Genomic DNA, 128,007 nt, shown 5'->3' with positions numbered 1-128,007 from the left:
TTTTTCCCTGATGATCAACATGGTTTGACATGAAGATCCATTTATAAGATCACGTGGTTTGACATTGAAAGCATGATTATGCTTTGTTCTAGGAAGTTAAATAAGTTATTGTAGATTACAATTGTGGTTTTTTTTTCTCTCTCTCTTCCATAGCATGTCCAAGAACTAAGGGGTTGAGAAAACAAAAGAGGTTATCAGCACCACATCATTGAAAAAAGAAAGAACATGGGAAAAAAAACACAAAAACACAAAGAGATTATCAGCACCACATCATGACTACGTCATCGATGCCATAAAAGAGAGATGCTACCGAGGCAAATCCAATCAAGGACATCCATCATCATATCATAGCTTAAAGAAAGTTACACACATGGTTTAAACACGACAAACTTCTTTCCACATTGACGTGTGCATTACACACACCTTCTTTTATTTTTATTTGGTCTTTTGTTATATTTTTTTATTTGACCTTAATTCTTTTATAACTCCTTAAATATTTTTGATTTGGTTCCTAAGTCTTTTATAGCTTTTCAATTGGTCCCAAATTTTATCACACCCGAGCTCAATAAAGGCCCAACCTTGAAGAAAATAAAAAATGAAAAATGAAAGAGACAAATAACCAAATCATATTAGCTTGTTGTGGTCATGTCATGACCCTGCCAACGCATGTGGTGGTGTTACCTAGATTGATCGAGGTTGATCCAATATGGTGTTACCTTTTCGTTTCGCCCCATAAATCTTTTAAAAAAATGATTTTCTCATATGACAATCCATTGTTTCTTATTTATACCTGATTGGATTGTGCAAAGGTTAAAACGATGACGACTTAAAGTTCCTTTTGGAGTCTTATCAAGTTTTAAATGAGGCAACTAGATCACATTAGAATGACACAGATGTCATCTACTTGTTGGCGTGCTTACCACACACCAACAACTTTTCTGATTAAAAAATTAAAAACTTAACTTAAAAATACTAAAAAACTCTTATGACCTTGGTAATTACCTAAAAGCACGTGTGAAAGTATAAAAATACCTCTAAGTACAAACCTGATTTTTTTTCTTATCTAGGGTCAAAAATATACTTTTATTACATATGAATAATGAAAAAAAATAACTCATTGTCCAATAGCCCAACAATTTATTAATCTCCCAGGATAAAGAAAATTTGTTACAAAAATAAAAAAAATTTAGTCAATCACTTTAAGTTTTGTTAACTTTGAAAATAAAAAAATCTTTTCATCGTGCAAAAAAATAAATTCTACATCCTAAAAATTTTTTTAATGATGAATGGGCTAATAGAAAAGATCAAAACACCCCATCTCAGGACTTTTTTTCTTCCCATTCAAAAGCAAATATGTAATTTTATTATAGTAATCTACTATGATTACAGTAAAACAACCCACGGTACTATAATTTTGTGATTAATATGACAAATATGTCATTGGACATGACAACATAATTTGCACTAAGGGTGAGCAAAAAAACCGGAAAACTGATTTAACCGAGAAAACCGAAAAAAAAATAACCGAAAAAACCGAACCGATAAACAAAACCGATTGAAACGGTTAAAATATTTAGAAAAATATTCGGTTCGGTTCGGTTTCTGGTTTTGGTGTGCCTGAACCGGCCAACCCAAACCAAACCGAACCGGTTCAATTTAGGAATGAAAACAAAAATAAACCAAGCGGTCCAACTCCAAACCGCGAGCCGCCTCCTCAGTCCTCCCATTACTTTCCCTTTCAATTCAACAACTCTAGCACTTTCACTTTATCTTCTTTTCCTTTCACACAGTCGCCCCCTCCCCTCCAACCCTTTCAATTTTCATTCACAGACACAACCGCCCCCTCCGATCACCCCTACTGCCATTAACAGTTGCCCCGCCCCCTCCCATTAACATTCGCCTCCTCTTCACCAGTCAACGAGCTTACTTAGCTTAGGCTATTTTCGAACGACCATTCTTTGAATCTCGAAAGAAACCGCCATGCGTGTGAGGTGGCGAAACTGTTACCGCTTCCAGAGCTTCTTCAGCCTATTGCTTGTATCAAAGCCGATTACATCGCTCAGGTAATCTTGTCATGTAATTACAGATTTAATTAATTGTTGCTTGTTAATTTTATATTGTTTCTATTTTTCTATTTTGATGTGTTAAACTGTTAATTATTTTAAACAATGTAAAAATGAAGGTGGACGAAAGAACAAAATCTGGAAAGGAAATTGGAATCGTTGTCCCTGTCAGATTCTCAGAAGACGATAATCGCAAACAGTATGTCCTTTTTTTTTCCTTCTTTTCTTTCTCACTGGTAGATTGGAATTTGGAACTGCCAACAAGGTTTATAGTTATACTAATGACATCCTAAAGTTCACATGCATGGTTAAGCCAAACATGAACAGAAATAAAGAAAAGAAAAGAAAAGTTGAAAATGTAATTAAGTTCACATGATTATCTTTTGATCTGCATGTTCATTAATTAGTAATTGTGAATTATTAAGAAAAAATATCATCTGCTTAGCGTGGTATACTTGTATATGGGTCATATGCATAGTCAACTGCCAAAAATCACGATGGGAAACCCTTTCATTTCATTTATGTTATGTTCTGTTCTATTTAATTTTATCTTGTCTAATTTCAAATGTAATCTGAAATCTCCCTCAAAATCTTGATGGCTTACTGTGTTGCTATCCAACTAAGAAATTGACTCAAGTGGCTTGGTGATATATAGTGGAGACATTCTATTTTAGACATACAGCTTGTTGCCTTGTTTTACTTTCTTCTATAATCTATTTGAGAAAAATATTGTTTATTTCTTCTAGACACTTTAGTCTTCCCAATTTCAGTAGTAACCAGTAAGCATAGAGGTTATGTATTGGGAAGATGAACTATTTTTTTATTTACAATGGCTGTGAAACTCTCTTTCTGTGTGTCTCTGTCTCATGTGCGTGTGCACATATACACCTAAGCTATACTACTGCTGGATTTGTGCTCTTTATTTATATGGCAAATTCTTATTCAAATCTTTGATATTTATCTCTAATGAAACTTCAATCTTGCCTCAGGTTGTCGACCAAGTAAAAATTCCTCCTACAAGTATACAATATTGCCTTTCCTTACCTTCAGGTTAGCACACCTACTTTTTTATTGATTCTGTTGTAGATGTTTTGCATTTCTTGGATGTAATTTTATTGTGGCTATATAATGATGCATACAGTTTCTCTATAAAATTCATATTTGAGATGTGTATGAATAATTTATATGACAGTTGGTTAGAAGATTTATTATGATTTAACATCTGATTTTATCATTTTAATATGTGCTGTTACTGTAACATCTGATGTTAATATGTGCTGTTACTGCAACATTACTGTGTTTTTGTGCTGTTTGAAGCTGATTTCTTTTGAGTTCTATATTATTGTTGGCTGTTGTTTTGAGTTCAACATGCAAAAATATTAACATGTCCTTAATTGTTAATTACAAATGGAAAACCTTCAAAATCAAAATGTTTCATCCACTGGCACTACCCCAACATCAACCAATGCCCCAGCTTCAAACACTAACCCAACATCAACTACTGTAGGATCTGCCACGGATAATAAAGGTAAACAACCTCAAGTCCTTACATCAAGGAAAAGAAATGTTGATGATAAAAAAAAATTCACAAATTTGGGATCATTTTACAAAACTTGATGGTGATCCTTCAACCCCTAGAGCTGAATGTAATTATTGTGGAAAGGATTATGCATGCTATACTATTGTTAATGGGACAAGTAATATGTGGAGTCATTTAAAAGTATGCAAAAAGTTTCCTTTTGTGGTTGATAAGAAGCAAAAAATTTTGGTATTAGAACCTAATAAAGCAGGGGGTGAATTAGGAGATCGAAGTGTGGGAACTCTTAAGGCAATAGGTTATGATTATGATGAATGCAGAAAGGCACTAGTAAAAATGGTTATAATTGATGAGTTGCCTTTTAATTTTGTGGAGGGTAAGGGATTTAGATTATTTTCTAGGACCTTGCAGCCTAGATTTGATATTCCTTCTCGTTTCACTGTTATGAGAGATTGTTTGAAACTTTATGTTGAAGAGAAGGAAAAATTAAAGAGAGCTCTTAAGGGTCAACGATTATGCTTAACAACAGATACATGGACATCAATCCAAAACATTAACTATATGTCCTTAACGGCTCATTGGATTGATAATGAGTGGAATTTGCATAAAAGAATTCTAAATTTTTATCAAGTTTCCAATCATATGGGTGAGACAATTGGTCAATTTATTGAGAATTGTTTATTAGATTGGGGGATTGATAAACTTTTAAATGTTACAGTAGACAATGCAAGCTCTAATAGTGTTACTATTTCATATTTAAAGAATATGATGAAAGATTGGCCAACGAATATATTGTCAAATGAACATTTGCATGTTAGATGTTGTGCACACATTGTAAACCTCATTGTATGTGATGGCTTGAAAGAGATTAATGTTTCAGTTGTTAAGATTCGAAATGCAATTAGGTTTGTGAGATCTTCACCTTCTAGGCTACTTGCATTTAAGAAGTGTGTAGAAAAGTTGCATATAGAGTGTAAGAAATCATTGTGTTTGGATGTTGCAACTTAATAGAATTCAACTTATCTAATGTTAGAAGCTGCTGAAAAGTTTGAAAAGGTGTTTGTGAGGTTAGGTCAAAGTGAACCTAGGTATATGAGTTACTTTTTGAAGGTTGATTCAAAGGGGAATAAAAAAAAACATAGGGCCACCTAGTTTGGAGGATTGGGAAAATGCTAGAACTTTGCTGAAGTTTTTAAAGATCTTTTACATGGTTACATTGAGATTTTCTGGCTCATTGCATGTCATATCAAATTCTTTCTTCAATGAATTGATTTACATGCATACAAACTTGTTGCAATTGTGTAAAAGTAGAGATAATATTTTAAGTGGAATGGCGATGAACATGATGTTAAAGTTTGAGAATTATTGGGGTTGTGAAGCAAATCACAATTTTTTATTATATGTGGCTAATGTTTTGGATCCACGTCTTAAGTTGAAATATGTGAAATTTTGTTTTGGTGAGTTGTATGATTATGATAAAGCACAATTGCTTACAAAGAAGGTGAAGGATAATTTGGTGAGCTTGTATGAGTTTTATTTGAAAGCCGATGAAGTGATGGAAGATAATAGGCATACACAAGATGTTGATGATGCTATTGATGACATAGAGGTAGATGTTAATACTTTAGCTCGATTCAAAAGGCACTTACAGGAGGAAGATAATGTGGAAAATAGAAATGAGGTTGAGAGGTATTTGATTGATGGTTGTGAGGATCCCAATGATGATAAATTAGATATTTTATGTTGGTGGAAGATTAATGCTTCAAAATATAAGATATTTTCAAAAGTTGCACAACATGTTCTAGCTATTTCTATATCCACAGTGGCTTCTGAATCAGCCTTTAGTACAGGTGGTCGTATACTCGACCAATTTCGAAGTTCTCTATCTCCAGCAACAGTTCAAGCGCTTATTTGTTGTCAAAATTGGTTGCATCATGAACCAATTCCAACTAATGATGGAACCTTGATTAATGATTTTGAAACCTATGAAAATCTTGAAGGAGGTAATTTTTCTTATAAACTTACACATTTTATTTTTAATTTATTAATTAACGTGTTTTTATTTTTTATTCTAACATGTTTAATTTTTTATTTTGTAGAATTCAGTGGAAAGTTGCATCTAGTAGCAGATGATAATTAGTTCACAAGTTGAAGCATTTATTCAAAATATATGGTAAAAATACTATTTTTTAATTTTGTATCTTCTAATTTAATTTATCATGTTATAGTTCTATATTTTGAATTTTAGGTATCAAAGTGGCTCTATTGAGACGATGCTTCAATAACGAATTTTGAAAGGAGCTGAAAGTGCAATGTTCTTGATGTCCTTTTTTATCAAGATGATGTGCAAATGAAGATTTATTTTTTTGGCTTGGAGTTTTATTATAAAGTTATTTGTTGTTTTTTTTTAAGCCCTTTGAAGGCATTTGTTTGTAATTTAGATTAATTTGGATTTTAACTTGTTGATGTGTGATTATGTGTTATTTAAATTTCTTTTGAAGCAGGAGAAAAAAATTATGAAGGTGAAAAATATATTGAACATAAAATTGACAATAACAATTTAATATAAATGAATATTTAGTGGTAAAAAAATTAAATATATTTTGGAATCTTATAAGAAAATTAGATATTATTAACATCAATTATAAGCCCATCAGAAACCCATTAAAAGCCCATTACGAAGCCCATTAAAAGCCCATTACGAAGCCAGAAAAATAACCATAGGTTTTTCTGGTTTTAGGCCTCAAAAACCGGACCCAAACCGAACCGAAACCGGTCAGTTTGGACCGGTTCTGGTTCGGTTTGGGTCCTTTTTTTTTTTTGCCTTCTGGTTTGGTTGTTTTTTAAGGGTAAAAACCAAACCGAATCGAAAATGATTACTCCTATTTTGCACATAATATTATAAACTAGAGGTTTTCTTTTTGGTTTGGTTCATTGGGAGATCCAGCCTCCTTTATACCCTGGGATAACTCTTACCCGTCACATATAAACAATTTAGAGTTTACGTAATATCATTGGAGCACCGTGCTGTGGCTGAAGAGTTATGAGTTATGACTGTGCGAGGAGCATGAATATACGACGGAGAGAGCTCAAAAGAGCAGCGCTGTAAAATCATTGCCAAAGCCATTTTTGCTTCAATCAAAGCAAAGTTCTGTCCAACGCATATTCGAGGACCCCATCCAAATGGAAGGAATGAGACTTGACTCTTTGTTGCCTTTGAAACACCTTCAGCAAACCTCCCTGGTTTGAACTCAGAGGCATCATCACCCCATAGTTCATGATCTTGGTGAAGGAGGATTGTTGGCACCGAGACCTGCACTCCGGCAGGTAATAGCAAATTTCCAAGCTTTATTTCTTCATGAACATCTCGATTAAGCATAATTACCGGCGGGTATATCCTAAGAACTTCATACCATGGAAAGTAAACGAATCCAACTTAAATTGGGTAAATTTTTGGTTGTATATTGTCCTAATTCCAAGAAATTTGCTTTTACAATAATATTGCAGAAAACTTGGTGTGTGGCCAAGCCATCGTCGGATCAAGCAACTTTACTAGCGAATATCAATTACGCATGCTCTCACGGGGATTGCCAGATTCTACAAAAGGGTTACCCTTGCTTTTCTCCAGATAGTCTCATAAGCCATGCATCAATAGCCATGAATCTGTACTACCAATGTAAGGGAAGGAACCACTGGAATTGTGATTTCAGGGACTCTGGCCTCATTGTCAAGACTGATCCAAGTAAGGACTACTACATGTATGATGCATGGCAACAATGAAGACATTTTCATGTCATGCTTACGACAATTTTGTGTCAATTTGCAGGCTATAGCAACTGCATCTATGCCTAAGCCTTGGTCCAGGAAGTAATTCCTGGCAATTTGTCTGCTGGAAATATATTGCTGCAAGGAAGCAGAAGAGTTGGTCTGACATACATTCTTGCCTAATTTTGTCAGGCCTCATTTAATTGCTGATCTCCCGATAAAGGATCCAAAATTGAATTGCAAGCTCCCAGCAAACTTACACCTCAAAAGCCCAAAACATAAACTATGATAGAAGTGCGCGAGAGTGTGGGAATTCGGATGTAAAGTAGCAACCAGCAAGTGTTGTTTGATTCAGGATCAGAACTCAGAAGAACCACCAGGTTAGGTCCTCCTATACATCTATTTCGTAATCCGAATCTAACTACTTTTGTGAAGACAAGTTAGAGGCCTTGATGTGCCTTGAAAAATTCAGCTTAAGATTAAGAAAAGGCTAAAACTGCTTAGTATTTTATTGTAGATTGAAACAGTGAGTTTTATTTTTTATTTTTATGTTCTTCAAGATTTTTTTGTATAATTTTTGGTAATTAATTTTTTTTTTAATTTTATTCTTAAATATTATGTTTAGTGATATTTGAAAAAAAAAATTGTTTCAATTAACTTAGGATTTCTTGTGTGGTCTCTATTGTTTCACAATTTGGTAGAATAAAGTTTGATTTTATTGTTTAAAAATAATTTAATCTTTAGGGACCAACTCTAAAGACAAAAGCAAGTTTTTTTTTTCTATACAAGAAGAACTGGTTTTAACCTGCCGAATACTCTATAAAAAAAAAAAAACACTTTCAACCTGCCGAATACTCTATTTGTTTCTTAAGGCTGTTAGTTATATGGCAAATTGAGCAATATTTTCTATCTGGGTATTTTAAGTGGATAGCAAAAGATTGTTTCGTTTTAGCTTTCTTGGGTTCTTGCTATTAAGAATGATGTAAATGACTTGCCGTAATCTTGATTTTGGAAGGGCTAAACTTCATTTGGTGGCTTGTGGCTGCTCCTCCAGTGATTCAATAGATAGGGATTCGGTGAGGAATTATGCAAAGTCAGTTTCTAAGAGTTGTAACAGGGATTATGGTTCCAGGAGAATGGTTTGTTGCCGGCGAGATATTGCTAGGTGTCGAGTTTCTTCAACAAAGACCCCTGAGACTTTACTTGCTAGTACATGTTTTTTTGCACTCTTTTTTTTTAATTTGGATTTTATGTTTTGCTTCCTGTTTTTGATATTCATGTTTTTTCCTTTCGTATTTATGTTTAAAATTGGTTTTAGGAAATCTTAGAGTATTAGTTTCGTGTCTTATTGATGCTGAATGTATTTGTATTCGACGGAACAATCTGAATTTGTTGGATTACAGTTAAGTGTCTGTATCCAACAGAAATAACAATCAGTAACTTCTTACTAATACTGATCGAATCTGCTTTAGAGTAGCACAGGCCGTTGCCATTCATTAACCATTTCTTTGTTGACCACAGTTTAGTGCTTTCCTAATTCATTATGATTCTGGTGATTCTGTTTACTTAACATAACATTTAAGTGCTTGGTCTCCATCAATAAAGCACCTGCCATTGATTTAATATGTTGTAATGCTTGAAATGTTGGTATTTTTGTTCATTTTTGGCTTGATACAGGGGTTGCTGAAGGTCCCACAGTACTTCTGAATTTGAAGAAAGAGTCAAGAGAACCAGTTTCATTTACAAATTTGTTCGAAGTGGTTGCTGCTGATCTTTAGACTCTTAAGCAAAATCTCCGGTCGGTGAGTGCCCTTTTTAGATATTTGTTGTTGAGTAGTTAATACATGTTAGATATTATGTAGTTAGACATATGTTAGGACATAGTTATTGCATGCTATTGAGTTCTTCCATGCCAATAATGATAGATGCTGAATTTTCATAATGTGCTTTATGTAAGTTGATGGTGTTTTATGATTTGTTGACTCTTGGAATACGAATGTGGTTTTGCTTCAAAATGCCATCTTGAATTGTTGTGTTAGTCTGTGACTGTGGTAGTTATCCTTGTATTTAATTTATTTTGCTGGGAATTGGCTCTTCTTCCTCAGTCTCTTCCTCAAGAATTTGGTTCCTGGCTCAAGTGCATGCTCATTCATCTTCATTCCCTAGATGCATTATGATTTATCTGAATGTTAGGATGATGCTTAAGCAGTGAATAGTCAATGTTTGCTTGTAGTAGAATATGTCCTAGTAGATCAATGAAGAAAGAACTTTTACCAATATATTAACTAGTGGTTAGCTGATAGACCACTACAAATGTTCTGAGTTGATATAAGTTGGCATAGCGGTAGTGCCTAAAAATTTAAATTCAGCACTGAATCTGTACTTAAGTACAAGTAAACAAGGTTATTTTGGCACAAGATGAGTTCACAAAAGAGGGCCACTGCATAAGAACTTTTACCTGCTTCCATGTTCTACTTGTCTGTTTTCTATTATCTGTTACCCTCTATATTAATGAGTCATGTACCTTTTTGCACTGGATCAGAATAGTTTTTTCTTGTTCTTTATATCCAGCCTTTTATATTTCTGATGAAGACGCTCTGGTAGATTGTTGCTGCAGAAAATGCGGTTTTGATGTCTGCAGCTGAGCAGAAATTTGGTGCTGGTGGGAAGAGAATGTGACCAGCTCTGGTCTTTCTAGTGTCAAGAGCCACAGCAGAAGTAGTCGGGTTGAAGTAAGTTTTATCCAGTATTTTAAGGGCTTCGTACGGTGCTGAATGGAATAGAAAAATTATATTCCATTTCTGCTTTGCAGGGAACTTACAACTGAAAATCGGCGCTTAGCAGAGATTATTGAGATGATCCACACTGCAAGTTTAATACATGACGATGTATTGGATGAAAGTGACATGTGAAGAGGTAGGATTTCGAATCTCACATCAAAGCAACTTGAAAAATCTCATCAATGTCACTGCATCATTCACCAACACATGCTTATTGAAAAAACCCAAGCTATTTTAAAACTTACAGTGTACAAGGATCTAATGTTAGTCACCAACGCCCACTTACAGTTTGCATGCTCTATTCCTAGTATTTGTATAGCGCTGAGGTCTTTGTAGCTGTGGAATGGTAACAGACAACAACCTCTATTTGGTTATTGTAATATGCTTACAGATATTCTTGTACAGCATGCTTGATGGAAAGAATACTCAATCCGGTTATCAGCTTTATAATCTGTATTGGATAAGGTCTTGTGTCTTACTATAACTAAAACATCAGTTTATAGAACATATATCATGGTTGTGCTCCCTAAATTAGCTTCATTTGGAGAATTTCTAAATGAGTATTTCTAGACATAGGCAAAGATTTAAATATAAAAGCTTCATGAAATGTATCCAAGGATTATAAGTTCTAATTCCATTTGCCCTGTTTAGAGTTTTGCAGAACCAGTCCGAGGCTGAAGAGAGAAGGGTTCTAATAGATGGATGACCAACAGGCTCGCATATTAGTTAGACCTTGTCAACCTAGCTGTGAGATGAAATTATGATTTTTTGAAGCCAACTTTGATTATTGGACTTGTTCGTTGCCCTAGAATCCTATTTCCCTTAAGAACAGCAACTGAATTTATCTATTATTCTTCCAAGCAGGGATTGTGAAGAAATATTTGGTTGAATGGGCTTGTGCACTGTATTGTATGAAGATCCAATGAAATATGTATCCTTTCTTTCTTAAAAGCCTATAAACTTGTGGGAATCTGAAGATAGACATCACTTTATCTGAGAGTATGTCATAGACGAGTGAGATCTTAAGCCATACATCACTACTTATCAGTCAGTACGTCATAGATGAGTGATAGCTGAAGCCTGCTTTCAATGTAAATCACTATGCTAGAGCCTATTGACTGGAGATGAGCTTGAGTGTTCCCATCCAAAGTGATGATGTATGGCTTAAAAACTCAACTTAAAAAGACTAAAAAAACTCTTATGACCTTGGTAATTATCTAAAAGCTGTGTGAAATTCGTATGAAAGTATAAAAATACCTCTATATACAAACCTGATTTTTTTGTCTTATCTAGGGCCAAAAATATATTTTTACTACATATAAATAATGGAAAAACAAAAAAAACCATTGTTCAATAGCCTAATAATTTTTTTTACTCAGGTAAAGAAATATTTTTACTATCTAAAAATTTATAAGAAATAAAAAAAAGAACTTTTAGTCAACAGCTATGCTATTAGTGTTGTTGAATTTAGAAAAGAAAAAGTCCTTTCACCATGAAAAAAAAAAAACACCCCAAATAATCTTTTACGATCAATGGGCTCATAACAAAAAAATCAAAACACTCAAAACAATCCACGGTACTATAATGTTGTGATTAATATGAGAAATATGTCATTGGACATTATAACATAATTTGCACATAATATTATAAACTAGAGGTTTTCTTTTTGGTTTGGTTTATAGGGAGATCCAACCTACTTTATACCCTGGGATAACTCTTACCCGTCACATATAAACATTTTAGAGTTTACGTAATATCATTGGAGCACCGTGCTGTGGCTGAAGAGTTATGACTGTGCGAGGAGCATGAATATACGACGGAGAGAGCTCAAAAGAGCAGCGCTGTAAAATCATTGCCAAAGCCATTTTTGCTTCAATCAAAGCAAAGTTCTGTCCAACGCATATTCGAGGACCCCATCCAAATGGAAGGAATGAGACCTGACTCTTTGTTGCCTTTGAAACACCTTCAGCAAACCTCTCTGGTTTGAACTCAGAGGCATCATCACCCCATAGTTCATGATCTTGGTGAAGGAGGATTGTTGGCAACGAGATCTGCACTCCGGCTGGTAATAGCAAATTTCCAAGCTTTATTTCTTCATGAACATCTCGATTAAGCATAATTACTGGCGGGTATAACCTAAGAACTTCATACAAAATCATGGTAACCTGTAATATGCATCAAAAGAGAGAATGATACTAAATTGGTAAGAATCCATTAAAAAGGTGACATGCGATCCACTTTGATAAAATAAAATATCGCATATATAGAGATCATTTGCATGCCATTTCAACTTACTAAATTGAGAATCTTTATGTTGATCCAAGAACTAGTAAATCTCAATCTTAATGTATATAGATGTCACCTCCTAGCTTGCTTGCGTACTCATCTGTTAGTTGCTTTTCCTCGTCATTTTGGCCGGCCGATTAATAATTCAACGAAAGAAAACAAGAACGTTTTTTTTCTGCTATCTTATTTTTTCTTCAAAGGATACCCAAGCTTGCATTTTAAATGCAAGAATGCTCTGTGTTCTTAACAATAATAAGACAATATTTATGTAGAGGAATTCAGTTGCAAATGCAGAGAAATACTCACAACTTTAAGGTGATTTAGCCCATCGAAATCTGGTTTTTTGTCACCAAAGACTTGCACAACCTCTTCTCTTGCGCGTGCTTGCCAATTCGGATACTGAGCCAATAAAACCATGGTCCAGGTAAGAAGAACTGAGGTTGTTTCTTGTCCAGCAAAGTAGAATATTTTACATTCGTCAATCACATCTTCAATGCTCATTCGGACGCTCTTGGTATTTCCATGCTCTTGTATTTCTCTAAAATTGGATTCCAGAAGTAAACCCAACAAGTCATTCTTTGCATCTTCACCAGCACTCATTGCTTTCTCTCTTTTGTTGATCAGAGCATTAAGAGAAGCTTTTATTTCTTTGTCAATAGCTTTTAGCCTTCTATTAGATGGGATCGGCAGGAACCTACATGCAATCCATGAACATGTTGTCAAGAGATTTGGATTTGTTCTTCTTCTTACTTTTAAGATATATCTTATTGAACAAGGATTAACTTGAAGGAACTGAATTGTAATGTCCAGCAAAAACAGAATAAAGAGTTACCTGTACCCTGGTATGACAAATGCTTTTATTATAACATGAACTGTAAGATCGGTAAGTTCCTTGAGGAGATCAAATATTCTTTTTCCTTCTTCGTAATTACTTCCAAACGACGTTCGAGAAATAGCATCACATGTTAAGCCTTGAAGATCAGGCCAGACATCCAATTCACATGGCCCCTCGTCTACAGAGACCAGCTTCTCCCACTTGTTAATCATCCCACTACAACTTTCGTAAAACGCAGGTATCATAAGCTGTAACAAGCAAACAGAACATATCATCATCGAAAGTTTTATATTACAGCTATATGAGAGCACAACATGCATGCTACTCATTTAAGGCAATCGAATAGCATGGATGCTTATAGGCAAATAAGTTGAGACTATCATGATCACTTTTAGCTTCTCTTGATGGAATGCTGGGTTGATTATCTTTCTATGTTTAGCCCATTTTTCACCCTCGTGACTTGCAAGTCCACATGCTAGAGGTTTCAACAGCGGGTGCGATGGCTTCTGATATTCATTTATCTTCATGAATACGTCCCTTATCTGATCAGGGTTCATGATGTTCACTCTTGGTTTCGGCCCAATCCACATAAATGAATTCTTACCTGCATCGTCAGAGGAAGCACATTTATTAGTGTGTGTGTGTGTGTGTGTGTGTGTGTGTGTGTATGTATGTATTCTTCTGTTGAAGGAAATACACGAGGCTCAAATTGAGATATGAACAAAAGAAATCCAAACCCAGAAAAAATTGCACTTATCTTTAAGGTAAAATTCTTGTAAGAGAATTTTTATTTCTTTTTCTAATAGATTTTTATATTTTTATGACACATCAATAGAGTTGACAAAGTATAATCTTCTCTAGATGCAACTTTACTTTAACATGCAGGAAAACATAAAGTTATGATTCTTTTAATATACCTAGATAAATACAAAAGTATTAATTTTGTTAAATATAAATCAACATTTAGAATCTGATTTTTGAATCATAAAATAATCAAGTTACCCCACACAACTACACAATTGTACCCTCACAACGAATAGGTTATATTATACACAACCTAAACTAATCACTATGCACCCATTTTACACCATCTAGATTATCACATGCAACCTATATACTATTATGTATCCAGTAATAAACACAGTCACAATTTACTCGTCTTTTTTTTTTCTTGTTCCTCCACGCACACAATACTATTGGTTTTCGAACATACTAGGTATTTTTAAAGCCTGTTTGGTATTATGATAGTGGTTGCTTTTTAAAATGTTTTTTTATTTGAAATACATCAAAATAATATTTTTTTATTTTCTAAAATTTATTTTGACACTAAAACAATCTAAAAACACCAAAAGATTAATTTAAAGTAAAACAATTAATTTTTTTAATTTTTTTCAAAAATATTTTAAAAACATAAAAATAAACATACGATACTAAGTCCTTTTATTTATATTTATACAACCTCTAGCCAACTAATAACAAGTTAAATATTGACTTGGAAACCAGTGTTTTCAACTGTTAGCAACTAGTACTGTTCTGTCCAGTAGGAAACCAACACTACCAAGAGATCAAATACGCATACCATGAATATTGAAAATTAATACCCACTTGGTCTGTTTTAAAAATATTATAACTCTCTAAAACTATAATTAATTAAGAAGTAATTAATTTAATCTATATATTTTTCTCCCATTGATAGAAAACTAGGTTTGAGGCGAGAGGAGTCCACAAGAGCACTATAAAATGAAATAAAATAAGAAAATCGGCTGAAACATTCGGCCAGGACAGCACAGTGCAGCACTAACCAATGGAACATGGCGTTCTGATTCCCAATGAGATACCAATGGAAAATTAATTTGTTTTTGTATTCGTAAAACATAATATTTTATCAATTAAAATAAACCGATGATAACAGAGTTTTACTGAGAAACGGTGAACAAAAGTTGTTCGACATAAATAAAATTCATCATGACCAACTGGTTTTAATTTCTCAATCATTGGCGCCTCATAGAAACAAAAGGAATTTCTTAATAAATCGGAGAAATATTTAAGTAGCAAGAAAAAGCATCTTTTCTACGAGAGAGATAATAAAGGGTTGCGTGTTGAATACCATAATCCTTGACCAGTTGATGGAGGAAGGGCATGACACGAGGTAGAAGAGCGTCTGATAAACCAATGGGTTTGGTCCTTGCTTCCTTCAACATATCTGAATTTTCTTTCCAGTCTCCGAACAAAAGCCGGTAAGGCTTGCCTGCAAAACCTTGTTGTCTCAAGCACCTCTCGACCTTCTTCGGACGAAACCAAACCCAGTTCAAAACTCTCCATGCCCATCTTAGCACTGCAACATAAACAATGGAGACTAGAATTGAAGTGACTGTGACAGTCATTTTTACACGAAGAAATAAATCCAGGAATGGATAAGAGAGGAAGAGATAAGGCGAAGAGTTTGGGCAGGTGATGGGCGCAGAGAGACCAATTAAATATTATTGCCTGCAAACATTTCTTTCCAAGCAAGTGTCAATGATTCTAGAAGGGGGAGTGTGATATTTGTTTATTGTTTGTGTGGCAGAAAAGTCAATTGTGAATGGCCATCTCCATATCATTATTGGTTGGAGTAGATAAAATATTATAATTTTTTTTTTATTTTTTTGTTGTTTGTGTGGCAGAAAAGATTCAATTAAATATTATTCTTTTTGTTTGGATTCTTGTTTAAACCTGATTGGATTGCTCAAACGTTAAAACGATGACGATTTAAAGTTCCTTTTGGAGTCGGATCAAGTTTTAAATGGGGAAACTAGATAACATTTGGGACTGCTCGGTCAAACGAGACATGCCTAGCCAACTCCATCATGATTGGGTTTGAAAACCAGTCCATCCAATAGACCACGACATGGGGCACCTCTAGATAAATAAAAAAGAAAAGAAACTATGCTAGCACATTATTATTTTTATTCAATCTTTATTTTTTATTTTAAAACATATGATAAAAAATTAAATAGAGATTGTCGCACCTAACATCATGACGAACCCATAAAAACATGCTTGGTTTAAGAATAGGGTAAAAATAGAAAGAGAAGTTATCACATGGTTTTATGATCACAAAGAACATATTAGAATTTTCTCCTAGTGTTAAAATATGTCTCCTTGTACATGTAAACCTCGATTAGAATTTTCCCGAGTTAATAAAATATTAAAATTTAACTCGAAGATAAAATATGTTAAATTAAATTAAAAAATAATTAGACAAAAGGGTGAAATTAAATAAAATGAAAGGATATTATATAATTTCTTAAAAAAGAAAATTAGTGGGGATAAAATGAAATATATAAGACAGTGGGTTCAATGTGTAAATAATAAAAATATACAAATACCCCCTCCCACCTTCATGGCTGGCGTTTTGCAAGAAGAAAAGGGGGGTTATGGTTTTTTTATTTCTTCTTCTCAATTCTTAATGAAATAACTTAGAAAAGACTAAATTGAAGTGATTAAAAGGGTTATTAAATGATAAAAAAGAAACATTTAGGTGGGTTAGAGAGTTTTAAAACTTGAAAGTTAGGGTTTTAGAGGGATTGAAAGAAAAAAGACAAAAATAAAAAAAACTTGGGTCATTCTTTCATTCTTCCCTTTAATTATCATATGTTTAAGGTAAGGAATTGATATAAAGAGATTAGTTTGGATTATTATGGGATATATGAAATGTTGAATGCATTAGTGTTGTGTAAAAATTAAGTTATAAAAATTGATTGTTTGAAATGTTGTCTTATGATCATTTTATGATGTTATTTAACATGAAAATAGAATGTGTAATATGTGAATTCAAAAAATTAAATAACTAAAAATTAAATTGATAGCTGATGTACTACACAAATTAGTTGACTATATAGGATTTTTAAACAATTTAATCGACTGATTAATAGGAGGAATAATAAAATTAACTATTATCTAATTCAATTCATCAATCGTTTGTTTGACTATTAAGAACACTAATGAAATTTAGTTTAACACTGATTAGTTATGCCAATGTTACCAGTTGATCATTCTAACTAACAATGAATTATTATAAACAAAATTTATAATTTCTTTGAAAGACTCTCACAAGAAAATAACATTTAATGAATTCTAGCAGCAATTATATATATAAAAAAAAAACAAGAGGATTATGCCAATTCAAAGGAAAGATAAAATAATTTTTTGAAAAAAAATTTATTTGCCAAATAATTACATTTATATGTATATTATTGACAAAATAAATAGATGATAATTCCATCGGTATTATATTTAATTATTTAAAAATAAAAAAAACAATTAAAACAAAATTAAATTTAAAAAAATCTATTATTAATTTAAAAAATATTATTAAATACAATTTATCTATCTAGGTAGCACAAACTAGATGAGGAGACAGAAGCAGATCTTTATAAGAACCAGGAAGGCAACAAGGTGGAGCACATATACTAGTGAGAGAATATTTATTTATTAAGAAAAAATATCATTTCCTTAATGAAAACATGAATTTTTGTTTTGGTTAAAAACATATCATAATCTATCTTTTTAGTTTCCATAAAAAATTATAAAATTATTTCTTCATGATTTTTATATGGTTGTAAAAATAAAAAAATAGTTAATTTATAAGAACTATATAATAAAAATATTTATTTTACTCTTAATTGAATATTCACTTGCAATTGTTTTTATAAATAACTCTAGTACTAGTTGAGAAAACAATGAGGAGAGGCTGGCGGGCTATCATCATCAATGTCGCTGGAAGAGAAGAGGATGTCGTCGGTCTTCTTTGGCTGGAGCTGCTATCGTTGACTGAAGTTGGACCAGTGATGAAGATGGTCGTCGTCAGCTGGAGGAGAAAGAGGAAATGTAATAAAATTTTATTAGTGAAAATTTCATGGTGTGAGCATACATGTGTCCATATTTAACAGCTAGATAAAAAATAATAAAAAAAATAAAAACTTTTTAGAGTTTTGCTCATGTTATGGCTCTAGTACTAGATGGACTCATAAATCTCATAGTAGAAGTTCAGTAAAATTCTACTTCTGATAGTATTTATCATCCCTTTATTACTCTTTTAAATTCATCCTCAAAATATCAAATTCATATAGTTAGGGTTCTTCTTTGTATAATTTGCTTGTCAGCTATGGAGATGAATATTGAAGGTGTTGATCAAATTAGCAGCCTTCCTGACGCACTTTTATCTCGGATTATTTCACATCTAAGTATCTCAGAAAGTATACGAACAAGCATCTTGTCAAAAAGATGGAAAAATATATGGAAATCTTCGTCTTGCCTTCACTTTGATACAAACTTTCTGACCAAATTCTGCATAGATATTTATGATAGGGATGCGAGTTTCAGAGACTATAACAGAAAGAGACTATATGACGAGATTTCACGAGGCACAGGTTTAGTTGAAAAGATCATTGATTCTCATGAAACAAAACTGGTATCTTGCAGTATTTCTCACATTGAAGATAATTTTAAATCTGGTCTCGTTGAAAGATTGATCAAAAACCTTAAAGAGAAAAAGCTCATCGAAGAACTCTCCCTCGTGTGCGAACAACTCTTTGTATCCGATAAGTTTCGGTGCAATTTGCCTCCAGGTATATTTTTCTGTAGAACCCTACATGTTTTGGAATTGAAGGGATATAGGCTTAAAGATGCTTCTCCTTTTGAAAGCTGCTGTAATCTTGTCACCTTAAGGCTCAATTCGGTGAATCTTGATGATAAAACCCTCTCTCGGGTTATTTTAAATTGCATGTTCTTGGAGGATTTGTGTCTTTGTTCTTGCACTGGCTTAAAAAAGATAGAGATCCATGATAAGAATCTCAAGTCTTTGAAACTTAACGGCTTGGATTTGGAAGGAATTGATATCAAAGCCGAGGGCCTCAGCATTCTTGTGCTTAATTCAGTTTCGTGCTCAGTAAATATGAAAATTAATACTCCGAGTCTCGTGGAGTTTGGATTTTGTTCTGATGGTGGTCGACTCCAAAAAAGCACACAAATCTATTCCAGGATCATAGATTTTCTTGAGCGTTGCTGTGGCCTCTTGGTAAGTTTTCTAGGTTTAATTTCATTGATTAATTAATTTTAGCTTTAAGTTTTAAATATATGGTTTGTGGATGATGAGAAGACTAATGTCTTTTTTTTCTTTCTTTCTTTTTGCTTATTGTTTTTTGTTCATTTTAAGCAGCAGCAAAACCCTAATAATGGTTTTGTGAAGTGCTCCAATCCATTTGGGCAGTTGCATACTCTATCTATCAGTTTAGCTTTGGACAGTCAAATGGAACAACACATCTTAGATCACATCTTCAGACTATGCACCCATTTGCAGAGACTCGGTATCAGTATTCCAGTAAGTAGGATTTTCTAACGTCCTTTTTTTTCTTCGTGTTTTTGGTTACTGGAGACTACACACACACACACATTTGTCCTTACTTCGAATCTTTTGTTTCTTTTTCATAAGCCCAACAATAGGGGGCCTTCCGACTGGGAATTACCATATCCTACATCCATGTTCTGGGAGAAAAGGGAGCTGCATGATAGCATCACACATAGCCTGAAGTTGGTGAAGATAAAAGGATTCTGTGGGAAAGAGGAGGAGATCATTTTTGCTAAACATCTCATAAGAAAGGCTCCCATGCTGAGGAGATTTGTGATTGAATGTGGCGAGAACTGCTCAGAGACAGGAGCAAGGGAAACTTTAGGCTTACCACTCGAGCCAAGGGCCTCCGTCAATCTCTCTATAGTCTTGAAGCCAAAGGTAGATGGAAGTTTTCAGAATTGGGTGTCAACCTTAAACAAAAATCCCTTTTGTTAATTTGATGCCAGTAGTTTTAATTTCCACTTGAATTTAGAATTCCCTGGATTTTTAACTCATTAATTTGCTTGAGACAAGAACTTATGAGTGCCAGATAGTATGCCTTGACATTTCTTTATTTCGGGTTGTCCCGAAAGAAATCCTGCTCGTTAAACATTTTTCTGTGCATTTTATTCTAAATTTTATTCGTGTGAAAACCTAAGTCCCATCTAGGCCCTGTTATGACATGGAGCATCAAACTCTAGAAGTGAATATTAATTAGGATTGTTTCCCTGTAAATTTTCTCCAGTAAGCAAGCTAATTAATTGACATGCTCTACAATTTGAAGTTAGAAGCTAAAAGTTTGCAAATTTGGCATCAAATACTCTATTACAATTGAATGTTCACCATTATATATTTGTTAGCTTTGAGACTCCATGACGGTGCGTATGATCATAAACTTTTGGGTGATGATGAATTTAGTTCACATCGTAGATGCTTGCTAAAGAGTTTCAATGCCCTCAAATATATAATGCTTCGCAGCTTCGTTCTGCTGTTTTCTTCGCTTCTTAAGAACTCTCACATAATATGTACTAGTCATGCTCCTTTTGACATATCTGACGTTTGGAATTCGCTCTTTTAACGTTCAAGTCCATGCCATTGAATTCCGTATTTGTCAAGCTGTTTTGACATGCTATATAGTCCGTTGTCATGTAGCAGTAAATATTCTGGCTAATGTCTAGCTAGCTGTGTACTCTCCGGTGTTTCCCGTGTTTAGGCCAGTACTGCCGGTTGTGCTTCTGTGTGATGCAATTCAATTTGTAGAGCTATATTTCTAGCTTGACAACTTCAGATTTTGCCAATTTCCTATTATGAAGGAAAAGAAGAAGAATACTGCATCGGAATCAGCCACGAGAGTCAAAACTAATAGATTCCTGCTAGATAGAAGGCTTTCTTCTTTTAGCTTTGGGACATGTTCGTAGCTAGTATCATTAATTCGTTACCTCCATTAATTTTTCAATCATCAACCTGATTTTTGTCGCTCGATGCAGTCTGGTAGATATAAAAAGTACAGATGGTATTTTGTTCATGAATGTACATTGCAAGTTGGAGTCACTTCCATTTCTTTCTTCTTCTTCAATTTGATTTTCTTTGGGATTCAAATTTCAGCAACATAATGGCTGAACCATGAGGAAATATAGCCATGACTTCAATTTTGGAAATGGGTCTCAGGATATGTTCTTTATTCAGTTCACGGGAGCTCCTGAAAGCATTTCTATCATCCACGACCTGTCAGGAAGGGAAATGGAGGTTTTTTTTTTCTGCAAAAGATGCTCTGTGTTGTGTGGACACGGAGCAACTTTACTACTGACTAAACAATTGTCTGCGCTACGCAGCAGAAAAAGAAAACATCAATTTTGCTAACTGTGTTTGTAGAAAAGAATGTGTTGAGTGTGTTTGTAAAACAGTTGTATGAACCAATTAAATTGGAAATTAATGTATGAGCTAATGATCACAACACTGGGATGATATAAATTCTTGGTGAGGAAAGAGTAGTAGTCCAGATAATTTAAATAACATGAACACAAATAATCTTCAGAAGGCAATACATGCAGTAATATTGCAGCGCAAATAACACAGTGAAGCATGCCTGAGGCAAGAAACAAAATGTTGCGCAAGAAAAGTGAGAGAAAGCAAGTCAAGAGTTCAATGAAGATCATCGTAGATTGTCCGAGGAACAGAATTCATATGAAACGAGTTTAATAAAATAATAATGAATATTATCCCATCGAGCATGCCAATCTGTTGAGCAGTCAAATAATTTCATGGATCGACTATGTTACCTGGTCTCTTTTTTTCCTTCCAATAAAAATAAATTATAATTAGGAATTTAATTTTGAGTGGATACAGGTATTATGATCTCTAAGAAAGGGTAAGTAATACCAAATATAAAAAAAAAGTAGAAGAGCAACCACTTGAAATATAAAAGAAAAGTTGTAATAAAAAAGAGATAAATTTGCAAAAAAAAATAAATTGTAAAAGGTAATTGCATAAATAAATTGTATATATTAGCCTGAATATATTTTCTAGTAATTGGATGACTCATTTATCTCGGTATAGTATTTAAGTTATACCTAAACATATAATTTTAATCCTATCTAAATTGTTTTTATAAAACAAAAGATTATAACCCATTAAAAATAATAAGATTATCTTGCTAGGATTTCTCTCTTTTATATATATTTATTAGATTTTTTAAAATAAATTTAAAAAATAACTAATAAAATATTACTATTATAAAAATTAATATTGTTTAAGAGTGTTTGCTCGTGTTTTAACTAGAATTTTTTAAAATTTCGAATTTTTTTATTTTAAATTATATTTTTATATATTTTGATTGTTTTATGTCATCAAATGTAAATTTAAAAAAAAATTAAAAATTTTAAAAAAGCAACCGTATACAATACCGAAACAACCCCTACCCCTAGTCTATTCACTTCAGCCACCAATCTTCGTGTCAAGCTGACTTTAATTTGCTGATCTTCTTCTAACTAGTGAGAAAACCAAGCTCCGACTCCTTTCCAACGTTCCTTCAATGGCGTCCCAATCGGAACATAAAGCCACCGTAATCGACGGCAAGCTCATCGCTCAAACAATCCGATCAGAAATCGCCGAGGAAGTCCGTCAACTCTCAGAGAAATACGGCAAGGTATTCACAAATCTCTTTGCAAAATTTAATTAAAACAGAAATCTGGATGAATTGACAAGTATTTTCCACTTTCTTTACATTTCTAGCTGTAAAAATGTTGCTAAGACTAGTTCCTGTTTTGGGTTTTGTCTGCTTTTCTGTTTATGATGTTAAGAGTTCAGTAATTTCATGTTTTGATGTGGTTAGGTTCCTGGGTTAGCTGTAGTAATTGTGGGCAATAGAAAGGATTCTCAAAGCTATGTGGGTATGAAAAGAAAAGCGTGTGCTGAAGTTGGGATTCAGTCCTTTGACATGGACCTCCCTGAGCAAATATCTGAAGCTGAACTCGTTTCCAAGGTTCATGAGTTGAACGCAAATCCTGATGTGCATGGTTGGTTTAATCTTCAAGTATTTATTGTTTTGAAAAAATTTTGAAATTTCGCAGAGGTTTTATTGAAGCTGGTTATTGCATCGTTTTGTTACGACGCCAGTTTTTGAGCAATCTATCTTTATATTGGCAGGAATATTGGTTCAGCTGCCACTGCCAAAGCATATAAACGAAGAGAAAGTTTTAAGTGAAATTAGTCTTGCAAAGGATGTAGATGGCTTTCATCCTCTGAACATCGGCAAACTTGCAATGAAAGACAGAGAGCCGCTTTTCCAACCCTGCACCCCCAAGGTATTTGGTTTTGAACTGCTTTCAATACCAATGTTTATGCATTATGCTATGCGTAAAACTCAATCCTTATACAAGAATGTGCTTGCTAATCGGGCTGATTCTTATAATCCTGTGTTTTCTAAGCAGAACTTTTTTCCCTCTCCCAACAGGGTTGTCTTGAACTTCTACATCGAAGTGGTGTAAGTATAAAGGGAAAAAGGGCAGTAGTTGTAGGTCGCAGTAACATAGTTGGATTACCAGTTTCCTTGCTTCTTCTGAAAGCAGATGCCACTGTTACTGTGGTCCATTCACGTTCTAATGATCAAGAAAGCATCATTCGTGAAGCTGACATCATTATTGCAGCAGCAGGGCAACCAATGATGGTAACAGGACATAATGATTGCTTGTAACAACATTGTCAACTTTGAAAATTTCTTCCTGTGATGTTTTTGTTTCCTTCATAAACAATTTGGTTATTAATGCATCTTCTGTGCAGTCAATCAATTTCTGTAAGCTTAGGCTTGTGCCAAGATTACACAAACCATATTCACGTGCGAAGCAAATATGATTTATGCTAGCTCATGGTTCCTAATAGTCTAATATGTTGGAATTGGTTTGCTGGCTTTGATGGAGTGAATTTCCTTTTATATAAGTTTATTTTCTTAACTTTCAGATAAAAGGAAGTTGGATTAAACCTGGTGCTGCAGTTATTGATGTTGGGACAAATGCTGTCGATGATCCAAGTAGAAAGACAGGTTATAGGTTAGTGGGAGATGTGGATTTCAAGGAAGCATGTAAGATAGCTGGATGTATTACTCCAGTTCCTGGGGGCGTGGGTCCAATGACTGTTGCAATGCTGCTCAAGAACACTCTGGAAGGTGCAAAGCGGGTTATTGTGCAGTAGTGCTTCAATTTTGTTCAATTATAGTTGATGATTTCGCTCTATCCTAACTCAAGTCTCATAGGAAAACAATGTTTCCGTAAGTTCAGTGGCTAATAAATCATAGCTTTTGTTCTGTATTGTACTATGTGAGCTTCAGAATTTTCAATCTTTGCAAATTTTTGCAAGAGTATCAAACTGAACAACTTTTATTGTGATTGGGATGAAAAATAAATTAAGAAGCTAGCTTTATCTGCTAGTGTGATCTTTGTTATCAGTAATTCTCTAAAGTGTTTACAGTATGACATCTTTATCCACAGTAATACTCGGCTTCTGATGCCATCATGAACGTTATCCTTTTGATTTTCCTTTTTAGTTTTTGTTTCTCTATCGAACTGTTTTTAGTGCAATGGTGACTTCCATAGGTAACAACTATTGATATTTATGATATTACTTGCTCCAGCTAAAACCAATCTGAACTAGAAATGGTGCTGTAAGCTACAGCCCATCCACAGTGGGGGTGTAAGCTGCTGAACATTTTTTAAACCCAATTAGTGTTTGTTTGGCATTTTAGCAGTTTTTAATATTGAAACTTTTTTATTATTTTTTTTATTTTAAATTATTTTTATATATTATTTCAACACATTTCCAAACAAAAAAAATATTTTAAAAAATAACTATGGTTACAAATACTAAATGGGCTCTTATTTTGGTTCCCAACATGAATGTCATAATACTTTTTAAATGGAAAGCAAGACAAAAAAATGTAAATAAAAGAAGAAAATAATATTATATGTTCATGGTCATACTAGTGATGATATTAGTTCTAAATAACATAGTTAAAGTAAAAAATAACAAAGCTAAATTAAAGAAAAATATTGTATATAAAGGATGAGCAGTGCTCTATTAAATTATATTGAAAAATAAAATAAAAAATAAATATTGGTGGATCTTATGTAGTGAACTACAGGTTTTGTATGTTAAAAAAGTAGGTATTACCTGCTTCACCAATAACTAAGGTTTAACCTCAATTATTGGTGGGTCTCACACGATGAACCTCTGATTTGGAAAGAAACCAAACACACTCCAAATGTGGTTTACATGAAATATAGAAACTACTTCGTTAACAAACAAGCTCTAATAGCTTGGCCTTTAGAGTTAAGAGTGTTAGTAGTGGTAGGAATGGTGATTTTTTTGTTAACAAGTTGGTGGAAATGATGATAATGATAATAGTGATGAGGAGATGGTGGTGGCAATAATGGTAACCAAAAAGTTAATGGTGATGGCGTTTGTTTTCATTAATAAACTTTTGATGAGACGACAATTACTTCTATTCAAAAGAAATGGAGACTTTTAAGTCTTGGACCCTCAATAAGAACAACTTTAAAAGCTTCACTATGTAAAGAAAATAAAGGAGTCTCAATAGAGGATATGTTTATAGGGAACCAAAGTGTAGAAAAATTAAGAGAAAGCAATAAATAAAAAATTATAAATAAAACCTTTTGAAGAAGAAAAACTAGTACACAAATCACTGAAATTAAATAAATAGGGTTCACCATCATTTATAATAGTATCTAGCCTTATTTCTACTATTATAGAGTTTGAATTCTATTTACTTAAGCAATTCTAATTTTATACATATATTTGTATCATATAAAAAGGTTTATTAAATCATATTACAAGCTAAATTCATTTTCTAATTGTACACATGTGAATCCTACTATAATTTCAAACTTCTTATAAGTTATTACTTGGGATAACAATGGGTATCCATAGGTCAAATTTCTTTGTATACATACCCATCACATTATCCATCAGGTAAGAAATTTAAGTATTCATAACCTATCTATCGGGATTTGAGTATCTATATGAATATCTATTGTATGATTAATATTTATTATTCAATAAAAAATAAAATAATAATATAAATATTTGAAAAAATTAGAAAATAATGCAAATATATTATGAACATATTTTTTAAGGGTTTTGTTTTTTTTTTCTATTTGTTGGTTTTTTTCTAAAAAAATTAAAAATTGAGTTGCAACAATGATCTTGGAAATAACATAATTTGTTTTTTTATCATAAATCTTTATAATTGTAACTTGTATAAAAGTACTAATTTGTAGCTTCTTCCTCATCACCCCTCTCCTTCTCCTAAAATATCTTTTAAAATTCAATAAACAATAACTAGCTGCTTTGAGCAACCAAAAATTGTATGGCTTTTCCATACATCATTATTGTGCATTTTACACCCAACTTAACCCCATTAATCCTTAACTCCATGAACTTCTTGTAAAAGGAATCCATGTCTTTTTATTTAGGAAAATAAACACTATTAAGTCTAAAGTCTTGTCAACCAATGTTTTAATGGATACAAAGAGTATGATTTTTATAACTTATTTGTAAGATGGAATTGGTTTTCTCTCTTTTGTAAGGATAATTACTTTAATCATATGATTTTAAACGGTTTTTTTAACAGCAGAGTTAGGGATTGGAGATGGGTTAAGATTTAGGGTTCTTATGAAAGAAAAATTTATCTTATAGGTTAAAGAGGTATGGGTGATTCAATTTAGAAAAAGAAAAGGGTGTTAGGACCATTGTAATTATTTTTATAATTTTCAAGACTCTTAGAAAATCGACTTTGTAAGCATGGATCCAAGAAAACCCCTCCCCCCTTCCATGAATTGATTTCAATCACTTAGTAACACGTATAATGGAATCAACATTTTCTCTTTACATATAAAAAAGGAACGATGTTGAATATTGTAAATATATTTTAAGATCTAATTTTAAAAATAAAACAAATTTATTTTTCTTTAAAATAAAGTTTGGGCATTTGTTGAAAATCTAGGATTTCACATCTATAAGTCCTTTTGCGATGAAAAAGATGAAAAGAAAAAAAGGGAAGAAAAAAAGGGAAAGGATTTAAAAAAGAAATTAATGTGTGTTTGTGTTATATTATCTATGAGGGTAAATTTATCATTTTATTTTATTTTAAATTTTGAGTCGATCAAGAATGTAAAGTGTAATTTTAAAAAAATAGAGGCAAAATTAAAAAAATGACTAAACTATTTGTTCGATAATATGTTTATGAGAAGTACTACTTAAGATTATAGATAGGGAGGGTAGCCTAATCTATTAAGATATTAAGTTTTAACTTATATTTTTTGTTTAATTTATTTGAATTTTTTGTTGAGTTTTATTAATTAGATTGTATTTTATGTTAGATGATTTTATTTAGTGGGTTGAGCGTAATAGTTGATTGTTTTAGGATTTATTATTTATTTATAATATTTTAAATATTGTGTTTAGTTAGTGATGAATTGATAAAAAAAAAAAAGTTACAAACTTTTGTTTTTTAACCCTAATTTTCCTCTCTTATTTAGCTCATTTCTTTCTCTCTTTTTTTATCTCCCTTTTCTTTTAATTCTTGTCTTTTACTTCTCCCCTGTAACTTCTCCTAGTTCCCTTTTTTGTCCCGTATCAACACTAGTATCATAGCACAATCTTTAATTGTTCTTACAATTAAACAATTTATGAGTTTGTTCAAATTATCAAATTTATTAAACGTATCAACATGTTGTAGATTTTGAGCAGTTTATTAAGCTCATTGAATCTTTACTCCAAATTCATATAAAAAAGATAAGGATGGTCCTAATTCACTAGATTATATTCAATATATATTCTTCCAGGATTCAAAAAGTGTTAGGTCCATTCCAAACTCTTGGCTATATGATGTTTATGATCATAAACCTAGGATGTCTATAAGTCTTCTTCCCATGTCTCCTTATATTAGCATGTCTAAATCAACTTGAGTTTTTTGCATGTAGAGTTCATGATTTACAAGTTGAGATTATAAAACGAATTCAAACAAATAATGAACAATATAAAGTTCAAGTTGAGTGTCATAATGTATTTAATATTGAAGATTGTTTCATAATAGATATTAGATATAAATGGTATTCTCTTGAAACTAGTTAATAATTGCAGGCGAGTAGTAATATACCATATAAAGTGTTACAAATATTTATGTCATTAAATTATCATTAAACTATCATCAAACTTTGGTATTAGCTTTACTTTTAATACAAAGCACTTGATTATATACAAATTACAACATCATATCCCTGATGAACCTTTTGATACTCTTATCTCATTATCCTTATCATTGGCACAAAAGAAACATACAAATGCTACTTCAGATGTAAAAAAAAAAAATTTACCAGGAATGGTGAGATTCAGCAAGTCCTAGTTTACGAGCTATGTGACCAAATTCAGACTATACCTGGATTATCAGAGACACATCACAGTAGCTTCATCATGATCTTTGAACGCATTATCGAAGTCGCCTTGAACTACACTCGACAGGGTCGAGTTTCTCCAACCTCAAAAGAGTTGATGGAGACACCGAATTCATGACACAATTTACACACATATATAATCATAGACAATAGAGGATAACCCAATAGATTAGGCTTTAACTTATATTTTTTGTTTAATTTATTTAAGTTTTTTAATTGAGTTTTATTAATTAAATTTTATTTATGTTAGACATTTTTATTTAATCGACTGTCAATAGTTGGTTGTTTTAAGGTTTATTATTTATATGTAACTTTCTAGACATTACAATCAATTGATGATAAATTAATAAAAAAGAAAAAGTTACCAACTTTTGTTTTCCAACCCCTCTTCTTCATCTCCTTTCTCTCTCTTCTTCAACTTCTCTTTTTCTAATTCTTGTCTTTTAACTTCTCCCCTCTAACTTCTCTTTTGTCCTAATGAAAGTTTTCTTAAATAAGAAGTGGAAGTAGATCATTTTATTTCGTAATGGATATTTTCAATTTAATCCATATTATTTTATATAAAACCTAAGTTTTTTTTTTAAATTATGTAAATTTATAAACAAACACATAATTTTATGAAATATTTTCTCAAACTACAAGAGCCAACATGAACTTTGGTCCAAGGGAGGAGTGGGGGGCTCCTTCCCTTTATGGGATAGGTCAACAAGAGAGGCATGTGTGGGCTTAAAAAGAAAAAAAATGAAACTATCTTACCTAAATTTTGTTCAGAAATTAAGTGCATACAAATAATTTATTAAGAAATTATTTCTACTTGGACCAAATAGTCGAAGAGTGGATACTTTTCACCCCTTTTCAAATTACACCTTCTAAAAATGGGATATATATATATATATATATATATATATATATATATATATATATATATATATAATAATGAACTCCCACCTAATAAAATAATATTAATGGATCTCAATTAAAAAAGTTAAACAGAATGAGACTTGGGAAATGAGGAGAATAAATAAAAGTGGGAGCCATGCTCCATTTAATTGCGAGGCGATTTTCAACCCCTATTTATCTCACCCTCAACTGTTATGTACCAAACAAGAGGAAAGTACCAAACACATCCTTAGTAAGTGTTACCTATACTATGGAATTAAGGGAATAAATAAACGAGGCCACCATAATTGAAGATAAAATGCTTCCAACTTCAAATCCAAAGATAAATTACAAATATGTATGTATGTATGTATGAGCACTGAGTTTTCTTTTGTACATGTTGCTCCCTCAATTTTTGAAACAAACATAATTTATACACTGCAAATTGTCAGAGTTAACGAATAAGCTGTTGCCTCTTAGGAGATGTAAGAGGGTAAAAAACAAGGGCAAGAATCAAGGAATAAAATTGAAAGAAGTTAAATATGCAGTCATTCCATATTAAATAATGGAATCGATAGTGCAGGTTTTTATTGAAATGGAAGGGTGATTTAAAATTTCTACTTACTGGTCAAGAGGCATCCACTCTAGTTCTACTTCTAGTTCACCACACTCAACATTCTGAAGCTTCAATGAGATCTCCTGCATCACCTTCCCATCAACAATGTTTATGATGCTATCAACAACAAGGGCATTGTCATGTGATTTCAGCCATTTCCCAATCTGCATATTTCCAAACATTTCCGGGTCCCCAAATGCCATTGCTGATGTTATCAACGGCTGGATGTCAATCTCTGCTTCCCCCATTATATCATCAGCCGAAAATGTGTCATGATCGAAAACACTCTGCAATCCATAACATCAACAAGAACGACACATAGCTCAGTATGAACCAGTTAAGAAATAACCAGGGATTTGTTCACTAAAGGATAGAGATGAAAAGATAATTTGGTGAGATGTAGCAAATTAGTTTCAGTAGCAGCAAATTGATAGCAACAACAAGATATGTATTTTCCTGATTACTCAAGATAACAACAAAAGTAGCTGTGGTTCATAAGAAACCAAAAGGGCAACAACACAAGTACTTTATCCAATCACTTGTTTGTGTTCTAAATGTAACAGCCCTTGCTTAGACATAATATTGGATAAAAGGTAAAATACTAGGCAAATAATGAATTTTCATCACCATGTAAATAAAACATCTAAATAGCTTTACTCTTGTAGCTTTGGATCTATAATTGGATGAAAATAAAAGTTGATTGTAACATCATTCAAACATGAGAAACAAGCTTACCAACTTTATGGGCCCAAAATCCTGTGGAACAGATAGCATGAGTTCTTCATTCCAGACTGGATTCAAGTTGCTCTTCATCACAGTGGTTTGAACAGTCTATTAACTCAAAAACAAATTTTATCATCAGTGACTAGCATAAAAGTCGAAGCAGCCCCTTCGCTTGCTTAATAATAATCTCAATTATCTGTTCTATCAATAGAAATTGATATATATATATATATATATATATATGAAACTCTATACAAGGACATATATTTGCCACTACAGTAAATAAAGATTTATGAAGCTCCAGTCAAGCTTTGGCAGAGTTCTGACCAGATGGCCAACCAAATGAACAGTTTATTGGTATCAGCCATTTATCAAATGGTTGTGATTAGAATTACCCTTGATAAAATTAGAAAGAAAAAATCTCCACTTGGTGCCAATGATCTACAAATATATACATCATTATATGAACTTGTCTCAACCATGGATTTTGAGAGATAAAATGGGAAAATTTTAAAAAAAAGAGACAAATTCCACTAACCTGTTTCCCAAGAGTAAGGATCACGTAGGGATCACTTGACAACATATCTCTGATAGCTAAATTTGTACCTTTTTTAACTTTAACCTTCACTAATCCAATAAATTCTACCATGCCTTCCTGTAACAATTTTTCAGTATTATCCGCGTATGAAAAGGAAACTAAGGAAACAAAAAAGGCAAAACAAAACTAACCGAATTCTTTGATACACTCGGAATTCGAAAACTATCAAAGAGCTTCGTGGAAAAACTTGACTTGAGAGAAGATGAGGAAGTCTTCCCTGATGTAATCCGCAAACTAGGTTTCAAAAACTCTTGAAGCTCATACTTTGACCTATGAAAATTGAAATAATAATGTGTAAACACCATTAACATCCAATCTATTAACATCAGTAACTTTCTTGCGGTGACACCATGCAAGATCTAATCTGTCATAACAGAGACTTAATCCATCCATGCAAGTGACACATGGTAGGAAATAAGAATATGAAAAAAAAATGACAGGTTGGGATTTGAAAGGCAAGTCATTTCTAACCTGATGAACCTCATACGCTCCTCATGACTGGAATCTGGTCCTGGCTTTGAAACTCCTTCAGGTAAAAAGGCCTCATAAATTGCATTAGCAGATGAGTTTCCTCCAACTTCAGTCATGGAATCAATTTCATCATCAGACCATTCATCCAACGTCACAGATAAAACCTGGACAATACAAATTAATCATGTTCTAAAGAGAAGAACCACTGGCTTGAACACAGTAAGACCAGCTGTAAGCGTCATGTAGACATCAACTCTAGTTCATACTTTAAAACACACGTGCATGCATTTACATGCAGGTTTTCCTATCCCAATTGGGATTATGACTTTCAATGTTGGTTTGATGCTAATAAATAAGCACTCTAGCAAAGCATTCAAGTTATGTTATGATGCTTTGATTCTAAAATGAATTGATTTTCTTAAGAAATTGATTTGTGCTATTTTTTCTGTTCATCAATTGGTTCTACAGTAGATATAACAATAAAATACTCATAGAAACTTCACAAAGTTGGGGATAAAGAGATTATATAATTTCATTTCAAAGCTGTAACAAGTTGTTATGTCTATTACTCACTGCAAGCACAAAATGTCACTCAAATTGCAATATATAATTAATTGGATTATACTTCCCTACAGCAGTTCCCTCTATTGAAAAAATAAAATCAGAGGTAATATGGAATAGATACCTTTGAGATATGTGTGCCAAGGCTTCTGTGTACCCCACAGCATTTTAAGCATATGAAAACCCCAATATTTGCTGATCTGGAGGAAAGAATGTTACCAAATTTCTTAAAATAACACAAGGGCATAAAACAAAACAACTAAAATTTCTCATTCTTAATATCTCTCCAATTTAAGTGGTTAATTCCCTAGAAACATATTCACAAAATGTCACTTTTCAGTGTGTTAATATGAAGTGTGTATTTCGGTTATGTTAATATGAATATTATTGAACTTACGCCCACTTAGGATCGGGAGCACCACAATCAGCACAAAAGCGATTATCACTTTGGAGCAATAAATCTTTTAATCTTCTTTTACCTTTCCAGAAAAAAAAATGCAGCAATTAAGTTTATAGAATAGCTAAGAAAATCTTCTTGAAGCAATCAAATAAATAGATAGTGAAAATTGGAGGGTATTACAATCATTAAAAATGATAAAAGATAAGGTACTTATTTGCAGAAGATACAACAAAAAGCATTGAATAATGCATACTTATTGGTCCAAGAAAGGGGTCCATTCCAACAGAAAACAAAAAAACAATGCCAAAAAAGATTTATGTTATTTCATTAACAAAAGCAGGGAGCAGGGTGAAAAAAATTAAAGGAACAGAAGCATTGTGAACAATCTAGGAGCTCTGCTCTTGCTACTCCTCTGATCATTGTTCACATCAAACAACAATACAGTGTTAAATTCACAACATGCACTAAATATTTTCAACCAGTAGCATGATTGCACATTTGTTACAGGCTAAACAAACACCAACAAAATTTTCATGCTATGAAGCAATATAGTTTGTAGAATAAATTCGACTTGGCCAGTCCCATTAAAAAATGTCAAGCAGAGATGCAGTTTGTTCTTCTTTGAGGAAATATATATTAAATTCAGCATCTCATGGGGAGCTTCTCCAACTTGTTGCAAATTGAAGATCCATGATATACCAGATTATTTATTCTCCACAATCTGATAGAAATGCCGATGAGAAATCTACACAGCGCATTTCTGTTTCCAAATAGACAGGGCAGTCCCATTTTATTCAAGTGAAAATGACGTTTCTTCAACAAGGCAGAATAATGAAACTCTTAACCATCAGTAACTGTACAAGTTTCTAGAGAAAGAATTCTCAGAAAGAAAATGCATGAAAAGTACATTTCTGCACCTAAGAAGATCTTACAGAAACAAAGTATCATGTCTAAACATATCACAATTAAAAAGGATTTAACATTAGGAGTGAATCGGGTTCTTAGTTTCAGATTCAACAGCAAGAATTTTCAGTTTCGATGGTCAAACTACGTCCTGAAAGTTTAGCATTTAACAATTAAATATGTCACTTCAAATGAATATCCACAAAATAATACCAACTTATGACCTTAATAGCATCCATGTCAAGGAAACAGCTCCCACAAGGAATTAAATAGAGTTCCATAAGTCAGAGAAATCTCAATTTCTTTTCTTGTAGAGAATCTAAAGCATTAAAGAATTAGGACACGATCCATTTTCACACGATGAAAAACCTCAATGCAAAAGCCTAGAATGCAAAAAATCTCCAAGTATGTTCCTTCCATCTTCTAAATAAAGAATTCAGAGCTACTGCAGAAAACTATAACATTAGAAAACATTCAAATTACAAGAGTGTAAACCTGTTAAGGGTGTTATACTATATTACTACTTCAACGCCATACCTGAGGCAGCATGCTTCAGCTCTGAAAATCGGCTCATTGCTTCAATAATAACAAAAAAACATCCAACAAATCCTGTCTCCACCAAGCTATCTGCACAAAAATGACCAGAAGAAAGAGGAGCCCAGTTCAGTAACAATAATACTTAAGGTTAAGACTAAAATCTTTTGAACAAAAAAAGAGCACCTTTCTCTTTTGACCAGAAACCCAATATATCCTAAATTTAGCCAACAAAGATTAAAGAATCCGAAACTGGCCATGTGAAGACATAGCCAGAAATGCACCAAACAAAAAGATGAAACACAACACAATTTGTCTTTTGGTTGCTGATAAAATGGAATTATGCCTGTGACGCTATAATGGCATCCCAGAAAACAGAAGGCGAGAAATTAAATAAAAATGAAGCAAAAGATTAATTTTCGCTATCTTTAGGCAGAACCCAGATGAAAAGAGTTCCAATATGACACATCAAAAGCAATTCCCAGCATCCAGACAACACAATAAAAATTACAGGCATTGCTGCTAATGGAAAACAAATAAAAAGTCACATCAAGAAATGGAGAAATGAATCAATTAAATGATTCATAAGAAAAGAACACAGAGATAATAGATTTGCAATCATTTAAAAAAAACTAACGTTAACTGATAACAATTAACAGCAAGGAAAAGAAAAGGTCTTGAATGCAAACTAATTATAAAAGTAGAAAAGAGAAAGATTGAGTGATCTAAATAAAAGAATTTCATTACCAGTGAAACGTTGGGAATGAATTGAATTGAAATCTGATTTCAATCAAATCCAAGGCCTTAAAAGATTGGTTCTCCAGGTGAAGATGGAGGGAGAAAAGAATGTCAAAAGCTGCCTGCAAGCTTTCACACGAATGATAACAACGTAGTGATAAGAACGATGTTAATTTTTATTTATTTATCATTTAATGGTTATAAAAAGAAAACTTTCTTTAAATGGTTGGTTGGAGCCTGTAATTATATTTGTCCCCCCTCATCAAAACAATAAAATCGAAGTTTGAACACAATTCTTATTTTTGTGTCTTCTCCTCCTTTGAACAACTGTCAAACGTTGCGGTCGTTGAATGCGCGGGTGAGTAGTCAGCGTTGAAACAAAGTGCCTGCTTTTTTTATATTAAAAATTATTTTTAAAAAATAAAAAGTATTATTTTAATATATTTTTAAAAATAATTTTTTAAAAAAAATAAAAAAACACTATTTTGATATATCTAATGAAAAATAATTGCAACCATATTCTCAAATATGCTATAAGTTTTCATTAAATTAAAATTCGTTGAATAATTAATATGAAACCATTCCAAAAATATTACCCTATATTTTAAGTTTATTTTTTAATATAATACAAAGGTTTTGATGACAATACTAATATAATACAATTTCAAAAATCTCATCCAACCATTTAAGTTTTTAAATTAACATGGTTATTTAATAAAATTAATATATATATATATATATAATAAACATTTGACTTAGTTTTTATATAAAGACGTGATTAAATCCCAAATTTATTTAGAAACTAACTGCACATAATTATGTTTTTAAAGACTAATTAATGGCACTTTGGAGTGAATTTTTCCCCCCTAAAAGATGCAATACATTATAGCTTATATATATATATATATATATATATATAAATAAAAAAAAATTAGTTGACTCATGTAAAAGTCTTCTACAGGTTAGTATATATATACTCTCTCTTTTTCTAGGCTGGAATGAAGTTGTGTGGAGGTAATGCAGCTGAAAGTTCTTGCCTGTTGACATTAATTTGGTCGGCCTGGATCCTTTTCTAGAATTTAAGTGTCTTGTAGATGTTCCCTTGCTTCTGACCCACGCTACGCAGGGTCTATCAATGTTATTATTTTTTTATGTACATCATGGATATTTAGGTAATTGTAGTATTTGTAAAGAAATAATAACAAAAAAAAAAATTCATGAGTCATTAACTTAACAAAATTGAATAATTAGTAATGTAACTGTTTGATTCAAACCATAAACAATAATAACAGAAGAAACATACAAAGAATATTTGGTAACAATTAACGAAACCTAATAAACCATAAATATTATATCTGAAATGAGATGAAAGAAAAGATTGTTGGAGACTTACCATTATTTCAATGTGGACAATGCCTTCCACCAGAAGACCTTGCTGAGGCAATCCAAATCCCACCGCAAAATAGTGTATGACGATATTAAAAGAAGTTGTATAGATCGCTAGAGAAACATCGCAAAAAAAAAATAAGAGTGAACATCCATCTATATTCAATCAATCAACTCTATTTAACTCAAGAATAAAATGTTATAATTTATTTAAAATAAAGCAAATAATAATCAAAAAAACATGGACTAAATAAAAAAAGAAAGAGAAGTTTAATTGCCAATCTGAGAAATTGTATGGCAGGTGAAAAGATAAAGGAAAAGAGAGGAAAGAAAAGAGAAGAAAAATGAAATGATTGTCGGCGACAAACCGACAAACTTATCTATGCACTCGCAGCTTTTTCATGAAAAACACGTCAAGACGCACCAGAAGCAACCCCAAAACTATAATTTGGGCCTTTTGAATCACCTGCACAACACGTGGTTGACGCGTGCCCAGCACGTCAATGTATTTTTTTAATTCTTTTTTTATTTATTGAAATACTTAAATGATCTCACCCCAACTCATTAATTATAAAAAAAGAATATCAACAAAATGACACAAATACTCTTTAACCTAAGGGTTAAATTATTTGACATCAAGGACGTCAAAGTCTTTTTACTATGCAACAAAAATTAAAATTACAGGAATTTATTGTTCAATTAAAACACAAAATACCCATCTTGTCCCTAATCAATTTTAGAACATCAAAATTATCATAATACAAAGATTATTTTACCCTTAAACATTTAGCTGAGAGTTTTTTAAGCCAATAAAAAGAAAACTCTATTCTTTTCTATAATGAACTATATCCAGATAAATAGTATTTTTTTTTTTTAAGCTAAAAAAAGTCAAGCCTAGATTCCAAAATAGTTGGATGTTCTTAGAAGGGTCTTTTCTTGGTGGTCAATGACAGTTAACTTGTTTAATAAACTTGAGAACTTGTTGGTTGCAATGTGATATAAGAAACTAAATAGGTGGCCAATTTTACTTTGTGAGCTGCAATATTTTTTCCTAACACAAAATAATGGAGAAAACGCTTAGCATGTTTTTAAAAAAGTACAAAAAAATACATGGTTCTTGTCTTAGTCTTTAATGGGTTTAATAAATTTATTTTATTTAATTATATAATAAAAAACAATAACAATAAATAGACTAAATTTTAAAAATAATGCTTACTTAGAAAAGAAATTACAAAGCTCAATTTCCAGACAACTCAACACTGAATAACAAAATGTTTTAAAAAAATTAAAAAAACAGCAATAAAAGCAACCTGATTTAACATAGCAAACTCATGACATAGGTCATGAGATCAAGATAACCCCATAAAAAAGCAAACAAAAAAATATTATGATGCCCAATTCCTAAATGTAAAAAGGAAAAAATCAATGAACAAAAATGACTCAAATAAACCCGAGCAAATCCATCAAACCCTGTGAGCCAAATCATGTGAACAAGAAAACCTAATAGAAGGCAAAACGACATAAATTTTAAAGATTAGTTATTAAACTAACAAAATATTGAAGAACGAAATCGAACAAATATTCAATCTCCAAAAAAAGACCTGAGTCAACCTCAGCTAAACTCACAATCTAAGTTATGAGATCGGAATAACCTCATAGAAAGGAAAGCAAAGAAAATCACAAAGCTTAATTTTCAATAAATCCAATGTTAAAGGATGAAATAGAAAAAGAAAATTAGTGTCAAAAAATGATATAACAAAAAGACCAGTGTCAACTCGGGTTAACTTCTCAAACTAGTGACCATGGTCATGAGAACGAGATAATCCCATCATAAAAAATTATGAAGCTCAATCCCTAACTAACTCAATGTTGAAAGATAAAATTGAAAGAAAAAATAGCATAAAGCAAAAAAAAAAGCAATCAAAAGAATAAAAACCAAATTTGAAACACAAATAAAATGACAAGACACATTTCTTTTTATCTTTTTGCAAATAAGTGCAAATCTTAAGAAATGAAGAAAGAAAAACGAGGGAAGAAGGAAAAAAATAAAAAAGGATTGTCACACGACTCTACCTACGACATGTACTGCACAACTCGACAATTATTAGCTTGCTGCTTCCAAAGCCACTAAGTCTTCATTTGGCCTTTTGAGCAGGCTACATGCACAACTAGAACACGATGGCTTGCCTGCCCATGCCCAGCAAAGTTGCCTTACTTGTCTACCTCAGTCCACCATATCTGTTTTAGGTTCAATTTTAATCCCTTAAGCTTTTATTATTTTTTACCTTAATATAATTTTATTTTATTTTTTCAAACTAAGTATCAAAATTTTATCTTGACATTGTGAGAACCCAATATATAGGTAACCAAAACAAACCCAAATAAATGCAAAGTGAAAGGCTCAAATTAAAAAAAAAAATGAAGTGAGCGAAAAAAATAAGGACATGAACTTTTCCCCTAACCATGCAAATTAGTCCCTGATTTTAGACAAACAAAAGGGACTAAACAATTATTTAAGCTCCAAACCAAGTGGCAGAAAATTTCCTTGACAATACGAGATTGTCATACGCTTGCATAAAACATAAATCATCGGGACAAATCCTAAGCCAATGTAAAGTTTAAGGCTGAATAAAAAGAAAAGAAAATTGAGGAACCAAAATGGAAAAAATCCATGGGACAAAAAAAAAGGAATCACTGGGCAAATCCACAATTAATCAATACTCCCTTTTAGTTTTTTTTCTGTTAACTAGTTTTGTTTTCCTATACATCACTACGAGTACATATTTGAGGTATTAGTAATGTTCTTGTGAATATTTGTTTTGTAAAACAATAGGCTTAAACTCATAACTTACCAAGTTATTCCAGTTGAAACCTAATCAAACTAAAACCTAATCAAACTAAAAAGAAATATAAAATGATGTTCTAGGAATTTTTTTGAAGAAAAACAATTAAGCAATGATAGGCCATGAGGGAGTCTTTGATAGTGTCATTAGACCCAGCATAGCGGGTCAATGTCATAATCTTTTAACCTGATTGCTTGCCTTACTCGAGTTTCAAATTAAACTATATGAAAAATTTTACGACATAACCTAATAAGTTTGGTGGGTCCAGAGACAACATGGATGGCCATTAAAAATATGGGTTGGCTTTAAAAAATCACAATGACAACTTTTTTGTAACATTAAGCCGATTATTTATTGGAATGACTCTAGTTAACCCAGGTTAACTGCAAAATTAAGAAAGGAATGAGTTTTTTGTTCGGATCAAAGTTAGGTAAGGGCATCGGTTCGAGTTTATCTTCTTGTCAACTTAGCGTCATTGGCCTTTGCTTGACTTCTTGTAATTGTAAGAGCTGACTCAGCAACAAGTCATTTGTTCCTTTCTTTCTTAATGAAGTGACTGGCCTTTCTTTAAGGATCAGAATGAAAATCCTTCTGTAAAAATTCAAAGTCTCTTTCTTTTCCCTTAACTTTTTATCTCTACATTTGGGCCTTTATTTGGCTCGTGTTGGATGCAATTCGAGACTACATTAAGGAGTTATTAAAGAATCAGAAACTGAATTTAAAGAAGAAACCATAGACTTGGGTGAGATAAAATTCAAGACTTAATTTAAGTGTTATCATAGAATCAAGGATCAAACCATGTGGGAGTTCTCATAATATACCTAGTCGAATTGGCGAGTCAAAATGAAACTCGGATGATTAAAAGAAATGTGAGTTGGCTTTAGCAAATTTTTCAGAATGACATCCTTTTTCTTTAATATTAAGATGATAACCTATTGGACCGACCTTGATCAACCCAGGTAAACTATCAGTGTAATACCCTGAACCTTTTACACAATTATTATTTTACTAATTGTCTTGAACATGAAGAATGGGATAATGTTTTTCCTTATTCAAAATCATTTTCCATTTTTATTTATGATGCAACCATATCATTGCATATTATCCATCTTATAAAAGAGTTTTACAACTCTTTGGTATAATCAAATTGTATCCACATCACATCATCAACTAACTTATACAAAAGTTTTTATAATACATAAAGTAAATAAATAATTATTGGGGTGTCCAAATGATGTACTTGCAAAATCCATAATAAATAGCACACATAATAAACATCCATGCATTCATTTATTTCAATAACTTTTTCTCTGTTGTATAAAAAAATACATCAATATAAAACTATACATATACATAATTGTTACCGCAATATAACTACGACTATATGTACAATCTCAAATGTTGGATTCACACTATATTTTCGAGTGTATTCATACTATATTTTGTTTGCATAAGATTTCCTCCTCATTTTCTACCATAGCATCCTCTGGTGAAACCTCCATATATTATCTCACCATGTTAGTCTCGTTGATACTTGTATCAATGTTAACTTCTTTAGATTACAATATAATATATCCTTACTATTCTTTATTCTAAGAATCTTACTTAAAATCAGCAATTTCTCACATTTGTCTAAAACATTTTTCTTAATATTTGAAACATATATTACCACAATTATTTATTTACTGTAATGATCATACTTCACACTTAAAGTGACCAATATTATCTATCCAATTTAATACACAATCTTTGTGTTTTATTATGAGTTTGGACTTATTACTCTGAATTGATGCTCATGGCTCGTGCTTAATTTATATTTCTAGATTCAATAATTACATGCATACACTTAACTAATGTGTAAATCTGCTTTTGAATTCATTAAACCTATTGTGCATTAATGTTATACCTTAGTCACATTCATTGGTTCATTCGATCCATTTTCGTACTCAAAACTTGTATTCTACATCATTCATATTCACCAATTTATTTTGGTACTCATAGTATAGGCTTTATGTCAACTATACATATGTTGAACGTGTGCATTTCCGTTATATTTACATAAATTATGTTCATTTACTCATTTTTATCTTCACACCTAGTGCTTTATTCCAATTATGAATTTCTTATTCCATTTCAACAGTTATAAGTGCTCATTTAATCAATATAAATACTCAAATCCCTTCATCCCAAATTTCATATCCATAATTCATCTTTCAAATCAACAATATTCAATTATCCATTTGAATACTTGAAGCCTCACTTTGTAGTAACCAACATTCATTAATTTAACCTCATATTTATAGCTTGTACTATTCATTAGCCCTATACTCATCAGTTTATTTCAATAATTTATATTTTGTATACTATGACATTTATATTCACCACTTAATTTAAAATACTTATAACTCAGACTACAAAACATAATAACCCCATTTTTGCGGTCCTTTTAGAATTTTACATGTATATTTCACTATTATAGTCGATTTAACTTCCACACATTAATCCTATTGTTATGATTGATTTGAATTTTACTTATTAATTATGTCATTGTGGTCAATTCAAATCTCATATATTAATTCCATCATTACGGGCAATTCTAATTTCATGTATTTACTCCACCGTTATGGTCCATTTGAGTTTCACTTATTAATTTCATTGTTATAGTCAATTCAAATCTTACTTATTGAATTTGTCGTGGCTATCTATACGAATCTCACACATTAATATTCTTGTCATCAAAACATGTTCCCTTTATATCATTTTCCCTTTTAGTTGGTATGCTTTCACTTAATAATATTTTCCTACCCCGTAGGAAATATTCATATAATGTATTTTCTTGTATGAACAGTTGTACATAACGCATATAAATTTTCTTAGCATTCATTATACGAACAATTAATTAATTAAAGAGAAAATAGAGCGATCTTTACCATAATCCTCATATTCCACCTATTATCTCACCCCGAAAGCAATGTATTCTTGGAATCCTATTATCCCGCCCCAAAGGAACTCCATTCTTGGGATTTTATCATCTCATCCGGAAGGCAATCCATTCTTGGAATTCTATTATCCCACCTTAAAGGTAATATGATTTGATATCATTCGCACCTTGAAGGCATAATTCATTTGATATCATTTCCTACCTTAAAGATATAATTCATTCTCCATTCAAGAAACATAATCCAATCATTCTCATTCAATGTCATGATTACAACATGATATGAAGTTCTTAAAATTATAATTAAAATTGTACTAAATTTAAAAGGACAAGGTGTCAAACACGTACCTGACACTTCTGCTAACCGAGCTCTTCTTGCTGCAAGTCCAGCTCATTTTATTGCCTTTCATGTTCACAAAAGCATATTTCCTTAACTAGGTATATTATTTAGTTTTTCTCAAGAATTTCCTTTCATGTCTATAGATTTTCCCTTTATAACCATTCCAAAATATCCATTGTTCCCATAAATCTCGACATATGAAGTTTCGCAGTTTTATTTTGGTTATTTCCCTTTCTTATTAAATATTTAGCCTAAACTTCTGCAATTTTCATAAAACACAATACTTTATATTTTCCTTTAAATCCGTTTTGATAACCATTAAAATTTCTCATTATACAACTAACTTTACATAATCTTTTATTTCTCTTATCAACTTACAAAATTTAGAACATCATATGTTAACTAAGTATTTAAATTCATTCTATCTCATTTATGATTTCTCCTTACTTCCATCTCAAGCACAATTGTTTCAACACTAACACAACATACAAGTCCAACTAGTCAATTTATACACAATTTAATCCATGTTTTCTTCCTACCTATGGTCGGTCCTTAGTAAACAAATATTTCATGTTTTATTCTTCTATGTGTTTCATTTGTTCTATCTCATTAATTCTTTTTTTCACACCACCAACCATAATATTTATTTAATTTCCTACACATTAATATGTTAAATCCTCTTACTTTATCATAAACTTTCATTTCTTACCACATATAAAGCATACATTATTTCTACTTAGCTTAAAGCTTGTTCCTTTACAAATTTATCATACATAGACATTGAATAACCATACTTTTCTACAATATTAACCCAATCTCCTAACCTTTATACTAAATATTAGTTTCTAAATACCAACATCACAAAATTAAGAAACATCTCTCATCTCCCATGTTTTCTTCACATGATCACCCTACACGCTTCAAAAATCCATTGTTCCCATTCAAAATTTTATATCTATTTGTTGTTATCCTACCTATTGTCATGCAAATAAACCTATATTCCTCAAAAAAAATCATTCCCCCAAAATTTGTCATGGATCCTAAAATTGTTAACAATTAGAGGTTTCATCTTATTCACCAAAAACATAAATAATACACAATTAACGTATAAGGGTCACCTTACCCACAATATTTTGAAACCATTTATTGTGTTGTTTTGAAAGTTCTCTCCAATTCCTCCTCCCCCTTCACTTGCATGTTGGTTTTTCTTCATCATTTGTTGTCAAACCCGTTATCTATAACCCCTTTTAAAAGGAAGGAGTTGCTTTCTTTTAATCAATTTTGCCTTTACACACTTTCAAAGTCCCAAGTTTTGAGAGAATCACCAAGTTTTTATGAAGAATTGTGAAGAATGAAGCTCTCCCTTTTGGTTTTTCTTCTATACACATCGACCAACTCAATTAAAAGGGAGAGGAGTTGTTTACTTTTATTATTATTACAAAACTACCACTGCTTTCTATAGAATTACAAAACTGACACTCCTTATTATTTTGTTTGACCATTGGCACTTTTACAAGACCTTTCCAAACATCAATGGACTTGAAATTTTAACCTAATATATAAAAATATATCAAGAGACTTATCATATAATCTCATCCCAATCTAATGGTCAGACTAAAATTTATGCTTGATATTGTAAAACTAAATAATTTATAATTTTTCATTAAAAATATGAATTTGCATACTATTTTATTTAATTAAATCATAAATATTTTCAAACTAATTCATTAGGTAATTTTATCCTTGTTCATAATAAAAATCCTCCTTTAAGATTTTCTCCTCTTTCGGTTAGAAATTGTGTGATTGTACGTAGTGCTTATACTTGCGGTTAACATTATTTACGTGTAAAGTTATACATTAATTTATTTGGAATCCCCTTCTATTTTTATAAATGGTTTCACGCTAAATTTATAAGAATTATTCCATTATAATAATTATTTCATCCGATCGGGAAGTTTATATGATTTATCACTAACTAACATCTCACGTGGTGATTTTTATCACTTTATTTCAACCAAAATTAAAATTAAATTACTAAGATTTTTTATCCTCATTTATAACAATCTTTTTCCTTAATTATCATATCTAACATTGGTTCACTAATGTTTTTGGATTGGGGGTTTACAATCAGATTCGCGACCTGAATCATGGACACAACTATAACACGATAACTCGATTGGCTAGTTGTTGTTATGTTTTCCCTTCCCATATTCTCTCCTTTGTTAGGCCTTTATTAGGCTCGGGTGTGATAAAATTCGAGACTCAATTAAAGATTTATTACAGAATCATGGACTAAATTACTAAATTGAATGAAGTGGGAAAACAATATCTAAAATTCGTAACACACGTATCAGGGTGTGAGAGGAGCCATCGTATTAGGGAGGTGAATATGGCATCATCCAAACTCTAAGATGGCCATCCTTGATAACTTTAGAATTGTCTTAGATCAGTCCCGACTGTTCTATTCTATAAACGCTAAAAGATCCTGACATATGCTTTTAATGTGAGGGTAAAAATTTTTATATATATAAAGAATAATAATAAAATTTCAACAGAGTTTTCTTTATATATAGAACATCCCAAGTTATCAACTACTTCCAATATGGTGTGTGTGTGTGTGTGTGTCTATATATATTGTGTGTCTATATATATATATATATATATATATATATATATATACAAACAAGATCAATATAAACATGGCTCACAAATCTAACAAGATCAATATAAACATGGCTCACAAATCTATAATAAAGTCAAAAGGAAAAGGGGCACTAACATTTAATGAGAGAATTTAAACATAACATAAATATATTTAAAGTTTCAAAAGGTTTAATTACAAGATAACTAAGGAGTTCTAGTTCAAACAAAATCAGAGTTTACATAGCTAGCATAATACATGTTGAGCTAAGATTTTTATATACATCAAAGTTTACACACAAAAAAAATATTGCATGATCTAGCTAATGCTATTATGCTTAAGATAAATTTTTTTACATAAGCTTAGCAAAGCAGAATCCTAAAATCTAATGAGCTTCCTGAGTGGTAGATGGACTTGTTACAAAAACAACTTAATAAGCATACAATTATATTGATAGTAGAGTTATAAATGATCATGTGAAGAATACAAATAAAGCACAAGTTTTCTATTAGTGTCCTAAAGATTCTAATAACCAACTTATAAATTTCTTGGGAAACATTTAAAGACCAATTAAACATCATTTATTTATTCTTAATTTATTACTCTTATCTTCTTACATGAACCTAGTAACTTAATTTAATTGGTTTATTATATCTTCAACTTCGCATAGTCCAACCTGGATATTTTTAGGCAATCATACTTATCAAATTTTCCAGGTCATCCAAATATGGATACCCTTTACAAATCAAGCCTATCAATCATTCCCAGGTGTTCCAATGTAGACGCCATTAGCAGAAGCTACCCTTAAAATTCATTTCCCGGCAACCCTATCACAGATGCCATTAATTGAAGCTAATCTTGTAATTTATTTCCCGGTATCCTTATCACGAATGTCATTAGTCGAAACTAATCTTGTAATTTATTTTTCGGCGTCCCTATCACAGGTGCCATTAGCTGAATCTAATCTCATTAATACACCAAACTTTATTTATATTGAACATAATATTATTGTAATTGCATTCATCAAGGAGATTTTAAATTGCATAAGCGTCAAGGAGAGGGAAACAATGCACCTGCTCCGCATGTCTCGTGACTTCCTCCAATAAAAGATCCAATCATGGTCGCTCCTCCTTATTCACAAAGAAGTCTTTGGTCATGATTCCTTCAAGCCAAAAGTTATAGGCAATCCATATTCATTCATTATACATATGCTACTTTCTATGCATGTTCATTTCCTCATCGTAATGTACATATACATATCAAGTGTATTTCTTTAGAGTTAGTATATCATGTTCAAGTGTTCGCATAACTCAGTTTTGCATTAATGAGATTTCAGTATCTATGACTTGGGTTTGCGTCAACGAAATTCAGCATCTATTTTCGTCTAAACCCTTTTATATATTTGTTTTGAATGTTGCCATATACATATCCCATGATTCGGAAGAATTATTTTAACATGAATCATTAGCATGCCCAAAATCACTCAACATGGTCAGCCTGTAATTTTTAGTCTCTAAATAGAATTCTAGAGCTTCAATTCAGGTAGGGCCAAATCCTAGTGAAATTTTACATCCTTAAGTACAACTTTCATGTATAAGGCTACCTACAATTCTATTGTTCATCTATTCTAAAATTAGTTAGAAGTAAGGTAGTGAAATATGTCCTGTTACAAACAGCTTGTCCACTCAGTGGTATTTTACCTATATATGAAGTTCTATAATTCCAATTGAGGCAATACTAGTGCCCAATGTTAAATAACTCATTACTCTACATCTTTCATATAAGACATTACAGAAATTTATATCATCTTCTATGTCAAACAATAGTTTGTTTTAATTATGAGAACCAAACTGTCCTGTTACAGACAGTTTGACCTCTTAATGGTATTTTGCTCATATCTAGAGTTATACAACTCCAATTGAGGCAAGATCAGTGCTAAATGTTAGTTAACTCATTCCTCTACAACTTTAATATAAAATTTTATAGCAATTTCTATCATCTTCTATATCCACTTTGTGTTGGGATTTCCATTACCAAACTGCCTAGACTTGAATTCATGAATGTAGACACTAATCAAATATTTCCTGTGCATCTTTTTAACATCATAGGATTCCATTACGTATAAACTCTATTAGGAACCAACAATTGAGGTTCATTTTTATCAAGAAATCAAATCTTTCTTCTTCTTCTTCTGTTTTTTTTTATTATTATTCTCATGATAACATGATTCACACAACTTCAAGCACTATCATAAAGCATATAAGTGCAAATCAAGAGATATGAAAAGAAGTTAAAAATGATTTCACTTACTGTACACTTCATCATCATTATAGTAGTATAATACCATTGAAGACTCCCCCTCCCCTCATTTTTTTTTTCTTTTGGTCGAATGGTGAGGGTTTCTAACAACTCCTACCTTCATCAATCCTTAGTTAAAAATGTTGTGTTCCTAGACTATTTATGCTCTAGAGTATGTATTTGCATTGATTTTTCATTTACCCTAATTAAATTCAAGCATCCTAAATCACTTCATTTTGGGCTTTCTTCTCATATAACCTAACACCTCCTATAACAAGTTCCAAGGGTAAAGGATTACTCTTACCTCATGAATTTGGAAGAATTTTCAGGGAGTACTTGGGTGATATTCTCCTCCTCCCTTTCGGTTTTCCTTCTTCTCTTTTTTTTTTATTTTAGTCGGTTCACTCTATCTTTCTCTACTTCAAATTCTTGATTTTTCACCTTACAATTATTCTTCTTTCACTCTTGCGCTTGGTAAAGAGAGCACGTAGAGGATTTGTGGTTTGAAATTGAAATGGGGAAGGGTTGTTCTCTATGGTTTCCGCCAGCTTTATGGAGAAGAAAAATCTCTATCTTACTCTCTCACATATGTTTATACCCCTTCCTAATTGGGACTAGGCTTTGTTTGGCTATTGTCCTATTAATTCCTAGTATTTCTTCCACTCTTTTTATAAACTTTAATCCTCTATCTTGTAATTTTTCATTCCCACACTTTAATAGTTAGATTGACTTCCTAATTTATTTACTTATTCTGAACTTATTCCATAAATATTTATTTTTTTCTGTAATTAATTTCAACTTGGGGTTTACATGTCTCATCAGGGTCTTACTTCCAAGGCAGCACATAACAGTTATTGATCTTCGGTGTGGCTCAGGCAACCAATTCTTCTTCTCTTTCTTTTTCTTATTTTTCCTCTCTTATCTCCTTGAATTTCGCACAAGTTAGATCGCTTCGCTTTGATTCGGAATCGAGCATCGTGGAAAGGAAGGCGACATCAGTCTCGGGCCCCTTTTGCACAATGTTTGAAAAAGAAAAGAGTGATTCTCTTTAGTTAGAAAGAAAGGACGCTTAACACTATACTTGTTCTCTTCAAGCGGTTCCAAAATACCTTGAAAGAATAAATACTCTCTGAATTTCAAACTCCTATGGAAGCCTTATTCATTATTAATAGATTGTTCCTCCTTCAGCTTGATCAAAGTCTCGGTTTTTTAAGGATTTGATTTTTCCTAATTTGAAATTATAGTCCCTCAAGTCTTAATCTTTTGGAAATGGAAAATCCAAATAAGTTTTTACAAAATTGAGTGCAACCCAACAACATTATGTTTTTTTTTACTCTACGAGAAACTCTTATCGAGCTAATTGGAACAAACCATCAAGAAAAATCTTGAATGAAATCAATATATGATGATCAAACTAGAAAACAAAAACTATATGGATGAAAAATAAAAGCATTATGTGAATCTATTACAGATGAAGAGCTAAAACAATTGAAATAATGAGTTGCCAAGCTCCTTTAGTGTTTTTTAATATTCTTAATTCTTTAAAGAATCAATAAGAAGTTGGCTCACCTAATTTTATATGTTTTATGTTTTTTTTCGAGAAACAATCAAGTTCGAGAATTAAGAAAAAAAGCTTGAATATATGGAAAAATCATTTTGCATGATTTTTTATTAAATTTCTCACTTGATTATTTTGTTACTCTAAATTAACAAAAACTAAAGCATGTAGAGATAATACTATAGCATTTTTACTATTTATCCTCTCACAATTCACTGTTGATCATAATATGACATTTATTTCAAAAAAAAATTTGGTCCTTAAACTTTTGTTTTCATCAATGGGCTATTTTAAGCCCAGATTTGAACCCAATTGCATGTTTTTGTGGAAGGAATGATTGAATTGAAAGAAAAAATACTAAAGTGAAAAACACGAGTAACATAGATGGTAGCTTTAAAATTTGTTTGAAAATTTCATTTTAGTCCCCTATCTTTTTTAGCAATTAAATGACCAGTCTCTATAATTTTTTTAAAAATGAATTTAGGTACGAAACTTCATTTCCATCATTTTTTTAGTCTTTTTTTTATGGAGGAGAGAGATAAGGTCGTTGAATTTCAGCTTAGAGAGAGAAAATTATCTTTGACGACGATTTCAACCACCAAAATGATTGATTTTTATGTCAAATAGTTTCATATGATGAGGGGGGTCAAGACCAAGTGTTTTTATTCCCTTGAAAATGACTAGAAAATCATATACGAGCTCGAGAAGATTTTTTATTTTAATTTTATTACGAGTTTTAGGGCGGTTTTTGTGATTTTAGTGTGAAAAGGCTCTTATGATGTTTCCTATGTGTTTTTGTGTCAAAAAATGGGTTCAAAATGAGTGTTTAGATGAAAAAACCATGAAACATGTTTTTCTGGCCACACTAGTGGCCGGATTATGAGAGTTCAAGATGATGAGTCGTTTATATTTTGTTTATAATTGTCGTCCGCCCTATTGAATTAAGAAAAAAAATAACGTCTCGCGCATAGATCTTTTCTTGATGGGCTAGGTGTTTGACCTGGTTTACCAGGCCTAGAAGCGTCTGACCTCATTTTTTTTTAATTTTTTTTTAATTAATACATTTTTTATATTTTTTAAAAATAATTTTTTGATTTATGTTTTAGTTAATACCCCTTCTTTTTGATTTTTTTTTGTTTTTTTTTGTCTTTTCTAAATAGTGATTATTTTTTAATTATATTGGGTGTGTTTAATTTTTTGATGAGGTTAGCATGATTCATTTGTAATTTTTTTATATTTTATATAGATTAAATATTTATTTTTTATAATTTTTTTAGTAAGTGCAACATTGCATATTATTTTGTTTCCTTTATTTTATTCAATAAGTCATATGTGTGTGTTGATTTCTATTATAAAGATATTTGAATAAACAAATTCATTGAACACAATCAAGTAAATAACCCATGTTGCTATATTAAATATCTTGATCTATATTTATCTCTCAATTTTTTCAATTATGTTTTTATTTATCATTAATGACTTTTTTTTTATTTACTTACACAATAGTTTGTAATTTATTTAATTTTTTATGATTTCTTGATGTAAAAAAACACGTTGAAAATTCTCCGTGTTTAGTTTTTATCATGTATTGGTGCTTTCAATTTGATCATTATTCTTATGATTTTTTATTTTTAATTTCACCCTTCAATCCAAGTTGATGGTGTATTTTTTTTGTCATTTTGTTTTTTTTTGTTTTTTTATTAACGCCTTTTTTATGTCTTTTTAAAAATAATTTTTAAATTGATGCTTTAATTAATACTTCTTCTCTATTATCTTTTTTGGGTTTTTTAGCCTTTTTTAAATAGCAATTACTTTTTTAATTATATTGCGTGTGTTTAATTTTTTTAAGAGGTCCGTATGATTCATCTATAAAAAAAACATTTATATTTTATATAGATTAAATATTTATTTTTATGATATTTTAAAAAAGTGCAGTCTTGCATAGTATTTCTTCCTTTTATTTTATTCAATAAATTTTATATATGTATCGATTTTTATTACAAATTAATTTTAATAAATAAATTTATTAAACACAAATAGATAGATGACCTGCTTTTTTCTTTGTTTTAGATAAAGTTTTTTTTCATGTTATTAATATAATTCAAATAAAACCAGTTTATTCAATTGATCAAAACTATAACTTAAGTTATTTCAAAATATCTGATATCTATTTGACGTGTATTATAAAAGAGGTAGTATCTATATGATGTATTTAAATAAATTTATCTAAATATTTCAAAATATCTGATAAAAGCGAATATGAAAGCATTTATTTAATGTCATTACGCAAAGTGGGGAGGGGGGGAAAAGCTCGTGACGCTCCATGATATTTTACTTCATCAACTTGCGCAAGCATATCAATCAAACCTGAGAAAGATGAAAATAGTGCCGCCATTTATAGAAACAAGAGAAAGTGGATGACCCATTTTAAGGATTTTGACGTGTAAATAAACAGCGTTCCACTTGAGATTCTGACGTCTCCACTTGCCAATCAGAGGGTTCTTGATAGTAGATGTTTTTTAAATAATTTTTTATATTAGAATACATATTAATAATATTTTTTTATTTTTAAAAATTATTTTTAATATCAGCACATTAAAACGATCCAAAACATAAAAATCATATTAAATTTTAGTAAAAATAAAATAAAAATTTTTTGGGAACGCGGTTTGCACCGCGTTCCCAAACATGTTCTTATCATTCAGCATAATTTTATTTTTTTTTTATTATTATTATTAATATAGATGTCCGGGTTAATTTGTGTGCACCTCGATTAATCTAACAGACTCTGAAGTTAACAATCATGTAAGCCTCTAGTGGTCATTATATTAACAATTACAAGGTTCGAATGTAAAATCATGAAAAAAATAAATTTTTAAATTTTAAATTTTTATTATTGAACACCTACTACTAGATGTTTCGTTGAACATAATTTCTTGCTGCTGGTAATGATGGTTGCATGACATTTATCCTCTCTTAACTTTGCCACTCATACAAGCCGGACAAGGCATAATGCTCCTAAAAGCAGAGCAGTGTAAGAGATGGAAGCGGCATGCGAATTTCACAATACACAATCACAAAATCACAATTTAAAATAAAATATTAAATTATACAATTGAATTTAATTATACTATTTAAAATACCCATGAAAATGAATTAAATTAATAATTTTAATTATTTTTCTATTAAATTATTTTTTATAGATAAGTAGTTGCACTAACAATACAAAAACTTATAACAATAATGATAATGTCAGTTCTGATACTGCAATTGAACTTATAACTCATGATCTTCAACCTTAATTTAGATAATTTTAGTTAAGTTGGTGCAAATCTTCCAAAAGAGTATTGAAATCTCATATAATGCACATGCTTGCATCTTATGTGTGTATGTCCTAGTCTGGAGGCCCCACTTGAGATGTGCCAAAAGCTCCCACCTTCATTCCCCAATTTCAGGAAGCAAAGCTTCCCCTAGATAGGTCTTCCTTTGGAGGATCTAGTAGCTCTCTCAAGTAACATATTCAATGGCTCATCATGAAAACATTGATCCATTACAAAATCATACAGTTGATAAAAATTATGTATGCATATTGTTGTTGTAACCTGATTTTTAACCTTTATTTTTATATATTTTGAAAAAATTCAAAAAATATGTATTTCAGTAATTTTAATCATTTCGTTATTTTTTTATGTTTTGTTTAATTTTTTATGTGTCAAAAAAAATCTTGAAAATCATAAACAACAAAAAAATAGAAAAAATAGTTGGGGTTTGGAATTGGGCTAATAATTGAGCATCATAAGTCAAAAATTGAGTTCGGAAATTTTTTGGGTCACACTCGAGGTTTTAATTGAAGAGGAAATTTAGAAAAGGATTTAATTTGATCTAATTTATCTAAGATTAAAAGAAACTTGAAATTAAAGGATGCTTCATAAGCGAATAACCAAGTTAAAAGTCAATTAAGAGTTTAATCGAAATAGTAATTTGAATTTGGGAGTTAAATTGGTTGAAATTGCATAATTTTAGGAATCTAAGATGAATTTGCAATAAATTGTTAAATCTGGAGGTCTAAGTTGATTCAATTAGGGACACAATCGAAAAGTAAAATGAGATTAAGGGATTTTAGGAAACCAAGAACTAATTGGAAAGATTAATTAATTCAATTTAGGATTTAAATTGAAAGAGATTTTAAAATTAAACATCTTAATGGAATAAATTGAAAAAGTCAAAAGTCAAGGACTGTAATGCAAATCAAGTAACATGTCAAGTACCAATTATCTATTTACATAACTTCATTTTGATCCTATTAGTTTTAATCCAATTCAATTCATTTCTAAATTAATTCATTTTCAATCCAATTGTCTTTAATTGATTCAATTTAATCCAAATTAATGAATTAATTAAACAAGATTTCCAGCAATCAATTTCAAAATCTTTTGTTCATTAAAACCCAGTTTCAATCTTCTAATTATAGCCAAAATTATCCCAGCAACTAAACCTAGAATCACAATCCCTCAATTGCGGCCCAAATTATTTTTAGGTAGTGTTTGGGAACGTAGTTTAACCTGTGTTTTTAAAAAATTTGAATTTTTTTTTTACTAAAATTTAATATGATTTGTATGTTTTGGATCGTTTTGATATGCTGATGTCAAAAATAATTTTTAAAAAATAAAAAAACATCATTAGCATGCATTTTAATATAAAAAATTATTTGAAAAGTATCCACAATCACACTGCCAAACAAATCCTAATTCTGTAGAAATCAATCCTCCAGATCATTCTTCAGCCTTTTCTCTTCGTAAAAAGGCAAGGAAATACATAGCACAGAGGGGTCTATGCTAGTACCCTAATTGAAAAATATTCAGCTAGTACGGCATGTGACACAACATTTTTTATTCCTTATATTCGTAAATTAAGATTGCAAATTAAATTTAAAATATAATTACAATTTTATTTATATTCGTATTGATTAATAACTTGTTTGACCCTATGTTTCTAATTTATACTATTTAAAAAAAAACACCAAAAAAGTATTCCATAATGATTTTAAAGTCAAGTTTTTAAAGTTTGAGAGTGAAAACTAATTTCTATAAAAACATGTTAAAACTAACTAACCTCAATCATTTTATTTTATATATTATATTTAATTACATAGTTTATAATCGTAAATATTATAAGATTATTATATTAGTTTTCAACGTATAGGGGTCTTAATTAAATTATTTAGTTGTTTTGTTTACTTAAAAAAACTATTGATATTTCATCATTGTTTCTTTTAAATTATTTTTTTATGTTATTTGTGTGTTTTCAAGAAATAATTTATTTATTAAGCAATTCAATTAATTTCTTTAAAAATATTTAATTGGTTAAACAAAAAATATTTAATTTAAGTTGTATTCTTAACTATAATTTTAATTTTTCAATCAAAACACAACAACATAATAATTTATTATCAAATAACTTAATATGTTTTGATATCATAATATAATAGGCGCATTATAACATATATAATTTTTGACGCAACTATACATGTCATATTAAATTTTTGTTAAACATAAAAAAATATTCAAATGTTTTTAACATGTTTTCTAGAAAAAAAAAATTATGTTAAGGTTAATCTAATGTGACATTGTTAATTTTACAAGTTCAAAAAAAATTTGAAGAATCGGTCAAAATATAGTTTGACTAAAAACAATTTAAGACGATATCTTTTTTAAAATATTAAGATGATAATATATTATATTTACTGAAGTCAAATTTTCAATCAATTCAATATTTACAAATTCATAAAATTCACGATCCCAGTTATGAGACCGTGATAACCCCTTAAATAAAATAAAAAAATATAAAGCTAAATTCGAAATTAACTCAATAATTAAGTATGATGTTGAGAAAAAAAATCAATAAAAAAATAAAAAAAATAAAAAAAACAACTCGAGTTAATCTGCAAAATTCAAGTTATAAAACAGAGATAATTTTATAAAAAATAAATTGTAATAAATTATAAAAATTTAATATCCATTAAAAATAATATTAAATCATAAAGGACCAAGGCATTTTGCCGGTGATTATTACAATAAAATATCAAGTGATTTTAGGATACGTTAATAAAATTAATAATAATGAGGTCCAAGGTAAAAAGAACACTTTCATACCAGAATTTCTCGAAAGGGTGAAAGGTGTCACTCACGGAATAAAGTTCTCCAAGTCCAAATCATCCAATCCCCCACCCTATCCATCCGTACACCTCGAAACAACAAAACTTAAATATTAACGGTGAAGAGGTCGCCTTCAACCATCCACTCACTCGTAGGGACCCACGCAGCTGCTGGACTAGACTGGTTGTCGGTCAGCTTCTTGCTCCTGCCCGAATCCCGGGTCTTTTTGATAAAAGTTTTTAGAGAATATCACGTGAAAAAAAAAATATCTTCGGAAAGAGCACAGATTTTACTTGAAAAATGCGGTTTTATTAACAACCGAATCTCATTCTCCTCTGAATCCGTTTTACCCAACCGATTCTCATGCATGTTGATATTGCCACCAAAAACTGCTCGACTTTTAACAACTTAAGCCTTCGTGACCTTTTTGACACAATTTTAGTCTCTGGTAGCCCGTGACGTCAATAGAGAGGGCGATTTGTCAAATATAATTTATATTATTATTTAATATTTTTTTTTTATAAAAATATTTTCAATTTAAAACTTGTATGCATCTATATTATCTTTTATTAATATATATATATATTTTTATTTTTTAAAAGTTATTTGTTACATCAAAATGATCCAAAAATATAAAAAAATAATTATAAGCAAAAACAAAATTCAAGATTTTAGAAAACACAATTTCAACCGCGTTTCCAAACGACCACTATGCACGTTGAAAAACATTGACCGCATGAATTGTGTAATGATTTTTTTTTTCATTCATAAAACTTAACATTGATTTTCAAGGACATTGAAGTCTTTCATATAACTTATTTATCATTTTCAAATTGATCAGGAACAAATATTTTTTTTTTCTATCTTAATCGTATAATGAGATGACCAAAATACACTTGAAAGAAAAAAAATTAAATGTGGAGTCGAGGGGTATTTTTGTATTTTCATAATATTTTTTGTTATTCTAATGTTAGTTAAGGGGTAATTTAGTATTTGACCAAATATAAAAAAAATAATACACAATTAAAATGCACAATAAAACAAATAAAAAACCTTTAAAATAAAAGAAAATAAACCTGGAGTTAAGAGGCTTTTAAGTCTTTTCAAAATGGTTTTCTTAACTTATAAAGTCATCTTAGAGGTAATTTCATATTTGATTAGATAAAAAAAAACAAAAAGTTAGGTGCGAGAATACCCTTCTGTTATGTCATTGAAAGTGTCACCATGTAATCTTTCATTTGGTGTAATGCGTATCTTCAGTGGTAGTTTGGTTTGTCGTTGATGAGTTTTTCCCTTTCTTTTCTCTCTTCTACCTCAAAAACTATAATTTTTCCCACTTTGTTATTAGTATTTCAACTTTAGTCTTTATTCTTTTCACTTCCAATAATTGATTTTGTTTTTTTTTGTACAAGTTTTTTTTTTTAATTTCATTCTTCAATCTTCAATCTCAATTCATCAAATATTATATCTTCCAATTTAGTCTTCATTCTTTTGATTTTTAATTTTTTTCTTAACCTTTTTTGTAAAAATTTTATTGGTTTTTAATTTCATCATTCAATTCAAACTGATGATATTGTGTTTTCTAATGTGGTCTTTATTGTTTTGATTTCTAATTTTTTTCTTGATTTTTTTGTAAATTGTTTTTTTCAATCCCACCTTTTAGTCAACATTTTGCTTTTATTTTTATATCAATTTTGATCCTCATTCTTTTGAATTTTTAGGATTCTTTTACTAAATAGATTTTTCTTTTCAATTTTACCCTTCAATAGATATCATTTTTTTTTCAATTTTGATCCTTGTTTTTTTAATTTCTATTTTTAAAATATTTTTGTATAATTAAAATTATTTTTTCAATTTTATTGTTTAATATTGTTTGATTGATAAGAAAACTTCATGGTTTTTTCAAATAGTATGCATAAGCTCTAATGACCAGAGTCATGAATTTAAAAAGTTAATATATATTTTTTTTTTAAAAAAAGCTTTATAATCCTTTTTATTTTTTGTATTGAGTTATTCCGATCTCATGATCTAGGCCACGAGTTTGGTGGAATAACTCATGTTAATTTGATAATGATTAACAAAAGTATACATTTGTTATGCTAACTCGAATTGACGAAGACCAATTTTTTTATTCCACTTTTTACCCTATTTTATTCTTCTGTTTTTAATGGATTGTAAATCAAGATTCATGATTTTGTTTTATTTTTGAAAAAATAATTTTTATGTTATTCTAATTATTTTTTTAAAATTTTATCCATTCATCATCATTTTTTTAAATCTAAATTAAATAAAACTAATTTATTCTACTCAAGTTTATGATTCAAATCACATATTTTTCTTTTTTTTAAAAAAATTATACAGCAACATAACATCATTTATAAAACAAATAGTAGCTATATATATATATATATATATAGATGAGTGAAAATAAAGTCACTTTGATTGCTCGCGTTAAGCTGTTACTTCACATCTAGTTTGCACTTGGTGTGACTACGTAAATAAATCTAAACTGTTTAGCACTTACTGTAAATGCGAGTTTCAAGTTTTAAATGTTTTTTTTTTTTGAAATAATTCATAAAATTCATATTTTTTTTTGAAATAATTCATAAAATTCATATGAGAAAAAATATAAGTAAAACCATGGAAGGCAGGTTAGAGAATTATTTTTTTTTATTTGACCCTACGGATATCATACACTTTGAAAATATAGGATACATTATAATAAATACTAGTTATTTAATTTGTGCTTTGTTGAGAGTTAGATAAATTTTTTTACCAACTCAAAAATAAATATGACAGTATTTCATGCATGTTTGTTGACATAAAAAAAAAGCTCAATCATCAATTTAAAAGTTTATATTTGTATGTAATTAAATGAAAAGATAAATTTTTCTACCAACTCGAAAATAAATATGACAGTATTTCATGCATGTTTGTTGACATAAAGAAGATCAACCATCAATTTAAAAGTTTATGTTTACATTTAATTAAATAAATGAAAAATTATATATGTAATGAAAAAAAATATAGAAAGCTCAATTTCTAACCAACCAAAGTTAATTAGCAAAACTCATGATCTGGATCATAGACTCGGTTTGGTTCAACATTTTTTTAATAGTTTTTTATTTAACTATATGATAAAGAAATAGACGCTCCTAAAATTGAGAACCAATAAAATATTAGTGTATTTGTTTGAGATTACAATAAACCTACAAATATCAAACCAAGACAAATTACTTGCTAAAATAAAAAAAAATACTAAATGATAAAATAAAAAATAAAAAATAAAAAATCAAGCAAGTAAAATCAATAAGATCTAATTGTGAATGATCAAATTGAAAAAAATAATAAAAAAATAAAAAATAAAAAATAAAAAGAAGAACAACAAGCGTAGGTGCGCGAGCCTATGACAGCCCACATGCCTAATCCTGTTTATTGTTTTTTTTATGGGACTAAAACCCTTATTTAAAACAAAAAAATAGATAATGAGTCGTTTGTTTTATCTAGATTCTGACGACCTCTAGTTGCCGAAAAATCAAGCTTACACCAAAATTCATTTCAAACATTTTTTACAAAACAAATCTAAACAACACTCTAGAGATGTAAATAAATTTGTTTATCCTTTTTAATAACTTAAAAATAATATAAAAAAACAAATCAACCCAAAACTTTAAAATTTTTTAAGGTCAGATATACTCTTTTTAGAAAATTTTAAGGTAAATCCTTCTGATCTGTCAAAAGGAGATACAAAGTTGAATCCTTATGAGTTGACAAAGGAGTTACAACGTCGCCAAAATAATGATAGAAAAGTGATATAGCTTTGGTTGTTAGAAAAATCATCTTCACTTTAATGAATTTGTTTTAGAGATGGTAATTTAATGTAGGTGATTTTGACCTTTAATTATTTTGAAAAAAATAAATTGAAATTGAATTTTTTTTTATTTGGTTTAATTTCTTATTCTTAAATCAATTATAAGATGTTTTGGAATTGAAAATAAAATTATTAAGATTTCTATAATAGTTATTAAGTATTTATATAGGAAAATAGGTTGATATTTAGGTTTTAGAGTTCCATAACATGGACCTTAATTTTATTCCAGTAAATAATATATTATCCATTCAATTAAAAAAAAAAAACTAAGGAGAGAAACTTGTTTAAAAAAAGAAAAAGGCATAGGTCAACCCTTCTAGGTTTAGGCACATCCAGACCTTATTCTTTTAGGCTAAGCATGCTGGGCATGCTTTTAAATAGCCTACCAGTTTAGGTTTTTTTTTTTTTTTTAAAGTTTTTTAGAATGAAACTGTTTTTTAATTAAAAATATTAAAAAAATAAAAAAAATCTAATTACACCTTTGTTTTTAATTAAGATTAGATATCGAATCATATGTGATTGCTCATATGATGGTCACTGGAAGCTTACATGGTCGTTAGCTTCAGGACCCGTGGGATTAGTCGAGGTGCGCGCAAGCTGACCCGGACACCCACATTAAAATAAAAAAAAGAGTATATATCTTGATGGTAATATTTTTAGGTTTAATTAATTATTTTTTTCATAGAATTGTTTAAAAATTATCGAGTTATAATTTTTTTTTATTTTTTATTTAAAAATTGTTTTTCAAATAACGATAGAAAATATATTTTTTGAAAAATATATGAATAAAAAATGAAGTTTTAATTACACAGACATTTTTTCCTCTTTAATTAGAATTATGAAAATTTCTTATGAATATTTATTTTAATTACTTTTATATTTTATCTAAAAAATCATGCTACTAATATAAAAAATAAATGTTTTGTTAAAAATAATATTTATATAAGAAAAGATAATTTTAGTTAAGAAAATATATTTCTTATTCAGGATTTAAATTGATTTGAAAAACAAGTTTAAAATTTTTATATTTATGTGCAAAGATTAAAAAATTATGGAAGACAAATGAAAACTACCTTAGCCAAATATGCATAAAAAGAAGAAGAAAGAAAGACTCTGGGGTGTGTTTGGATAGACAACAGTGTGTTTCCCCAGGTCCAGGTATGGTGAAAACGGAATTCGATGTTTTTATGATTTCCCCAAACAGGAACAATTACAGAGGAAAAATTTCTCCTTTTTTCTTTTATTTTTATTAACCTGCAGAAGCAACAGAGAATTGTGAAAATCAACAAAACAACAATAACCATAAAACTGCCTGCCTCTCCCCCCCCCCCCTCTCTCTCTCTGCAAAACAAAAACAAAGGGAAGTTTCTCTTCAAGGTAAATTTCGAATCCCTAATTCATTTCCTTTTTCTGTTTTAATTAAATCTTTGCTTGATCGAAACTTCCTTCTCTGTGCTTCTTCATTTGTCATGTTCAATAACTGATGGAATTTGAGTTTTTTTTTTTTTTAATTGCGTGCGTTTTGTCTGGAACCAAACGGAGAATTATGCTATTTTCTTGGTTTGAATGAGGGGATTGGTAATGATTGTGAAGCATTTGGTTTTTGTTTGGTTTCTTTTCATCTCAAAGACTCTGATTTTTTCTTGGTGTTTAGGCGAGTTTAGTAAGTTCATATTTTGAGAATATGAGTTAATTGAGAGTTCAGTTTGGAGGAGTTTGAGTGAAATGGTTAATTGGATTGATGAGGTACATGAGTTCAATGTGAAGAAATACCGACAAGCAAAGTGAGACAGAAGCTATTCATTATTAGTTCTATATTACAGAGTTTTATTCCAGTAGCTCTTTATATGGTGTGTAACCTTGTCAGAAAGGTGGATGCAGCAGGGGTGGTGTTTTATGGTTTGCTTATGGTCATCTAAGCTAATATGAAGGGAAATCATGTAAATTAATGGTTAGACTTTAGTATCTGTTTAGATTGAAAAGCACTATGTTATGTTTCTAAGTTATTCACCATGAACATTTTGACGACAATCTTTTATCAGCTTCTCTCATCTGCATATCATCCAGTACTTTAATGGCTTGAGAAAATCTTTGATCAGCTACTTTCTCATCACCATAATTTATGTATTATCTCAATATAAGCATGTGTTATTTGAGAATCCTGTTTTACGATAGCATTAATTCTTCAATGTATGTATTGCTTGAATGGATATTATGCGTGGTGATCTTCTTTTCATAATGTAAATGTGTGGAAAATATTTGGCAAAATTTCTCTGGTATGGTTTATTTTCTTTCATCTTTTCATTCAATGGTCGAGTTAGAATTGCTTTCCTGCAATTCGAGCGCTGAATCTTCCCCTTTGGTTGGGAGAGAAGTACCAGTTGTACTGAAGGTCCAGTGGTTTCCTATGCAATTAGGTCATTACTAAGCTTGAAGTTAAGAACTTCAAAAAAATGCTGGTTTAGCCACATTTTGCTCATGCAAATGAAAAGACAAAGCTACTATATAATTATTTTCAGTGGGGAGGATTGCTTTGATAATTATACTTGAATAGCTTAGCTAATAGCTATCGGACCTATTATAGTGTGATCTTGTCTTGTATATTCAAATCATTGTTTTCTTAAGCAAGAATAATTTTAAGGAATAAACTCTCAAATATTGTCCTTATCTTTTTCTGTCTTCTAATGCTTCATATCATCAACGCTGTATTGTTCATCCATCCAAGTTGCATGGTTGATTTGAAGTTGTCAATCACACACACACACACACACAATAGCTTTGCTAATAGCTATTAGACCTATTATAGTGTGATCTTGTCTTGTACATTCAAATCATTCTTTTCTTAAGCAACAATAACTTTAAGGAAGAAACTCTCAAATATTTGTCCTTATCTTTTTCTTTCTTACAATGCTTCATATCATCTACGCTGTAATGTTCATCCAAGCTGTATTGTTGTTTTAAAGTTGTCAATCACACACGCACACACAAAAAAAAAATAATCTTTCAGCCCTAATTGACTAACTGGAATGCCTTATACTCGAGTAGCTTCATAATGCTCTTGTATCCTATTGACCTTGGATCTATTTTTGGGTGTTATCCGTGCTTCCAGATTTGAGCTTAGGGACTGTGGACATAACAGCCTCATGACTTCTTCGGTGCATGATCTTTCTGGTAATTTTTTCAAAATGTTTTTGCAGATTTGTTACCTTGGAGTCACTACTTAGCTATACAATGCTTTCTCTATAAATGGATGGAATGCAAAATTTATTCGTGTTTCTATCATTTGCCAGTTTGGATATTTTATATTATTATGTTTTGACCTTGGACATAGGTTATTAGGGTTCATGTTTCTTTTATTTTGTTGAACTTGCCTCGACAATATTTTGCTCCAGTGGGCAGAATCCTAATTGAGATTTCCGGCTGCATTGCTTGAATCCTCTTGATCCTACTTAAATAATAGTAATAATAAAAGAGCAGGAAAGATGATAAACATTTCCATATATCATGGGAATACTATGCATATCAAATTTGGTGAGAAACCTACATTCCTGTATGGAGGGAATCTTGTAATCGTGAAAAAAAACATCTGAGATATTTGGTTACTCTTCGGTGTTGATTGGTAACAAGGAATTGAATGATGAGAATGAGAATGAAAGTTTTATTCATACTTTGCATATGCTTTGTTGAAAGGAATGAAGTGGGAATGAGAATGAAAATTAAATATGGTTTCATTCCCTTGGAGAGAGGTGAGAATAAAAACAAGAAATGAGAATATTTTTTTTTTAAAGAATACTTGTTATTTGTATTCAATGCATATCCTATATTTCAATCACCATTACCACCTCCACCTCCACCTCCACCTCCACCACCACTGCCACTTTTAGTTGTGGTGGTGACATTTTTTAAATTACATTGTTATTGTTGTTGTTCCACCATAAACAGCTCTTTTCTTCCACCGCCACCTCCCATGGTGGTGGTATTGATTTTTTTTTTTGAAGATATTATTGTTATTACTATACTACTGTTACTATCTCCACTTCTTCTTTCTCATCCACCACCACAAGCACTTCCGTTATTTTTACTACAACTATTGTTGATGAAATATTTTTTAATCACTATCCCTTTTCATCTTACAAACCAGATATTAAAACTTTCATTACGATATTATTGTTGTTACTATACTATTGTTACTATCACCACCTCTTCCTTCTCCTCCTCCACCACCACCACAATTACTTCTATTATTTTTACTAATTTTTACTACAACCACTGTTGATGAAATCAATTTTTTAATCATTATTCCCTTTCATCTTACAAACTAGATATGAAAACTTTCATTATGATTCCTTGTTACGATTTGAAATGCAATATTGAAATTAAAATGTTATTATGGCTCCTTATTTGCATTCCGATTCCTACATCCCAGTTCTGGACCTTTTATTCTTGGTAACCAAACAGCACCGCACCCTAGGATTTTCTTGGGATTATTTGATAGGGTGCATTAATTTTAGGTGTCATACATGTAGACGGTAAACTTAGAGTGTCTTCGCTTATAATGTTTGACTTGTATGATCAATTTGATAGCGCTTGCTCAAACTGTGGCTCTTTTTTATGTTAGCCATCCTTTTCTGAAGCTTGTTGTGGTTGAGCAATCCTCTTTTATTTGAAAATTCCATGCATTTGATGTTTAACTATGATAATAATATTATTTTCAAAAGCTGCTTTCCAGATAATAGTGAAGCTGGTGAGCAGCAAAAACACTCAGAACCCCAGGTGCAGACTTCTTCTCCTGCAAATGCACTGGCACACCCAGGCATCTCACCTCCAAATTTTCAGTATGCAACTCCCCAGCTTGGAGCAGGACATGCTATGGTATTTTCTACAGAACAAAATATTGTTAATAACTGTTGTGTTTTTGTTAAGGGATACGTAATTTTACCAAGAGTGGCTTTTTGGTATATACCAAGAGTTTTTTTTGTTTCCTATTTTGGAGTTTAGAAAAACTTTTGCCACTGCCTTTTTGATGTCTGCGTGCTTATAGCTATGTCTCTGTTATGGTATTTATAGTTTACTTTTGAAAATGGTCTGACAGCTAGAATTTCTTTCAACATATGCCTCTATTTCTCTCTGAATTGAGATTTTTTCTGCTCTAGCACTAAGATTTTTAGGAAAATCAATCGATCATGATTTTTCAGTGAAGGTAATCATGGCTGTGGAAGTTTGTTGAATTTCAGCTTCCTCCCTGTTTTACAGATAAAATGAATAGAATAACCTATTGAATGAAGCAGGTCATTTCTACTTTGCCTTGCATTCCATTTTTAAGAACAATTTTCATTTTCCATGCCATGACTTTTGATCTTTCTTCAAACTTACATTGAAAAATCAGAACTCTCCCACAACTGTGCAACAAACTTTACCCAATACTTGTTTCCACCAAATAAGAACTAGGCAGTTTGACATACTAAATTTTGTCTTTTATCATTTTTGTTCCTTTTGACTTGAAGGCACCGGCAGCTTACCCATATCCAGATCCTTATTATAGAAGCATCTTTGCTCCATATGATGCCCAGCCATATGCTCCACAGCCCTATGGTGCACAACCAATGGTAATTTCTTTTTTAATGCTGTATGCTGGGTTGTTTAGGAAACATGGCTGTTCTTGTGATTTTTCGATTTGAGATCGCATTTAGTTTAGGCCAAATTTTAAGAAACTTGACCTTCAGCAAATTTTTAAGTCTCCCCTGAACTAAAAAATCCCAAATTTTTACCACCAAACTATGACTCTATTTCATTGTGGTCAATCCATTGAAAAATTGTAATGTTTTGTTGATTTTGACCTTATTTAACCAACAATGCATGCTCTTTCTTCAATTTTCCAAAATCAACTTCATTCTCATTCCCATAAAAAAATCTGAGAGATATCAAAGATTGAAGCTTTTCATTTGGGTTTTCCAAGGATAGTTGCTGTAGTTTTTATTGGGTCAAGTTTTGATTTTGGTCCTGTGGATTTTGTTGTTTGGGGTCTTGGGTTTGATGGGTCACTTTCTTTTCAGCCATTTTTCAGCAGCGGCGAAGGGGTTTGAGAAAAATTTAAGTGGAGAAATGAGATTGAAGAGATGAACTTAGAGCCGAAGAAATGCAGGCAGACCCACCATGTGTTGTGGGCAATTGTGGTTATAGGTGTTGGCGAGTGCAATGATGGTGAGTTTTGGGTAGAGAATTATTTTGGAGCTAATCTATAAAGAATGGAAGAGAGATGGCCAATAGAGAGTGAAGAGAACAAAAGGAGTAGGTTCGCTTGGGGTTTAAATAGGGTAATTGGTGTTTTATGTGGAACCCTTTAATGGTCAAATGGCCAAAATCAATGGATGGATGGGATACATTGTAATGGAGTACTATTTCAGGGTTGAATATGTGGGGTTTTATGTTTATTTGGTCTTTAAAGATTCACTGAAAGTGTTTACTATGTCGTTTATGAGCAAACATTTTTTTTTTAAGTAACTCTTTAGCCTGTATATCTTTAAAGACTCGTTTATGAGGAAACATTTTCTGTTTTTTTTTTGGGTGGCGACAAGTAACTCTTGAACATATTATCTGATCAGGTCCATCTTCAATTGATGGGAATTCAGCAAGCTGGAGTTCCTTTGCCATCTGATGCTGTGGAGGAACCTGTGTTTGTTAATGCAAAACAGTATCATGGTATCTTGAGACGACGGCAATCTCGTGCAAAAGCTGAATCAGAGAACAAAGCAATCAAGTCTCGGAAGGTACATTGTTGGTTGTCTGCAGCCAATTTCATTCTACTTGCATTTGATATTGTGTTTTGTTCACCTAATATATTAGAATCTAAATAAAGAAGGCATACATGAATCTCTTGCTGTTATTGTTTCACAACCGCTCCTCCTATATATTTTTTCAGACATTTTATTCCTCTCTTACTTTAGGTCAAGCATGTCTAGGCCACTGGTATAATTTTCAAAGACTGTCTGAATTTAAGCTCAGAGTCATGAAACTTGAAGAACCTAGGTTTTCTGATTTCATTGGAAATATTCCGGAGTATCTTGAATGATCCGATGCCATGTGAATGCCACTCTATGATTACTTGATTGGATGTCTTACAGCCATGTGGCTATACATGCTGAGTTTTAGGCTATTATCCTCTTTGTTTACTACCATGTTACACCCGAGTCTTTCTGGCATCATGTCCTTTGTGACATTAGATTTTTCATGACAAGTCAAAGTAATCTTGCAGCCATACTTGCATGAATCTCGACATCAGCATGCACTTAAAAGAGCTAGAGGATGTGGGGGTCGGTTTCTCAATTCAAAGAAAAAAGAGAATCAACAACAGAATGGCATGGCCCCAGGTGACAAATCACAATCTAATGTCAATCTTAATGCCAATAAAAATGATATTGCTTCCTTGGATGACAAGTCTTGATACACTGGAAGTGATGGTGTTGCATGCGATTAGCTCAGAAAACAGTTATTCATAGAGTGGGGATTCAGGAAGCCCATAGCCCTATAGTGCCAGTATTTCTTTATTGTGGCTCTACCGACGTGTCATCAGTATGTATAGCCTTTTCCAGTAGTTGGTTTGTAGGATGTTGCAAAGATGAAGTAGGCAGTGTAATTAAGAGGTGCTCATCATTATCTTTGCTCCAGTGGATTTTTTCCAGTTGATGCGCTTTCTTCATGAGGAGAATGACGGTTAAGTTTGCTTGCTTTTATGAAGCGGTGAGGCTTAAGACTTCTCTGCACAAAATTGGAATGATGTTAATTAGCTGGGTGGGTTATGTTTCATTAGCTTAGTGAAAATCTAGATTTGCTATTTCTATGCACAATCAGAGTCCTTTCATTACTTGTTATTTTTCGACTTATCGAATAAGATAGATGGTTTGACAGATATTGGTGTGAATTATCTTCTTTCTTTTACTTTTCTGTGGTGAGATGATGATGGTAGAAGTGCATGTTTTAACCAGGAAAGAATGGGTTGAAGTAGGGGGTGTGGGGTGGGAGCTGCTCGACCCTCTCTGCCTGGCGAGGATGAAAGCGATGCTGCATTCATGCCTTGCACCATGCTTTCCGTAAACTTCAATATCTTCTTTTCAGTATATCATGATCGAACTCGAGTCTAAAATTATGGGTGACTTGAGCTTTGATTGTTCGAAAATTTGCAACCTTTTCGAGTGCGAACTCGAGACTGAAAGTGTGCTGCGCTGAGTCTGGGTTTGTGTGTGCTTTGATTAGCTTGCAAGGTGCAACAGAGTTTGTTTATCACAGCGCAGCAGTGAGGTGACTTGCTTGTATAGACGATGTTTGTTGTATTTGGCCTTTGTTTTTAAGTTTTAAAACAACTTTTAAAAAATAGAAAATTAAGAGCATTAATTGAATATTTTGAAAAAGACAGGCTGGTGAAAATTCTGAACAGAGTCTTTAAAAAAGAATATTAACAATTGAAAAACGTTGGAAATTTAAGAATATTATTTATGAGAATCTTGATATGAAAATTTTTATAACCAGGTTTTGAGAAACAGAATAAAAACAATCTACAAAAACGCATACCAATTTAAAACTTTGAAAAAAAAAAAAGAAGCCCAACTATATCAAATGGGTCTTAAGAAACCCACACAAATCTTTGCCTGATAGATTTTGTAGTGGTGGTATTGTGTTAATGATTATTTTTTTAATTATATACAAATTATGTTTTTTTTTTATTTTTAATATTGATATATAAAAAATAATAATTTAAAATAAAAAAATAAAAAAATTATTTTTTTAAATACAAAAACAAATACCCTCTTAATCACACATAATATGCCAAATGGGTCTTCGTACAAATCTTTGTCCATTTATTAGTAGAATTTGTTTTATAATATCATAGAGATTATTTTTTAAATTATTTTTTATTTAAAAATATATTAAAATAATATTTTTATTATTTTTTAAAATTTATTTTTAAATATTAAAATAATTTAAAAACACTAAAAAAAATTACTGATGATATTAGGATTTAAATAAGGTATGCTAAGGTCTCATCTTCAAATTTCCTTTTCCTTTTCCTGTGCTTTATATATATATATATATATATATATATATATATATATATATATATATATATATTTTGTGACAATAGACATAGGTGGGACCAGGCCAAATAGCCTCCCTGAAGAAGCAATCTGGCCAAAATCTTCAAAACCGAATTTTGTTTTTAAATAGCAAGTCAGAAAAGAAATTTGGGAAATTAGTGACAAATAGTACATTAAATCTATTAAAAAAAATAGTAATTAAGAGGTCTTTGAATTTTGTGTACTCATACCTCAACATTTAATGGACTGCACTGCACTGCACTGCACTGATGGAATCAGTACAACCCGTTAATTTTTTTTTTTTTTAAGTGCTGTGTTGATGGGATCGATGTAACCCTTTTATTTTCTGGTTAGGTTATTAATTTTTATTTTATTACTTGCATTTTATCGTCTATCAGATAACTTTTTTCTAATCTGACAATATTTTTTATATGTTTTTTCACGTAAAAAAATCTTAATCATAAATAAATTTTTTTATGTATTCATGGTATTAAATAAACAAAAACTATTTATGTAATTAAAAAAATTATAAAATTTAATTTTTAATTAATTAAAATTAATCGGTTAAATTTATGATTCGGGTTATAAATTTAAATAGATTAAATAATTTTTTTCATTATTTTTTTAATCTAAAATTAACACTTATAAAACTAAGAACCAATCAAATTTCGAGATAATAAGATAAAATATCTAACCAAAACAAATTATATTACTTTATTAATGATAAATAAAATATTTAATGATAAAATAAAAATAAATCAAGCAAGAGAAAAATTCTAATTTTGATGAGTAATTTGGAAAAAAAAAAAGGGCTAGGCACATTAGCCTAGTTGGTCCAAAGTGCATGGGCTTCAAGAAAAAAGCTAAGGCACGCGGGTCTAGTTGGCTTAGAGCATATAGACCTCAAGAGAAAAGTTTAGACACGTGGATCTAGAGCAGCCCACAAGCCTTAGCTTTTTTTTTTCTTTCAATTTTCTTAAGTGGTTGCATTTTCAAAGCAAAATAGCAAGTGATGCGTCGCTTGCCCAACCCAAATCTCGATGACCCCTAGTCACTGGAAAATCAAGTTGTGATGTTTCAGATTAAAAAAACTTATTTTCAATAAAAAAAAATAATACCATAAACACCTTGTAAAATATATTTATAGCCTCAAACAACATGAAAAAGTATATAAAAACCCACAATTAATCAGAAATCAAAATTGTTTGCGGGCTCAAATCTACTATATAAGGCAAGTTAAAGGAAAAGAAACACCTAAGATAAACTTTTCCCATTGAAAGGAACCCATTAACATGAAAATAATTCTTTTTGTGGCCTTAATCGGTGTAAATGATTATTTTTTTTTTTATTGCCAGAATCCAATTATTTTCCCTCTCCTCTCTCAAACCAGAGAAAATAAAAATGTAAAATGAAGTTTGAAACTAAAATTGACTTTGTTCTTAATTTTTGAAAAATTAGGTGATTAAAATGCACATTTCACATCAACCTTGTTGAAGTCATTTATTCTACGGTTCTACCTTTGTTGTTTTTACTTTGATCCCCTCTTTTAATCTCACTCTCTCTTAATAAATTAACCCACATTAATCTTTAATTTAGCAATTTAAGGGAGAAATTAAAAAAAAAATACAGTAAAAAAAATCACCGTGAAAATCTACAGAGTCAATCAACTGTGAGAGAGGCTAGATTGCGTGGGGAACAGTAACATCCGCACTCGTTCTAGCTTGAAACCAAACAAAGACATGATTATGGTCAAAATAGCTCGTTGGTTTGTCCAATTCATTCTTTGCATGAATCAGATGATCCCTTCCCCCTTGTCAGCAGGAAGGAAGCAAGCGGGTCCAAAACTATCAAAAGAAGTTTGAATTCTGCTAAGATTCGAGTTGATTGCTCAGCTAATATTTGTTCAAACATGCATATATGTTCCATCCATTTGACATTTCCAGTCAACAACTATGCATTTTAAGAATCTTTACAGAACACCAAACCCTCTTCTCTCCCCTCCAAACAAAACGAAAAAAAAAAGTATTTGGATCAATATGATAAATGACCCATATGATATAAAACAAAAAAATCATCCTTTACCTTACTTTGTATTCATAAATTAGTACCTAAAATATTGTATTACACATTACATTATTTATACCATAAAAATTAATATATTTATAAATTTTCATGAACAATGAATATTCATGAAATTTATTTCCATGAACTATGAATATTCATCATAATTTAATAAATATTCATGAATTAATTATGAAGATTCATGAATTATGTGTAATTAATGTTTTGGTTCTCAAGTCCTATAAATAGATGCTTTAAATGAATGAGTGGAATTGAATTAAGAAATTTTCTGAGTTTTTTTCCTCCCTCTATTGTTGATTTTTCTTAAATTTGTTCTCCTATCCATTCTTTCAACTCTATAACTTAGGTTCGGTTTTTATACAGAGATATTGAATTTAATTTCTTTGAGTTCATTGAATCTTGTTTTGAAGTAAGCTTAAATAAAAAATTATTGGAATTTTGGATGGTTTATTAAAATTAATTCTTTTGTACTATGTGAAGTAATAAAAGCTCAAGATAAAGTATTAATTTTTAGCAACAACAAAAATTTTAGAATGGATGTTTTATAAGGATATAATCTTTATACATATTAAATATTAATTCTAATATGTACTATTCTCCAATTTTATAAAAAGTTAAAAAGGTTTGTTTATCTATTACAATACTATATTTATATCGACAATTCACTCTCATTCAAATAGTTATTTTTTTAAAAAATTAATCAAATGATTTTTTTTTTTTTTTTGCAAACTTAAAACTACATAAGGGAATGACTCACCTTGCATCATTATTTATTAGGATTCGCATAACAATGTTTTCTCTCTTTTTAGAATCATTATATCGAGAATGTAATTTCATACTGGTTAGGCTATTTCTTATCCCTTTTCAATGGAGATGAATAAAAGTGTGTGTGTGTGTGTGTGTATATATATATATATATATATATATTGAAAATAATAATTATATAATTAAAAAAAATTAAAAAAAGAGAAGTGAATTCACTCTTCATTTCCTTGTAAGTTGCACTTCATTGAAAGTGACTTGATTTATTTTGTTTTTTTTTTAATTTTATTATTTAATATTAAAATTGTTAAAAATTAAATTTTATAATTTTTTTAAATTTATTTTTTATAAATTTTTTCTGATTTTATGATTCGAGTTCCTTATTTAATAGGCTAATCTGTATTAACTTGAATTTTTTTTTTAAAAAAAACTAATATGTCATGAGAAGTGTATATAGTCTGGTTATATTCGGTTTGGGTCCAAAAATCAAATTAAACCGAGGATATTATTTATTGAGATTATGACTTGGACCAGACTAAAAATCAGCGTATAACTATTTAGGCATGTTAAAATCTTATTGTTTAATTAAATTTATTAGTTTGAATGGGACAATATTTAGAAGAGTTTATTCTTTTTAATGTACTAGTTTGATGTTAAGTGTAATGATCTACTTTGACCCCTTTTCTTCTCAACATAAGACAATTAAAAAAATAAAGAGCGAAATGACAAGTAAGTAAAGAAACATGAAACCAGACAAATAAGAAGAATCTTGGTCTCTCTCCAAAACAATTGTAAGATAAAACATAGGAAGATGAGAAAGTAAAGATAAAAAAGGAACTTGAGATAAAAGATAAGCAAAGAGTGAGTTATAAATAAAAAAGAGATACAAAAAAAAAAGGAATTTGGAATATCTATTAGTTTTCATGTGTGTCCATGTTCATTGCATGATTGGGTTTTTAGTTTATTCATGTGTGATGTTTGTTGATTGTAGAATTAACTTGAGGATGGTATAATTCTTAAAAGGGTTTTATCCTCGAGATGTTGAGTCTTTATTTTTTAAAATGTAAATAAAGATTTGCTTTATATTTTTTTATCAAATAATCAACCCATAGACCGTATAATTCTTAAAAGGTTTATGTTCATGAGAAGTTTAAACTTCGATAGTTTTCAAAAAAAAAAAATATTAATAAAAAATTTTGTTCTTTTTTATCTAAGAAACAACTTGTGGATGATATACCTTAAAAAGATTTTATTCGTGAGTATTTGAAACTTTGTAGTTTTAAAAAATATAAAGTTTTGTTTTATATTGAAGAATTGACTTGAGGATGGTAAAATCCTTAAAAGGATTTTTAAAATTTACTAAAGAACATGCCAAAATAGCGTTAAAAAGAAGGGGAATTAGTTTGTATGATAAATTAACTTACTATTATATTATCCTATTTTTGGATGAATAAAAATTCTAACCATTTCTCCTTCAAATATATATGTTAATGTGTTAATTTGTTGCCATATTTTTTAATAAAAAGAAGTTTCGAACTACCTTCCTAAAATATATAGACAATATATTAAATCATTTCTCACATTTTTTGATGAATGAAATTTTTGGATTTTACACCTAAAATGGATGGATTAATATATTTAATAATTTATCATATGATAAACATTTCTATCCAATATGAAAACAAAGAATGTAAAGAGAATAAGGATACTTCATGTCGATAAGAAAATATTTGGACCTTAAATCTTTAAATGACTCATCCCTTACACCCGGGTTGTGATAAAATCAAACAAAATCCTACTCTAAGGAAAAGTCGAGATAACATATCCTGTTCTTTGGAAAAATAATTTTATCTAAAATCTGAGACATCAAATTGGTTCTTAAACTCCTTTATAACATCAAAACATTCAACAACTCTTGTCACTTGTCACAAAAAAGCTACTTTATATCCAATCAATTATTTTTATTTATTTTAATATTTATATTTATGCAGGTTATTTTTTAGTTTTTAAGAAAGGGAACACATATATAAGTTACATTTTGAAAGCTCAATGTTTCTCAAGGGCTTACATCAACCACGTAATGAGAGATGAAAAGAAATCTCAAATCATGAAAAAGCACTCATATGAGATCAACTCCTCAAAAGGTAAAATAAATCAATTAACTAGCTTGTTTAAATCAATTATATAATCCTATGTAAGACTTTTAGTTTCTATAGTATAACTTACTACGAGGATGCCTTCTCTTGGTTCTTCATCAATTGAGATCAATTTAAAAATACCTTACTCTTTCATTCAAAAATATCTATTTGTCAAAAAAAAAACTTCTAACTTCTATCAAATTAGCCATCTCGGACTAGCCATTATTGTTAAAAAGGAATTTCTAGAAACCTCAAAGTCACTTTGAGCATTCCAAACTTAAACTACTTCTCTTGTTGATAGAATGATTGAAAAAACTAGAGCTAATTGATATCATTCAATTGAAGAGCGATTGAGAAGACAAATTTGTATGGTCCTTTTAAGGCTAGTAAGATGTGTATGGTTCCCAATGTTGTTATCCCGAAAGGCTTCAATGTGCTCTAATTCAACAAGTTTATTGGATCTCGATGTTCTATGACTCGTCCAAGGCTCTACTAACAAGGTAGTTCTGATAAAAAGTTATTGATGCATTGCTTTCATAAAAGCTTGGATGGACTTGCTCTTAGTTGGTGCACGAGTCTTGATAGAACTTATCATACTCGACATCATGGTGAACCTATAAAAATAAAAGCTTGTTTTATGTTTTGAAAATGGAGTTAAAATAGAAAGAGAAGTCGTTATATAATATTATGGTCATTGGAAACCTTAACTAGTTTTCAAAGACCCGTGATAAGGAACTAGTTATGCTAAAAAGAAGATACTATCATCCTAAAACATATACTAAGTGTTGAATTGCTTAAATAGGGAGGAAAATATACTAAGTATTTCTTAAATCTGAATTACTTAAATTAGAATATACATGACGAATATGGAGACAATTGAAAAATATAAGAAGTGTTGAACAAGGTAACATAAAGGAAAAGTAAAAACATTGCCTTAATTCTCATAAAAGTGGCTTGGTTGCATGTTTTAAATTGCACGTAAATGTATAAGATGCTACATTAGACTTCACCATCAATGTAAATGAGAAGAGGGAAAAGAGATGTTTATGATCCAAAACTAAAAGCATAGCAACAACAATGAAGCATGACCCCATGTGTTAACAATGTCACTCCCAACTCTAATAATTTTTGGCTAACTCGAGCAGCTTCTGAAGGTTAATTTTAAACCTTAATATATTGATTTATCTATTTTGAATTTGTAATGTGTTATTAATTTTTATGTGTGTGTGTGTTCATTAATTATTGCAGGATTTATGTTATAATGTTGTGATTATATATGTTTTCAATTTCTTCATGTGTGATGTATGTAGATCAAATAATTGACTTGAGGATGATTTAATTCTTAAATGCTTTTGTCCATGTGCGTTTTTATATTTGTTTTGTTTTTTTTTAATCAAAAAATCAACTTGTAAATGGTATAATCCTTAAAAGATTTTTGTTCACAAGAAGTTGAAGCTTTAGAGGTTTTTATAAAATACAAATAAAAAGTTTTGTTCTTTTTATGAAAGAGTCAACATGTGGATATACATTATAAAAGGGTTATGTTCATGAGAAGTTGAAACTTTATGGTTTTCAGAAAATATGAAGTTTGTTTTCTATCAAAGAATCAACCTAATGATGGTAAAATTCTTAAGATGAATTTTTCCTTGTGAAGTTGAAGGTACACTATTTTTGTTTTAAAAAAGTATGAAAACTTTCTTGGAAATATTACTTGGTCATTCTTTTTATATATATTTAGGTCCTGTAATATGTTATACCCTACCATTGTTGAGTAGACTTGGACTTGTTTAATGTGACCCCACCAAAGCTTATTGAGTGTGAGTGGTGGCCTTCTGGTTTATTTTGGATATAATCAAGAAAAACGAGCTTGAATCTTTATTTATCATTTACTATCCTTTCGAGTTCAATGTTTATGTTTTAAAAATAGGGATTGAGTCTTGTTATCAGGCCCATATCCTAAATTATTGTCTTATAACTAATACTAGTGTAAGAAAATTTAACAAAAACACAATGGGTACCTTCATCATTAAAAATAAATAACAATACAGCTTACTTTAAATAAAATATATAAGGTAATGGTCATCTTTTCTATCATATAGTCAACCTCTTACTTATAACCTTTAAAAACTAGTTGGAATTTATAGTTATCATAAAGTTTGGTGGTGACTTCTATTTTTTATTTGTATTTTTTTTTTCATTAGCGCGGGGTGTCCGGGCCAGCTTGCGCGCACCACGACTATTCCCCACGGCTTACTGAACACCCTGCAAGCCCAGTGAACATGTAAGACACCGCGGGGGTGACAGGATACACAGAGAGAGTCGAACTAGGGACGGCAGAAGAAGACAAGCCCCCACATACCGCTGAAGCACGACCCTCAAGCATTTTTTATTTTATTTTATTTGTACTCTTAGTTTGCCAAGATATTGCTTGTAACATTAGGCAGTGGTGGAACTAGGGGGCTGGCCACCGTGAGGAAATTATTTAATTTTTATTCACCCCCTTCCTTTAATAATTTATATTTTTAACTCTACAAAGAAAAAAAATAAATTTTGCCACCCCCAGAAAAAAAATCTCCTCCAGACATTAAGGTGGCATATTTAAAATCACACGATAAAAAGATTCAATTTCCATTAACATATAAATTAATTAAAGTATAACAAACATGACAGTTGAAAAGACAAAAAAATGACACAGCAATTTTAAAGAGTTCGAATTTAATGAATATTGCCATTGTTGTTTGCTTTAGTTTCGTGAAGCGGACCAAGTAATTCACAAGTACGAAGCATGATCTAGGAAAGGCTTTGTCCACTTAATAGTTGATTAATATTTAGCAATGGTCTGCACTTGAGGGCCAAATTGCTGTGGTCAACCGTGTGACTTATTTCATTTTCGTCTCGGGTTCGACCCTCTATGTGCACGTCTGTCACCCCCGCGGTGCCTAACTTGCCCCTGGGCTTGCAGGATGTCCAGTGGGCCGTGGGGAATAGTCGTGGTGCGCGCAAGCTGGCCCGGACACCCCACGTAAATAAAAAAAATATATATATTTAGCAATGGTCTTATTATAAAGTAACAAGATGAAAACCATGTGCAAAATAGGTTGCATGTTGATTATGTTCAACCTATAAAAAAAATGGATAAGTTCCATAAAAGTTCTAACTCTTTCGCTAATCCAGCACTAATGATGTATTAATTAGATCATCATAAGCTTTGGGCCAAATTTCCAGCTCTAAAAAGCCAGCAGGTTCCAATGGTACCTTAATTAATTATAATATTCATAAATATCGGCGTATGGTATAGATTTTTTATTTATTTATTTATTTTGCATCGGTGAGATATGGGAAATTTGAAATGAGGTCAATAAAGCGGGTTCTTACTTCCCATACATCGACAGCATCAATGATATCACTATTACCTTCATGATATCTGTCAATTGTCAAGACTGATGTGGAAATGGAATCTCAAAATTCAACGTATCACTGTTGCCTTCTCTTGTTTTACATTATCTGATCCTCAAGTTTTCCACCACTGAATTATTTCGATTTTCTGCCACAAAGTTTTCCCAACACAATGCTCAATGTATTTGTCTCTTTTAGGGCCTTGCGTGATCCTTTTCACCTCATCTGGAGATGGGCTAGAGCAGGAGAACCTTGCTTGCTGGGAGCTTCTGCGAGCTTGCTTTTGTTCACATTGGTATAGCCAATTATGATGCTAAACTTTAGACCCACAAGCAGCATGCATGGCCACACATATATAAAAAATAAATCCCAACAAAACACAAGTCACATATATTCCTGCCAAGAGAGACAGGGATGTGCATGCATGCCCAGTATAGGTAAGGTGCCTTACTGTTTTATTTTCCATAAAAAATGTAATTTGGCATCCATTAACAAACGACACCCAATCCAAAAAATGCAAACGCATTGGCCCACTGCAACTCTATCTGGTCCTAAAACAGAAAAAACAAGAATATACAACCGATGCATGCTCAAGAAAAGAAACCAGAAGAATCTCGATCGGTCAACAGAAAAAACCCTACCTTTTTCGCTCCCTTTTCTCTCTAACAAAAGCCTTCACCTGGCAAATTTCCTTACTGCTGGTTGAATATCATCCAAGGCAACCGCGTCTTGTATTTTTCTTTTCTGTCTCCACCCCCTTTATTCTTCTTTTTGTTTATTTTCTTTTCTTTTGATAAATATCCATTTTATGTATTACATATTTTGTATGTTTATTGATAAATCTAGCTAGATTAGTGTCTCGATTTATATTGTTTTCGATTTTCTCAAACAGTTAGATTAAATTTTCATTTCTGTCATTTTTTATAATCATAACACGAAAATATTAATGTATTTGTGACTTTTTTTATATTGGTAAAACACTATTTTCTATTCTAATCGCGCGTGAGTCCTCCACAACAGCTAGACTATCTCGTCCGCATCACTTCCCATTCCATATCACAATGCGCAAACCTATAATATATCACATCTATTGTTGTTTTTGCCCATCTTATGATCGCCTTTTCTTTCCTCCGGTGGCTAAGCTTTAATTTATATTATCTCTAAATCATGTGAAAGATAAAATACTGCATTGTTCTCTTTTCTTTTCTAGAAACATAAAATATAGTCATTTACAATGAAAAGTTGAATGGTGCATGAGAATAAAATGTCTATAAATGCAACCCCTATTGGTATGGGAAATGTGATATGAAAAGAAAGAAAATCCAACGAGAAGTAACGCCAAAAATGTTGATTATAAGCACAAGAATATAGGTCTTTCTCTATATATTCACGGGGAAATTATATTCCTCAATTTGGCGCAAGAAAAAAAATCGAAATCGAGTCTTCTTCAGTAAGTTGTCCTTTCATTTTTGGCTAAGCAAGCAAACCTAACCATGATATCATGATGTCTAACCTTATATAACTTAAATTAAGGAATCGAAGTAGTTAAAGGAGGAAGAAAAACCACTCAAGGGTACACAATACCTTTTTAACAAGCATAAAGATGCTTCTATTATCTCCATATAGTGACATGAGAAAAGGAGAAATATCAATGCATGGTGATGTTGCTATTATGTCGAGAGATGATTAATGCCATTAAAGCTAACCCTTAACTGTTCAGACTCACTTATCCTAATGAAACCCCTTTCCTTTCCTTTACAAAGGTTTTGACAAATAAAATTCATACTATACTTTAATACCACTCCTAATCATGGCATGTATTATATATTGTGCTATAATTAGTAGCAAAGGCATCAAGATTTTCCCTCACATGAGCAGCCTATCAAGCGGGGATTCTTGCGCTCTATCCATGTCTACCTTTACACCTCCTATCATGCATGGACCCCCGACACCACCTCAAACCAACGAGAGAGAGAGAGAGGTGTAAAATGGAAGCAAAGCAAAGGAAAACAATTCTAGAGTGAGAAAGGTGCATGGTGGGGCCAAATCTTGTGGAGTCTAAGCACTCTTTTGGTGCATGACAAAGTATGGGGCCGGCTCTCTTCCACCCAGTAGCAATTGGGTCCCTCATACGGGGCTGGATGGAGACTACCACCTTTGTAAATTTTGCAAAATCACGCAATGTGACATGGGAAACATGCCTCAGTGGACATGCCCCATTGGTGGGGTTTTACTGTCCCAAACCCTAATTTTGTATGCCCTTTTCTTCCAAGAGGAGAGATGAAAGTGAAAAATAAAACGAGAAACAAAGAGCCCCATTATCATACATATAGCCAGGGAGACAGGAAGACACCAAATGAGTCTGTGTAGCCATTGACTCTTTCCTTGAGAGCCCCCCATCATAAGCCATTAATTATACATGTATAGTGTGTGTGTGTGTGTGTGTGTGTGTGTGTGAGAGAGAGAGAGAGAGAGAGAGAGAGAGAGAGAGAGAGAGAGAGAGAGAGAGGCGGCATAGAGAGAACGATGATGGTGAGAAAAGTACTTGACTTTTAGATTTAAGAGGTTGACATTTGCCATAAAGTGTTTTGTATCTTTATAAAGCATCCAAAGCTTAAAAAACTGTTCCAAAGTTGGCTCTCTCTCCCTATCTTTTTCTCTCCCTCGATCTCTTGGATTCGTGTTAGTGAAGGGAGAGAGCTAGGTGGGAAACACTCTCAGATTGTCACCAAAAGAGATCGATGGTTGGTTGGTGCTGGTCGACCTTAACCTGCACAAAAGTGGGTTTTAGGGTTTAAACCCTACGTTTATTAGGTTCGAAATTGTGTTAACCTAGTTGATTTTGGGGGTTTATGTTCTACGGTAACGAGAATTATTTGTGCTTCAGCCATGAACATCAAACATCGATGACCTTAGCTCACATGTAAACTGGCACTAAGAGGACAAAAGGCATCAAACATGCACAAAGTTGAGTTCATGATAGCCCTGCACATGATATTTATCCAAAAGCATCAATCTAGAGATTACTTGAAAATTTTAACTTTGACCACCTAGCCATTCATATGCTACTAGAAAGGGATATGTGTGGATGAGCTATCAATATTGGCCATTATTCTTGCTTCTAACTGTAAACATGAAGCTAGCTAGCTAGACAGGCAGAACTGCACTGACTTGCTGCTCTCTTTTGCTTGCCTATTTCTTGAATTTTAATCAGTGGTTCTTATTGGCACGAGCTTCTTTAAATTTATCTCTACCAAATGTAGGTGCTTCTTGGTATCATTGCTAAAATCAGTGAATAAACTCATCAACCACTTTTCCAAGAGGAATATATATATATATATATATATATATATATATATATATATATATATATATATTAAAAGAAAAAAATTATGAGTTTTTCTGAAAAGAAATCCTTTTGTTTTTCTCTACAATTGAGAACGAGAAATTTAAATTATTACTTTATGAGTCCACGGCTAGGATGAGACAAACTGAAATCTTAATTACTTATTAAAAAATTATAATTATTGAATAACGTTAAAAATACTATAATACTTACAAGTACTTACTAATTAACATATAGTATTATAGTTACATATACTAATTAATTATCGTGCCTGGTGCAATTATCATTTACAATTTTTTCGAATCAAAGTGTCCATTATCTCCAAGACTAGGTGGCTTTTCTATATTTTCTCTATATTATTTATAAATCTTATTACAAGAAAATATAACCTCTATATCAAATATCTCCTAATAATCATTACCATAAATTTAATAAATACAAACAGAAATATCAACAGAATTTTTCTATTGGTAAATTGCGGTGAATTTTTACTGACAAAATTTTTCATCGCTATATCTGTCGGCATATACCAAGGGAATTGTAGTGGGGAAAAAAAAGTCAAAAAAGTACGATGACATGTAACTTTTACTGATGATTTTACCAACAAAATTAATCCGACGGTAAAGTTTGTCCATAAATATATCGACGGAAATAATCCATTGGTATATACCCATGGAATTACGAACAATATTACAGTCACATTCAAAAAGACAAATTATATGGTGACGTGACACTTTTTATGGACAGAATGACCGATGGAATGCCCGATGAAATAATTCCGTAGGTGAATCCATCGATAATATTTAATTTATGACTTGACGATCGACCCTCCTCTTCCCTTTCTTCATTTATCCTTCTTCCTTGTGCATTTTTTTTGCAACAAACAACCATCCCCTCTCAATCTCATCACAATTCAACCTCCAACAACAAATATGGCCACTACAATACTTGATTTGTCAGCATCTGTGTTCTGATTCAAATTTTATTGAGGATTCTCTACCTTAAGTAAGCAATTCTACACTTTTTTATATTTGAACATAATTTTTAAATTTTAATTTTTTTTCATATTATTGTAGTTAATGTAGTTTGTTTGGGTGTTTACTGTTTTACAATTTTTTTCTCATATAATTTTGTTGTATAGATTTATGATTTATACATTTTATGGTTTGTTTTAGATTTTGTAAAATTATATTTGTTTGTAAATTGATGAAACTTGTGTCGAATTTCTGACTTCAGTTATTTTTTATGAAATAAATAATGACTTATTTAACGAGTTTGTTTTTATATTTTGTCAATTTTATTATTGAGTTGTAACTTCCAGTAAATATGTAGAAATTTGAATTTATATAGATATATAATGAGTTTGTTTTAATATTTTGTCAATTTTATTATTGAGTTGTAACATTTATGAAAATATTTTAGTTAACGTAGTTAATTAATACATGTTGTCATCATTATTTAAATAGGTTTGATATAAGTAATGGATGATTGTTCATGAATGTATTAAGATTCACCCTAGAGGTGGCAAATGATAGATTATTGTAATAGGGTTTAAGGTTTTATTAATTATGCATTATCTAATCCGAGAAATATTAGTGAAGACAGTATTACATGTCCATGTAAAAGGTGTAAGAATAAAAACTTTATCGATCTAGTTGTTGTAACGATGCATCTTCTACAAAAATAGTTCATGGAGAAATCTATGTTGGTATGATATAGAGAACCATATGTTCCTCATAATACCATGGTAGAGAGGATGGTTGGGTTAACTTCTAGTGCTAGCACTGTGCATGAAGTTATAGGTGACAATAGTAATCTTTATAGAAATATGGTTATAGATACGATGAGAATGAATCAAGGTCATGTCGGTCAATTTTCAATCATAGATAAAGAACATAATGCAAACGTAGCTAGATTTTTTTTATCTTTTAAAAGATTTTGATGAACCATTATGGAATGGTTGTAAAAATCACAGTAAATTATCGGTTTTTGCATATGTGTTCATCATGAAGTTAGATCATGGGTTGAGTGATGCCAGTTATGACAAAATTATCGAATGAACGAGAAACATTTTACTTGAAAAGAACATGCTGAAAGAGAACTTTATGTTGCTAAGTTTATGATAAAACCCCTCGATTTAAGATACCAAAAAATTAACATGTGTCCAAGCTTCTACATGTTGTACTACCTTGAAAACACAAAGTTGACCGAGTGTAGAACATGTGGGCATTCTCATTATAAACCTAGATTTGGCAGGGGAAAGACTCTTATTGCACACAGAAAACTTAGAAACTTTTCAATCACACCTAGATTGTAGAGGTTATTCATATCACTAAAGACTTTTAAGCACATGACAGTCACCAATCACATGATGCAGTGAACGGAGTGATGTTGAAGCTTGGAAACACTTTAATAGTGTGCATCCTCGGTTTTCAGTGGAATCAAGGAATATACATCTTGGGTTATGTATAGATAAATTCAATTCATTTGGATCATTTGCTGCTCCTTATTCTTGCTGACTGGTGGTATTCACAGTTTATAACTTGCCACGAGAGATGTGTATAAGGTCACAATTCATGTTTTTATCCATTGTTATACTCGATCCTAATAATCTGAGTCAGAATATAAATATTTATCTTTGACCGTTGATTGATGAGTTGAAGTAGTTGTGGTCATCCAGGGCTTTGACTTATGATGTATCGAGGAAATAAGAATTTCTGAGAAGGCATCTTTGATATGGACTATCAATGATTTTCCTATGTTTTCTAGTTGGAGCATGTATAGAAAACTAATATCTCCATACTATATGGAAAATAACAAGGCATTCACGTTAATAAATAATGATAAAACATCTTTGTTTTTATGATCAGTTATTTTTTTGGAGATAAATGCTCCAATAAGTTGCATACATAACACATGAAAATGCTTGAAATGAATATCATCTAGACAATATGCAAACATGAGATGATATTCCCTCCATTGTTTTTAGACTTGATGGGGCATTTACCTATGCATTTACCATTTAAGGTAAAATTTGAAGGTCTGGTCCAATATAGATGGATGTATTTATTTAACAGGTTAGGGATTATACATGTATCATAATTAAAAAAATATCTTTCTTTGCATAATTCAAAACATTCATTTAATTCCATACAAGTACTTGTTTAACTTTAAGAGAAAAGTAAAAAATAAGGCGTGTGTTGAGGCTTCGATATGTGAGGTCTATATTGTTGAAAAGATCTCAATATTTATCTCGTACTGTTTTGAGTCTCAATTGAGAACGAAAATCAACCATGTTCTAAGGCATAACGATGGTGGGGAAGTGTCTTTAATTGAGAACTTGTCAATATTCTCCTCTCCTGGATAATCCATACCAAAAAATATTATGAGAGGAAGATATTTATCTCAAATAAAATTCAAACAAGCATATAATTATGTGTTATTTAACTATGATGAACTAAGACATTTATTTAATAAATACTACTTAACATTTCATTATTTTTTAACAAATTATCTCTTATAATATTATAAACTGATACATTGTTGAATTCCTTGTAGGTAACATCGTCAATATTTACTATTTTAAAGCTCACAGTTGACTGAATCCCAAATCTGTTAATTATAAGATGAATAATTTTTCAAGTGGTTCAAAACACAAGTACGTGTTGTTTAATTATTCTTATCTTTTAGGATACTTAATTCCATCACATGTTTCTCGTTAATTGTTCATGGTTGTACTTCATGTACCAAGTTTATCAATTAGGAAGGAATGCTATTGTTACTTTGTCTTTACTAAGTCTAGATCCTGAAAGAAAGGTGAAGTGCTATAATAAGTATTTCATCAATGGACATGTGTTTCATACTAAAGAATATGAGCATGATAGAAAGACATATAATAATGAGGTTTGTGTTAAGGGATCGACTTCTAATAAGTTTGAAGTTGAATACTATAGAAAGTTAGAAGAGGTAATTGAATTGTAATATCATAGTGAACAAAATATAGTTTTTATTCAAATGTTATTGGTATGAAACCACTGACAGAGAAATCTGAGTAGATCTCTATCATAGTTTGGTCAAAATTAATTTAAAGGCTATACTCAGCAATGTCGACAATGTCTTTGTTTTCACCAAGCAATGCTAACAAGTTTATTACACATACACTTTTTCCTTTATAGAGGATCGTTCAAGAGGTGATTGATTATTTGTAGTGATAACCAAACCCAGGGGTCGTGTCGAGGTTGTTTAGGATAGGAACGATGAATTAATTGTGGGAGATGATGTCTTTCAACTTAATGAGTTAGTTGATCCATATCAAGTTGCTTCATCTAATGACTTAGAAGAAAATTCAAATTTTTGCATTGTCGATAATATTTTTGTTGATGTTGATACCGAGGAATTGAATGATGATTTGAGTTGAGGAGGAGACAATTGATAAAGAAGAAGAAGATTCTGATTAATTTGCAGAACACGAGTTTATAATGTCATAAACTATAATATAATATTTATGGGAATTCCAAGGCACTAATAATTAATGCTTTTTTTTACTATTGACTATTTACTCTTTTACTATCAAAATCACCGATACAATAAAAAGTTGTCGGTAATATTTGGAGGGGTTTCTGAAATTAAAAAATAAATGTTGTCAACTTGTTTTATAAAAAAAACTATTATCTAAAATATATTTTGATAGTTGTCCATTCTATGCTCACGGTGCTTATTTTAGATCATAAAGGGCTTTTTTAACATGTACATATGATTAGGAAATAAATTATTAGTAAAACCTTTACGTTGTTCTATATAAACCTCTTCTTGTAGAATTCCATTTAGGAATGCATTCTTCACATCCATCTGATATAGCTTGAAATTCAAGTGGCAAGCAATTATAATTAGTATGCGAACAGATTCCAAATGAGTTACTGATTTAAATATTTAATCAAAGTCAATCTCTTCAACTTGAGTGTATCTTTGTGCCACCAGTCTTGCTTTATTTTTCATAATTATTCCATGCTCGTCTAATTTGTTCTTGAACAACTATTTGGTTTTAATTATATTGTTAGGACATGAAACTAGTTTTCATATGTCATTTTTTATGAACTGACCTAGTTCCTCATGCATGACATTGATCTAGTTTTTATCTTGTAGGGCATCTTTAACCTTTTAGGGTTCAATTTGTGATAAATAGCACATATATAAGACTTGATTGATAACTCTTTTTCTTAACTTTATACCTTCATTTAATTTTCCTATAATGTTCTTTTCATGATGATTGTGTTTTATCCTTGAGAAAGGTTTTTTCTCTCATAACTGTTCAGAAACATATGAAGAATTCTCTCCTAGTTTTTTCATCTTGTTATGATAAGGTTTCTTTAGTTACCTCAACGATGTTATCAAGATCTTTTTTAATAGATTCCTTTAGATTGTTATCAACAACCATATTGATTGATTCCAAGATAGTTTGAGTTGTAGATTGTAAACTCTGTGGACTTTGTTGTGTGATAAGTGTCCAATAAATATTTTTTTATCATTCTCATTATCAAAATTATATAAGTTTTCTCGATCTCTCAAGATATAGCAAGAACTTCCAAACACTCTAAAGTATTTGACATTAAGCTTCTTGTTGTTCTATAACTTATACGGAGTGAGTTTTGTTCTAGGTCTAAACACAACATGATTCAAAATATATATACAACGTTAACAACTTCCCCTAAAGGGTACAATACAAATTTCTTACGATTCAGCATAGTTCGAGCCATTTTTTGTATAGATTTATTCTTCCTCTTAACTATACCATTTTGCCGAGGAGTGATAAGAGTAGAGAATTTTTTATATATACTATGTTTGTCAAAAAAAGATGAAAAGTTAATGTTTTTAAATTCTTTACCATGATCATTGTGAATTCTAGAGATGGAAAGATTCGTTTTTACTTGCATTCTTCTGAATAATTTCCTCACAAGATCAAAGGATTCAAACTTTTTTCTTAATAAAACAGCCTAAGTATATCTTGAATAGTCATCCACAATGACCATGATATACTTCTTTCCACCCAGACACTTAGTTCAAGTTGGACCATTAGGTCTATATGCAACAATTCAAGACATCTTGAGGTCAGAACATCAATAGTTTTTTTGTGTGGAGCCTTAGTTTATTTTTCTTCCTAACATGCTTCATATACCATCTTCCTAACTTTCCTTTTAGAGATTTTTGACAAGTCTTTAAAGTCAATATGACCAAGGCATTGATGCCTAAGATTCTAGTATCGTTCATGATCCATTTGCCAGCATGATTGTAGATATTACATTCATCTTTAGAAAACTGCATACTATGATTCTCATCACAAAATTGAATTATGCTTAGTAAATTAGCTTTTTGACCATTTACAAATAAAAAAATATGAAAAGTAGGTAAACTAGAAATATCTATACTCTTTTACCTTTTATAGTAGTTGTGCTTTCATTTCCAAATGTTATCGATCCTCTACTCAAGGATTTAAATTTTTTAAATTGATATTTATCTCCTTGTATATGTTTAGAACAATCACTATCTAAGAGCATCTCCAATGTAAAATACTATTTTGAAAAGCTAAATTGGTAAAATAGCATTTTGAATAGTATAAATATGGCTTTTTTTACCATATTTACTCCAATGGAAAAAATCCATATGAAGAGCCATTTATATTGGAGTGGAAGAAACAAGTGTTTTATTATTTCTTAATAAGTTTGATGTTATTTTTTTTCCACATGGCTACATTTAATTGGTTTATTTTTTTAGTGGCCTTACTTTGTTGGTTTTGGCTCTTTTAAGAGATATTTAGGAATAACATTTATGAGAGAGAAAAGACATTTTAGCATTTTGTTTAGCACTTCCTTTGGAGTGTGCAAAATAAATATAAAAAAGCCAAAATAATATTTTTTTTAATATTTAGCTTTCCATTTAGCATACCTATTGGAGATGCTCTACGTACCATAAATTTTTATTCATTTTTTCCGGTATTGTATGTGCTCATTGACATATTATTTTTTTCTTAATTATCCATTGATTTTTCATTTTTGTTTTATTAGAATATCCAAACTCCTGAGATTTCTCATAACCTACTAACTTACCATTTTTCCTTTCTATAATACATAATTAATTTAATACTAAGTCAATTTTATACTTTAGATCTTGACTATTATTAAAAAATCTATTTTTAAGATTGAAATAGTTCATTTTTGTTTATCCTATAATTCCACATTGCTGACAAATAGAGTAAACTTACCTTTTAACTTAAATGTTCGGACTTTGTTTAACTCGTCTCTAGGCATGATAGTATTTTCTAGTTTACCTTATGCAAAAGTAATTCCTTTGGAAAATGAGGCTATATGTGTTGTGTATCCTAAACTTGTATGATTAATATTGACCTTTACGCTTTCAACATTCCATCAAGTTTTTATCTTACTAATTGTTTCTTTGTTTGTTTACACACTATTAACTCTTTCTCAAATGCTTTAATCTTAGTAAAAGATCTAGATATTTGTACTTCTAACAACTTTAAAGTCTCCCTCGGGTCATTCTTCTTGTTCTCCATAATTATTAACATGTTGAACAGCTTTTTGTTTAATTTCTTGACTTTCACAACTTTTTTACATAAGTCATCATAAGCTTCATGTAAGCTTAATTCATGATTGACAATAATAGAAGTAATATCCGAATCACTAGAATAACTAATAGTTTGATTTATGTCAGAACTACTGAATTTGTTAACAATTTGGTATTTATCATAATCACTTAATGCATTGATAGTTTGGTACATATCAATACGGATATAAATAAAACTAGAAAAAGCAAGAAAACAAATTCATTATCAGATGATGAATTAGAATTTTTAGAATCGGATTCATTACTTAATGTAAAATTAAGGGCTTTTCCTTTATTTCTTTTGAATTTAAGACACTCATTTCTTAAGTGATCAACTCTTTTTTAGATTCAATTTTACCTTTACTTCCATTTTCTTACTTATTTCTTTTGGTAAAATCTTTGCTTTTTTTTTTTAATCTTTACCATTGTTTTTCTTTTAAACATGAATTTTCTAGCTACAAGAGCAATATCTTTACTATTAAGATCATCATCAAAAGAATAATCATCTTCTTTCTTAACAGATTTAAGTGCAATGGTCTTACTGTTCTTTTGACGAGGTAATGTAGATTCATAAGTTTTTAAGGAACTTACCAATTCTTTATAACATATAGTATCCAGATCCTTGCTTTTTTCCATGGCTTTTACTTTTGGCTAAAATCTTTAAGGCAAGAGATCTTAGAATCTTCCTTACAATTCATGAATCTTTTTTTTTCTTTAGATTGAACTTGGAATTTACAACATCATTAAGTTTTTGATAAAACCCGTTAAAAGATTCATATTCCAACAATCTTATCTCCTCAAATCTTGAGGTTAACATTTGTAATTTGTAATTTTTTACCATCTTTGTTCTTTTGTGAGTAACTTCAAGAATATCCCAAGCTTTCTTGGCTATTTCACACATGGAGATTCTTTTAAATTCATCAGGATACACGACTATGAAATATATAGCATTCAGGCTTTTATTATTCCAATTACAATTAGTGGATTCATCTTTGGTCCAGTTGCTGAAAGGAGTTTTAGGCTTTGTCCATCCATGCTTATCTTGGTGCCAAACTTTCTCGTCTAATGATTTGAGGAAAGCTTTCATCCTCACCTTTCAATATGCATAGTTCTTACAATTGAATTATGGTGGTGAAGTCAATTTTGACATGTTCAATAGGGAAAAAAACATTTCACTCTAGAATGGGTGAACGTGTTCTGATACCATTTAACAATATTGTTTTTGTTCCTTGTATATTAAGAACCAATCTTCTAATACCTTGCAAACATTGATCAATAACCAAATAACTATAAGTGTGGAAAAACTTAAATGAAGAAGTTATTTAGTTATGAAGAGAAAACCTTTTGAATAACTTTAAAAGATTAAAAAACCCTTTAGGGCAGCTAAACCCAAGATAGATAACTTTCACTAGTTTAGAAGATTACAAAAGGAGTATTTTTTTACTACAAATCCTTTGTATCTATACCACCTTACTTATATAAAAAAAAACACTATGTTTTGCTTTCTACCATAACAGCTTATTAGAACATGTGATGATTTTTAAATTATTTTCATCCTAATTAGAACATCTAGTTGTTAACAGTTAAATAGGAATTTCTCCTAGGAGTTTGCAGACTCTCCAACTCTTCAGCGAACTATTTTCCTTGAGAATTTTCTTCACACTCCACTCATGTGTGTGTGTGATTGTGTGTGTGTGTGTTGTGAAACTTTGTTTAACTCCTTAGCTAGGGCACTCTTGGTCCGCTACTAGTGTTGTTGTACAAAATGATTATGATTGTCCTTCCTTATATACACATCCATATGATAAGGATAAGAACCTTTGATAAAATTATTTTCAAGCTTTTTAGTCCATTACGTTCTTGACAAACTGCTAACGTGTTTCACAAAAACATTTCTATAACAGTTATCTTGGGATAACTTGTATTTTTTCTTGTATAAAGCTTATATGAACTTTTTATATAATTTATCCAAACAAACTAGGTAATTATATAATAATCACCCTATATTCTATAAGATAAACTTGACTAATTCGTTATATAATTTGGATAAACTAACAATCTAAACAAATTCATCTTCATCAACACAAATAATCATTCACCAATCAAAGTCAACCATTTCAACATTTACAGGCATGTTCAGGCCTAGTATTACAACTTAGAGTCCAGTTTAATTTTGGCTTTCAATAATCTTTACATGAAGTTGTTCACTCGATTTAATAAGAACATTCTAGTAAAAAAAAGTTGCATTAAGAACTTTATTGTTGTACAACGAGAAGATAAGAGCACAAGGATATGCTTGAAGAGGTTTAATGAAAAAATGCTTTATATAAAAAACCTTATTAAACTAAACATAACAGAGGCCTTTATAAATGAAGTACATGATCTTATATTTATATAGGTAACTTCATGTCCTCTTTACCACACTCTACAATAGTAAAGTAAGTTTTGGAAAACTATATTTATGTAAAAATGATGAATGTAGCGAGATAAAGTCATTTTTTCTTTTAGAAACAGAAACATAATGAGGAGATTTCAAAGAAAATCATTCTCCCATCAATACCTCAAGAATAAAGAAATATTTTAAAGTATTTATTCATGATCATTCTACCCTCTCAAGGTTCTGGATCACATCTTTGAACACCATCAGGACCAAAGGGTTCACTAAAATTAAAGGGAAGGAATTTGTGTAATATTCCCCTCGTATATAAGGTGATGCTTGTATACAAAACCCCAAGCAATACTGTTTCTTTCATTAGGACAATGAGAATGATATAGATGAGTAATTTACATTAAAAAAATATAATAAAAAGGTTAATTGCCAGGGACTATCTCAAATAATTTATTAGAAAAGAGGAACAACTCGAAAAAAATATATGAAAACCAATGCCTTTCAATAACCTTAACTAGAAGTCAATATAATTATTGGTAGCATCATAGTAGAAGAGGATTTAGACAAAAATATAAGGGCATACAAGAAGTAAAAGCTTAGTACTTCTCATATTTCAAATCCTTGGCATGAACCCATTTATTTTATATTTGAAGATGAGGAAGGACTATCATTTCCACATGAGATATCTTGGTGATCACTATAATTCTTTCCAATTATAAAGTATAAAAGGTTCTAGTAAATGATAAAAGTGCGGTAAATATCATTTTTAAAAGAGTGATGGAATATATGGGTATTGATCCCTCTAGATTGGTCATATAAAGACTCTTTAATTAGTATCAAAAGGTAAGGAATACCATCTAAAGACATCTTAGACATTCTAATCACTATTCAAAACCATCATGAGATGTTATGCCTTTTAACAAACATTCATTATGATTATACTTGATATAACATTATTATCAATTGACCTCTTTTCCATGAGCTTAAATCTACCATTAACACTCGATTCTTAACTTTAAGATTTTCTATGGAATAAGGGGTAACCACGACAAGAGGAACCAATCCATCTCCTAAAAGAGAAAAAAAATATCATATTCATAGAAAAAACAGGTTTCCTAAAAAAAAGCTAAAAGTGTGGACTAAGCCCATCAAGGACATCTTTATGAGTCTAATGAAAAATTAGTCACATGATAAGGTCATCCTTAAACTTGAAGCAAAAGTAAGCCTTGACTAAGCTTTTTAAGATCCAAAATGACAGGTTTATTTTTGAGCTCTTATATATGCCCAATATAAGTCTAAAAGTAGTATCTTATAAATTGAATGTTGATCTGACCCTTTCACTAATAAGATAAAAGTAAAGAAATTTTAGAAGAAAAAGATAGAAGACTATAGTTAAAAGTGGTGGATAAAATTATTGAAAGAAGGCCATCAATAAAGTAAAGTACCCTAAACAGGTGGCTAACTTTGTCATATTAAAAAAGACAAATGAGAAATGATGGATATACATATTTTTTTTATTAGTCTTAATAAAGCCTTTCTTAAGGACAACTTTCTTCTTTATCAAATTGATCAGTTATTAAAATAGCCAGATACACTTTTCTAAACTCATTAGACATGAAATCGAGCTATTATTAAATCCTCATGCATCTTAATGATAAAGAGAAGAGATTCTTCATCACTGATCAAGGGACCTATTATTATAAAGTAATGCCTTTCGGATGAAAGAACGCAAAGGTTGCGTACTAGAGAATGGTCAATAAACTTTTTTAAAGATTAGTTGGGGAAAAAATATGTAGGCTTATATAAATAATATATTGGTCAAAAGTAAGATATTTAAGAAGCACATTGAAGACTTTTAGGAGGTCTTCTATGTTCTTCACTAATATAGGATGAAACTCAACCCTGTAAAGTTTTTTTTTTTGTCATAAAAAAGAAAGTTTGTAGGATTTTTGGTAGGTAACAAAGTGAAAGATCCTAACCTTGAAAAAAGTCATATCATCCTAAACATGACACCTCTTTAAATAATATGATGGAATATAAAACTATTATGGTTAGGTTGAAACTAATTGAAGCCCTTAACACATACTTTTTGGGTGTATAACAACTCTCAACTTATTATAAAGCAATGTGATGAGCAATTCAAAGCAAAGAAGCCTGTCATGGTTATGTATCCACAAAAAACTTTCTCTCACCTTGTTGTTAAGAAATAAGAAAGAAAGATGATCTCAATCATAAACATCCCCTAGCAAGAAAACAACAAAGTTGATCTCTCATCCAAGATACATAGAATACATCCAAGGGAACTCTTGCCTAACATTTGGATAATGGTCCTCCAAAAACCCAACATCAAGGAATATAACAACAATAACATTATCTGATACTTAATAATAAAAAATACACCTTATAGCTTAGGCATTGGAAGGTACCATTAGCATATACTTCCTTAGCTTTGTAAGATTGTGCAGGCTCAACAAAGTGCAGCCCACTCCTAAGCATCAACAATCCTCGTAGGACCCAGAATCATCTCATTAAATTCACACCTCATCAAAGCCGACTTTCTTAGAGGCCCATTACCATCCCAAATAAGCAAGGGTTAAAGGGGCTAGCTAATGGACCTATTCCCCTCAATCCAGGAGCTGGAGAGTCCAAATCTTGAAGCTTAAGTAGTGAATCTGGGTAAAAAACCCACCCAGCTTGCAAGCCTACAATTCTAAAGTCCAGCTCCATGGTCTCTCTCTCTCTCTCTCTCTCTCTCTCTATTCATGCCTCCATCAACGCAGTTTTGTCATCCATCCATATTCCATGCCATCATCATGAAGCACATACATACATGGATAGAGAAGTACACAGAAACCCATACACGCATGCATCATAATCCATAAAATGCACTGCTGCTGAGGGAAGCAGCCAGCTAACAGCCTGCACGGTATTGAGTATGGAGTGGTGGGTAACTTTTTTTTTAAAAAAGGAAAAATGCCATGGTTTAACTTTAAGGAGAGAAGAGAAAATCAATAGAAAAATAGCCTAAGCCCATTTTACTTTTAGAAATAGAATCAAAAAAGAAAAAACGACCTCTGCAAACAGTATGTGTGTGTCAGATAAAAGATATCACGCCCTCCCCTAATCCGATCTGCCTGCCTCTCATTTATTCTCTACCACCTCCATTTTCCTTCCCTTTCCTTGCTAACTAAACTAAACTATAATATAATATACTATGATAGTACTCCGTATCCGTAGGGTAGTAGTAGTGTAATCAGTAATATATCCAGCTTGTCCTGCCACTGTCTCTTTTACCATTTGCCTGTTTCTTGTGCTTGTCTCTCTATGTGCTTTCTCTATCATATAAACGCACAAAAGTTTACTCTCTCCAATTCAATTCAGTCCCAAGCTCTTCCCTTTCTGTGGGTTTCCTTGTTTTGATTTTTGTTTATTATCAAGGGCAAGAGCCAGAGTGAAGAATCTCGAGATTGGCGTCCAAGTTAAAAGACCACAACAGCTCCCCGTCCCTTCCCCTTATCTTGAGTGAAACAACTGCTACTGCTTGCCTCTACTATGGTTTCTTGAGTGAGAAAGAGGGACATACCGCGACTTAAGAGTGAGAAATCAAACAGAACACCCACGATACTTTCTTGAGTATCTGATGAAGGAGAGAGGAGGCTCTCTTGGAGGAGAGAGCCTGCCTGTGGAAACCAACACTAGCACTACTACTGCTACTCCCATCACTAGCATAGAAGAAGATACTCGAGAACCAAAACAAAAGACTCCTTTTTTCATCTAAGAAAGAAGCATATCCCATCAACTTACTTTGCTAATCTTAAAACCTCAAAAAACACAATCTGGGTCATCTTTGAACTTTTGGTTAAGCACTTGAAAACAGTATCTGGGTGGTCTTTGTTGTTTTCTTTTAGTTTTAGTTCTTTCTTTAGGTGTTTTCATTGCTTTACATGGCGCTTTCTATGCACAGTAAGGACAAGCAGATGGATTCAAGTAAGTATGTGCGGTATACACCTGAGCAAGTTGAGGCTTTGGAGAGGGTGTATACAGAATGTCCAAAGCCTAGTTCCTTGAGAAGACAACAACTCATTAGAGAGTGTCCTATTCTCTGCAACATTGAGCCTAAACAGATCAAAGTCTGGTTTCAAAATCGCAGGTACATTAATAAATTACGAAACAAAGCTACGTAACCTAAAATCAGAGTGTACATGTTTGTTTGGATCAAATGGAGATCTGTGGTCTGTTTCGTTTGGATCCAAATTGAGTGTGTATTTTTTTTCTGCTATTTTTATTTATTTACTTTCATGTTACTGTGTGTGTTTTAGATTTTAGTCACAAAATGATGAATGGGATTATTGGTTTCGTACTCCTTTTCTTGGCTTTTTAAATTGGAAATTTTTTGTTTTGTTCGATTGTTGTTTACTAGTCATATAAGGTTGTCTTTTGTGGTGAAATTTAATGGTGGTTTCCATGGATTTTTAGGAGAGAATTGGAAGGGCAAATGGGTTTTTGATTCAATTGCTCTTGGTTTCGTGTGCTAGCTTTACGTTCATTGTTTAAAAATAACTAAGATGGTTGTGGGGGCGTTTTCTAGAAACTGTGGGCTTGGTTTGGATTTGTTCTTCCCTTGTCTTCTAACCTTTGAAGCAGGAAAGTAAGGTCTTGAGAAGAAAAGATCAGTTTTTCTTTAGTTAATATCATCCTCTTTCTTCTTCTTTGGTTGAGCATAATTGTTGGTTTATATATCTTCTTTTTATCTGTTTGGAGTGATCAAGTTTTAAAGCTCATGCCTTTTCTTCTAAATTGATTAAAAAAATTGTAACTTTTGTTTGTTTTTCCTTTTTAGTTAATAGCTTCTTGTTTTTTTATCTTGGCTTTCGAGGAGATTCGTGATTACAAGTAACATTCCTTGAGTAATGTAGCTGTTATTTGTTTATTGATCCATCTTTGGAAAGGTTTTTCATTTTTGCTCTCTGTAATTTCAATATCCCTCAAATTGAATGGATTGTCAGCTATTTTCCAGGCTTTCAATGTGGCTTTCAAATTGAATGGATGATGATTACATCCAAACAATATGTTTTGGGCTACGCCCTTTGTTTCTTCTCCGGGTTTTCATTGCGCTTTAGCGTTTGTCTCCTTATTTTTGTTTCCTTTGCCCTGGAGAGATTAAGAAACAAATATTTGATTAAAGGGGAGCGTTTTTTTCCTTTTTTTTCTTCTTCTGCGGAATAGTGGTTCAGATATCTTTTTTTCAGCTGCATAATAAGCCAGGGGGTTTGGCTAAAAACAAGGGACAATGGGACAAACTTGAAGTCCGTTCTAGTTTTGCTATTATGCAAGTAAAATGTGTGTTTTAAAGCAGCAGCTTCGTGATAAAGATATAGTGTCCTTTTTCTAGGATTGTCATGACAATGTAATCGTGAAAGCTCAGGGACTTTCTGAAGATTATTATTTTGAAAAGCTTGGATGCTCGCTTTTGTGTTTTGAATGTTTGACATGAAGTTTGAAAGAGCTCCCGCGACTTGGCCTTATAAACCATCCTATGTCCGTTCTTTTTTGGCATGACCATTATTGTGAGATTGGTCTCATTTTTGTTATGTTAATGTGTTTGTGAAATGGATTTTTTCTGCAAGTTTCCGCATTCTTTTGGTGACCTCTTTGAAGAAGTTTGCTGTGTAAGTTGATGTTTTGGGTTTTTCATTGTTCTATTTTGTAGATGTCGTGAAAAACAGAGAAAGGAATCTTCTCGTCTCCAGACAGTGAATAGAAAGCTGACTGCCATGAACAAGCTGTTAATGGAAGAGAATGACCGTTTGCAGAAGCAAGTCTCCCATTTGGTTTATGAAAATGGATACATGCGCCAACAAATTCAGACCGTAAGATACTCTGCAATTTTTCTGTTAGTTCTTTACTTCAGGACTTGGGTCTTGTAGGGTTACACTGGTAAATCTCTCTTCCTTGGGAAATCACCATGTCACTGTGTCTTAAATCTTATTTTATTCATCAGCAAATCACTGATATCTCTCTAACTTGATGATAGTTTTCTGCCAATAAGTGCTTCATAATTTAATCAAACATTTGAAACTGTTAATATTGGCAATTAAGTTGCCTACTTTAGTAGTTTTCTTCTTTTCATTGATCATGGGTTAGGTTTTGTCCATTTTGTATGTATTCACTGGCATTGCTTTTGTGAAAAAAATGTGATTTTTTCCATGTACATGCTCAATAAGCCTTTATTTTGGTGGATTCTACACAGGCTTCAGCAACGGCCACAGACAATAGCTGTGAGTCTGTGGTCATGAGCGGTCAGCACCAACAACAGCAAAACCCAACACCTCAGCAACCCCAAAGGGATGCTAACAACCCAGCTGGGTAAGTAATTACATTCGCTTTGAATCAATGTGATCTAGAGACGCAATGTATCTCACAGGCTTAACTGTGTTTTGAACTTTTACTTTTGTTAGTCTTCTCACAATAGCTGAGGAGACCCTGGCAGAGTTCCTTTCCAAAGCTACTGGAACTGCTGTCGACTGGGTCCAGATGATTGGGATGAAGGTAACACCCATTGAAGTTTTTGTTTTTCTTATGTTCTGTGTGTTATTGTTTTTATTCTTTACATGTTCTGTGGTAAAATCTGACTTCCTATGACAATGTAGCCTGGTCCAGATTCTATTGGAATCGTTGCTGTTTCCCGCAACTGCAGTGGGGTAGCAGCGCGAGCTTGTGGCCTTGTGAGCCTGGAGCCCATTAAGGTGCATATCTATTTAAACAGTTTAAATTATTCAGGTTTTTTATGTCCTTTCTCTTTTATAGCATGTGATGAATTTGTGTCTGTTCAGGTTGCTGAAATCCTCAAAGATCGTCCTTCTTGGTTTCGAGACTGCCGATGCCTAGACATAATGAGTGTGATTCCTACAGGAAGTGGAGGGACAATTGAGCTGATATACATGCAGGTTTGTACATGTACATTATGAAATATTCATTTTTCTGGCTGGCCTTTGAAATAACTGTTTTTGCTATGTTGCTGTATTAATCTATTTATTATTTTCATCAGACTTATGCACCTACAACACTGGCCGCAGCACGTGACTTTTGGACACTAAGATACACTACAACCTTGGAAGACGGGAGTCTTGTGGTGAGTCATTAGTGTTTTTGTTTCTTTATTTCCTCTCCTAATAAAAGGTGTTTAAGATCAGCAGCATTCACTCGTCTCAAAATTTTGTGCAGATATGTGAGAGGTCGTTGACTTCTTCTACTGGTGGCCCAACAGGACCTCCTTCTTCAAGCTTTGTAAGAGCTGATATGCTTCCTAGTGGCTATCTAATTCGACCATGTGAGGGTGGTGGCTCCATCATTCACATTGTTGATCATGTTGACTTAGATGTAAGAATAAGATCTAATTCAACTTTTCAAGTTTTCCCCTAATTGATGTTTGATTTAAAGACTTTATGCATCAATTAAAATCTGTTATCTTAGGTTTGGAGTGTTCCTGAAGTTCTGAGGCCGCTTTATGAGTCATCCAAAATTCTTGCTCAGAAAATGACCATGGCGGTAATAACATCATTGTGACGGGTACCTTTTTTCTGATTCAATCAAAATATGTTTCATGATTGTTTTGTAATTTGATTGTTCAGGCCTTGCGGTACATAAGACAAATTGCACAAGAGACTAGTGGGGAAATTCAGTATGGAGGTGGTCGTCAGCCTGCTGTTTTAAGGACATTTAGTCAGAGGCTCTGCAGGTAAGGATGTCCCAGTGTAACATTTGATTACTGGGGAAGCACCAATCTGTTGAATTTCCAACCATCTAAGATAATTGGAGAATGATCCCGCTAAGTCAGCAGATTTAAGCCAAGGATTAAAATTTCTGTCATAGCTGATGCTTTGCTTGGTCTTGATTTGTTTAGAGCATAAGAACCTGCAATAATTTGTAATCTTTGTGCTTGCATGAGCATTGCTACTTGACTTGTTTGGGTTTCAGGGGTTTCAATGATGCTGTAAATGGATTCACAGATAGTGGGTGGTCACTTCTGGATGGTGATGGTGGGGATGATGTGACCATCGTCATAAATTCTTCGCCAACTAAATTTCTAGGATCTCAATACAACGTATCTATGTCACCTACATTTGGAGGAGTCCTGTGTGCGAAGGCATCAATGTTGCTGCAGGTAATCTCTAATCATATATTTCTGGGGTGTTTTTGTTTCTAATCTGTGCCAATACTGTACCAGAAACTCTACTGCCCCTTGCACTTATCTTTTTTGCTTATCAATAATAAAATGTCACCTGTTACTTTACTGTAATAATAATAACTGTGCACTTCTTTGTAGAATGTTCCTCCTGCTTTGCTTGTTCGTTTTCTGAGAGAACATCGTTCGGAGTGGGCTGACTATGGGGTTGATGTGTACTCTGCTGCATGTCTTAAAGCAAGTCCTTATGCAGTTCCATGTGCAAGACCTGGTGGCTTCCCTAGTAGCCAGGTCATTTTACCTCTTGCACATACCGTGGAGCATGAGGAGGTAAGCATTTTGAGTGTATATACTTCTCTTCAGTTTCTCTATTGGAATGTCTCGATATTTGATGTACCATGTGATAATTTTGCATTTCCTTCACTGGTAGTTCTTGGAGGTAGTTCGGCTGGAGGGCCATGCATTCTCCCCAGAAGATGTAGCCCTGGCACAGGATATGTACTTGTTGCAGGTTGGTTTACCTGTTGTTTTTCAGTGGAAACTGAATCTGAGTTTTTTTATTTTATATTTTTACTGCGAATGTTTCTCATGAATAATGGATTAACATTTTTAAAATCTTACTTGGCAGCTATGCAGCGGAGTTGATGAAAATGCTCTTGGTGCTTGTGCTCAGCTCATCTTTGCGCCTATTGATGAATCCTTTGCTGATGATGCACCATTGTTGCCATCTGGATTTCGTGTCATACCATTAGATCCTAAAACTGTTGGGTGACCTCTACCTTTTAACTATCATAATCATGCCTCTCTAACACTTTTGCACCATTTCTCTTATTTGTTTTGGTTTTCTTGTATCTCAGGATGCACCTGCTGCTACTCGAACTTTAGATTTAGCCTCTACACTTGAAGTAGGACCTGGTGGTGCCCGTCCAGCTAGTGAAGCTGACACCAACAGTTATAACCTTAGGTCAGTACTGACAATCGCTTTCCAATTTACGTTTGAGGACCACTTCCGAGACAATGTGGCTGCTATGGCTCGCCAATATGTGCGTGGTGTTGTGGCGTCTGTTCAGAGGGTTGCAATGGCAATTTCCCCTTCCCGGCTCAGCTCCAATATGGGGCCGAAGTCCCTTCCTGTCTCTCCTGAGGCTTTAACTTTAGCTCGATGGATATACCGAAGCTACAGGTATCCTATCTTTATTCATTTAAACGGTCATTTTCTTCGGGTTCAAAATAGCAAAATTGAAAATCAAGAACTAAATTTGCTCAGTTTTTGTTCATCCTTTTCATTGAATGTACGCGAGAAGAGAATAAGAACTTTTAGTCACTGGAATTTTCAAATTATGAATGATTGATGAAATATGATGTATTGCTTCTGAAGTTGATTTGTCCTTCAATGGAATGATTGAGTTGCAGAAAACAAAATAATTTAACCATGCGATTTGATTAAAAATGGTTAAAGCAACTAGTGCCTGGAATGTGGTAGAACTCTGTGCAAGATAGCACAGGGTGATTGTAGCTGTTGCATAGTCTGAAGTTAGTTTCTTTCATCTGTTTTCCCCAAATTTCCTGGTTATTGTAACTTCTTTGTTTTTGCTCTTTCAAAATGCGGGAAGTTGTATATTTGTTGTAATCCTGTACAATATTGAAGGATTCATACTGGAGAAGAACTATTTCGGGTTGACTCCCAAGCTGGGGATGCTTTGCTGAAGCGACTGTGGCACCATTCAGATGCAATTATGTGCTGCTCCTTGAAAACAAACGTAAACACTCTTATTCTGTCCATTGTTCAACTAGAGGGAGCTCTTTAGGTTTTGGCAAAGGAAAATTAACTTGATTGGATAAAAAATAATTGCAGGCATCTCCAGTTTTCACTTTTGCAAACCAGGCTGGACTTGATATGCTTGAAACTACTCTTGTGGCCCTTCAAGATATCATGCTTGACAAGATTCTTGATGAAGCAGGTCGGAAGATTCTCTGCTCTGAGTTCTCTAAAATAATGCAACAGGTGAAATTTCTCTATTCCTGGAACTATGATAAATTTCTTGTTCCATCTCTACCTATTGCACTGGCATCTCTTAAAGCATATTAGCCCTTGAGGGATGCGCTGAGGTATCACCTGGAGACTGTTCTAAAGTGTTCTATGTGCTATTATAAATTTCAGGGATATGCTTATCTGCCGGCCGGAATATGTGTATCCAGCATGGGGAGGCCGGTCTCCTACGAGCAGGCCATTGCATGGAAAGTTCTTAATGATGATAATTCCAACCACTGTCTGGCTTTCATGTTCATTAACTGGTCCTTTGTGTAGTGGCCGGGAAAGATTTTTAGAGAGAACTTCGCTATCTATTAATTAGTTATCTATCCAAGTTTGTAATTTTCTTCTTGCTAGTACCCGTATGACTGATGTATGGATGCAAGTCATGGCAGAATATCATCAATACTTTTGTCCAAAGTGTATGCTGACATGTTTTATGGATGTTCATGTTGCTGCTGTTTATCCAAGTCTATATATTAAGTTGTCATTGCAAGTCTGGTGAAATTTCAACAAATAGGGATTGATATGTTGGGGTGTAGGGTGGCAGTAAAGGGACCTCCTGCTGGTAGGGTTGTTGGCTTGGTTTTGTTCAAATACCTTGACTAATTCGTTGTTGGTAGTTTATTGAATTTCCTTGGGTCGATCCACGTAAGAAATAATGATGGTAATATTCCGAGTAGGGTTTGATACTGTTTTTGTTTCTTTGTAAATGACCCGTTTGGTCAATTTTTTAAAGCACGACATGTTTAATCAGGTGTGGAAATGTTGCTGGCCGTATTCCTTTTCTCCGCGTTGCGCAAATACAAGAGTGGAAAATCTTGTAAACCCGTGGCCAATGCTGATTTTGTATTACTATACAAGGTTGACAAATTGAATATTTTTCACTATACATGGTTGACAAATCGGTACGGGGCAAAAAAGATTAGAAGATAAAGTAATAATAAGCTAAGAAGATGATGTTAAAAATAGAAGAAAGAAGCCAAAGAAAATGAAAAATGAGCCTTATCTAAAACAAATAATTTTTATTCAATTTATTAGTGGGATATAAATACAAAAACTCAAAATAAAACAAGCAATTGAGTTTATAGTAAATCTAATAAATCTCAACTAAAAATTTTAAGTAAATTAAACCACAACATAAGTTAAAGCTTAATATTTTAATGATTTTGACTACCCTCCATCATCTATGATTATACAAATGCATAAGCAATCACTCAAGTCCAATGTCCCCACCAACTCTTTAGGGGTTGGAGAAACTCGACTCCGCCAAGTGTAGTTCAAGGTGGCTCCAATAATGTTCCTAAAGATCATGAAGTTGTTGTGATGTCTCTCTAATAATTCAAGTATAATTTGAATCTGGTTTTTTTAACTTATATATTGAGATTTGTTGAAGTTCACAATCCCTGGTAAAAACAACTTGCGCATCCAAAATAACATTAATATGTTCATTTTGTGTCAAAGATAAGGGTAATGGGGCGAAGGTTTCAAAAGAGTCATCTTAGACATATTATTGTGTTTTATATATAACGAGGTCCTTCATGTCAAAAGTAAAGGTAATTTTAAAGTTTAGTGGTAGTTTAATAATATAATTATGTGATTCAATAATTTGCAACATTTTGAATGGTCTAACACTCCTCACTTACAATTTATGATTGGTTTTTAAAGGACACCATTCAAGTCTAGTTTGTATCATAAAATAATCTTCAACATTAAATACATCATGATATTTATATAAATCAGCTCAAATTTTGTATTGTTCTTTACTTGTTTGAATATGTTTTATGATTTCAACATGCAAATTATGAACTCTACATGCAAAAGACTTATAGATGAATTAACCATTTCAGAGTAAAGAGACATAGAAAGAAGATCTACATGCTTTCTAAGTTCGTAACTATGAAAATTATACGACTGAGGGTGTGGAGTGGAACGAACACTATTGGAAGCCTTAGTAGATATAGTTTAGACATAACCTAGTAATTTGAATTATCTTCATCTTTCTCATTACGTGTCAGGGGTAAGGGATCAAAGAACTCACAGCATGTTGCTTTAGACCTATGACGTGTTGGACGTCAAGCATGAGGTGGTTAGGAGCATGTTGCTCTAAACCTTTGACGCGCTGAACGTCATACATGGTTGATATAGAATCAAGTAGTTTAAGAGGAATAATATCATGAGATTCATCTAAAAACTATATTTATATTTTCAAGAAATTCCACTAAAGATTTTATTAAAACTTCTTCCTCTACCACTAAAGTAGACTTATTATATTTTTTATTAACCTCATTTTCAGACTCATTTAGACTTATAGTATTAAGTTCCTCTTCTTGCACATCTCCTTCATCTAGGTCACTAAAATCCTTAGGATTGGGTTTATACACTTAAATACAATAGTCTTTCTTTTGACTTATATCTTTATGTTCTTCAATGACTAAGATTTTAGAAGTACATTTTAATAAAGATATGACTGAAATCTTGACATTTAGCACACTGAACCTTTAAACTCATCCTAGACATTTCATTAATGACTCGTTTTCCATTATCTTTATAAATTTGGGGGCTCTAGGATTAAACCTAAGAGGTGGAGTACTAAATAAAGAATTATTATTTCTAAATTAAGACCTCAAAGGGGTCATAAGAGGGTCTTGATGTTTTGTCCATTAACTCTTTATAAGCAATTTATAATCTAACCTTTTTTCTAAAATCATCATTCAAACCTTTATGAAGTCTATGCAAAATCATGTCTTTATTTTCAGTTATAGCACATCTCATCATGTAATTATTAAATTGTTCTTTTGCCTTAGATTGTTCTATTTGTCTAAGAGTTTATTCCTATAAGATTGGGGTAAGTACTTATACTATAGTTTTTTTTTTTCATTTTGGTCCAATCAATTATGAGAGATTTACTTTTCATCTCTAAACAATCCTTAACATCACTCTAATAAAGTTTGGCTTCACCAATATGCATCATTTTAGCAAATCCAACTCTTTTATTATCAGACAAGTTGTGTCACTTAAAGACTTGATCCATATCACGAATTCACAAATCAAAGATCTAATGGTCATGATGACTGTAAAAAATAGGGGCTTTAATTTTTTCAAGGCTCATGACTTACTTTAGTCATCAAGGTCATCATGTTTATAGTAACCTAAATGATAATCATATTGGTGGCTCTCAGGGTGAACTTGCCTACAATGGCTATTTTTGTTATGTTTATTGGTCTTTGGGTGCCCTATTTGAGAATTTCAATTCTTTTAAAATGTTGGTCATCTAGGTTTATAGTTCCTCTCAAATGGCTCTAAGAGTATCACTGAGGGTCAGGTTCACGGTAAATGTAGACTTAAACTTGGATACTGGATGATCATGACACAAATGCATGTAACACTAACTTAAAAATGAAATTGAGATCACTTTCAATTCTTATAAGTGAAATCATAAAATAAAAATAAAGCTAATTTTATTTTTATAATCTGAAAATTAATCAAGAATAAAAAATGTCCAGAAAATTACAAGTATACAATGCTAGATCTTCTAAGTGTAAATAATTAATCAAATAATAGTCATAATTTTCCACTATTTTCAACAAGCTTTGCAATTATGAAGATGATTAGATGCTCAATATAAACGAAGAAAGAGCTTGATAAGAAAAAAAGAACATATATAAATGCAAGATATGATTTTTTTAGGCACAAAATAATACTATTAATGATAAGTTGAATATCAAATGTAATACCAAAACAATAAAATCCAACGTATCAAAAGGTAAAGTGATTTACTAACTAGATTGCTTGGTAGGAAGATGCTAAAAGTTGATGTTGCTGACGTGGAAAAGACTAGATGAAGTGGTGTTAACATGTCATTGTTGCTGACATGTCATTGCCATGGAAATATGTTATGATGTGGCGCTGGCATAGCAGAATATGATGGAGTGTAGTTGACGTGTTGTTGTTGATTGATGTGGCATTGGTATGTCACTATTGACTGGCGTGTGCACTGATGTGGCAATATGTGATGGCGTGTCATCACGCGGGTGGTTGTTTTCTTCTCAGATATAGGCTGTAAACAGAAAGATTAAAGAATTTTTTTTCAAGTTTAGATCAACAGTTGATTATGATTCATCACAAGTCCTAATAGATCCATTAATTGTAAGAACAACTAAAAGCGTGGGCTCTGATACCAACGTTGATGCAGGAAAAAAAAAATTGAAGATGAAGTAATAAACTAAGAAGAAAAAGGCCAAAGAAAGAAGAAAGAAGAAGCCAAAGAAAAAGAAGAAAGAGTTGAAGAAGAGAAAACATAAAGGTTGGAAAATTTTGCAACTTTGAAATTTTTATTCAATTCATCAACAACTATCTAACATTTAGAAAAGTAGGATATAAATACTAAATCCTAACTAGAAAAAGCAATTGGGCTTATATTGTACTAAATAAAATATTCAATAATAATTAAATCAAGCCCAACAAATAAAATCTAATTAATAAACCTCAACTAAAAGTTCAAATAAATTAAACCAAAACATAAGTTAAAGCTCAACCTCTCAATGGTTCGGGTTAGCCTCCATTGTCTATGAACATATAATCGCGTAAACAATACTTTGGGTTCAGTGTCCCCACCATAAATGTCACATAAACTAAAATTAATATGATTCTCTCCTTGGTTCGGTAAAAGCTTTTGCAGAAAAATTTACTAGATAACATCGAACATTTATTGATATGTGTTTGTTAGCAGTTACAAGATGCATGTGTGTGATGATAAGCTATAACTCAGCCTTTTTCATTTATAACTGTTAGGTTCCTGAATATCATACATGCAACAGAAAAATAGAACAAAATTATTCGAAAGTCCTCAGGATCCTGTTAAATAGATCTAGAGTTGTTTAGGGATTTATTACATGAATATCTGATCTTCTTCGGCTTTGAATAATTCTTTAAAGGCTGGGTTGTTACAAACCACAAACCATCCAATTATTCGCCCTCCAACGGTAATCCACACAAACCACCAATGAAAAATCTTTTAAATCTCTATTTAGAAAAGTGGAATTGCTATGCTTAGAGTACTAACCCTCTATTATGTCACTTACATAGTTTTTCTGTCTAACAGACAATCCCAAAAAAATAAGAGATATAACGTACTATTTATAGGGAAATCTAAAAAACCCTGTAGATTAGCAAAATATCAATTTTCCCTTTGAATAATACCATATATTAATTCAGGATAATTTTAGAAATTAACTTAATCAAGTCCTTACTTGATTTTTTTAGGTCTATAAATATAATATTTGTATTAATTATATTCTAATCCTTAATTTCTAAAATATATTTAAATGAAGTCGCACTTAATTAAATCATCCTAGATTAATTTCTGACTAATGATTCTTAATGTGTGTGACCCATTTGTTTTCTAATATATTGGCTCAAATATAAATTATAATTATAATTAAATAAATTAAATAATTTAATTTATTATTAATTAATTAATTAATATTTTAAAATCAAATGCATCATTTAATATCATGTTATAATAATTTAAATATTAGAAAAATTATTGGTAGTTTGACTGCGGAGAAAAACAAAGTTTTCAAAAAGATTAAAATTTAACTTTAATGATGAGGGGTTAAAGAAATTTGTAGAGGGAAGTTTTTGGATTTGATGACACTCCCTCCCTCCTTTTTAATTTAACAATATTTTATTCATCGAGTTTAGACCGCATATATATGTTATTTAATTTTTTTTTCATTATATTCAATTTAAAAATGATTTTTTCTTTATTATCATTCATAATTATCCATTATTTTTATCAAACATCTTTAAAACTTTATTCTTTTCAATTTTTTCACCTTATATGAAAACAAAATCTTGAAATAATGATATTGTTAAACACTTTATTCTTTATCCATTATTTTTATCAAACATCTTTAACACTTTATTCTTTTACCAATGGAATCACCGATGAAAATATTCCATTGGGAATTCTGATGGTGAAGAGGTCACGTCACTGTATGGAGATTCCCGTTTGAATCTCTCAGTAAGTCCGTTGGTAAAATCGCCCCCAAAAACTTCCACATCATCCACCTGCTTTTTTTTTCCAAAATTCTAAATAGCCCCTCGATAATTCTGTCGGTATATACCGACAGAATTACCAATGGATTTGCATTCGTCTATAAATATCACCGTAAAAATTCTATCGGTAAGTCTGTTGGTTTCAAATTAATTTCTGGTAGTGGTTTAAGAGAAATAACATCATAAGACTCTTCTAATACTATATTTATATCTTCGAGAAATTCCACTAAAGATTTTCTTAAAACTTCTTCCTCTACCACTAAAGTAGACTTATTATATTCTTTATTAACCTTCTTTTTCAGAGTCATGTGGACTTATAGTATTAAGTTCCTTTTCTTGCACATCTTTTTCATCTAGGTCACTAAAATCCTTAGGATTAGGTTCGTACACTTAAAAACAATAGTCCTTCTTTTGACTTATATCTTTATATGCTTAGATGAATAAGGGTTTAGAGGTACATTTAAACAAAGATATGACTAAAACCTTGACATTTAGCACACTGAACCTTTGAACTCATCCTAGACATTTCATTAATGACTAGTTTTCCTATATCTTTATAAATTTAGGCACTACTAGGATTAAACCTATGAAGTGGAGCACTTAATTAAGAATTATTATTTCTAAATTGAGACCTAAAAGGGATTCTAAGAGGGTCTTGATGTTTTTTCCATCGAATCTTTATAAGCAACTTATAATCTTGCACTACATTATAGAATTGGTCAAGATTAAAACCACCTATGAGCCTGACCTCTTTTCTAAAATCATCATTCAAATTTTTATAAAATCTACGCAAAATCATGACTTTATTTTCACTTATAGCACATCTCATCATGTGATTATTAAATTGTATTATATACTCATTGACTAACTTGTTCCCTTGCCTTAGATTGTTCTATTGGTCTAAGAGTTTATTCCTACAAGACTAGGATATGTATTTTATATAGTAGTTTTTATTTCATTTTGATCCAATTAGTTATGAGAGATTTACTTCTCATCTCTAAACAATTATCAACATCACTCTAATAAAGTTTAGCTTCACCAATTAGCATCATTTTAGCAAATATAACTTTCTTATTATCAGATAAGTTATGCCACTCAAAAAATTGATTCATGTCATAAATCCACATATCAAAGATCCAAGGGTCATGATGACCGTAAAAAATAAAGGCTTCTATTTTGTTAGGGCTCATGATTCGCTCATTAAGGTTATCGTGTTTAGAGTAACCTATATGATAACCATATTTGTGGCTCTTAGGGTGAACTTGCCCACAATGGTTATTCCCATGATATTTATTAGTCCTTAGGTACCTTATTTGAGAATTTCTATTCTTTTAAAATGTTGGTCATTTAGGTTTGCAATTCCCTTCAAATGGCTCTAAGAGTATCACTAAGAGTCGAGTCCACGGTAAGTGTAGACTTAAGCTTGGATACTAGATGATTATGACACAAATGCATGTAGCACTAACTTAAAAATAGAATTGAGATCACTTACGATTCTTACAAGTGAAATCACAATACAAAAATAAAGCTAATTTTTTTTTAATGTTGAGATTAATCAAGAACATAAAATGCCCAGAAAATTATAAGTATGGAATGACCTTCTAAGTATAAACGAATGAAATAATAGTCATAATTTTCCACTATTTTCGGCAAGTTTTCCGGTTACCAAAGATGATTAGATGCTCAATATAAATGAAGAAAGAGGTTGATAAGCAAAAAATAACATATATGAATGCAAGATAGGAATTTTTTTAGGCACAAAAGAATACTATTAATGATAAGTTAAATAGCAAGTGTAATACCAAAAGAGTAAAATTCAACGTATCAAAAGATAAAGTGATTTACTAACTAGATTGCTTGATAGGAAGATGCTAAATGTTGATGTTTTTTTTTTGGATTCGAGGAAACCCCACCCCCTGGAAAGCGCACTTTGTGGGCCCAGGCGAGTGAGTAAAACCCCGACTGTCCCAGGCTCTTACAAGAGGTGCACGCCCTGACTCAAACTCGAGACCTGCTGTAAAGATCTCAAGCCCTTTGCTACCACGCTACGCCCCCTGGGGACTAAGAGTTGATGTTGCTAATATGGTAAAGACTAAATGAAGAAGTGTTAACATGTCATTGTTACTGATGTGTCATTGCCATGGAAATATGTTTTGATATAGTGCTAGCATAGCGGAATGTGATGGAGTGTAGATGATGTGTCGCTGCTGACTGATGTGGTGCTGGCATGTCATTGTTGGTTGGTGTGTGCATTGATGTGGCAGTATACGATGGCGAGTCATCACGCGAGTGGTTTTTTTCTTCTAGGAGTTGTGTTGTATATAGAAAGATAAGAGGATTTTTTTTTCAAGTTTAGATTAACAGTTGATTATTATTAAACACAAGTCCTAATAGATCGATTAATTGTAAAAGCAATTAAAAGCATAGGCTCTGATACCAAAGTTGATGTAGAACAAACAAAATTTAAAGATGAAGTAATAAACTAAGAAGAAAAAGCCAAAGAAAAAGAAGAAAGAGTTGAAGAAGATAAAAAATAGAGGACGGAAAATTCTGCAACTTTGCAATTTTTATTCAATTCATCAACAATTATATAACATTTAAAAAAGTAGGATATAAATATTAAAACCTTAACTGAAAGAAGTAATTGGGTTTATATTCCATTAAATAAAATACCCAACAATAATTAAATCAAGCCTAAAAAATAAATCTAATTAACAAACCTCAACTAAAAGTTCAAATAAATTAAGCTCAATCTCTTAATGGTTTGAACTACTCTCCATCGTTTATGAACATATAAGCGCGTAAACAATCCTTCAGGTTCAGTTTCCCCACCACAAATATCATGTAGACTAAGATTGATATGGTTCTCTCCTTGGTTCGGTAAAAGCTTTTGCAAAAAAATTAACTAGATAACATCGAACATTTATTGATTTGTGTTTGTTGGCAGTTACAACATGCATGCTTTTGACAATGAGCTATAACTCAACCTCATGGAATTAGTTTTTGCCAAGTTTAGACTTTTTATTTGTAATTGTTAGGTTCCTGAATGTCATACACGCAACCAAAAAAAATAAAACAAAATTATTCAAGAGTCCTCAGGATCCCATAAGACAGATTTAGAGTTGTTTAGAGATTTATTACCTGAAGATATGGTCTTCTTCGGCTTGAATAATTTTTTAAATGTTGGATTGTTGCAAACCACAAACCATCCAATTATCCAGCTTTCAATGGTAATCCACACAAATCACCAGTGAGCAATCTTCTAAATCTCTATTTAGGAAAGAGAAATTGCTATGCTTAGAGTACTAGCTCTCTATTATGTGACTTACGTAGTTTTTTTGTCTAATAAACAACCTCCTAAAAATAAGAGGCATAACTTACTATTTATAAGAAAATCTGAAAAACCCTATAGATTAACAAAATATCAATTTCCCCCTGAATAATATCCATATATTAATTCAGGATAATTTTAGAAATTAACTCAATTAAGTCCTTACTTGATTTTTCTAGGTTTAGAAATATAATCTCTATATTAATTATATTCTAGTCCTTAATTTCTAAAATATATTTTAATCAAGTTATACATAATTAAATCATCCCAGATTAATTTTTGACTAATGGTTCTTAATGTGTGTGACCCATTGGGTTATTAATATATTAGCCCAAATATAAATTATAATTATAATTAAATAAACTTAAATAATTTAATTTATTATCAATTTAACAATTTATTAATTTATATTTGAAGATCAAGTGCATCATTTAGCAACGTGCCATGATCCTCCAAATATTAGAAAAGTCATTAGTAATTTGATTTAACTTTTTAGTGACTAGTTTCTCAGTGCAAGTAATATCTTTTTATCAATAATGCTATGATTTAACATTAAAGTATGGAGTATGTCTATCATGTCAAATCATGTTTATTTTTTAAATAATAGTCATTGATCATTTTAATAAGATTTGAAACTCTTTTCAAATCTCATTCCACCTTAGCTAATAATTTCTCAATTAATACTATTTAAGAACAAATAAAATATTTTTCCTAATTCACCTAGGGTGATGAATCCTCTCTTGATCACTTTAGTATATCCATATAGTTCATGATATACTCAATTTATGCCCCTTCATTACCTCGATTAAGATAACATGTAATAAGATCAAACCATAATATTCTCTATATAAGATAACTTAGTGATCTCAAGTGTAAGGATCACTTACATAACTATCACGTGAGCATTTTCATAGACATAGGTGATCTCTTCATATAAAATTCTCATGCAGGTCAGTTCAGTGTACATTTCTTATGACACACACCTACATATTAGTTCTGATATTCCTTATACCTCAGCTTATGAGAACAACTTTCTTTAATAAAAGAAAGAACATAATATATATATATATATATATATATATATATATATATATATATATATATATATATAAGTCTCCACAGCTCTAATAAATATTTAATATTTAATAAATCATTGACCAAAAATATTTTATGAATAATGTTTTGATGTAATAGAAATCTCAAAATTATTACAACTTTATAATTTTCTTTACAAAATATTTTTATCCCATGAACTTTATTTTTACTCTAGATTTATAAATCAAATATTAGATTAATTAATATAATATTAAAGAAAATTAAATTTTTATTAATAATAAATATGTATTTAAATGAATATAATAGCATCGCTTATAACTAATCGATTAATTATAAAGCATATTAAAGTACCAGTAGCATTAAAAAACATGTATGCTTCTTTAGTTACCATCAGGACATGTTTGATAGAAAGGTAAAAGAAATGAAGATTTATTTTTGAATTGTTTTTATTTTTTTACTTACGACTAATACAAGTTTGGGGGAAAGGAAAATTTTCAAGGAGGTTAAAATTTAACTTTAAGGGTGAGGGGTTAAAGAAATTTGAAGAGGGCATTTTTTGGATTTGATGACACTCCCTCCCTCCTTTTTAATTTTACAATATTTTATTCTTCGAGTTTAGACCACAGATATATGTTATTTAATTTGTTTTCATTATATTCAATTTAAAAAATAATTCTCTCTTTATTATCATTCATAATTATCCATTATTTTTATCTAACATCTTTAACACTTTATTCTTTTCAATTCTTTCACCTTGTATGAAAACACAATCTTGAAATAATGATATTGTTAAACTGAAGTGGTATGTGTGTGTGAGAGAGAGATTTGAATGATCTCTCAGCAAAAAAAGTAAATGAATATACTGTGGTAATGCACTCTCCCAGGTTTACTATTGGTTGTTCTTTTACATAATTTACCTGTTCCGATCTCTTCATTTCACTGTAAACTCTCACAGGAAAAAGTGTCGTTGGAATATAAACTTTCAGATGGCTTAGCACGTAGAAATTGCTGGTGGTTACTGGCTAGCGTTGGAGCATACGCTGTTCGCAATTCTGTCAGCAAAATTGCGGCTATGTTACAGAACTGATCAACATAAACAAAACGGGTTAGGGATGAAAGATCAAATCAAGATGAGAGATCAAATCAAGATCCCACATGTTCATCGACAGAGAGAGAGAGAGAGAGAGAGCAGAGAATATCGGTGATCATTCAAGAATGCAAAAGGAGCTAGCTAGGGTTACTTTCGTGGGGGCTCAGAAGGTGGCCTGGCCTCTTATTCTTTATGCATAGACTGTGAGGTTAGCTAGCCAAATCTGTCAGCAGATAGGGCTAGCAAAACTCGTTATTAAGAAGAGCATCTGCAAAGGAACTTATGACAAACAGCTGGGTAGCTAGCTAGCTAGCTTCGCCTATCAGCAGATGGCAAATCAAAATCAGCTTCTAGCTAGCTAGCTAGCTAGCTAGCTAGCATTCCCTGCAATTTATCACAAAATATCCTCCTTATTAAATGATGATATCTTGGAGCAAATCTATAGATGTAAAGTTATTTAATCTGTTTGTTACGTAACATGTCTAAGATCATTCAGGTTGAACGTGGTCAACCAGGAAAAATAAAATTTAATATTCTACATTGAAGAAACAATTCATAAGCAATACATCAGATTAAAAAAAAATGAAAAGTATATGTATACTATCTCACATAAAAAATTTTAAAAATATATGTAAGATATATATATATATATATATATATATATATATATATATATATAATGTAGTATAATTATTTCATATTGAAGAATTAAAGAATAATTCATGCATATATAACTTATCTCATATTAAAAAATTTAAAAACAATACAAGTGTATATAGTTTATAAAAAATATGAAGTATATTAATATAATATAGTTATGAAAAGGTAAGAAATAATTATTGTGGATGTAGGTTGTTTATGGTTATTTTTTATTGAAAATTAAAAAACAATTTATATAAATATAAATTATAAAAAAAACGTGTGCCATTAAGTATTTATAAATTATTTTTTGCGAGATTAAGTTTAGGTTTTTTTATATAGAAAATTCAAAATAATTTGAAGTTTTTACCTCTTTATGTTTCTTTTCTGTGGAAAAATAAGAGTTCTTGAGAAAACAGGAGAAAAGATAACTCCTTGCCTCTGCCTGAATAGCGTACTATTTTGTGTTTTGACTTTTCGAATAGTCACATAACACGTCACCTGATTGTTTCTTTCTTTCATTACTGTAAATGGCAGGAACTAGTGGGGGCATCCTAGTTACATTAATCTAACAGTAGCAGACTGTACCACGTGTCACTGTGGATAGGGAGCAGAGCACAGGTGACGCACCTTTAAGGTAATCCATAGTGGCAGCTATTATCCAGGGCATTCCCTTATCTTTGGATCGTGAATTATATTATATTAAAAAAAAAAACTATTAATTATTTGATGACAAAATGTAATTTAGTGAATCATTATATAGGTGACCGGTCTTATTTTTTTTATTGTTAATTTTTTTTAAGGTGATGTAAACATTCTTAAAAAACTAAAAAAATATGAGATTATTCGATTTGATTTAATAAATTCAGCTAATTTAATAATATAATTAAAAAAAATATCAATAAAAAAATAAAGTGAAAAAATGATGATTAAATGCAAAAAATAAACGCTTGTCGGTATTATAAAAATATATCTTTATAAATTTTTAAAAGGTCTCAATGATCTTATTTGTTAATAAAGTATAAATTAAATGTGAACGAGATAATCATATAGAAAAAAATGAAAAACGTTTGAAGATTAGAATAACCTCGTGGAAAGCAAATTAACTAAAATTATAAAGTTTTATTTTTAAACCAACCTAATATTAAAAAAAATTTAAAAAAAATTAAAATTTTAAGAAAAGCAGTATGAAAAAAAGACCTAAGTCAACCTTAGTGAACCTGTTGAATTTATTACTCGAGATATGAGATCAAAATGACCCCATACAAAAAAAAGTTAAAAAAATAACAAATTTCAATCTCCAATTAACCTAATATTGAGGGATGAAATTAAAATAAAATTCATTTAAAAAAAAACTGAAGCCAACCTGATCTAATCTTTCAAACCCTGACATGAGTCATGAGGCTAAATTATATCATAAAAGGCAAACCGGAAAAAATAGCAATGTCAAATTCCCAACCAACCAAAACAATTAGGGATAAAATTGAAAAAAAAATCAACAAAAAAAAGATAAAAAAGAAAAAAATAGAATTGAAGATAGCGAGGACCGAATTTGACACAAAAAAATGAAATCAAATTGTGAGGGAAGATATTGAAAAACAATTTTCAATTAAAAAAATAATAAGAAAAAAATAACAATAAAAAGAATGACTATCAAACTTAATATAAAAATCAAATGTCAATGGATGAAATTAAAAAACAAAATAAATTCAATAAAGGATTCATAATCAAATATATTACAATTAAAAGAACGATGACTTAATTTGATTCAATGAACAAATGGCCAGATTTTTTTGATTTTTGCAATCCCAATGCATTTTGGAAGGAGGAGAGAGAGAGAGAAAAAAAAAAAGAGGGATAAAAACATGTTATTGGAGCTCAACTGTCGATCTTCAAGATGCACACGCCATACCACCATGATGGGGGCGACAAGACACAATATCCAACACCTTCCTGGACGACGACATTGAAAGGCTAGGTGGCAACACCAACTGTTTTTATTTAAATTATATTTTATACACACTATAAAACTTAATTACTTTTGACCCCATACGAGAATTACAAAAAATCTAGAATGAAATGACAAAAACATCCTTGTAAGCTAAGCCAAGAAAGTTTAATATCAAGGGATATTTATGTAATTTTACTATGCAAAAAATTTAAAAAGTTAAAAAATTCCCTTAACCCAAGTTAATTTTTTTTTTCTGCTTTAAAGAGTTATTTAGTAATTCTACTGCAATAAACTAAATCAACCTTGAGAAGACAAAATGAACCCCATTCAATTCAATAATAACTAATATCTTTTATGGAAAAGACTGAATTACCCCTCAGGTCTAGTTAAATGGTTTTTCTGGGAGTGATAATATGTAATTTTATTGTGTAAATTCACAATAAAATAGGAGTGTATGCATAATTATAAAACACTAATCTCTCTCTCTTTTTTTTAATATATAGAGCTTACATTTCTTGATTAATATTGAGTATGTATTTCACGAACAAGACATTAATTAATTTTATAAATTATTTTAATTGAATTTTTTAACTTTGAAAGAAATGGTAAATCCCATTTTCTACCCATCTTTTAAAATGATATATTTATCATACAGTAAAATTTAAGTTAATATTTAGTAGGAGTGTTCATGGATATAGTAAAGTTAGGTTGAGCTCATAATTGTATCTATCTCAACTTCTAATATTTTATAAATGGTAAAGCCGACCCATTCAATTTTTTTTTTTAGATCCCACCCGGTTGGAAATATTGATTGGGCTAAATTTTTGTGTGGATATGACATATATTCAATAGTTAGACTTATATTGCTAATTTTTTGGAGTCTACATTTAGAGATAAACCTACAACACGGATTGTAGATGCCATGCAGTGGTGGAGCCACATAGGAGCAAGAGGGGGCAATTGCCCCCTTAATCTTTTTTTTTTTAAATATTTTTTTATATTAAAATATTAATATAATAACTTTATAGGGTTAATTTTCTTTGTTAACTACTAATTGATCCAAGCTCTTCTTCTTTTTTCACTATTGTCCCTACCTTTCTTCCTTCTATAAAATTTCTCTTCAAGTCCTAAGCTATTAATTAGTTAAGCAAGTAACCTATTATGCTTTATGTTTTATAAAAATTTCCTTCATCTTTTCTATTATTTCATTATCTAATTTTAGTTTTATTTCTTTATAATTAATTATTGAAAATGTTAGGGTTTATAATAATTTATAGGTTTGTTGAATTAATATGTGTATGGGTAATATTATATGCTAATGGATATGAATTGAAATGAGTTTTAATGAATTGATAAATATTTTGCTATGAATTTCATATGAAAAATGATGGTGATGAATTTACTAGTGATTAAAAATGAAGTACATGACAAGTCAAAAAATTAGGGACATAATAGATAAATTAAAAGAAAAACATTTAATATTTATGTTTAATCTACTTGTACAAAACAATTGTTGCCAAGAGCTTCCCTAGTCCTTAGAAGATTTAGAAATAGATAAATGAAAATTTGTTTTATATATTGAGAAAGATATTTTTAATGAGATTAAAAATAAAGTCATTATAAAGTAATTTTAAAATATAAAACCTCGAAGAGAACAATTATAATGTAAGTTTTTTTATTTTAAAAGTATTTTTAAATTAATTTTACTTGACTTGAGTTGGTACATGTACCCTAATGTTCAACTTAATTTTCATATCTGGCACCATAATTAAATTGTAGTTACCTCGTTCCTCTCCTTCATTAAGGAAATTCTCCAACAATGAGACAAGTATTTTTTTTTTTTTGGTTATGTTAAAGAAATATAATAGGAAGTTCATTAATGAAAACTTTAGAGCCAAAATGTTTTTAAATAAAAATAAAATAAATATCCAATCTATAAACTATGAAATACAAAGATAAAAAGAAGTATAAAGTATACAAATTGAGTTGAATTGAATTAATTAAATTTTAAAAATTCTGATTTATCACCTGACCTGTGATATATATTTCATAGATATTTTTATCTCAAATAATACAAATATTATATACTAATTGAGATTTTTATAATACTCTTAGGCCTCGTTTGTTTGCTGGAAAGTAAATTCCAGGAAAAGTGAATTCCGGGAAAGTATTTTTCAATGTTTGGTAGTGTAATGGAAAAGAAGTTGGAAAACACTTTCCAGTGTTTGGTTATGTTATGGAAAATGAGTTGGAAAATAACTTATTAATGTTTTATTTTTTTTAAGTTTATTAAAATAATGAGGAACAAATCTTATAAATTAAAAAGTTGAATGGGAATGAAATTGAAAAAAAATATAATTTCATAAATTATCTCAGATAAAATAAATAATAATCAAAATAATAGAGATCAAATAAAAAATAAAAAAATTAAAAGATGAAGAAATTAAAATAATAATAACTAACATTTCATAAATTATTTCAAATAAAATAAGTAACAATCAAAAGAATGAGGATCAAATTTGATAGATAAAAAATTTCAATAAAAAAATGATAAGAAAAAAGCAAATAACAATTATAAAAATAAGGACCAAAGTTAATATAAAAATTAAAATTTAAGAGATGGAATTAAAAAATAAATATTCAAAACAAAATATATATAGCAATCAGAAGTTTAAGGACCAAATTTGATATAATCAGCAAATAATGACATTTCTAAATTTTTCACAACTTCCGGAAAACAAACATAACTAAAAAGAAAACACTTTCCTGAAAACCAAGTTAAATTTTTCTTTAACCGGAAAGTGTTTTCCGTTGACCGGAAAGTGTTTTCTATTAATCAGAAAAGTGTTTTCCTTTAACCACTTTTTTAATAACAAATAAATACAAAAAAAAATTTAAAAATAATGTTTCAAAAACTACTTTCCAATAATAAACATGACCTTAATATCCCTTACAAGTTGATAACGATGGAGAGCTTTTTATGCGAGGGGGTGCCAAACTAATTAATCATAAACATTGAAAAAGGGGTTAAGGGAGACAGGTCAGATAATGACATATAGGAAGAATTATACTGTATTGTCATGCATGCAGGTCACCTTAAGTGCAAGTAGCTAGTAGCCCTAGCTAGCAAGTCAACATTATTTTTGCTGATCATTATCACCTCACTTTCAACCAGAGTTGTTATTTTCATGGAAAAGAAGAAGGCAAGGCAAGCAGAACAAAACAGAGAATTAATTAGCCCTCCATTGATGAGAACCACAATTGCAGAAGGACCACAACATCGTCATTTCTCTTCCTGTGACAGAGTCACAGAGATCAGTGCTGTGCCTTCTTGCGTGTTTTTCATGGTGCAAGACATTGTTTGTCTAAAATTTTAAATATTTTTCTATTTAAAATATAAAAAATATTATTTTAATATATTCCAAAAAGAAGAAAACTTACCACGTTACCAATATTCAGAAAGAATCGTGCCAGCCCACAGCCCTGCCAAGGACTGCTGATTAATTGTACGTACGTACCCAGGCAATACATGCAATGTTCGTCAAGGGAAGGAAACTAGGGGTGATGCCAACGCCATCACAATTCAGAAGTCACAACCACAACCCCAGTATGTATGTGTATCGCCACGATTCATCCTCCTCGTTCAATATTGAAGGCATGGCGTCCAAACTACAAAGGCCTCACCTCTTTCCTTTCCCTTTACTTCATCATGTCATTTGCTCCAACACTTAACGAATTGTGATTCTTTACTTTATTTTCTCGTGATTTTTCAACATTTAATAGGCTAATAAATAAGATTTTTTTAGAGTTTAAATAGTACATAATCACATATGTATGTCCCTATTCCTTTCTTTAAAGCTTACAAAGTTAATAATTGATAATATAAGACCTAATACTTGCAACACCCTTATTTTTAATGAGATTTAAAGACCTTACAATAATAAAATTAGTAAATTTTAATAAGAATTTGCAATAAATAAGAGAATAAACTTTTAATTCTAAAAATAAAAAAGTTTTTTTTATTATTTGTATGTGATAAATGCTCTGAGAATCAGTATGAATACTTAGAGAATAAAAAAATATAAATATTTTATTTAAGTGGTTTAAATGGTGTATATAGCCTCTGAATCTTATTATGGTTTTTGAATGGAGGGGTTAGAATGCCATTTTCTTTTGATAACATTAATGAGAAATAAATATTTCTTACACAACAATAATATTGGTGAAAATATGGTAGAACTTTAAAAGATTTTTATACACTTAGAGATATAAGAAGATAATTATTCTTAACTTTTAATCTTTTATGTTAAGAGCTATAAGAATAAACAAATAAAATTTTGTGACCCAACATGAGGCCTCGTGACTTTACATGAGACATATAATGATTGTCAGTTTCACATATATTTGGATATGAAATGATCCCAAGTTTAGGATTGATTAATTTGGTAGCTCGTCAAACTCACATGTATTTAAATTCAGCAAGCTAAAGGTGTTGAGGTTGGAAGCAAACCAAACTCATATTATCCTAGACTTGATATTTTGCTGAGTTTATGCATGTTGGGTTATTTCTCTACTTTTGACCTTTTTAAATATAAGCTTAATAAAAAATAATATATATAAAATACACTTAATCCATCATTTTTCATTTCAAATTAAAGAAATAAGTTTTTCTAAAAGATGTTGAATATCATTTACATTTTTTATAAATAAAAATAAAAATATTATTTGTTTTTATATTCCAAACTGAAGAAATTTTAAAGCCAAAACAAAGGGGTACTCAAAGTGACCGTAGTTGGTGTTTTCAACAAGTGAAAAAAATAAAAATTGTACATGATTCATGTCAAAATCAGCCTCTTATACGTAATTCCTTGCCTCTCATTTTTTTTTTCTTCTCTCTCAAGATTCATGATGAATTCCTACTATCTGAATTAGATTTTTTATATAAATCTTGACTTTTAACTCAACTAATTGACGAACTCAATTATTAATCACATGGGATTACTTTGTCAAACATCCGTGAATCTAACGCTCACATAATTTTGTGAAATCATATGTTTTTTCTTGGGTACATGATATCACAGTGTTCGACTCCATAATAAGCACATAGGGCATAGCCGGAATCAAAATTCACCCTAAAAGCCCCAACACTTTCTGACCAACCAGACGACGGTACACTCCTTTTCTTGGCAAATGTTCCATCTCAAACCAAGAAAATCTGGATTCATTTCGTGTACAAAGGGTCCACCTGCTCAGCTTGCACGCTTTATAACACCCACGTACACAGTACTCATATGTAAGCATGTATGTATGTGTGTGGAGGCCATCCTATTCATGCATACTATGGATGATATTGATGGGATGATGTATATATATTTACATTCTTTCATGAACATAGGTATACATAATAGGGTAGAGCCCGAGACAGGCCCTATCAGGGATCTAGGTAGAGTGAGGCTAAAATACATAGGGGCAGGACAGGATTTTTCTCCCTTTTCAGCGTTTGAAATTAGAGGTGAGAGCGAAAGGCACTGTATTTTCGAGGCTCGTGCTTTCTTGGCCTCTCCGGCTCTCTTCGTTGTTAATTTTTCATTTCTTTTTATCCAGAAGGAGAAAATATTTAATTTTGGTTCAATTCGATAGAGGGCATGGCATATTGTAAATTAAGTACTGTTACTGTTCCCGCGTGGAGGAGAGGCCATGTCTCTTTTAGGTTTCCTTTCTGCTTTTGTCTATTGTAGTATCATTTCATGCCTACACTTTACTCTCTCTGTTGTCTTTTTTCCTTCCTCCCTTGCCCAAGATTCAGATAAGCGTGCCCTTAATAAATCCTTTTCAGGGCACTGTGTCACTGTTCCTAATTACATCACCGTATCCAAGAAAAAACCAATAAATAAAAAAGCCCACATTGAAGTGCAAACATATATAGGTATCTGATACCTTTTCTATGACCAATAAAAAACATATAATATACTTAATTAAACAAAGAATAAGATGCTAGTAGTTAGGCTCTAGATAGTTTACGTTCTAGTACTGGTTTTTAGTGTTGAGTTTGGTTTTGTTTTGTGTGTAGCAAGAAGTTATAGTAAGAGAAAGAGATCTTTTAGGTTTCAGACGCAGTCTGTTGAGATTTAGTAGAGGAACAGATAGACTATCATGGCCCGTGTAAGACTGAGAGCAGACTAAAATCATAGCTTTAGGATTTAGGGTTTGAATCTGAGGAGGGTACTTGGAGTTTTCTTATTTAGTGCATGGATAAAAGAGGAGTTAGGGTCTTAGGAGGCTTCCATTTTGGTGGTGGTGGATTTTTGTGTTTGAACCTTGAACTGCTGCATTCCTTTTGTTGTTACCTTGTTTGATGAGGAAGAACTGAAGGTGGCATGGGAGTCTGGGTTTTTTGCAGGGTGGGTATTAAGGGAAATCTGAGCTTGGTGTAGAGACGTAGAGTTCATGATTGATGCCTTTGTTTTTAGGGTTTTGCGTTGGACTTTGAATTTTTGGGATTAAGAACTTAGAACTTGTTCCCAATGGAGATGTGCATTTCCGATGGTTTTCTCCTTGGACTAGTCTTTCCCATTTACAGAGTTCCATCATGATCTCTTCTTATAATGAACAATAAATAAACCTGCATTCAAAATCAGTAAGAGCGGTAACGTTTTAGCTGCAAAAGCTAGGGCAACCTTGTTGGTAGTATTATTTAAAGCAAATCAGTTTTTCTTCGTTACAAAATGCAACAGATGGATCAGATATTGTTGCATTTTGCTGTCCAGTACTTCTGTGAAATCCTAGTTGGCAATTTGCTAGGGCATAGAATAATTAGATGGGTAGAAATTAGCAAGGTATTTAGGTTAGGGTTCTACCTTTTCATATAATGTAACTGATACATGTAGAGCTTTTGTCGTAGATTAGCACATCACAGGGAAAGAAAGCTAGAAGCGAAAATAAATAATTATCAGAGAATTGTGATATTGTTCAATAAAAACGTATTTAATTAGCTAGCTAGCTGGTGTTACGTTTACAGACTGGCTACACTATGATTTATTTATTTTTCTTCAAAAATTTTCTTCAGTTAAAGTTTGCTCCATAAACTGACATTGTCGAATTTGTTTTATCTTTAATACAGATAAATCAAGGTTTTTGGTTTTTTCACTTAGAAATTTATTTTTATTATATTTGTTTTCACCTAAAATACCAATGAAACACCTTATAAACCTTGATAAACTTGTTTATTACCTTTAATAATAAAAAAACTAGGTCATAAATCTAAAATCAACTTGAAATTAAAACACTTTCTGAGGCTAGATTTACCATTTTAGGCGAGGAGAAGGACAAATAACACCTTGATGAAACACACCTTTTCGAATAGAACCCATTGATACCAAGATCGATATTTTTTTATGATTTAAATCAGTGTTAACTGAGACTTTCTCTCTTTACAACTAGACTTCAATGACTTTCTCTTCCCTCTCTCAAACCAAAAACAAAAAAAATAAGAAAAATAAAGTTTTAGATGAAAATTAAAATCTCAAAAACCAAAAGAAATGAAAAAAAGAAATTGAAAAGTACAAGGACCAATCTAAATTTTTTTTCCAAACTTTGAGTTGTCACTTATTTTCCCCATCCTTTTCACTTGGGTTCCTTGTGTTTCAATTTTGTCTTTCCTTAACAATTTAACTTAAATTAGCTTACAATTAGGTCCTAAAATGGCAATATTGATGAAAAAAGGATAGGAATGAAAATAATTAAAAAAATTGCATAATGAGTCCGTAGTTTGTGCCCCGAATGCAATATAGCGTTGATGGAATATGTGATATATATAAGTTTAGAGTTTTTTTTTATTTCTAAATGATTTAATAAATATTGGTCCTCTCTCCACCTCATAAGTGTACCTTTTATTCTATCAGAAACATATGTAAAGGATTGAAGGTTAGAAGAGAAACATAACTTTCTTCATTAATTTAATTTCAAGATTTCAATCTTTTAAAGGGCTTGGTATGGATCAATATACATGTTTTTTAAGTAATTACTTAGATGTAAAATTCATGAAGTTCTAGGATTATGGACACTATGTTTTATATTTGATTGTCCATATTTACAATCAAAGAATTGCTAACATGTGCTGTTAGAACCTTAGGTTTAGGAATTCATGGTTTTTCATTAAAAAAATATTATTTCTTTCAATTTTTTATGAACTTTAGATTTTAATTGAGAAACTTTTATTTTATTCTTCTACTTCTTATTACAATAAAAAAAGGGGGAAAGAATGAAAAAAAAAGGGAGGATTTTTAAAGAATTGTAATTAAAACAACCCGCCATATATTGTTTATTGTGTGCCAAAACAAACGAACTATATATATTGTTAATTTTGAATGCAAAAAACAAGCCATATGTATTAAAACTTTGGATGTCAAAACAAGCCGCGTGCATTATTGATTTTGCATGATTTAACATCATTAGATCAAGATTTTGGACAATTTCTGTGATTTCAATAGTTCTCGTACGTACCAATTGCATGCCAAACTGGAGAGTACTCAAAAACATCATTTTTTGTCCAATTTTATATTTATGTTTTTATGTTACAATAATTTTAAATTAAAATTTATATTATAGATATGATTTATTAATCATTAAAGTGGCCAAATCATTAAAACAAATGAATCTTGAATTGTACAATATTTTTCTTTTCAATTATCCATAAACTTTGATGCTTATAAATGTTATAAATGTCATGATGATTGTTTGTTTGTTTTTTTGATAAATTAAAGTTTATTGTTATAAGATATTTTAGTATCGTCTAAATTTTGATCAATTAATTTTATAATAAATGAACATAATTGTTGGTAATTAAAATGTGCTAATAGTTTTGTTTACATATATATAAAGATAGTAAATACATTTAATTTCACAAAAATAATCTTCTTAATAAGTTCTTAAAAGTTTAATGAAAAACTAAAAGCAAAAATGCTTATATAATTTTAATTATAATGCAATAAGTTTTTCACATCCTAAAAATAAAAGATATTTATATATTTGATATAAACAAAAATAGTTTCTAATTAACTATTGGCTGTAAATCAAACTCAAATAACTAATTTTAAAATATAGGTAAAATAAAATACAAAACCCAAGTCTTGCATAAATAAAAGCATAGTATCTACATTCTTAAATAGTAAATTTTAAGCCTTATCAGAAGGATTTCATGATATCTAATTGCTATGATTTTTTAAACATATTGAAAATATACCTTTAAAATTTCTAGTAAAATTTCAGTCTGATCTAATGATCGGATTAAAAGTTATAACCATTAATATAAAGTTGTGTTGACAAGCTCTACTATATGTTAAATAACCTCATTTCTTTCTTAAATCACATTAATCAAGACTTAATCGTTCTTTGAACTCAACTTCATGTTTGATGTCACCTTAAAAGGAATTCTTGAAGATTGCTCTGCCCGAGTGTCATGAGTTAGCCCATTGAATGTCTCTTTAATTCTTTTGGCTCTTGCCCATATAATTGATCTAATCGATATATGCAATGGATCATGTGGTGTTGTTTATTGATTCTCATCAATACTCGATCAATTTCAGCTTCCTTCCCAGTATAGTAGCAAGCAATAACTATTTTTATTTTGTTGGTAGATGAACGTGTTAGTTTTGGTGTAAAGAATGCCTCCCACATTCTTTTATTTCTAGACTAACTAAGGAATATTTTGTCGTCATATTAATACCAAAATTAATTGATCAAATCTATCAAATATGACATGGTAAATGATATTATTAACCTAAAACTATCAATCATGCTTTTAAGTATATCTAATATGCCAGCCAATTATGCTATTTCAAATAAAACATGTTCTAGATTTTTTAAAACAATTTTTCTTTAACTATTTGTACTTAAATAAACAACTCATTTTTTCAAAAAAAATTTGAGAATCAACAATAAAAAAATTAAGTCATGAATTAATAATAGCCTAATTGTAAGACTTGGAATAAAAATAATATAATTTTAGAGTAAAATTATAATTGCGATCTCTTAGACTTGAAATACAAATAGTATATGATCTCTTGGTTGATCTTTAGTTATTTTAGGAATCTGGAAATTATATTGAAAGATCTTGAAACTATATACGAAAAGTCCTGTGAATAGGCTTTGATCTCTTCTATTTAATTCTTTCATAGATCAAGAAGACTTGTTTTTATTAAAATCCTCTATTTATACATAGCAAAAAAAATTTATCATAACTATTTTGTATGCTTTTTTTTTATCATAGAGTTTGTACTTCTTTTCTCATCATTACATCAATATCAAGGTTGTTAAAATCGCGATTTTGACACGGCACGGAAAATGCAATATAAACTCGGATTGTAAAAACAGATCATAAAATCGTAAAATCGTAAGGAATTTTAAAATACATTAACAAAAATTCATGCTTCAAATAAAAATTCATACATAGTTCAAACATCTTAAAATATATGATTCAAATAAAAATTCATACATAATTTAAATAACTTTTCATTAGCAATTGTAACAAAACAACTCCATAATCAAATACATCAACTTTAGGCATCAATGAGTTTGTGGCAGGTCTAGCATTGAGAAATTTGTTATTTTCGCCCAAAATGTGGAATCGAGAAGAATATTCGTTGTTCGAATATCCTTGAGAACGATGCTCGGTTGAGTGTGTTCATGCATGTATTGCAAGCCATTGGCCACATCTAGTGCTACATGTAGCCTTTGACTCCCAGTACATAAATGAAATAAAGCTACCATCATCCTTTGCTGGTGACATTGGGTCAGAGTCCCAACCCAAGGGTTCTAAGAGGAAAGTCTATGCCACACCAGTAGGGTAGCTGCCGCCTATCAAGAATATAATTCTTTCTTCACTCGACTCGGAGTTCTAGTTTTCTTATGACTTCAAGCATCTCTCAATCATGTTGCTAAAAGAAATTCTCTGCCCCACTCTGGAAACGGGGGGAAGTCTGCTTTGCATTGCTATAGGGCTATGATTCAAAGTGAGGAAACCTGCAGAGCTTGAGGAAGATTTAGAGGTGGGATGCAACCACTTTTCCAGCGACCCATTTTCTGCAAATTCATAGACCAAGAAGCGATTTCCTTCTCTGTCAAATCCAGATGACATCCCCATTAGTTTAACCAAATTTGCATGACTGACTTTCTGCAAAATCTTTAGTTCTTCTGTGACATCATCCTTGGTTTTCTTCACTGCCAAGACCCGACCATTGATTTTGGCCCTATATACTGATCCTCCTATCTTATAATGTTCATTTAGATCCATCGTTCCCTTCATGATCTCTTTAGCCTCATAAATGACCGGCTTGCCCATATAGCCTGAAACCCCTGGAAGCAGCTTATCTGGTGTGACAGGTGCCCGGTTGGTTAATTAGAGAAGGGGATTAGAGATTTGTTCGGTGAAAGAGAAGGAGTGAAGACTGAAGACTCTTTTATGACTGAAGGCTAAAGAGTGAAAACCACGTGGCGTGACTGTGTATTTCCACAGCCAATAAGCGTCTGACAGCTGGATCATAGGGGGGACATTTTGTTTCAGTGCATGCAATTTGTTACAATCGTAAAATCGATTCTGAAATCGTGATTTTGCGCGATTTCATCCGATTTTAACGATTTCACCCGATTTCATCTATTTTTGATTTTTTCAAACGATTCAGCATGTAAAGCATGTTTTGACTCGTAAAATCATATGATTTTACAAGTCAAAACGCGATTTTAACAACCTTGATCAATATTATATATCAGTAACAACTAATCAATCAATAATATTCATAAGGATGATGTTATGATGATCGAAAAAAAAATTTATATCTTAATATGGTTTAAGCCAAATTATTGGCTTTTGTATTGTTTCCCCTCATTGAAAAAGTTTAGATAACCTTTTTAAAAATGCATTTTTTCTCTTAATGAAAAAACAAAAGTAAGATAAGAAAACATTTAATAATGTTTTTGGCCACTGAATGGTATGAAATTTAGGTTAGGGTGTTCAAATCTATAAATCCTCGGCCTAAAATTTGTAAACCAATATTACTAAAATTTGTAAATCAATATTAAATAGGGTAATACCCAACTAAAAAAAATGATAAATTAATAAGCTAATAATCCCTAGTAAATTTACTTAGATCCTATATAGAACAAAATAATAAATCACTATGTGAAACGATAGTCCAATAATAAATTCATATAAACTTTATTATTGGTAGAATAATTATTTTAAAGGATGATTTTTTGTAAATTGAGGTGAGAATAGTTAGAAACCATATAATGGAACTCTAAATAAATTAATTTATGATTTTATGTGTGAATAACATTGACTGCCAATTTAAGCCCTGCGTATAATCACACAACTTTTAACAAAAAATTATGAGAGCTCCGAGGAGATTTATTATGATTAGGTGTTGAAGTGTCTCGTAGATTAGCTTAAAAATATAGACAAAACAAGTAATAAGACATTGAGTGATACAGACTAACTCGGTAGCATAAATGATGGTGAGAATCAACAAGCATTACCACATGATCCTCTAGAGTTACCAATTGGGCTAATTGCAAGGTCAAGGACTAAGAAGATTAAAGAGACATCAATTAGGCTGATTCAAGATATTTGAACCAAGACAAGCGTTCAAACTTAATAAAGAATAAACATAATTTAATTAATTTGATCAAGGAAGGAGATGTTAATTAAACTTAAATAAAATTCATTATAAAAAAGGGGAGGCAACAAACACTAGATTTTCTTGAGCCATGAAGTCTTTATAGAGCCAAACACAAGGCTGACAACCTCCTTTTTCAAGGACACTTTTGGTTGTATGCTTGCATTGAGTTTTGGACTTTGTTATTTTAATGTTATAAAACTTAATTTATTGTATTTGTGTTCTTATGTTTAGACCATTAAGTTTTAGTTCTTTGACACTATAAATACCCTTTTGAAAGGGAGTGTGAGGGTTCCAAACTTTGATGAATGAAATATATATTTGTTTGAGAGCATTCTTTTACATTGGTTCTCTAACGAACTAAATTAATATATCGAAGGACTATTTTCATAGTATCATCCTATACTTCTCTTTTGTGAATTGCTATTCATTGGGTGGAGGTTTTAGACTCCAATAGTGCTAGTGTGCTTATGTTCAAAGTAATCTAGATGTCACACTTCCAAACCTATTATTTTGGCTTTCTAGGAGTTATATCTTTTACATATGAGTTATGTGACTGTGTGATCACGGAGTCCATATCATTTAATATTAGAGCTTGACTCCATTAATGAAGTGATATCCTTCCGTTAATTTTGATTTTTCTCTTGTCATACTACTTGTTCCAATCTTATTCTCTTGAATTCAGTAGCGACATGTTATTAGTACAAAAAAGTATTCTTTTAATTTCTTTTTACTATATCTCAACATATTAGTAGTATAAAAAAAAGTCATTCAAAAGATCAATTTCATAATCTACTACAAAAAACTAAAAAAGAGAAAATTGGATCAAATCAAATTGGAATGATCTTAATTAATAAGAACTACAGGTTAAATAATCAAAAAGAAAATTAATTGTTTTAAGCATGCTGTGACTTATACGACAATTTATATATGAGCATAACTTCTTCTAATACTATAATTTACACTGATATGTAAATTAAATTACTTTATAATCCTTTTATCTTTGGTAATCAATTTCTTGATGCCACTAGTTACTCCACTATGAGTCTAGTCAAGTTTAATTCCTGGTCATTAGAAAATTTGGCTCTACTAATTCCATTCTTTGGATAAGTTAAACTTAT

At 31.1% G+C, this 128,007-nt stretch overlaps 7 protein-coding genes and 1 long non-coding RNA gene across 11 annotated transcripts; 5 read left to right on the top strand and 3 right to left on the bottom strand.

The window, feature by feature from the left end:
* Positions 1 to 6,489: 6,489 nt before the first annotated feature.
* LOC133702617 (11-oxo-beta-amyrin 30-oxidase-like) lies at positions 6,490 to 7,007 on the bottom strand. Its single transcript, XM_062126923.1, has one exon. It carries the CDS (start codon positions 6,977 to 6,979, stop codon positions 6,602 to 6,604), a length of 378 nt encoding a protein of 125 aa, XP_061982907.1. The 5' UTR covers positions 6,980 to 7,007; the 3' UTR covers positions 6,490 to 6,601.
* Positions 7,008 to 7,115: 108 nt separating this feature from the next.
* Positions 7,116 to 10,924, top strand: LOC133703543 (uncharacterized). 2 transcript variants are annotated; one of them, XR_009843906.1, is made up of 6 exons: positions 7,116 to 7,342; positions 7,427 to 8,574; positions 9,043 to 9,167; positions 9,970 to 10,097; positions 10,178 to 10,281; positions 10,797 to 10,924. It is a non-coding gene; the product is annotated as an uncharacterized LOC133703543 (long non-coding RNA). The 2 variants fall into 2 exon arrangements; XR_009843905.1 differs by having other exon boundaries at positions 7,427 to 9,167.
* A 782-nt stretch (positions 10,925 to 11,706) lies between these two features.
* On the bottom strand, positions 11,707 to 15,790 carry LOC133703542 (cytochrome P450 72A15-like). Its single transcript, XM_062128139.1, has 5 exons — positions 15,374 to 15,790; positions 13,656 to 13,870; positions 13,264 to 13,514; positions 12,738 to 13,125; positions 11,707 to 12,310 (listed from the first exon to the last, which is right to left on the bottom strand). The coding sequence occupies exons 1-5, from the start codon at positions 15,648 to 15,650 to the stop codon at positions 11,885 to 11,887; spliced, it is 1,557 nt and encodes a 518-aa protein (XP_061984123.1). The 5' UTR covers positions 15,651 to 15,790; the 3' UTR covers positions 11,707 to 11,884.
* Positions 15,791 to 18,412: 2,622 nt separating this feature from the next.
* On the top strand, positions 18,413 to 20,644 carry LOC133702751 (F-box protein At1g80960-like). Its single transcript, XM_062127075.1, has 4 exons — positions 18,413 to 19,324; positions 19,463 to 19,627; positions 19,739 to 20,035; positions 20,567 to 20,644. The coding sequence occupies exons 1-4, from the start codon at positions 18,413 to 18,415 to the stop codon at positions 20,642 to 20,644; spliced, it is 1,452 nt and encodes a 483-aa protein (XP_061983059.1).
* A 1,926-nt stretch (positions 20,645 to 22,570) lies between these two features.
* LOC133702650 (bifunctional protein FolD 2) lies at positions 22,571 to 24,579 on the top strand. Its single transcript, XM_062126955.1, has 5 exons — positions 22,571 to 22,781; positions 22,968 to 23,151; positions 23,282 to 23,439; positions 23,589 to 23,801; positions 24,092 to 24,579. The coding sequence occupies exons 1-5, from the start codon at positions 22,668 to 22,670 to the stop codon at positions 24,320 to 24,322; spliced, it is 900 nt and encodes a 299-aa protein (XP_061982939.1). The 5' UTR covers positions 22,571 to 22,667; the 3' UTR covers positions 24,323 to 24,579.
* Positions 24,580 to 27,030: 2,451 nt separating this feature from the next.
* LOC133703025 (nuclear transcription factor Y subunit A-7-like) lies at positions 27,031 to 66,956 on the top strand. Of its 3 annotated transcripts, none has more exons than XM_062127412.1 (6): positions 27,031 to 27,034; positions 62,160 to 62,223; positions 63,782 to 63,924; positions 64,557 to 64,658; positions 65,655 to 65,819; positions 66,305 to 66,956. In XM_062127412.1, exons 2-6 carry the CDS (start codon positions 62,196 to 62,198, stop codon positions 66,491 to 66,493), a joined length of 627 nt encoding a protein of 208 aa, XP_061983396.1. In that variant the 5' UTR covers positions 27,031 to 27,034; positions 62,160 to 62,195; the 3' UTR covers positions 66,494 to 66,956. The 3 variants fall into 3 exon arrangements, with proteins under 3 accessions (XP_061983396.1, XP_061983397.1, XP_061983395.1); XM_062127411.1 differs by lacking the exon at positions 27,031 to 27,034 and adding an exon at positions 60,194 to 60,429 and having other exon boundaries at positions 62,162 to 62,223; XM_062127413.1 differs by lacking the exons at positions 27,031 to 27,034; positions 64,557 to 64,658 and adding an exon at positions 60,189 to 60,429 and having other exon boundaries at positions 62,162 to 62,223.
* Positions 29,787 to 35,287, bottom strand: LOC133702935 (ADP-ribosylation factor GTPase-activating protein AGD12-like). The gene is made up of 9 exons (XM_062127271.1): positions 35,032 to 35,287; positions 34,288 to 34,377; positions 32,845 to 32,926; positions 32,572 to 32,647; positions 31,887 to 32,050; positions 31,547 to 31,685; positions 31,356 to 31,472; positions 30,830 to 30,925; positions 29,787 to 30,381 (listed from the first exon to the last, which is right to left on the bottom strand). The coding sequence occupies exons 2-9, from the start codon at positions 34,322 to 34,324 to the stop codon at positions 30,100 to 30,102; spliced, it is 993 nt and encodes a 330-aa protein (XP_061983255.1). The 5' UTR covers positions 34,325 to 34,377; positions 35,032 to 35,287; the 3' UTR covers positions 29,787 to 30,099.
* A 26,030-nt stretch (positions 66,957 to 92,986) lies between the features above and the next one.
* LOC133703720 (homeobox-leucine zipper protein ATHB-14-like) lies at positions 92,987 to 100,505 on the top strand. Its single transcript, XM_062128334.1, has 18 exons — positions 92,987 to 94,018; positions 95,579 to 95,738; positions 96,119 to 96,234; positions 96,327 to 96,417; positions 96,519 to 96,614; positions 96,702 to 96,815; positions 96,917 to 97,000; positions 97,093 to 97,248; positions 97,342 to 97,416; positions 97,500 to 97,606; positions 97,846 to 98,032; positions 98,195 to 98,383; positions 98,484 to 98,564; positions 98,682 to 98,816; positions 98,911 to 99,236; positions 99,702 to 99,813; positions 99,909 to 100,058; positions 100,215 to 100,505. Exons 1-18 carry the CDS (start codon positions 93,813 to 93,815, stop codon positions 100,359 to 100,361), a joined length of 2,532 nt encoding a protein of 843 aa, XP_061984318.1. The 5' UTR covers positions 92,987 to 93,812; the 3' UTR covers positions 100,362 to 100,505.
* The last annotated feature ends 27,502 nt before the right edge of the window (positions 100,506 to 128,007 follow it).

Source organism: Populus nigra, chromosome 9 (genome assembly GCF_951802175.1).
Source record: "Populus nigra chromosome 9, ddPopNigr1.1, whole genome shotgun sequence".
NCBI lineage: Eukaryota > Viridiplantae > Streptophyta > Magnoliopsida > Malpighiales > Salicaceae > Populus > Populus nigra.
This window is presented reverse-complemented; position numbering and strand designations above follow the sequence as displayed.

What these genes read in the sequence shown, in the direction of transcription:
- LOC133702617 (XM_062126923.1), bottom strand. Translation starts at nt 6,979, where the DNA reads ATGCTTAATCGAGATGTTCATGAAGAAATAAAGCTTGGAAATTTGCTA.
- LOC133703542 (XM_062128139.1), bottom strand. Translation starts at nt 15,650, where the DNA reads ATGACTGTCACAGTCACTTCAATTCTAGTCTCCATTGTTTATGTTGCA. An exon ending in TCCATCAAGAGAAGCTAAAA is followed by an intron (nt 13,515 to 13,655) that starts GTGATCATGATA and finishes TGCTTGTTACAG; the next exon opens with CTTATGATACCTGCGTTTTA. An exon ending in GGCTAAATCACCTTAAAGTT is followed by an intron (nt 12,311 to 12,737) that starts GTGAGTATTTCT and finishes TGCATATTACAG; the next exon opens with GTTACCATGATTTTGTATGA.
- LOC133702751 (XM_062127075.1), top strand. Translation starts at nt 18,413, where the DNA reads ATGGAGATGAATATTGAAGGTGTTGATCAAATTAGCAGCCTTCCTGAC. An exon ending in AGCGTTGCTGTGGCCTCTTG is followed by an intron (nt 19,325 to 19,462) that starts GTAAGTTTTCTA and finishes GTTCATTTTAAG; the next exon opens with CAGCAGCAAAACCCTAATAA. An exon ending in CTATAGTCTTGAAGCCAAAG is followed by an intron (nt 20,036 to 20,566) that starts GTAGATGGAAGT and finishes TTCACATCGTAG; the next exon opens with ATGCTTGCTAAAGAGTTTCA.
- LOC133702650 (XM_062126955.1), top strand. Translation starts at nt 22,668, where the DNA reads ATGGCGTCCCAATCGGAACATAAAGCCACCGTAATCGACGGCAAGCTC. An exon ending in CGCAAATCCTGATGTGCATG is followed by an intron (nt 23,152 to 23,281) that starts GTTGGTTTAATC and finishes TTATATTGGCAG; the next exon opens with GAATATTGGTTCAGCTGCCA. An exon ending in CAGCAGGGCAACCAATGATG is followed by an intron (nt 23,802 to 24,091) that starts GTAACAGGACAT and finishes CTTAACTTTCAG; the next exon opens with ATAAAAGGAAGTTGGATTAA.
- LOC133702935 (XM_062127271.1), bottom strand. Translation starts at nt 34,324, where the DNA reads ATGAGCCGATTTTCAGAGCTGAAGCATGCTGCCTCAG. An exon ending in GCTCCCGATCCTAAGTGGGC is followed by an intron (nt 32,648 to 32,844) that starts GTAAGTTCAATA and finishes TCTTTCCTCCAG; the next exon opens with ATCAGCAAATATTGGGGTTT. An exon ending in TTGGCACACATATCTCAAAG is followed by an intron (nt 32,051 to 32,571) that starts GTATCTATTCCA and finishes TGTATTGTCCAG; the next exon opens with GTTTTATCTGTGACGTTGGA.
- LOC133703025 (XM_062127412.1), top strand. Translation starts at nt 62,196, where the DNA reads ATGACTTCTTCGGTGCATGATCTTTCTG. An exon ending in CCTATGGTGCACAACCAATG is followed by an intron (nt 64,659 to 65,654) that starts GTAATTTCTTTT and finishes TTATCTGATCAG; the next exon opens with GTCCATCTTCAATTGATGGG. An exon ending in AAGCAATCAAGTCTCGGAAG is followed by an intron (nt 65,820 to 66,304) that starts GTACATTGTTGG and finishes GTAATCTTGCAG; the next exon opens with CCATACTTGCATGAATCTCG.
- LOC133703720 (XM_062128334.1), top strand. Translation starts at nt 93,813, where the DNA reads ATGGCGCTTTCTATGCACAGTAAGGACAAGCAGATGGATTCAAGTAAG. An exon ending in AGGATATGTACTTGTTGCAG is followed by an intron (nt 98,565 to 98,681) that starts GTTGGTTTACCT and finishes CTTACTTGGCAG; the next exon opens with CTATGCAGCGGAGTTGATGA. An exon ending in TACCATTAGATCCTAAAACT is followed by an intron (nt 98,817 to 98,910) that starts GTTGGGTGACCT and finishes CTTGTATCTCAG; the next exon opens with GATGCACCTGCTGCTACTCG.